Consider the following 111,750-nt stretch of genomic DNA (forward strand, 5'->3'; position numbering starts at 1 on the left):
TCTTGTTGCCCCCGCTGGAGTGCAGTGGTGTGATCCCGGTTCACCATAACCTCCATCTCCCAGGTTTAAGCGATTTTCCTGCCTCAGCCTCCTGAGTAGCTGGGATTACAGGCATGCGCCACAACACCCGGCTAATTTTTTGTATTTTTAGTAGTGATGGGGTTTCACCATGTTGGCCAGGCTGGCCTCATGTGATCTGCCTGTCTCAGCCTCCCAAAGTGCTGGGATTACAGGCATAAGCCACCGCACCCAGATATTTATTGAATATGTTTTTAGTAAACAGTAATTTTTAGTACATAGATATGACCTATATCTTCCTGCTACTCCAGTGAAAGAGAAAACTTCACGAAAAAGGACCTCTTTTGTCTTTCCTTCTATTTGCCTTAGAAATACAGCCCTTTGGAGGACATTTAGACATTAATGTTTACCATCCTTTCCCTAAATTCAGAAAAAGGACTATACCACTTGTAGTTGACCCAAACAATCTCATAATATGTAGCTGCGGAGTAATAAAGTTGATTTTCTCACGCCTGTAATCCCAGCACTTTGGGAGGCCGAGGCGGGTGAATCACGAGGTCAAGAGATCAAGACCATCCTGTCCAACATGGTGAAACCCTGTCTCTACTAAAAATACAAAAATTATCTGGGTGTGGTGGCACGCGTCTGTAGTCCCAGCTACTCGGGAGGCTGAGGCAGGAGAATGGCGTGAACCCGGAAGGCAGAGGTTGCAGTGAGCAGAGATCCTGCCACTGCACTCCAGCCTGGCGACAGAGTGAGACTCTGTCTCAAAAAAAAACAGTTGATTTTCTCTGTGTGACAGGATTAGGTTTGTTCAGTATCTCTCGTTTTTTTCATAGGTGTATTGTACTACTTCTGGGCTGCAGGGGGCGAATCTGAAATTCCTTGATTAGTTCAAGAACATTCACCATAGTAGCCAGATCTTGGAGTCTACGATTCTTTGTTTTCTGCTAAAAACAAAAAACAAACTAATTATACCAACTGCTGAATACTAATTCTCAGATGATTATAGTTACTTAGGAGAGAAGGAAAAAAGTCAACGTTAGCACAGGTTGCAACAAGTTAAAAATACTAAGAATACCATGGTTTCCCAGTAAGTAACTTGAGAATGTGGTTATTTTAATTGAGTTACCAAATATAGCTTCACCTTCCTAAATCTCAGCAGCTACACTGCATCCACTTGAGGGAACATACAGGAAAGCTTTCTGTCTCCCATTTTAGCTCTGTGCTTGAGTGCAGGTGTGAGCATAACCAAAGGTTTGCTTTTCAAATGTTTCAGCTTTTTGTTCAACTTAATAGTTTTTGTTTTTGTTTTTTTGAGAGGGAGTCTTACTCTGTCACCCAGGCTTGAGTGCAGTGGCGCGATCTAGGCTCACTGAAACCTCTGCTTCCCGGGTTCTGGAGATTCTCCTGCCTCAGCCTCCCAAGTAGCTGGGATTACAGGCGCGTGCCACCGCGCCCGGTAAATTTTTATTTTATTTATTTATTTTTTATTTTTTATTTTTATTATTATTATTATTTTTTTAAAAACTTTTTTTTTTTTTGAGACGGAGTCTTGCTCTGTCGCCAGGCTGGAGTGCAGTAGCGTGATCTCGGCTCACTGCAACCTCTGCCTCCCCCGTTCAATCAATTCCGCTGTCTCAGCCTCCCAAGTAGCTGGGACTAGAGGCACACGCCACCACACCCAACTAATTTTTTGTATTTTAGTAGAGACAGGGTTTCACCATGTTGGCCAGGATGGTCTCCATCTTCTGACCTTCTGATCTGCCCATCTCGGCATCCCAAAGTGCTGGGATTACAGGTGCGAGCCATGGCACCCAGCCTAATTTTTTGTATTTTTAGTAGAGACAGAGTTTCACCACGTTGTCCAGGCTAGTCTCAAACTCCTGACCTCTGGTGATCCAACTGCCTCGGCCTCTCAAAGCGCTGGGATTACAGGCCTGAGTCACTGCACCCAGCCTCTTTTTTTTTTTTTTTTTTTTTTAAGCCCGGAGTGCAGTGGTTCGAACACGGCTCACTACAGTCACTGCACCCTAGGCCTCCTGGGCTCAGGTGATCCCCCTGCCTCAGCCTTCCTAGTAGCTAGGACTACAGGCATGCACCAGCACACCCAGCTTATTTTTGTTTTTTGTTTTTTTGAGACGGAGTCTCACTGTGTCGCCCAGGCTGGAGTGCAGTGGCACGATCTCGGCTCACTGCAAGCTCCGCCTTCTGGGTTCAGGCCATTCTCCTGCCTCAGCCTCCCGAGTAGCTGGGACCACAGGTGCCCGCCACCACGCCCGGCTAATTTTTTATTTTTTTAGTGGAGACGGGGTTTCACTGTGTTAGCCAGGATGGTCTTGATCTCCTGACCTCGTGATATGCCTTCCTCGGCCTCCCAAACTGCTGGTTATTTTTGTATTTTTTGTAGAGAAGGGATTTTGCCACATGGCCCAGGCTGATCTTGAACTTCTGGTCTCAAACGATCTCCCCACCTCGGCCTCCCAGAGTGCTGGGATTATGGGCATGAGCCACCATGCCCAACCTAGTATATTCTTAGGAATTCTTTTTACCCTCTGTTTTCTGCCTTGCTCACTTCCATTTCCAGGAGATGGGAAAAAAGTAAAAACTCTTCTTTTCTTCTTTTCAGCTTACAAAATCTCCTTTTCAGCTTTTAGTAACTTGAAAACTGTATGAATATGTGTGTGAATCATTTGAAATCATTAATTTATAGACTACATATTGTCAGCGTTTCACACAGTGAATCTGACCTACACATAGAAGAATCAAATGAGTTTCTTGAGTTCATACTTGTAGAATACAAAGGTAATAGCTAAGCTGGACGTGGTGGCTTACACCTGTAACCCCAGCACTTTGGGAGGCCGAGGCAGGCGGATCACGAGGTCAGGAGTTAGAGACCAGCCTTGCCAACACAGTGAAACATCGTCTCTACTAAATATAAAAATTACCCGGGCATGGTGGCGCACATCTGTAGTCCCAGCTACTTGGGAGGCTGAGGCAGAAGAATCGCTTGAACCTGGGAGGCAGAGGTTGTGGTGAGCCAAGATCGTGCCACTGCACTCCAGCCTGGGCAACAGAGCAAGACTGTCTCCAAAAAAGAAAAAACAAAGTTAATAGCTAAAGGCTGGGTGCTGTGGCTCACGCCTGTAATCACAGAACACTGGGAGGCCAAGGGAGATGGATCATTTGAGGTCAGGAGTTGGAGACTAGCCTGGCCAACATGGCATAACCACATCTCTACAAAAAAAAATACAAAAATTAGCCAGGCATGGTGACAGGTGCCTGTAATCCCAGCTACTCAGGAGGCTGAGGCAGGAGAATGGCTTGAACACGGGAGGTGGAGGTTGCAGTGAGCCGAGATCATGCTACTGCACTCCAGCCTGGGGAATAGAGCAAGACTATGTTTGAAAAAAAAAAAAAAGATAATAACTAATACTATATGTCAAACACTGTTTAAATGTTTTTACTTATACTATCTCATTTACATATGTAAATGCATTTAATAAATAGAGAATAGTGCAACATTCCTTAAAGAAAAAAATGTTTAGGTTGGTCACAATGGCTCATGCCTGTAATCCCAGCAAGAGGCTGAGGTAGGCAGATCACCTGAGGTCAGGAGTTCAAGACCAGCCTGGCCAACATGGTGAAATGCCATCTCTACAAAAAATAGAAAAATTCGCCAGGTGTTGTGGTGCATGCCTGTAATCCTAGCTACTCGAGAGGCTGAGGCAGGAGAATCACTCGAATTCAGGAGGCGGAGGTTGCTGTGAGCTGAGGTTGCACCACTGCACTCCAACCTAGGCGACACGAAGACTTCGTCTCAAAAAAAAAAAAAAATGGAGTTATATATGGTAAGTGCATTATACACCATACCTTAGAAAACCAGGAATCTGAAAAGATCAGGGTGTATGATACAAGAAAAGGCACAATAGCTGTGGACGTAATCAAGGCTAAGGAGTGTGTTCCTAAATATTCTTAAAGAAAAAGAATAACAGCTGCTCTTTTTTTTTTTTTTTTTTTGAGGCAGAGTCTTGCTCTGTCCTCCATGCTCGAGTGACACGATCTCGGCTCACTGCAACCTCCGCCGATCTCGGCTCACTGCAACCTCCGCCTCCTGGGTTCAAGCGATTCTCCTGCCTCAGCCTCTGGAGTAGCTGGGATTATAGATGTGCACCACCGCGCTTGGCTAATTTTTGTATTTTTAGTAGAGGTGGAGTTTCACCACGTTGGCCAGGCTGTAAACAGCCACTTTTAAAATGACCTTAGGGTCTGGCGTGGTGGCTTATGCCTGTAATCTCAGCACTTTGGCTCAGCACCAAGGCTGGAGTATTGCTTGAGTCCAAGAATTTAAGACCAACCTGGGTAACACAGCGAAACCCCATCTCTACAAAAAATTTAAAAAATTAACCAAGCGTGTTGGCTCGCGCATGTAGTCCCAGCTCCTCGGGAAGCTGAGATCGGAGGATCACCTGAGCCTGGGAGGCAGAGGTTGCAGTTAGCTGAGATTGTGCCACTGCACTCCAGCCTGGGCAACAGAGGGAGATCCTGCCTCAAAAAAAGGTAACATGGCCAGACGAGGTGGCTCATGCCTGTAATCCCAGCACTTTGGAAGGCCGAGGCGGGTGGATCATCTGAGGTCAGGAGTTTGAGACCAGCCTGACCAACATGAAGAAACCCCATCTCTACTAAAAATACAAAATTAGCCAAGAGTGGTGGCGCATGCCTGTAATCCCAGCCACTCAGGAAGGCTGAGGCAGGAGAATTGTTTTAACCCAGGAGGCGGAGGTTGCGGTGAGCCGAGATCGCGCCACTGCACTCCAGCCTGGGTGACACAGCGAGACTGTCTCAAGAAAAAAAAAGGTAACGTAATTTTAGTCACCTCTTGCTCTGTCTGCCTTAAATTAGAATTTAAATACTAAAATTAAGTTGTTTTTTAAAATAATAACTATTTGTTAAATCACATCACACATTAAATCACTTTTTAATTTTTAGTCTCAGAATGTTCAGGTAAATCACATTATCTTAAATTACTTAGGCAACGACCATTTTTGTAATTTTAATTTTTTTTTTTTTTTTTTTTTTGAGATGGAGTCTCACTCTGTCGCCCAGGCTGGAGTGCAGTGGCACGATCTCAGCTCACTGCAACCCCCTCCTCCCGGGTTCAAGCTTGAAGTGTTTGAACCTGGAGGCAGAAGTTGCAGTGAGCTCAGATCATGCCAGTGCACTACAGAGTGAGACTCCGTCTCAAAAAAACAAATAAAAAACATTTCACCTAGGTGGTTATGTTCATTTTGTTTTTGCTTGCCTGCATTCTCTTTCTGTACTACACGTACATTATCTGTTAATGTTAATTTAAGTTCAAAATAAAATTAAGAATTCATATCTTGAGAAAAGAGGTATTTCATTGATAACCCGGGCCTACCAGGCATGTGAAACCATGTATATATATAGCTAAGTCAACAAAGGAATGTGGTGAGAAAAGAAAGGAACCGATTTAGACCTATCAGCTGTGTCAGGAATTTTGAATAACCTACTCACCCAGACATGCTATTTAGCTCTTTCTTTTTTTCAGGGGTGGGGCAGGCAGAGTGGGAGCAGTGGAACAATGACAGCTCACTGTCACCTGGGCTTATGTGATCTTCCCACTTCAGCCTCCCAAGTAGCTGAGACTAAAGGTGCATGCCACCACGCCTGGCTAATTTGAAAACTTTTTGTTGAGACTCAAAATATTGGGTCTCACTATGTTGCCCAGGCTGGTCTCAAACTCCTGGCCTCAAGAAATCCTCTTGCCACAGCCTCGGCCTCCGCGTAGCTGGGATTACAGGTGTGCGCCACAGCACCCAGCTAATTTGTTTTGTTTTTAGTAGAGACAGGGTTTCGCCATATTGGCCAGGCTGGTTTCAAACTCGCTACCTCAGGTGATCCACCCACCTCGGCCTCCCAAAGTGCTGGGATTACAGGCGTGAGCCACGGTGCCTGGCCGAAAATGTTAACTTAATACATTTTTTTAGGCATATGAATACATATAAATCAATTTGGGTCATACGATGAGTAATCTGATTTTTCACTTTATAGCTCGAACATCTTTCCATTTCAATAAATACATCATTATTCTTCAAGGCTGCATAGTAAGACTGAAATATGATGTTTAAAAATAATCCCTGTTATTGGGAATACAGAAAAACCGTACTCAATCCTCAACTATGGAAACATTATTGATTTAATCATTGGACTTATGCAAGATGGGTAAGCTGACCCAGGGGACGGGAGTTCTTTTCCCTACAAACATTCCACTTCCTGGCTACTCAGCCTTTCTTGTCACAAAGCCTGTGCAAGGAAGCTATTGGCCCTGCTCCTGGGCCCAGGAATGCTGCCGCTGCCTTGAATAGCTGTGTGAACAGTCCTTCTATGGGCAACAGGCAGCCCGCCTGGGTACCTGAATGTTTTCTGATTTGGGCCTGTGCTGCCCATGCTCACCCTGAAATTCAGACCAGATGCATTCTTATGGCAAAATGACGTGAAACTCTTAAGTAGAAGAGAAAGCCTGCGGTTCTCATTTCAGAAGTGGAATAAAAACAAAATGTCTTCTGGAAACGCTACGCGGCCCTAGACCTCGCTGGAACCAGGGAATGATAGCCAGCCCCATGCGCCTGGCCTGCTCTGGGACCCACGTGGGCGGGCGCCTTCCTCAGGAATGCGTTCTCAAAGGCCCACCGGTGTAGGGGGGCTGGAAAACAGCACAAACCCAAGTGTCCTCTGCAAAGCAGCAGTCCTGGTGGTGAAATAGGGGTCTTTTCTAAAATTGAGCAAAGCCTACCTTCCACTGAGGAAAAAATGGCTTCCAAGGGAGGGCTCTTTTTCCCCTACAAGTGACATTCAAAGTGGTGCTGTCGCTATCAGAACTAAAATAAGGGCGATTCCTTCTTTCACCATTCCCCACCACAGTACAGGTGACGGCGGGACTGTGCTTAGTGGCGTCATCTCCTAGTTTCAAGGCGGACTCCTATCTGACCCAGTTACCCTCTCGTGGAGTCCGAGCAGCTGCTTCAGGGAGGCCCGGGAGCCCGCAGCTGCGCCGCAGGCTCGGAAACTACAACTGCGCCTAAAGCCGACTTAAGTGTGGTTGAGTCAGAAGCTCCTGCAGGAACACAGGAGTGGGGCAGACTCCTGGAATCTGGCCCCGGGTCGCTTATAAATGCGCCAAGAAAAAAACGTCACCGAAAAACTTTATACGCGTTCTTGCTTTGGTCCAGAATGGTAAAAAGCCTATCCTTTGAATGTGTCCCGTGATGGGGTTAACTAGCAACCCTTGAAACTAGTGGAACTCAAAAGCAAAACAAAAAGCCATTGTACCCAGCCGCCCCGGGACCTGGGCCGGCTCCCTTGGGAAGTCTGGCGTGAAAGGAGGGGTGGCTTTGGTTTCAGGGCCGAGCTCGCCTCTCCCGGGTTGGGTTCAGCAGCCGGGCCGGGTGGGTCGTGGGCAACCCCGGGAGGCCCCTGGTCCCGGCGCGCGGCGAGGCCGCCCTCGGAGCTGGCACTTGTCACTCGCTGTCCCCGGCCCAGGCGTCAGCGGGGAGACGCAGAAGGGCGGAGGGAGGGAGCCGGCCGCGGACAGCGGTGACTCAGCCTACGGAGCCGGGGGCGGGCGCCGCGCGGGGGACAGGCGAGCCCGCGCTTGCGGGGGGCGGTGGCGCCGGGCACAGAGGGGTTAAGGGGGCGGTGCAGACGTCTCTCCGCCCATCCCGCCCCTCGAGAGCCGCGGCGCCCCGCCCTATTTATAGCAGCGGTGCCTGGCGCGCCGCGGCGTCCCCGACAACCTAGCGAAGGCGTCATGGAGCGACCGGCGCCCCTGGCCGTGCTGCCCTTCTCGGACCCCGCGCACGCCCTGAGCCTGCTGCGCGGCCTGAGCCAGCTCCGCGCCGAGCGCAAGTTCCTGGACGTGACCCTGGAGGCGGCGGGCGGGCGCGACTTCCCGGCGCACCGCGCGGTGCTGGCCGCCGCCAGCCCCTACTTCCGCGCCATGTTCGCGGGGCAGCTGCGCGAGAGCCGCGCCGAACGGGTGCGCCTGCACGGAGTGCCTCCCGACATGCTGCAGCTGCTGCTGGACTTCAGCTACACTGGCCGCGTGGCGGTAAGCGGCGACAACGCCGAGCCGCTGCTGCGCGCCGCGGACCTGCTGCAGTTTCCGGCCGTGAAGGAGGCGTGCGGCGCCTTCTTGCAGCAGCAGCTCGACCTGGCCAACTGCCTGGACATGCAGGACTTCGCTGAGGCCTTCAGCTGCTCGGGGCTGGCGAGCGCGGCGCAGCGGTTCATCCTGCGCCACGTGGGCGAGCTGGGCGCCGAGCAGCTGGAGCGGCTGCCACTGGCGCGCCTGCTGCGCTACCTGCGGGACGACGGGCTGTGTGTGCCCAAGGAGGAGGCCGCCTACCAGCTGGCGCTGCGCTGGGTCCGCGCCGACCCGCCGCGCCGCGCCGCGCACTGGCCGCAGCTGCTGGAGGCCGTGCGCCTGCCCTTCGTGCGCCGCTTCTACCTGTTGGCGCACGTCGAGGCCGAGCCGCTGGTGGCGCGCTGCCCACCCTGCCTGCGCCTGCTGCGCGAGGCGCGCGACTTCCAGGCGGCGCGCTACGACCGCCACGACCGCGGACCCTGCCCCCGAATGCGTCCTCGCCCGTCCACCGGTCTCGCCGAGATCCTCGTGCTCGTGGGCGGCTGTGACCAGGACTGTGACGAGCTGGTCACTGTCGACTGCTACAACCCGCAGACGGGCCAGTGGCGCTACCTGGCCGAGTTCCCAGACCACCTGGGCGGAGGCTACAGCATCGTGGCGCTGGGCAATGACATCTACGTGACGGGTGAGTGGGCCAGGGGCTGGGCAGGCTCTCTGGGGTTGAGCCTCGCCGGTACGGGAGCCGAGCTACTCGCGGGGGAAACGCACAGAGCCTGGAATCCTAGGGCCGCACCTGAGTCCAAGTTGGGGCTCTGGTGACTACATTTCTCTGGGCGATACTTTCAACCTTGAAGAAGGGCGCCTTGTGTGAGCTGGGACAAGTAGCTGCTTGTGGGTCTCTGTGCTCTGTGCGGCCGGGGCTGCCAGGCTAAGCCAACTCCGTGCCCCGGAGGTGCCTCCCCACTTGGTTGGAAGATACTGGGGCATTCACCCCGCACAATGGGTGCTTTCTTTTTCTCGTTAAGGAATTCAGGGACGGGCAGGAGGCCGACGCCCGGTGAGGCATCTGTTCCCCACAAGCCGGGGAATTTCTCCCTCCCTGCTGAGCCACACCGGGCCCCCTGACTCACTCTTTGTCACCCGGTGACAAGGTTCCCTGGGGCTTGCACCTAGGCTCTGTGTCACATGGTGTTTAGGCTGAACTCCCCAGAGACTGTAAACATGGTCACATGTTAAGAGGTTTTCTTCCAGTTACTTGGCCCAAACCCCAAAACACTGCCGAGTCATGGTAGGCGGGTCCCAGTCCGCCTGAGTTTGGGCTTCTACGGTTTTTATTAAAGATAAATCCCAGTTCAAACACGAGGCTACCTCCTTTGCCGGGGTGAGGAAGGGCGGTCTCTGTGACTGCTATATAAGGAAAGAACCCACCAAGCAGGCATGTGAGGCGGTTATCAGGCAAGGAGGTGGGGACTGGGATGTCACAGCTGCTGTGCCCAGCCTTGCATGTTCGCGAGAGAGCCCACTCTGGGGCGTGCTCCGAGTTCCAGTGGGGCTCTGAGGTGTCAGGTGGGACAGTTGCTGGATTCTGTTGCCACAGCTTCCTCAGCCTGCTGCTCTGAGTCCAGCCTCTGCTGGATTCTGCCAGAATCTGCCTCTTTCCAATCCAAGGTTGTCCCCAAGTTGATTGGGGACCGTGTCCCTCCCCTCTCCTGAAAGTCTGACCAGTGGCTTTGAGCAGAGAATTTCTTCCCAGAACTGGCCAGACTGGCCCCAGCTTTCTGCACACCCTTCCATAAATGTCCCAGCAGAGTAGTTAATCCCTTGGGTTTAGGCAGGTGGCTGGTTCATTCCTTTCAGCTGCCTTTCACACAGCTCCATGGAAGGGAGGAGGCCGGCAGAGCTCACTTCCTAAGAACAAGAACTTGCTCTTCTCCCTTTAGAGCTCAGGGCTGTGGAACAGAATGTCTTGTCCGCTGTGTCCTGTGACGCCAGCCTGGGAGGCCAAGGGGTACAGCCCCAGGGTGCTTGGGGTCCCTTCATGTCCTGGGATTTCTAATAGACCTGGTGTAATTTATGATTACAGCCAGTACCACTTTTTATTCTTAGCTTTTATTGAAATTAAAAATACAGGGCCAGGCGCAGTTGCTCTTTGTAATCCCAGCACTTTGAGATATCAAGGTGGGTGGATCTCTTCAGCTCAGGAGTTCAAGACCAGCCTGGACAACATGGCGAAACCCCGTCTGTACAAAAAATACAAAAATTAGCCGGGTGTGGCGGCGTGTGCCTGTTGTCCCAGCCACTCAGGAGGCTGAGGTGGGAGGACTGCTTGAGCCCAGGAGGTGGAAGTTGCAGTAAGCTGAGATCATGCCACTGCACTCCAGCCTGGGTGACACAGCAAGACTCTGCCTCAAAAAATAATAATAATAATAATACAGGCAGAAGAATATATATATATATATTATACTTACACAGCTTCATGGATTTTTCTAAACCAAACACAGCTTTGTAACCTGCACCAGAATCGAGAAGTGGCCTCGCGGTGTAGCGTTAGGTCTCTTGCTTACAGCAGGAAGTGGGTTTCCGCTCATCTTGTCCTGGCAGTACCTTGCTTGGAGGGTGCCCAGGAAGCCTAGGAGTTAGTGAGCAAGTCCTCATGCGCCCTACTGACAAGCTCTGTGGCTCCCCAGAACTGTCCCGAGGCCCGGGGCTCTGGTCTGCTGAGGTATATGCATGGCTGGGGGGCGGTGTCCAGAGGAGGCTGCTGGATTCTTCAGCAGTGCACTCAGGACCTTTGTTTGGTAGAGGCTTGGCAGCAGTCATCTCACTGGGCAGTGGTCAGCGTGTGCTTTGCCTTAGCCACAGCATGTGGCCTGGGCTTTGGGGAGAGAATGTGCGTCTGGGGTGAAGCCCAGTGATGTGAATTCCTTCCAAGGGAGAGGCCCTCGCGGAAGTTCGGGAGGGTGCAGGTGGGTGACTCACCTGAGTGGGCTGATCACCTGCCTGTCACGCGTCCTGGCAGGTGGGTCCGATGGCTCCCGGCTGTACGATTGCGTGTGGAGGTACAACTCGAGCGTGAACGAGTGGGCGGAGGTGGCGCCCATGCTGAAGGCCCGCGAGTACCACAGCTCCTCTGTGCTGGACGGACTGCTGTACGTGGTGGCCGCCGACAGCACCGAGCGCTATGACCACACCACCGACTCCTGGGAGGCCCTGCAGCCCATGACCTACCCCATGGACAACTGCTCCACCACCGCGTGCCGCGGCCGGCTCTATGCCATCGGCTCCCTGGCCGGCAAGGAGACCATGGTGATGCAGTGCTACGACCCGGACACCGACTTGTGGTCGCTGGTGGACTGCGGCCAGCTCCCGCCCTGGTCCTTCGCCCCCAAGACTGTGACTCTAAATGGACTCATGTACTTTGTCAGGTGAGTTCCAGGTGCCGAGCCCCACTGTGTGTTTGGTGTCTCTTACCAGACCCTGTCCTAAGCACGCATCATGGCTGTTCTCCCTTTTCCACAGATGAGAAACTGAGGCCTAGCTGGGGTCGGAGGCTGGGTCTGTCTCTTTGGGGTTTTTTTTGTTTTTTTTTTTTGAGACGGAGTCTTGCTCTGTCGCCCAGGCTGGAGTGCAGTGGCGCAATCTCAGCTCACTGCAAGCTCCGCCTCCCGGGTTCTTGCCATTCTCCTGCCTCAGCCTCCAGGGTAGCTGGGACTACAGGCGCCCGCCACCATGCCTGGCTAATTTTTTTGTATTTTTTGTAGAGACGGGGTTTCAGCGTGTTAGCCAGGGTGGTCTTGATCTCCTGACCTCATGATCGGTCCGCCTTGGCCTCCCAAAGTGCTGGGATTACAGGAGTGAGCCACTGCGCCCGGCCTGTTTTTTGTTTTTTTGTGTGTTTTTTTGTTTTTTTTAAGAGAAGAGTTTCGCTTTTGTTGCCCAAGCTGGAGTACAGTGGCGCGATCTTGGCTCACTGCAACCTGTCTCCCGAGTTCAAGCCATTCTCCTGCCTCAGCCTGCCAAGGAGCTGGGATTACAGGCATGCGCCACCATGCCTGGCTAATTTTTGTGTTTTTAGTAGAGACAGGGTTTCTCCATGTTGGTCAGGCTGGTCTAGAACTCCTGACCTCATGTGATCCAGCTGCCTCAGCCTTCCAAAGTGCTGGGATTATAGACATGAGCCACCACACCTGGCTCATTTTAACTTTTTGTAGAGACAGGGTCTCGCTGTATTGCCCCGGCTGGTCCCAAATTCCTAGCCTCAAACAATCGTCCCACATTTCCGGCCTCCCAGAGTGCTGGGATTGTAGGCGTGAGCCCCCACACCCAGCCAGGCCTGGTCTTTCGGAGCCCGGAGTGCTTGTTCCATTCCTTTGGGTTTAAGGAAAACCCCAGGCTTTCTTACACGATTTCACAGGTGGTGGAGTTGGGCTCTTCCAGCAAGAGCAGGCTGTAGCCTGGGCAGCACGGAGCGGAGACAGGCAGCCTGTGGGTCATCGTGTATCTGCTGGCCTTGATGACCTATCTGGTCACAGCCAAATGCTGCCTCCGGCTGGTTGCTGGGCATCAATGATGGCGCGGGGCAGCCCCTGCCTGCTGTACTCCGCTGCTTGTTCACATATCCTGCTGCTCCCTCCCTGCCTAGAGCCTGCCTGAAGCTCTGGGTCCAGGAGGGAAGGGGAGGAACTGAATGACAGTCCCCACTGTGCCCTTTCGTTCTGGGGCTTTGAACGGGGAGCTTGGGGGATGTCAGCTCCCTGCTCCTCGGCCCCCTGCCTCGCACTGCCAGAGCTGCCCTGGCCTTGGCGTCTGCCCCACCGTCCCCCCAGACAGGAGACTCCTTACCAGGCTTTTGGAGTGAGCACCAAGAAGAACAGGGGTGGCGTTGCTTGTCATGCAAGTAGCTGGGCACCACCACGTGCCCAGAACCAACGGTCTTGCTCTGAGAAAGCCCTGGAATCTCAGCCAGCTCTGGTCCCGTTATAAAACATCATCTGACCCTTTGCCCAGCTCTCCCTCCCCCAAGTTGTGAAGGTGTCTTCAAAGAGGGGGTGGAGATGGCTATAAATACAACTTATCAGAGCGCCAGAACCTTCCTTTCGGCCCCTAGGCAGTGGTTCCAGGCCCAGTGCCTTTGAGAGTTCCCCTCCCCTCCCCGATCTGTCCTAGAGCAAGATGTGAAGATGTGCCCCAGGGAGGTCTGCCTGCTGGGTTAACCTTCCCATAGGGAAGCATGAGGGTCTGCCCCCCACCCCTACCCACTGCTAGCCTTTACAGGGGTTTCCTAAGCCACTTGCACGTGTGGGAGGAGGCAGTGCTCTGGAAAGGCTGCATCCGTTCATCTTACCAATGTGACCTGTGCCTGAGGACAGAGGAGGGGCGCCCAGGCTCAGCCTGAGTGGAGGCTGCTTGAGCCCGAGAGAGAAGGCTAAGCATGCAGGGGCCCTGCTTGGGGCTGGTCCCCCTGGGGTATTTGTCCCAGTGTCACCTTGTCTGTGTACTTTGGCTCTTCAAGAGCCACATACTCCTCTGCCCAGAACACCACCTGTCTTTGGGCAGCTTGTGCCTAGGACGTGCCATTCTCAGGGAGGCCACAGCCTCAGCCGTTGTCCATGTGACCCACAAATGACCTGGGCCCCCCTCCCCTTGGTTCTGGTACCAGATGGCTCCTTGGCTGGGGTACAGTTTCCCCCTCTGGGAATGCCAGAGAGCTCTGTCCAGCCTCTGGGCTGTGGTTTGCAAGTCTCTGCTGGGGAAAGAGAGGGCAGCCTAGCAGGTTCCAGGGTTTAATCATCATCATCATCACCGCCACCATAGGGCCCACAAACTGAGGGTGACTTTGACATTTTGAAATGATTGGGGGCAAAAAATCAAGACAAGAATAACATTTCAAGTTAGACGAGATGTAAATGTCTGTCCGTGCACAAAGTTTTCTTGGCACACAGCCAGGCTCGTGTCTATGCATTGTCTGTGGCTGGTTTTGTGCCGCAGTGTCAGGTTCACAACTACTGTTGTTTGTCTTGTGTCTTTGTGTTTCTTTTTTGTTTTTGTTTTTGAGACGAAGTCTCACTCACTATGTCTCCCAGGCTGGAGTGCAATAGCACGCTCTTGGCTCACTGTAATCTCCGCCTCCCGGGTTCAAGCAATTCTCCTGCCTCAGCCACCCGGGTTCAAGCAATTTTCCTACCTCAGCCTCCCGAGCAGCTGGTATTACAGGCACATGCCACCACACCTGGCTAATTTTTGTATTTTCAGTAGAGACGGGGTTTCACCGTGTTGGCCAGACTGGTCTCGAACTCCTGACCTCAGGCACTCCACCAGCCTCGGCCTCCCAAAGTGCTGCATTACAGACGTGAGCCACAGTGCCTGGCCTGCATCTTTGCTTTTCAAGGCTGTGCCTTTGAGCCTTTTACTGTTGGGATATAAAGGGTGTCAGATGAAGTTGAAGGGTCTTGATCCCAAAGTGAGGGGCACTTCGACATAGTAGTGAACAGGACAGGGTTGGGGGCTCACAGTGATATTGGGGACAGTGGCAGGGAGTGTTCCAGAGCCTGTGGGGATGCACAGTGGAACAAGGAGCCTTTTTTAAGATCTGAAGGGAGCTACTGTAGGCTTAGGGGGTGGGGGACAGCCACCTTGGTACTGGGTGATGGGGAGGCACTGAATGGGCTTCAAGTACTCAAAAACCTGATCTTCAGGTTTGGGAGTGAGGGTCCTGGCCCTGGAGCCCTGGCTGAGTGGGCACAGGGGGCTGAAATTGGCTCCTAAGAGCTGGGGATGGAGCCTACCTGGCAAGGGTGCTGCTGGATGGCATCAGAAAGATCCAGGTCACTGGAGGAGTCAGTGACCCAGGGGAGGACTCCGCTCCAGCCCTGCATGTGTGCACTTCCTCCTCGCTCTGAGCAGTTATCCTCCTGCTGCCCCCTCCACAGGGATGACTCCGCCGAGGTGGACGTGTACAACCCGACGAGGAACGAATGGGACAAGATCCCGTCCATGAATCAGGTAAATTTTCAGGCGGGCCAGCATTGGAAGCATAGGCTGGTCCTGATTGTGCAACCCAAGTGTCATCGTGATGAGTGTTTGGGATCCACAGCCATGATGGGTGGGTCTCATCTCAATAGAAGGCTGCTCTTACCCTTATTTTGCACTTGAGGCTCACTGAGACACAGACGTTAAGTAATATCCCAGGATCACACAGCCTAGCACGCATTTGAGCAGTGTTTATTGAGTATCTGCTGTGAGCCAGAGAGCAGAAGGAAGTGAGGGAGCAAGGCATACTGTCATCTGGGGCCACCTGTTCCAGAGATGGACGGCAGGAACAGAGGCCCTGCAGCAGGGCACCCTGGCGTGTTCTTGGATACACCAGCAGCCAGTGTGGCCGGAGCAGAGTCAGCATGAGGTCTGTGACCTACCTTTTTTATTTTTGAGACAGGGTCTTGCTCTGTCACCCAGGCTGGAGTGCAGTGGTACAGTCATGGATCACCGCAGCCTCCACCTCCTGGACTTGCAGTCCTCCCACCGCACCTTCCTGAAGAGCTGAGACTACAGGCATGTGCCACAACTCCCAGTAATTTTTTTTCTCATATGTAGATACAAAAGGATATTCTTAAAATTTTTGTAGAGACAGGGTCTTGCTGTGTTACCCATGCTGGTCTCACACTCCTGGCCTCAAGTGACCCTCCTGTCTCAGCCTCCCAAAGTGCTGGGATTATAGGCGTGAACCACCACGCCCAGCTGGTTCCTGAGGAAGTCAGTGTGGGAATACTTTTTTTTTTTTTAGACGGAGTCTCGCTCTGTCGCCCAGGCTGGAGTGCAGTGGCGTGATCTCGGCTCACTGCAAGCTCCATCTCCCAGGTTTACGCCATTCTCCCGCCTCAACCTCCCGAGTAGCTGGGACTACAGGCGCCCGCCACCACGCCCAGCTAATTTTGTTTTGTATTTTTAGTAGAGACAGGATTTCACTGTGTTCACCAGGATGGTCTGGAGCTCCTGACCTTGTGATCCACCTGCCTCAGCCTCCCAAAGTGCTGGGATTACAGGCGTGAGCCACCATGCCCAGCCCACTGTGGGCATACTTCTGTTGAGCACTTGCTGTGTGTTCTGAATAGGACAACCAGGGTCCACCCGTTCTCTCTGGGCTTGTTGAGAAGAGGGGTGCCCAGCGTGACAGTGATGGGACAGGGAGGCTTCAGTGCCATTTGGCCATGTGAGCAGTGTTAGTCTGAGGTACACATCATATTGCCTACAGCCTTCTTTCCTGTCTGTTAACATTTCCAAACCTACACTCCGTGACATCTAGCCTCCCAGCTTACATCACAGCTTAATGTGCTTGCGTTTAAGAGACCCAGCTTTCTATTTCCCCGCAGTAAGCTGCACATAGTCATAGTGAATTTGGGAAAGATGGAAGGAATCATCCAGCCTCGCGGTTCGGAGCCCAGCTCTGCCACTGTCAGCCATGCAAGCCTCAGTTTTCCCATCTGTAACATGGGGAGAACAGCACTGCTCAGCCCGGAGGGCCACTGCAGAGATTCTGAGAGAGAACGTAGGAAGCGCTGCTCGGCACGACCTGCACGTGGGGAGGCCTGGCACTGCAGCGGGCACCCTCATCACCATAGGGAAGGCCCAGCTGCCCCTGGGGAGGCCTGTTCTCCTAGGCAGGGTGTTGGAAAGGGGTTAGCCTCTCTTGCTTTCTGAGAGAGCCAAGGCCACCCCTCTGGGGTGCTGACAGGGCATGCCTTGTCTCCAGTGGTTTCCCAGGTGGGGCCCTGCCCCACCCTCTCCTCTCACCTCCACTCGCTCATCCCTTTGGCCCACAGGTACACGTGGGGGGCAGCCTGGCCGTCCTTGGGGGAAAGCTGTATGTCTCTGGGGGATACGACAATACATTTGAACTCTCGGACGTGGTAGAGGCCTATGACCCAGAGACTCGCGCGTGGAGCGTGGTGGGGCGGCTCCCAGAACCCACCTTCTGGCATGGCAGTGTCAGCATCTTCCGCCAGTTCATGCCCCAGACCTTCTCGGGTGGGCGTGGCTTCGAGTTGGACAGTGGCAGCAATGACATGCACCCGGGCCGACCCCGGCCACCGCGGGACCCTGATGAGCTGCACTAGCCCCGGTCTGGCCCGGCACGGGCCTCGGTGCAGGTAACTGGCACCTCTGCGGGGCAGTGCCCCACTCTTTTGTGCACAAGGACAGGTTGGGCTCACAGGAGGAGCACAGGCTCTTGGGTGGCGGAGCCAGCCCAGGATCCATTACCTGGAAGGTTTCTGTGCCTTGAGAGCCTGAATCAGAGGCCGTCGGGAACGCCCTCCCCGCAGTTGAGGAAGAGCCACTTTCCTGCCGGCACATGTTTCTGGGTCTTGGAGGTCACCCCCACCCTGCGGATCACAGCTCACCCACGCGGTGCACACCCCTCCTGTCGCTGTCATCTGCACCTACTTGATCCCACCTTGGGAGAGGACGACGACTTGGGAGGGACGCGTGAAGGGAGAAGGGGTCCTCCCGTGAGGCTGAGGATGGCCTGAACCTGGAGCAGCGGACCAGGCAGACAGGCTGAAGTGGGGTCCCAAATTCCATGTCCAGAGGTGTGGGGAGCCTGCCTCCCTAGCTCCTGGCCCCTGCCAGGGGCGTACATCAAAACACCTCAGAGGGCTGCCCTCCAGAGGCTGCACTCAGAACAGTGGGACATCAGCAGGGGTGTGGGCTTGGAGGGTGAAGAGGATGTGGCCCTATCAGATGCTGGGCCTCCTCAGCCATAGCCCCCCACTCCCGCCCCCTGACTGGCTCTTGTGTCCTCACCTCTCACCCTCTCCTTCACCGGCCTGGGACAGAATCCCAGGGGAGGTTTCAACGCCAGATCATAGCTCCTTCCCAGGAGGCCCTAGGAGGTGGTCATTGACACCCAGCCAAGCAGACAGCTGCGGGTGCCCGAGCCCTTGCTGGGCCTGCGCATGAGGAGTCCCACTGCTTCTAAAGGAAGTCCTGGGCAGGAGGTGGCCTTGGTGGTTGGTTCCAAAGTTGAAAATGCTTACAGTTTGACCTTAGAAGAAGTGGGAGAAGAAGGAGCTCTTCTACAGGGCCAGCTTTGTTCGATTTTTCAAGTCTAAAAAGTCCCATTGCCAAAGCTTTCTACAGGAGCTCCTGGGTGAATGCCGCAGCTTGGCAGCCCCTGGTTTTCTCTTGGAAGTGGTCAGTTTCCCCTCAAAGTACCCAAAGTAGCCTTGGCTTGAGTTTTTGTCCTTGCCTCCTTTTTAGAGAAGAGGGCGTTTAGACTGCATTTTCCTCGTTAAAGAAGATTAAAGCAAATGTTTATTGCCTTTTCTAGTGAACTAACTTGTAGAGATGTTCTCAGCAGGAAGACAGTCTTAGCACTGTCACTTAGCAGATTGCACTTAAGTCCCTTGTGCTGGCCAGATGGCATGGCTGGTTGCCTTAATATGTCCCAGGACACCTGACAGGGCTGCCTGGCCCCTCGTGCTCCTGAAGAGCCCAGTGCATACACTGTGGATGTCATTGCTGTCGGGTTAGGAAGTCTTGTCCTAGAACGCCCTGGCTGGTGTGGCCACAGTTCATGGCGGCTCTTGTCCCTTGGGTCACGGTCATCTTCCAGCACCTGCTGTGCACCAGGTGCTGGTGGGAAGGCCAGGGATGGGGGTCCAGCACTGTCCAGGGCTGCTGGGGCCTGGCTGGGAGTCCTGTGGGCAGCGTGGAATGTGCAGCTGGGCTTCCTGTGACCAGGCGCCCTCTGGCACTGTTGCTTGCCCTGTGCCCTGGGCCTGTTCCTGCCCTCCTCCCTCTGCTCCCTTGGGGCTACCCTTTGGCCCCTCCTGGTCTGTGCAGACTCCCTCAGGGAGCTCTCCTGCCCTGTAGCTCACTTAACTTCCTGGGGGGCTGCTGAGCCCACCCAGAGGTTGGAGTTCATTGGGGCAGCTTGTCTCCCTTGTCAGCAGGGGCATAAGGGCCGGGTTTGGCCATACAAGGTTGGCTACGCCCTCAATCCCTGACCGTTCCAGGCACTGAGCTAGGCACCCAAGGAAGGACATGCTGTCCAGAGTGTGTGATGACTGCCAGCACAGGGCATCTCGGGCTTGGCTGGTCTGTGAGGCCTTGCCCCTGTGGAACTCTGGGTTCCTGTTTTCAGTCTTTTTGTGGCTTTGCTGTGGTTGGCAGCTGCCGTACTCCGGGCCTGTGGCGGCCACTCAGATGAGGGCTGTGGCGCGAGCCAGTGCAGGAGAGCTGGGCTTGGGATTGTGCCCTCTCCTGCGTCTGTCCTCCGGACCTACCCAGGTCTCCACCATCAGGACCACGTCTTTGGGTTTAGAAGACCAAGTATGGGGAAGAGCAGGCAGCAGCCTCTGCAGCAATGGGTCCCTCTAGCCTGTGGACACCAGCTGGGGGATCCAGGGTCAGGCCCCTTCCTCTCCCCAGTTCCCCTCTGCTGTGGGTTCTGGGCTGTCATGTCCCCACCACTTAAGAATGTCTTTACACTGACTTCAGGACAGATGCTGGGACGCCTGGGCATGGCCACGTGTTACATGTACAGAACTTTGTCTACAGCACAAATTAAGTTATGTAAACACAGTGACTGGTATTTAATGCTGACCTACTATAAGGTATTTTATATTTATATGACTTCAGAGACGCGTATGTAATAAAGGACACCCTCCCTCCAGTGTCCACATCCAGTTCACCCCAGAGGGTCGGGCAGGTTGACATATTTATTTTTGTCTATTATGTAGGCTTCCATGTCCAGAATCCTGCTTAAGGTTTTAGGGTACCTTCAGTACTTTTTGCAATAAAAGTATTTCCTATCCATTTGGAGTCATTGCCTTTGTCCTCCTGTCTTCTGGGACTCCTTTGGGCTGGGGACAGATGTCGGGGGAACAGGCAGCATGGAGCCCAGGGTTCACACTGAGGGTCTTCAGCAGCCGTCCAGGCCCTTTCTCATCTCAGATTGTAGCAAGCGATGAAGCAGTGGAAAAGACATGCCCGAGAGGCTGGGCGTGGTGGCTCACACCTGCGATCCCAGTGCTTTGGGAGGCTGAAGAGGGAAGAGCACTTGAGCCCAGGGGTTCAAGACCACCCTGAGCAATACAGGAAGACCTTGTATCCATTTAGAGAGAGAAGCCTGAGAAGTAAATGCTGTGGAGCGGATGATGCCCAGGAAACCTGCCTGCTCCAAAGCTGGTCTCTGCCTGTTGGTCCTCTGCCCGGGCCCGGCTCCCACAGCCCTTCCTGAGGTTGTGGTACATACAGGTGGTGATGAGACTCCCATCTGCAATGAGATGGCCCTTGGACCTGGGGAGGTGGAGCCTTTCAAATACAGTCCCAAACCAGGCTGTGAATCCACACAAGCCGTCTGGCTCAGGATGTTTTTCCTATCTGCAGCGTCCATCTGAACCTGAGAGGCCAGTGTCTTGGCTGGGAAGGACAGCATTGTTGAGACCACAGTGGGCCTTTTTTTTTTTTTTTAAGACGGTCTCATTCTGTCACCTAGGTTGGAATGCAGTGGTGCAATCTTGGCTCCCTACATCCTTCACCTCCTGGGTTCAAGGGATTCTCGTGCCTCAGCCTCCTGATGCACCACCACACCCAGCAATTTTGTATCTTTAGTAGAGAAATGAAGCTGTCAATAACTTACCCAGGGCCAACTTAGTTGGGAAGAAATTTAAACGAGCAATCTGCTCTAAGGCCCACGTGCATTTGCACCTTGCCACACAGTACCCCACAGCTATAGAACGTGGGGACCAAAGCCTCCTGGACACAGACCAGGCTGCTCGAAGGAAGGGCCCCACCCTCCTCAGACCCCCAGGCGTGCTCAGCTACACTAACTGGGCCCAATCCTTGATTCTGCCCAACAAGGCCAGCCCCGTGGGTCCTGACCACTCTACTGAACTCCAGAAGCTTAGTAATGAATTCTATCCCCAGAAGCCGGTATCACCTCAGCTCTAAAATAGGAATACTGGTGCTCTAACTGGCCAGCGTTCCCCACTCTAAAATCCTGCAGTAACGAGGAACAGAATACAGATGTGGAGAGCCTCCAAGGCCAGAGGTTTGGCCCCCAAAGGAACCCCATCCAAGCCTCGCTCAGCTGAGGTTTCCTGACAGGAGGGGAAGCTGCCGGCTGAGCTGAGGCCCACACAGGAGCAGGCAGGGCACCACTCTGTCCTGAGGGCATGGGTGGGAGGGCAGTACTTCCCCAACTCCGGGACACGGGAACAGACTGTCAGGCTGAAATACGCGAGTCCAAAGCCACACGGTTTATTGAGGGGTGGGGCCAAGTGGGCTCTGGTGGCTAGAGTAGGCTATGTGTCACAGTCCTCGGGGACAGCAGCTGTGATGATGAGGGAGGGCTCCAGGACACCTGGGCCGGTGAAGCTCTCCTCTGCACACAGTCTCTGGCCGGGGAGCTGGGAGGCCAGGCCGCCCTGGGCCAGGGACTCCACAATGACCTCCGCCGAGCCCACCTCCAGCTCTGCAGGCGGCTGCAGCGCCACCACCACCATCTTCTCATCCTCAATGATCAGGTTGCGGAGCTTGCGCTGCCGCGGGTTGTAGTTCTCCACCCGGTCGTGGATCTCCATGTGCCTCCGCAGGTGGGCCTGGCGGGGAGGGTGAGCTCAGGACTTCGAGGGATCCCGGGGTAGGGGAACGGACCTGGGCCCTGGCCTACCTGTCGGGTAAACTTGTAGCCGCACTCGGTGCACTCGAACTTCCTCACCCCCTTGTGCCGTCTGACATGCACACGCAGTTGCTCCACGGCTGCAGGAGGGAGAACACGGAGGGGATCGTGCAGGAGCCCCGGGACCCTCAAGGAAACCCAGCAGGAGGTTGGGACAGGCAGCAAGGGAGTGGACCAGTGGTTTACAAGTGCTGCACAGGCCCTGCCAGGCTCTCCAGTGCCACCCAGAGTCACTACTGCACGGGACACCCCTGCCTTCAAAGCAGGTCCACTCTCAACTCTAACCATGTGGGGCACAAAAGAGGTTCACTGGCAAGAAAGGAGCGTTTCCTCCTCAGAGACCCTCCAACTCGGATGAGCAGGAAATGGGTCTCCCAGGGCCACCCAGGTACCTTTGAAGGTCTTGCCGCAGATCTGGCAGAAGTGGGGCCGGCCCTCCTGATGGCGGCTGGCCACGTGCCTCAGGAGGGGCCCCTTCTCAGTGAAACGCTGTTCACAGAACTCGCAACTGAAGGGCCTTTCCCCGGTGTGGGTGCGGTTGTGCTTGTCCAGGCTGGCTGCAGGCACAAGGCAAGAGCTCAGCCTGTGGCCTGGGGATGGGGACGGGGACGGGGACGGGGATGGGGATGGGGATACCTCACCTTGGGTTCGGAAGGTCTTGCCACAGAGGTGGCACTGGAAGGGCTTCTCGCCCGTGTGTGTGCGCAGGTGCATGTTGAGATTGGCCTTTTGGGTGAAGGCGTGGCTGCAGAACTCACATACGTGTGGCCTCTCATTCCTGTTAAGGTGGGGACATGGGGCAGAGGCCATCACCAAGGGAAGTGACCCCTTCACTCTGCTATAGCTAGGAGCATGCCTGGTGGAAAGAGGGCTTGGGCAGTGCTAGGAAAGGGACACCACCTCCACCCCAAGAGCAGAAGGACAATCTATGAGCAGGGCGTCACAGGAAACTAAGGAAGCTCAGAATCTGCCCCGGGGGCACAGAGGCTTGTCTGAGCCTGAAACATCTGCCCCCAGCCTCTCTGCCTGGCAGAGCTGCTTGCCCCTCAGGTCCCACTACCCCAGAGAGGCTGTAGGCACTAGATTCAGGGTGGAGGCCGAGGGCACACTCATCTGTGTAAAAGCAAACTCTGTCTTCCCTGCCGGTGCAAGCCTGGGCTGGCAGCAAGACTGGGCCCCAGGAGAGAACGGGTGACACGCACCTGTGCTTGGCCTTGATGTGCATCTGCAGGCCATTCCGGCTCGAGGCCCGGTGCCCACACTCCTCACACACAAACAGCTTCTCACCACGGTGCTTGAAAGCTTCGTGCAGCTGCAGCTCTGTCCGAGACAGGAAGCACTTGGCGCAGGTGGGGCACTGCAGGCAGACCAGGCAGGCAGAGGGAGGGACCAGGGCCAGGTTGAGAGCAGGGAAGGGCTGTCTGGGAGACCCACAAGCACCCCTGCACTGAAGAGCAGACCCACAAGCCCCCTCCCGCTGAACAACAGAAAGTACATGGCCAGCTGCCCACTCTGGGCACAGCTCACTCTTGCTCATGCCAGCATCAAAGCATACCCAGCCCTCCCTGTCACTTACTGCATGGGGCTTGGGGGCTCCATGAAGCTTGATCATGTGGCTCTGCAAGTCTTTCTTCTGCATGAACTGCTGGGAGCAGGAGGAACACTGAAAAAGAGGCCCACAGTCACCTCCAGGGCGGCCTGCACCCATGAAACCCTGCCACCCACCCTTGGGCTGTAGGGCAGGAATTAGAGGGAGGCCCCGGTGAGATGATTCTGGGAGGACCCCTGATCTGGTGTGAAGGATGGTGCAAAGGAGGGCCCTCAGGGCTCAGCTGCCCAGAGGATGCCAAGCCTGTCCTCCGTGGAAAGAAACAAGGGCCTAATAAGGACCCTGGAGGTGAGGCTGCAGACAGTAGCCCTGCCTAGATAAGGGGGCACTAGACAGGCAGGGAAGGCAGGCTCCCTGACAGCTACTGTGAGGGAGGTGCCTGATAGCACCCCACGTAAACGGCTCAGCAGAAAGGATCCTGGGGCTACCCACCCCTGGCCCTGGAGACAGGCCAAGCCTGACCTTGTAGGGCATCTCCCCTGTGTGAGACACCATGTGCACCCGCAGCTCCATCCTTCGGCGGAATGTCTCCTGGCACACAGAGCACGTGAAGACCTGGCAGTGTGAGGGGCAAGCAGGGCCGGCATCAGCGGGGGCCTCTGCCAACGACAGCAGCCTCTGCCCGGGCTTCCGCTTGCTGCTGGAAAGAGTCTGCCTGGGGAGGGCGGGGGACGCTAGGGTGGGAGAGGGCAACACATAACCTGCCTGGCCTGACCATCACTGAGTGCTGCAAGCCCAACGCACACCAGGCCCTTCTCAGGCCCAGACAGACGGGGGGCAGGATCTGAGTGGCCTCACCCACAGTCCCTGGCCCTAGTGGCTGCTGACAGGCCTCTAGGAAGAGTGGGTCTGGGTTTCAGCAGGCCCTGACACAGAAGCCAGCAGTGGGGTTGCTGGGGGTGGCCAGGGGGCCTTTCCCAGCTGCCATCCCCTGTAGAGGCTCCCCTTCTCCAAAGCCAAGGTGGAGGTGGGCCAGGGGCCTAGGAAAACCAACCCCAAATGCCTCCCACAGAGTCCCTCCTATGCCTGTCCCTTCCGCCCTCAGGACCTGTGTCCCCACCTGTACCAGGGCATGGACCTCATGACATCCAAGGACCCCACAGCTTTCCTGAGTTTACAGTACCCCTCTCAGACAGTCTCCTGGGGCCCTTCCCGGATGGCACGAAGACAGAGAGGCCAGTGTGCCCTGCCCACAAGTACCTGGGCCAGCTCCCAAGTACCTGTTCCGAGCGGTTCATGCAATTCCGGGCTTCATGCTCCAGGAGGTTCTCCTTCCGAAAGTAACATTTCCCACATTTGGGACACTCAAAGGGTTTCTCCCCAGTATGTTTCCTGCCAGGAGAAGCCACAGGGTGGGGGTGCTGAGAGGGTTTCCCATCTCTCCCTCACCCAGGGCCCCCTCTGGGTCCCTTCTAAGGGGAACAAGTGTTCTGAGGTGACACCAGCTGGTTAAGGTGCAGGGACAAGCCCAGAAGCCTCCCCCAGCATGGAGACTCTGCAAGGGAGAGTGCCGTGGCAAGAAGCTCACACAGGTCCTAAGAGGCTGCCGTGGATCTGACCAGCACAGAGGCTGACGGGGAGGCCCAGCTGACCGCATTCTGTCTGAAGGCAGAAACAGATCTTGGGTCCTGACTATTGGAGAAGCAACTCAGTCTTCCCAGAGCTTCAAACCCATGGCCAGATCCTTACCTGACTCCACTGCCCCACCGAGGCCGGCAACAGCTTCTCCCGGGTAGCCAGGGGAGCTGCCCATCTGGTCTCCCCGCTCTGTGACTGCCTCCCCCACAGGTTTCAGTTCAGGAGCCAGAAGGACCCTTTAGTTTAAGGCAGACCTCAGTACCTCTTGGCTCACGTATCCCCAGTGCTTCCTCATTCAGAGAAAGGGTCCAGGAGGCCCATCAGGACACAGGCAGCCCTCCCCTTGCCTGCTTCTCTCCCAGGGTATCGTCTGGCCACCTGGATCAGGCATATGCCTCCTTGCTGCCTGTCACGCCCCCAGGATCCTCCTACCCAAGCGCCCTGGCTCTTCTCTCTGCCCAGATGCTCCCCAGTCACCCACTTGGTCAACTTCGTCACCTCCTTTGAGTCTTTGCTTAAATCTCACCTTCTCAGTAAGACCCTAGCGACCCTGGCTACTTAAAATCGCAATCGAACCCCACCCACAACTCCCCAACCCCTTGGCCCGCCTCTGCTTTTTCTTCTTCTGCAGCACTTCCTCACCGTCTACTGCAGGCAGATGGACTTATCTGTTATCTGCATTGCCCGGCAAGCAGGTCGGCTGCACAAGGACCTTTGTTTAGTTCCCTTAAATGTATCCCAAGCACCCACACAGCCTTGCTGGCCACCTGGTAGACTGCTGAATGAATGAACTAAATGAACTCGACCTCAGAGCCCCTGTGCAGCCTGCGACAGCTCCTCCCACCTGCCAGAGGCCAAGCATCTCTCTCATCCTCTTCCTCTACAGCAACTATCTTCATCCCCCATCAAAATGACTTCATGAAGCCATCCCCTCCCAGTTCTCAGGGCCAGTCCAGCAAGCTGAAGCCCAAGGAAGGAATGGAAACCGCCCCAGAGTCTTACCCCAGCAGACTACTTGAGAGTGAGCAGCCAGCAGCACACAGGCTGCCCCAGGACCCCCCTGACACTGGAGTTATCCCAGCATTCCACTGGCAGCAGCTGCCCCGAACACGGTGCACAGGGACAGGAAACAGGTTTCCCCCTAGCTCCCATTCCAGGTGATTACTAGTGTGCCGCCCAACCTGGCCTGGCAAGAAAACACACCATGATAGACTAGTGATGTCTTGGCTGGGAGTGGCAAGATTGGAAGGCATGCCACTGGGCCGCCATCCCCACAAGCCTTGCAGGGACTCCAAAGCAGTGCTGCCCAAGGGGATTCTCCACGATGATGGGAATGTGCTATGTCAGCACTGCCCGATTCAGCCACCAGGAGACACGTGGTTCCTCACCACTTCAGATTTGGCTAACGTATCTGAGGAACTGAATTTTTATTTAATTTTAAATTTTAAGTTAAAATAGCCCCTGGGGGCTGGGCACGGTGGCTCACGCCTGTAATCCCAGCATTTTGGGAAGCTAAGGCAGGTGGATCGCAAGGTCAGGAGTTCGAGATCAGCCTGGCCAATACGGTGAAACCCATCTCTACTAAAAAGTAAAAAAATGGCTGGGCGCAGTGGCTCACGCCTGTAATCCCAGCACTTTGGGAGGCTGAGGCAGGCGGATCACAAGGTCAGGAGTTCGAGACCAGCCTGACCAACATGCTGAAACCCCATCTCTACTAAAAACACAAAAACAATTAGCCAGGTGTGGTGGCGCATGCCTGTAATCCCAGCTACTCAGGAGGCTGAGGCAGGAGAATCGCTTGAACCTGGGAGGCAGAGGTTGTAGTGAGCTTAGACGGAGCCACTACACTCCAGCCTGGGCGACAGAGGAGAAACTCCATCTCAAAAAAAAAAAAAAAAGTAAAACAATTAGCTGGGCGTAGTGGCGCGCACCTGTAGTCCCAGCTACTGAGGAGGCTGAGGCAGGAGAATCGCTTAAACCTGGGAGACAGAGGTTGCAGTGAGCTGAGATCATGCCACTGCACTCCAACCTGGGCGACAGAGTGAGACTGTCTCAAAAAAAAAAATAACAGGCCGGGCGCAGTGGCTCATGCCTGTAGTCCCAGCACTTTGGGAGGCCGAGGCAGGTGGATCACAAGGTCAGGAGTTCAAGACCAGCCTGGCCAAGATGGTGAAACCCCATCTCTACTAAAAATACAAAAATTAGCTAGGCGTGGTGGCAGGCACCTGTAATCCCAGCTACTCGGGAGGCTGAGACAGGAGAATCGCTTGAACCCGGGAGGCAGAGGTTGCGGTGAGCCTATCTCATGCCACTGCACTCCAGCCTGGTGACAGACTGACACTCCATCTCAAAAACATAAAATAAAATAAAATAAAATGAAAAACAACATAGGCTGAGCGTGGTGGCTCACACCTGTAATCCCAGCACTTTGGGAGGCCAAGGCGGGTGGATCACAAGGTCAGGAGATTGAGACCATCATGGCCAACATGGTGAAACCCCATCTCTACTAAAATACAAAAAATTAGCCGGGTGTGGTGGCAACTGCCTGTAATCCCAGGTACTTGGGAGGTTGAAGCAGAGGAATCACTTGAACCCAGGAAGCAGAGGTTGCAGTGAGCTGAGATCGCGCTACTGCACTCTAGCCTGGTGACAGAGCAAGACTCCAACTCAAAAACAAAAACAAACAAACAAAAAACATAAAATAGCCCCTGGGGGCTGGGCATGGTGGCTCACACCTATAATTCCAGCACTTTGGGAGGCCAGGGTGGGTGGATCGATTGAGCCCAGGAGTTTGAGACCAGCCAGGGCAACAGAGCAAAACCTTGTCTCCACTAAATGTAAAAATAAAAATTTTAATAGCTCCTGGAGTTCCTGGTTACTTTATTGGATGCTGAAGGTTTAGACAAATAGACTTTAATGACCCACTGACACCCCAGAGTGAACACTTCCCTGGAAACGCAGGTAGCACTGAACCAAGGCTTGGCGTTGTGGCCCAAAGCCCACACTGCCAGGCTTCAAGCTCACACTGCCAGGCTTCAAGCCCACACTGCCAGGCTTCAGAAACACCCAAGGTTGGGCCCCAGCTCTAGCACAGGGGCCACAGGTTTCTCATTCTGTTAGCAGAGGCCAGCTGGAGGTCAAGGTCCACAGTGGGTGGAACCTGTTGACAAGATGTACACAAACCCATCTCCAACCAGAGTACTCACAGGACAGCGAGGAAGAAGAATCCAACCCAAAGCAGGCTCTCACTTCCTGATTATCAGAGGTGTGCCAAGGCCAGGCACTACGTGGGTCTGAGATGGATCCCCCAGCCCCTACCTCACCCAGAAATGGGAAGTGCAGGACCCCTCCCCCAACGTGGGAATGGCAGACAGGAAAAGAAAATAGAAAAACAGAACGTTTACCTGTTGTGGACTTTTAGATAATATTTGCTGAGGAACTTTTTATGACATGTGGGGCATTCGACCGGCACCGCTGTACCTTTTCTGTTCTCAGCAGGCTCAGCTGCTAGGGAGCCCGCATTCAGGGCTGGCTCAGCTGCACAGGGCTTTCGGATTACATTTGACTTCCTCCTGGTCAGCACAGCCTCAGGCTCAGACATGTAATCGCCATCCCCATCGTCCTCCACTTGAACCACCACTTCCCACTAGAGCACAACAGGCAGCAGGAGGGGGTGGCGTCACCAAATGAATCAGCAGGAGTTGTAGGGACCCAGCTTCAGTTCCATCCCAAGTCCCAACCCTGACAAGTCCCTTCATCAGACACTGTTCCTTCAGGGGCCCAAGGCAGAGCATCTGAATCTTGGATTCAGAGGAAAGTGGCTGTGTTTGTGGGGAAATGGAAGCTCAGCTGGAAACACTGCCCTGAGGAAACACCTGTAACCCTGATGCTGCCCACTCCTCTCAGGAAGGTGGCAACCATGAACAGCTGGGGCTTGCAGAAAGGTCAGCCTGAGGTCACCAGCTTCGTCTGGAGAAAGCCTGTTCCAAATCCACATTAACAGAGATTGTCTTAAGGTCCACATTTTTTTTTTTTTTTTGAGACAGGATCTTGCTCTGTCGCCTGGGCTGGAGGGTAGTGGCACCATCTCAGCTCACTGCAACCTCCACTTCCCGGGCTCAAGTGATCCTCCCATCTCACCCTCCTGAGTAGCTAGGACTACAGGTGTGTGCCACCACACCCGGCTAATTTTTGTATATTCTTTGTACAAATGAGGCCTCGCCATGTTGCCCAGGCTGGTCTCGAACTCCCAAACTAAAGTGATCCACCCCCTCCTTGGCCTCCCAAAGTGCTAGGATTACAGGAGTGAGTGAGCCATCACACCCAGCCCAGGGTCCCTATTATACCAAAAAACTGTCTATTCCCTCTATTTGTCTCCCCAGTCCCAACACCCTGGGCACAGTACCTCATTACTGCCGCCCTGCAGCTGGGCACCTTCAGCCTCGAAGGGCCTTGGGAGCACTTTGCAGTCCTCGAGTTTCTTGTCCTCGGGGGGACAAGGCTTCGAGGCCTGCTTGAGTTTCCCACAGAGGGAGGAGGGGCTCTCACTCTGAGCTAGGGAATGGAGCTTGGGCCTCTGAGGACTATGACTGCTTCTGGGCTCCTGATCCCTGGGGACTAGACCCAGAGTCCTCGAAACCTCCTCTTCTTCCAAGCCTGCCGGCTCCTTGACGTGGCTGTTCACATTCTGGGAGGCAGGGGGCCCCTGCCCACTCTGGCCACCTGCTGCCTGTCCCACTGAAGTTTTGGGCTTGAAGCTCTGGCACAGCTCTACGGCCTCTGGCACTCGCAACTCCCTGGCTGCCAGGAGCACCTGATCCCGGTTCCCTGAGGTGAGAGCGAGGTGACCAGTGTAGAAAAAGTCCAACAAGAGGCCAAAGATCTCAGCGAAGCCAGCAGGGAGGACGACACTGCCCCCTGAGCCATCCCCGTAGAGGCTCTGGAAGAAGTGACTGCAGCAGGCAAGGACACTCCAGTGCGCCTTAAACACCAGGCCCCCCACGTCCAGAGTGGCGTCGCAGTACTGGCCCTTCTCCCGTTGCTTGTTGAGCTCCTGCAGAACCCTCACACTGTGCTGGACGAAGGAGCCGTCCATGGTCTGGAGGGCAGGGAGGCAGAAGTGACACCCCGGCCAGCCCAAGCAAGGGTATGCAAGAGATAGCCCCTGGAGTCAAGAGAGAGAGAAACGAGAAGTTGGCCTCTACTCAAATAATCACATTTATCAGCACGAGGGCTTGGGTCAGGGTGAGGGGTGCACGCGGAGGGCTGGAACACACTGACAGACTCCCGGGGGCCGGGGGCCATATTGGATTGGCCAGGGGGGATGCTGATGGGGGGCCAGGGTCGTGAAGAAGGGCCTGGTGGGAAAAATCCAAGTTTGGGGAAAGGAGACATGGGATGAGCGCGAACTGACTGGCCCGGCACAGTGAGAGGATCCTGGACGGGGGAGCCCACGCCGCGCCCACAAGTCCCAAGCAGCCGAGCGGAAGGCAGCCACGGCGGCCCGCAGCCCCTCCCTCCCTCACCCCGCGCCCTCCTCACCCAGGCAGGTCCTCCCTGAGCTGGCCCCACCGGCCCCCCGCTCCGTCGCCTCCACAGCCCACGAACCTACTGCCCGGCTACGCATACCCCGCCAACCGTGCGGAGACTCCACCGTCTCTGCGCCGGACGTGACGTCAAAGCGTGCCGGCCAGGAGGTGCACCTCAGAAGCGTAGAGCTTCTAGCTCCGGCCCCCGAGGGCGGGGCCCCGCAGAGAACGGCCAATGGGATGCGGAGACGAGGCCTCGCCCTGTTCTTTTGGCGCTGGGCCCGCCTCCGGAGTTGCCTAGCAACGTCAATCTGAGCGGCCAGGCTTTTCCAGGCTCTGGGTTCAGACTTCAATCCGCTACACCTCACCCTCTCCCCCTACAGGAGACCAGATACGCATTTCACTTCTTTATTGGCAACCTGTAGCCTGGTCTAGGCTCTCTCGGGCGCTTACACGTCCCAACCCCAGACTGCGGTGCCCAAAGTCCTCCCGGACACCCCCGGCCTGCTCGACCTTCGACCCTCAGGGCAGAGAAGGCTGCCAGCCGTGCCTGCTGACCCACTGGTCAGGTGGAGCCGCAGCGCCTCGTGTAGTCCTGAATGGAGGCCTGGAAGTGCTCTGTGCTGTTGAGGTCTGGGCGGCAGAGGATCACGTAGCACTTAGGCAGAAAATACCCGCCGAAGCCGCTGCCCAGGCTGCTCAGCCCAGCCATCATGTTGGCCGCAGGCAGGTACTTGCCGTCGTAGACGCTGGCCGTGGTGAAGAAGGCGATCCAGGACACGAAGTTGAAGAGCAGGCTGAAGGTGACACATTTGGCCTCGTTGTAGTTCTCTGGCAAGTCCTTGCCCAGGTAGCTGCAGGCAAAGGCACTGATGGAGAGGAGGCCATTGTAGAGGAAGGCCAGTATGAAGCCCAGGGAGTTGGCCTCTGTGCACTCAAGCATCACCAGATGGGGGAAGCGCTGGTATTCCCTAGTGGGCAGTGGGGTCCACACCACCAGCCAAGTTAGACAGATAAGCAGCTGGACCGCTGAGCTGATGATCACAAACAGGCCAGCACCGTGGTTTTGGACCCAGGCATGGTAGAACGTAGGTACCTTGATGGAAAACTTGAAGATGATGATTAGTTGGAATGAGCGAACTGTCAGGCAGGACAGGAAGGTGGTGAAACCAAGGGCAAAGAGGGCCTGGCGCAGCAAGCATGCAGGCCTTGTGGGTTCCCCAAAGAAGCCATAGAGGCTGCCACTACCTGCTGCCAGGGAGCCCAGCATAAGAAAACACAGGCGGCCCCCTGCTGACCTCACCACAGGGGTGTCTAGGTGCCAGGCAAACAGGCCAGCAGTCCCAAGCAGCAGCAGCAGCAGCAGCGTGTTAGCTGCCAGCAGCACCCAAGAAGTGTGCTCATGCAAAGCCAAAAACACCACAGTGCGCGGGAAGCAGGTCTGGCTTCCCTCAGGTGCCCACTCTTCTTTCCCACAAGGCTGGCATCTGTAGAGGTCTGAAAGGGAAGGCCAAGAAGGTTCCTGAGAGCCAGATGAGCAGAGTAGGAATAGGAAATAGGGGCCTGCAAGAAACTGGGAAAATTGTACCGGGGCAGCTAGACTATACTAGGCATAGTGGGATGGGGGTAGCCGGGAGTGGGGCCTGAGGCCAAGCATTTTCTCAAAATGCCTGTGTTAATTACAGACTCTGGAGACACACAGGTCAGTACTGTATGGCTCATGATCCCATGAGGGTTTTGCAAACCCTAGGGAGGACCTTAACCTGGTAGCTCTGCCCACATACCAGAGAGGCTACGCTCTGACGGGAGCAGCCTGCTCCCAAGGGAGGGCATTTTAACCCCTCTCTCTTGCCAGCATTTCCATGAAGCACTTTCCTGAGCTGCTGCTCTGTGGTTTCTCTGAGTCCTGACCCTCTGAGGACAGAAGGGAAGTATTCCTGTCCCTACAGAGATGGTGAAAGGAAAGAATGTGGCCCCTGGACACCAACTAAGGACCTGAGTCCTTAGCTACCTGATTTGCTCTCTGTTCTTGACCTTACATTTCTGGATGGGGAATGCTGTTTTTTTCTCTGCTGCAGACACGCTAGTATCTGTATTCAGGCCAAGCTGTTCAAGGAGCTAGCTGTCTTTGGCATGGGCAACAGAAGGGACAGTAGGACAAGAGGGCACAAAGGGAACAATAGCTACATTCATTTAGAGAAAGAGGTTGAATTCAGGATACGATTGCATTTGTAGGAGTTGTGATGACAGCTCTCTAACAGAGGACACACCTCAGTCTAAGGCTTTCAGTTGGCTAATTCTTTGTTTCTTTCTTTCTTTTTTTTTTTTTTTTTTTTTGAGACAGAGTTTTTCTCTTGTCGCCCAGGCTGGAGTGCAGTGGTGCAATCTCGGCTCACCGCAACCTCTGCCTCCCGGGTTCAAGCGATTCTCCTGCCTCAGCCTCCCGAGTAGCTGGAATTCCAGGCACACGCCGCAACGCCCAGCTAATTTTTTTTGTATTTTTAGTAGAGATGGGGTTTCACCATGTTGGTCAGGCTGGTCTCGAACTCCTGACCTCAGGTGATCCGCCCGCCTCGGCCTCCCAAAGTGCTGGGATTACAGGCCTGGCCTCTTTTCTTTTCTTTTTTTTTTTGAGACAAAGTCTCGCTCTGTGGCCTAGGCTGGAATGCTGTGGCACCATCTTGGCTCACTGCAACCTCCGCCTCCCGGGTTCAAGTGATTCTCCTGCCTCAGCCTCCCCAGTAGCTGGGATTACAGGCACGCGCCACCACACCCAGCTAATTTTTTATATTTTTGGTAGAGATGGGGTTTCACCATGTTGGCCAGGCGGGTCTCGAACTCCTGACTTCAAGTGATCCACCCGCCTCAGCCTCCCAAAGTGCTAGGATTATAGGCATGAGCCACCGCACCCAGCTGCTGATTCTCTTGATCAGAATTCTGTCTGGTAGCAGGTGTCCTCCAACCTGAAGCTAACTGGCAGCCCAGTGACTGGGCCCTGGTTCTGGGGCAGGGCACATGGGGCCCAAGGGAGGCCCTCCCTCCACCGTGCAGCCCCCGGGAGTACTGGGTAGCTCGCCTGCTCCATTGCCCACTCACCACTCTTGTTGAGGAAGGTCCCAGCCCCACAGGGCACACACTCAAAGCAACAGTGATGGAAACCCATAACCACTCGCTGGTGCCCTTCAAGACAGTCGCTGGAACACACAGACTTAGGCACCTGTAAGAAGCCAGAGGGACCACACATAGGGGCCCAAGTCAAAGGACAGCTCACATGTGGAACAGAAAACAGAATCTCTGTGCATCTGCCCTCAGGGCTCACTCCCAGGGCAGGGCCCCTGGTTGTGTGAACTTCCGCCCCAGCGCATCTGCACACTCGCCTACGGAGCATCTTCCCTGCTTCCCTGGCCAGGATGTGTAGAGTGGTGGCAGCTGGCCCCCTGGGGTCCCCCTCCTGCTCCCTGTACACTGTGTCAGCATCACCCCCAGGCTCTAGGCTGCCCATAAGGCAGTTACCTGGTGAGTAGCCACATCCCCATTACCTGGTTGTCCTTTCCGTGCCACTGGATTTTGGTCTCATTTATGTTTAGCTGAACTGGAGACCATGTGGAGGAACCGAGGACCGTGAAGGTCCACTTGGGTCCATTCCAGTCCCAGGCAATTATGTTATAGCTACTGAGGGGATCTCTGTTGTCATTAAACGTCACAGTGTCCTTGTGTAGAAGGAAATTCACCTTGTGGATCTGCTCCAAAAGCTGAAAGAAACGCATATCATGAAGCCACCATAGACGGCACAGACCCACATGGTCCCAGAAGCAACGGCCTGGGGCCTTCCTGGGTTTCCATCCTGGTGGTTTCAGCCCATCAGGAAGGTCTAGTCCCTTCCTTCTTAGGAAGCCCCTCAATCCTCCCCACCAACCTCCTGAGAGGAGGCCTCTGACAAAGGCTCCTTTACAGACAGTTTTAGCCCTGGATCTTGTCACTTGACACTTCCAAGACACAGTGGGTGAGAGAAGGCAAGGATCAGAGAGAAAGATCTGTCTAAGAGAAGAGACCTAATGCCTGTAATCCCAGCACTTTGGGAGGCTGAAGCAGGAGGATCACTTGATGCCAGGAGTTCGAGACCAGCCTGGCCAACCTGGTGAAACCCCATCTCTACTAAAAATACAAAAATTAGGCCGGGTGCGGTGGCTCACGCCTGTAATCCCAGCACTTTGGGAGGCCGAGGCAGGCGGATCACGAGGTCAGGAGATTGAGACCATCCTGGCTAACATGGTGAAACTCCGTCTCTACTAAAAATACAAAAAAATTAGCTGGGCATGGTGGCAGGCGCCTGTAGTCCCAGCTACTTGGGAGGCTGAGGCAGGAGAATGGTGTGAACCTGGGAGGCGGAGCTCACAGTGAGCCAAGATCGTGCCACTGCACTCCAGCCTGAGGAACTGAGCAAGACTCCATTTAAAAAAAAAAAAACAAAACAAAAATTATCCAGGCGTGGTGGTGGGTGCTTGTAATCCCAGCTACTCAGGAGGCCGAGGCAGGAGAATCACTTGAACCCAGGAGGTGGAAGTTGCAGAGAGCCAAGATCACATCACTGCACTGCAGCCTGGGTGACAGAGCCAGACTGTCTCAAAAAACAAACAAACAAACAAACAAAAAACCTCAAGTTAGTGGCATTTATCGCCCCTTGGCATTTAGAGTGACCGGAGAGTGCCCACTCTGCTCGTCTCAGGATTGGCTGTTCTCCCTGACAGGAGGTGCTGGGGTGGACTCTCTTACCTGCCAGGGGTAGACTCGGCCCCTGGAACAAGCTCCAGAGGCACAGCCCAGGAGCTGGTGGAGGCCATGGGCCACTGCATACACAGCCCGGTACGCGTTGTAGGCAGAACTCATGGAGAAGGCTTTGAGCTTGGGCATCTTGTGTGCCGTGAAAGCTTGGCATTCTCTGCAGAGCTGATTGCTGCTGCACCAGGAGCCCTTGTGGCAAGGCCTAGGGGCCCCCTTGTCTGCCCGGGCATAGGCTTCTTCAAACGCCTTCAGGCCAGGGACGGTCCTCTTCTGGATGGCCACGCCCAGCACCGTCCCAATGCGCTGGATCCCCGGCACCCCAGTGATGTGCCTGGAGAGGGCCCAGGCTTCTGAGGCGACCCACACCTTGCCAGTCAGGTTGGCCAGCACCACGGACTCGAAAAACACCCTGGCCAACTGCCGGCTGGAAAAAACGACCACGACGGTGGCCCTGGCCTGGGCCAGGTGACGCATGAGGCACTGCATCCTCTCATCGCCCACCTGGGCAGAGAAGGGCATGATGTCCTTGAAAGCAATGCAGATCCCCTGACCAGTGGCCTGGTTCTCCAGTGCCTGCACCCCTAGCTGCCCATAGTCGTCACTGCTGCCAACCAGAGAGATCCAGGTCCACCTGAACTTCTGCAGCAGCAGCACCATGGTCTCCACCTGGTACTTGTCGTTGGGGATGGTACGCAGGAAAGAGGGATACTGCCGCTTCACGCTGAGCGTCTCGCTGCTGGCTGCATAGCTGATCTGTGGGAGGTCCCGTTCAGCCAGTTCAGTGGCATCAGTCTCCACTGAAGGCCCCCCCAGTGCCTGGCCCTGTGCTGGGTGTGGGGATACAGGGAGCACGGGAGACCAGGAGAGCACCCCTCATCCTGTGAAACTGACAAATCACCTGTGAAGGCTCCACTGGGGCAGGTTCTGGGGGAGGGGTGGGAATCTGCCTGGGGACAAGGGGTGAGGGGATGCATTCCAAGCAAAGGAGACAAAACCTGCATAGGAGTGAAATAGTCCCGTGTATTTGGGGACCTTCAGGGACTTCGGCTGGAGGCAGTTTGCAAGGAAGAAGAGAAGCATGTGTAGGTCAGGGCAAAAGTTAGGTCAGTGGCCTGTTAGGAACCGGGCCTCACAGGAGGAGGTGAGCAGCTGGTGAGTAAGTGAAGCTTCATCTGTGTTTACAGCTGCTCCCCTCCTGTCAGATGAGCAGCAGCATCAGATTCTTGTAGGAGCGAGAACCCTACTGTGAACTGCACATGTGAGGGATCTAGGTTGCACGCTCCTTATGAGAATCTAATGTCTGATGATCTGTCACTGTCTCCTATCACCCCCAGATGGGACCATCTAGTTGTAGGAAAACAAGCTCAGGGCTCCCACTGATTCTACATTATGGTGAGTTGTATAATTATTTTATTATATTAATACATTATGGCTGGGCACAGTGGCTCACACCTGTAATCCCAGCACATTGGGAGGTCGAGGTGGGCGGATCACGAGGTTAGGAGTTTGCGACCAGCCTGGCCAATATGGCAAAACCCCATCTCTACTAAAAAATACACAAATTAGCCGGGCGTGGTGGTGAGCACCTGTACTCCCAGCTACTTGGGAGGCTGAGGCAGGAGAATTGCTTGAACCCGGGAGGCGGAGGTTGCAGTGAGCCGAGATCACACCACTGCACTCCAGCCTGGGCGACAGAGCGAAACTCCGTCTCAGACAAACAAACAAATATATAAATATATGTATAAAACAATGTAATAATATAAAGTGCACAATAAATGTAATGCACTTGAATCATCCTGAAACCAACCCCTCAGACACCTGTCCTTAGAAAAATTGTCTTCCACGAAACCAGTCCCTGATGCCAAAAAGGTTGGGGGCCACTGCTGTAAGCCACAGGGAGTCCCTAAGGATGTCCGCAGAGAAGTGCCATGTTCGGACTTGCATTTTTTCTTTTCTTTCTGAGACAGAGTCTTGCTCTGTCGCCCAGGATGGAGTGCGGTGGCGTGATCTTGGCTCACTGCAACCCCCGCCTCTTGGGTTCAAGAAATTCTCCTGCCTCAGCCTCCTGAGTAGCTGGGATTACAGGTGCCTGCCACCACGCCTGGCTAATTTTTGTATTTTTAGCAGAGATGGGGTTTCACCATGTTGGCCAGGCTGGTTTCCACTCCTGACCTCATGAGCTGCCCACCTTAGCCTTCCAAAGTGCTGGGATTACAGGTGTGAGCCACAGCGCCCGACCAGGACTTGCATTTTATGAGCATATCTCTGACTTCAGTGAGGAATAAGTTGGAAGAGATTCAAGACTAGAATCAGGGGGAAGCCTTAGGACACTGATGGAAGAATCTAGCTGAGGGGTGATGCTGGTCTGAATTCCAGCTGTGGCTGTGGCAGTGGAAAAGGAGGCCAGAAAGGATGAAAGGTGGGGAGCAGGGCAAGGAGAAGCGGCAGTGGGCAGGACTCCAGGGTGATGGCCACTCCATCACTACCCTCTACCAAAGGGTTGGGGCTGATACAGGAAGAAAAGAGGCTTTTGTTGTGTAGGGAGGTAAGGTCAATCTGGGCCTTGCTGGGTCCGTGATGTGGCAATGTTGGGCCAGCATTAGGGGCTCAGATCAGAGGGGAGGGGACTGAGAATGGGAGGTTAAGCCACGAGCCCACAGCCTGCCTGGGAACTGGAAAAGGGGAGGAGAGGAGGGCGAAGCCTGCTCCGGGGAATCACCTACCTTTTCAGAGGAAGTGGGGCAAAAGGAGAGAAGGGCTACAAGTGAAAGCCAGGTGGGGGCAGGGGGCTGAGGGGGGCATAAATTCCAAGGAAAGACTCTCATAGGAGGAATGGTCAAAAATGTCACAAAGGGCACGGTGGCTCATGCCTGTAATCTCACCACTTTGGGAGGCCAAGGCAGGTGGATTGCTTGAGCCCAGGAGTTCAAGGCCAGTCTAGGCAACATAGTGAGACCTCTATCTCTACAAAAATATACAAAAATTAGCCAGGCATGGTGGCACATGCCTGTGGACCCAGCTACTTAGGAGTATGAGGTGGGAGGATTGCTTGAGCCTGGGAGACAGTGAGCCAACATTGCGCCACTGCAGTCCAGCCTGAGTGTCAGAGTGAGACTGTATCTGAAAAAAAAAAAAAAAAGAAAAAAAAATCACAAGTCACCTAAGATAAAGAAGGACTGCAAAGTAGGATTTGGAGACCTAGAAGGTGGCCCAGCTCACAGCAAAAGCAAGAGTGGTGGGGACAGAATCGGGCTGAGGGGCAATGAGGGCAGGGAGAGGCCAACAGGAAGCTCCCATGGGAAGGGGCAGGGAGTCAGTGCTCAGGGTAGAGGGCCTGGAGGAGGGAGAGGGATGAGGGCAACCACAGGCCAGGCAGGAACCCATGAGGAAGGATCCATAAGCCAAGGAGGGGCTGTGGTCCAAGGTACAGGGCAAGAATGAGCACAGAGACAGGACTGACATCAGCAAGGTGAGGCATGTCAGCACCTCTGCACCAGGAGGGAAGAAGGAAAGGCAGGCAGGAGAGACTGGGATGATGTGGAGCAGTCTATGGGGTCGGAAGCAAAGGGTGTCCTTTTTTGGGGGGAGGGTGGAGGGGACAAGGTATCACTCTGTCACCCAGGCTGGAGTGCAGTGGCGCAATCTCGGCTCACTGCAACCTCCACCTCCCAGGTTCCAGCAATTCTCCTGCCTCAGCCTCCCGAGTAGCTGGGATTACAGGCACACACCACCACTCTCAGCTAACTGTTGTATTTTTAGTAGAGATGGGGTTTTGCCATATTGGCCAGGCTGGTCTCAAACTCCTGGCCTCAAGAGATCTGCCCAGCCTCCCCAAGGGATTACAGGCATGAGCCATAGCGCCTGTCCAGGGTGTCCATTCCTAACAAAGGCAATGGAACCTCTGGAGGGAGGAGGGAAGTGGAGGGCAGCAGGGGTGCAGCTGAGTGGCAGTAGTTCCCAAGGAGAATGGGTTTTCCCATGAGAGTGGAGGCAGGGATCTGGAAGCAGCTCTGGAAAGAGAGGAAGGCTGGGGCAGGAACCATGCTGGGCAGGGACCCCTGACTTGTGACTAAAGACCAGTGACCACCCAAGAGATCCAGGGGGGCAGGCAGCCTTGGGGGAACAGCAGCTCTTGCCCACATGCCCCAACCCAGACTTGCCTGAAGGGAGATGGGCAAAGGTCTGAGGCTCCAGCTTACCATGGGCACCAGGAAAGGGCTCAGCAAGGCGGCTGTGGTGGCAGCACGGTTGGTGCTGTCAGGCCCAATCACTGCCAGCACCGTAGGGGAATAGTGGAGAAGGTCTCCTTGGAGCTCTATGTGGTGTGGCCCTGGCAGGGAGAGCACTCTCAGCGTGGCATACACATTGGCAGAGTCAGAGCACACATCATACAGCTGGTACCCCAGGGTGACGTTGGGCAGCAGGGCCGTGGAGTTGTTTATCTCCTCAACCCCAAGCCGCATAGCCTGGAAGAGGTGGTAGCCATGCTCATTGAAGCTACCAGACCTGTGGAGAAAGCCAGTAAGAGAGAGCTGAGAAGGACAAGGCCCTGCTGAGACCGTCTGGCCTCCTAGACTCTGAGGCTTGGGGGCAAAGGGAACCTTTGAGGTCATCGGTCCAGTCCCCCAAACCACAACTTCAACAAGGGCTCTGAAGCTCAGTAGGAGGAACAAGCTGGCCCTGATGGAGAAACTTATTAGCATCGAAAAGGTCCTGAGGTCCTGGAGCAGAGAAACCTGCTACATTAGTCAGTGTTTTCCATGGAGAGAGAGAAAGTGAGAAATTTAGTTTAAGGAATTGGTTCACATTGTGAGGGCTGGCAAGTTCAAATTTTCCAGGACAGGCCAGTAGGCTGGACATTCTGTAAAGAATTGATGTTACTATGCTCTTCAGTCCTAAGGCGGTCTGGAGGCAGAATTCCCTCAATTCCCTCCTTGTGCAGAAACCTCAGACTTTTTTTTTTTTTTTTTTTTTTTTGAGATGTGTTAGGGACCCAACCCAGCAAAGGCCCTCCGCCAAGGCAGATGTTCCCCTCGCCTTGTTTTTCTCCATCCCCTCCTTTTCTCACCACCTGCAGGCCCTCTGCCAAGGCAGATGTTCCCCAGCTGTTGTTTTTTCCCCTAACATCTGCCCATCAACCAGGATGTGGCTCTACCCAGAAACAGCCCCCACTCCCTCCCTAAAATATACTTACACCCCCTAGTCTGTAAGCCCGGGCTGCTGCCTCCTCTGATTGCTGTGGAGCAGCCCAGCAGGTTAATAAACTTGCTTGCCTGACTTTGGGTGTACTCATTCTTTCTCTTGGCTAACCTTACATTTTGGTGCCAAAACCCAGGAATGGGTAGGCTCTGGCCGGGCATCCCTAAAGGACTCTTTCTCTCTCTCTCTCTCTCTCTCCCTCCCTCCCTCCCTCTCTCCTCCCGGGCTGTGTGCTAGAGCCTTTCCCCCTCTCATCCCACCTCTCTCCTGGCCACCCTCCCCTTCCCGAACCTGCCAAAGACCCAGAGGATTTCTCAGACTCTCCCACTGTTGGCAACCTCATTCATCATTAGAGCTTCTGTGAGGGTGAGTAAAAGAGACTTGCCATTTACCCAGAATCCTTGACTGTCTCTGAATTCCTGAAAGACCCAGCGCTGGGCCAAGGGCTTCCTCTGGCCTCCAGGCCTCCGGTTCCTCCATTTCAAGGATGCCTGTCTCAGTGGCTACCTCCTCTATTCCAGACAGAGCTTGCGGGACACAAGACGCCCTCTCCCGCCATCCTTGTTGACCGGCAGTCTCTTCTTCCTCTGCCTGCCCCACTCCATTCACCATAGGAACTTCTCATTCTATGCTTCCTAAGACCACCCCCCTTGGGTGTCTTCTATGCAACCTCAATGCCCTTGGCCTCCATTCAGAGGTCCATCCTAAGAAGCTGCTTTTCTACTGTAATACTGTCTGGCCTCAATACAGATTAGACAATGGCTCCCAATGGCCTGAAAATGGCACTTTCAATTTCAACATGCTTAAAGACTTAGACAACTTTTGCCACTGCAATGGGAAGTGGTCCGAGATTCCTTATGTTCAGGTTTTCTTCACTCTCCATAGCCACCCTTCTCTCTGCCAGTCCTGTTCTACTTTCCAAATCCTCCTCGCCCACTCCAAACCCAACTCACCCTCTGTCACTCTTCCTACAGCCCCAGTCGATGACTCCTCTTCTTTTAACCCCACCGATTTTCCCCATCCTCGCCACCATCATGGTCCTCCATTAAGCCACCCCAATCCCCCACCTTACATCCCCATTCCTGTTCTGCCCCCTTCTCCCCCTCTCTCCAACCACCCTGCCTCTGACTCCGAATTTTCGCCGTCTCTACCCCTTACCCATTCTCGGGCCCAACATGCCCCTCAACCAGCCCCCTCACTTCCCCTCCGGGAGGTGGCAGGAACTGAGAAGATCGTCCGTGTCCATGTCCCTTTCTCCCTCTCCGACCTCTCCCAAATTGAAAAACGTCTCAGGTCCTTCTCCTCTGATCCCGATACTTATATCAAAGAATTTAAATATCTTACTCAATCTTATGAACTCACTTGGTATGATCTCTACATTATCCTCTCTTCCACACTCCTTCCAGAAGAGAAGGAAAGAGTGTGGCTTGCAGCACAGGCACATGCCGCCAATCTTCATCAGCAAGATCCTACTAAGCCCGTAGGAGCCGCTGCTGTTCCCCAGTAAGAGCCTTCCTGGGAGTACCAACCCACAGACCCCAGCCGGGCATCCCATAACCATATGATTACCTGCCTCAATCCAGGCCTTAACAAAGCTGCCCATAAGGCTGTAAATTTTGAAAAACTTAAAGAAATTTCCCAAAAGACAGACAAAAATCCTTCCCAATTCCTTTCCCACCTTACAGAGGCTCTCCAAAAATATACCTGCATCAACACTGCCTCCTGAGAAGGAACTATTGTTCTTTTTTTTTTTCTTTTTTGAGACGGAGTCTTGCGCTCCTGCCCAGGCTGGAGTGCAGTGGCGTGATCTCAGCTCACTGCAAGCTCCGCCTCCCGGGTTCACACCATTCTCCTGCCTCAGACTCCCAAGTAGCTGGGACTACAGGCGCCCGCCACCACGCCCGGCTAATTTTTTTTGTATTTTTTTTTTGGTAGAGACGGGGTTTCACCATGTTAGCCAGGATGGTGTCGATATCCTGACCTTGTGATCCGCCCACCTCAGCCTCCCAAAGTGTTGGGATTACAGGAGTGAACCACAGCGCCCGGCTGGAACTATTGTTCTCAATACCTATTTTATCTCCTTATTTTATCCCCAACACCTGGTGTAAACTTAAAAAGGCTGAAGATGGCCCTCAAACCCCACAACAAGACCTCCTTAATCTGGCTTTCAAAGTCTTCAATAATAAGGATGAGCAAAGTAAATTAGATACAGCCTAAAGAGATCACGCTAAATACCAGCTTCTAGCTGCAGCTGTCTGTCAATCTAGCCATAGTACACAAGGGCACAAAAGACCCGATAGCAGTAATCCTCCCGGGCCCTGCTTTAAGTGCGGCAAAGAAGGCCACTGGGCAAAGAAGTCCTAATCCACAAGTGATGAAGAGCACTTGCCCAGTCTGCCAGCAGACAGGCCACTGGAAGTCTGACTGTCTTCTCAACAGATGGACAGAAAAGCCTGCACCTCAGAACCACCTCCCTTTCAGTGAGACAGAAGGTTTAGAATTGCTTACACTCCCGCAGCTCCTTGACCTAGCCGCTGAAGATGGACGAGGCCCAGGGCCCCCGGCCCCAACTACCAAACTGCCGTCAATGCAGCAGAGCCCAGGGTAACTGCTAGTATCAGGTAAGCCGATCTCCTTTTTTTTTTTTTTGAGACGTAGTCTCACTCTGTCACCCAGGCTGGAGTGCAGTGGCTCGATCTTGGCTCACTGCAAGCTCCGCCTCCCGGGTTCACGCCATTCTCCCGCCTCAGCCTCCCCAGTAGCTGGGACTACAGGCGCCCGCCACCACGCCTGGCTAATTTTTTGTATTTTTAGTAGAGACGGGGTTTCACCGTGTTAGCCAGGATGGTCTCCATCTCCTGACCTCATGATCTGCCCGTCTCGGCCTCCCAAAGTGCTGGGATTACAGGCGTGAGCCACTGCGCCCAGCCGCCGATCCCCTTTGTAATCAATACCAGGGCCACCTACTCAGCCTTGCCTGAATTCTCAGGACCAACTCATCCCTCTCAGTCTCAGTTGTGGGGATTGACAGAATCATCTCACGTCCACGCGTCACCAGACCTCTTACTTGTTCCCTATTCAATACCATTTTCTCATAGTCTTTCTATCATGCTTCATTGACCCATCCCCATTCTAGGCTGAGACCTTTTAGCCAAATTCAAGGCTTGTATCACATTTTCTTGCCTCCCCGAACCCGAGTCCCTCCTACTCCTCTCTGCCAGTCCAGTCCCTGATCCCTCTCCCCAGCACCCACTTCCCACCTCTCTTGTTAACCCAATAGTGTAGGATACCACCATCCCTTCCCTAACTGCTCACCATGACCCCATCAAAATCCAGCTAAAAGGCCGGGTGCGGTGGCTCACGCCTGTAATCTCAGCACTTTGGGAGGCCGAGGCGGGCAGATCACAAGGTCAGGAGATCAAGACCATCCTGGCTAACACGGTAAACTCTGTCTCTACTAAACATACAAAAAATTAGCCAGGCGCGGTGGCAGGCACCCGTAGTCCAGCTACTCGGGAGGCTGAGGCAGGAGAATGGTGTGAACCTGGGAGGCGGAGCTTGCAGTGAGCCGAGATTGTGCCACTGCAGTCTGGCCTGGGCGACAGAGTGAAACCATCTCAAGACCCCTCCAAATTCCCCAACGTCCCCCAATACCCCATTTCTCTAACCCACCAAAAGGGTCTACAGCCCATCGTAAACAAGCTCTGCTCACGTGGTCTTCTTTGACCAACACACTCTCCTTGTAACACCCCCATCCTCCCCATTAAAAAATCAGATGGCTCATATCGACTCGTTCAAGACCTCCAAGCCATTAATCAGGCAGTCCTCCTATTCACCCTGTAGTCCCTAACCCCTATACACTTCTCTCTCTCATCCCCTCCAGTACCACCCACTACACTGCTATTGCCCTAAAAGATGACTTCTTTACCATTCCCCTACATCCTGATTCCCAAAACCTCTTTGCCTTCACCTGGACTGACCCTAACACCCTCCAATCACAGCAACTCACATGGACTGTCCTTCCCCAAGTCTTCAGGGATAGTCCTCATTTCTTTGGGCAAGTCCTAGCCCAAGACCTCACCTCCTTAGACCTTTCCCCCAGCTGTCTTCTTCAATATGTGGGTGACCTCCCCCTCTGTAGTCCTTCCCTAGAAGACTCTCAGACTCACACTATTACCCTTCTAAACTTTCTTGCTAACAAAGCGTATAGGGTCTCCCCCTCCAAAGCACAACTCTCCACCCCAACAGTAACGTACTTAGGAGTCCAACTCTCCCCTGGGGCCAGAGCCATGACCCTGGCACGGGCAGCCTTAATAGACAGCCTATCCCCACCTTCCTCTAAGAGTGAAATTCTCTCTTTCTTAGGACTGGCAGGCTTCTTCAGGATATGGATCCCCAACTTTGCCCTCCTAGCCAGCCCCCTCTATGAAGCAGCCAAAGGCTCTCTAAATGGGCCCCTAAATTCTTCTCACAACATAATCCCTAGCTTCCACAAACCTAAAACCGCCCTTGTGAATTGCCTGAACCCAGGAGTCGGAGGTTGCAGTGAGCTGAGGTGGCACCACTGCACTCTAGTCTGGGCAACAGAGTGAGACTCCATCTCCAAAAAGAAAGCAAACAAACAAACAAACAAAAAAACGCCCTTGTAACCGCTCCTGCTGTATGTTTACCTGGCATTTCTCAGCCCTTCACTCTCTACACAGCCGAGAACCATGGAATAGCCCTTGGTGTCCTTGACCAACAAAAAGGAACCCTCCTTCTTTTGCTCCCGTAGCTTACCTTTCTAAACAACTAGACAATACCACTCGAGGATGGCCAACTTGCCTCAGAGCTCTAGCAGCAGTAGCCACCCTAGCCTTAGAAAGCAAAAAACCAACATTCGGTCAAGACACCACCGACAGCCCACATAATCTATAAGATCTTCTTTCCTCCCGAGCACTAAGTGCCCTTTCTCCATCCCGCATCTAACTACTTCATGCTCTCTTTCTTGAAAACCCTGAGTTCTGTCTCTCCAAAAGTGCTCCCCTTAACCCTGTATCTCTAATTGCAGTATCTTTCTCTCCTCCCACCCACTCCTGTACTGAGATGCTTAATCACCTGCAGCCTTATTTCCCTAATATCTCCCATGAACCTCTCCTCAACCCTGAAGTTATCATAGAAATTCTAACATCTCTTCACCAATCCTTCCATATCGGTGCATGCCCCCGTACCTACTCCTTCACCCTTATTTCTCCTCCCCTCACCTATTCACCTCACTAAGAGACATAACCTCCAACTGTCGTATATTCTCTGTTACTTCCTCCCAAGCGGCGCTCCGCTCCCCCGATCCCTACACATCAGCTCAGAGGAACACTCCCAGGGGAGGACTGGCAGGTAGACTTCACCCACTTGCCTCCCGTCAAGAGGACAAAATTTCTTCTTACTCTTATAGACACCTTCTCTGGGCGGGTATAAGCATTTCCGACCTCTTCAGAAAAGTCCGCAGTAGTCGCCCAAATTCTTATAGCAGAAATCATCCCTGGATTTGATCTCCCTTGCTCCATACAATCAGACAATGACCCTAGCTTCATCTCCCAAATCACTCAACAGGTTTCTCAGTCCCTCAGCGCCTGGTGGCGCCTCCATATCCCATACTGACCCTAGTCATCAGGAAAAGTTGAAAGGGCAAATGGCATCCTTAAAACTCAGTTAACCAAACTCACTCTTGAAGTCCAGAAACCCTGGACCTCCCTTCTGCCCATAGCCCTAGCCTGCATCAGAGCCAGCCCAAAAGCACCCTCCTTCCTCAGTCCATTTGAGTTAATGTATGGACACCCTTTCCTCTTACAAAACAGGCCCCCTTCTAACTCTCAGCTAGGAGAATACCTCCCAACACTCTCTCTCATCCACCATCTCCTCCGCGAACAAGCTGACCAGGCCCTCCCAAAACCCCATGAAGGCTCCACGACCAGACTCTCCTTCTAGGAGAACATGTCTTCTTAAAAACTCAACCCAGCCAGCCCCAGGTCTAAATGGGAAGGCCCTTTCCAAGTCATCCTCACAATCCCCACCACAGCCAAACTCTCAGGACATGCTTCTTGGTACCAACTTTCTAGATTAAAAAGGGCTCCTACGACTAATCCGCCTACAAGTGACCCACCCGCTGCCTTCCGCCGATTCTCCAGTACTCTCCTTGGCCCAACTAAACTCTGCCTCATGCCCGTCCCTAAAGAAGACCCTCAAACAATTCCCAGACTCCTCCTTCTCCTCCTGACAATCGCAAGTACATTCCTGATTTCTCTCAAATGCCCTGTTCCTGCCTACCTTGCCACTTCACTCTCTTCATCCTCTCCATTTGCCAAGACATCTCCTGGTTTTAGCCCCAAATTCCCACTCTCGACTCTCTTTTAGAGTGGATAGATGACGTCCTCTTTCAAGGCACCCTGTGTGACTTTTCCCCAGATGAAACACACTTATTTACTTTCCTACTTACTCTTTGCCTATCTACCTCTCCTAATCCCTTGGCTGCCCCACGTAGCCACACCTCCCCTTTCCAATAGTACCCAGCTACCTCTACAAGACCCTTAGCTTAACTCCCTCCCCACTAAACCAGTCCAACTCCATCCTAGCAAAAGACTGCTGGCTCTGTATCTCCCTATCAACTACCTCCTATGTTGCCACCCCCGTTCCCTCAAAAGACTGAGTTCTTACTAAGTTAACCTATCACCCCTGTTATGAAGGAAAAAGCCCCTTACAACTTTTAGACATGCAGTCATTGGCTAAATTTTCTATCATAGATATGACAGAAAACTCTCTGACAGGGCGCATAGTACAACTTTTACTCTTCTGTATCTCCAGTCTTACCCAATATACAAGTAACGACAAGCCCATTCATGGCCCTGTGACCACTGGCACCGGTCTGACTTTCCAAGCCCCTGTGTGTATCCAATGCAACCTGCCCTCAGGTCTGACTTTAGGTCACCTACTGTCCCATGAATGTAACCATACCTTACAGCTTCAAGCCCCAAACGACCACCAAAATTTTAAGGTCACCCAAACGGCCCAATTTAAACAACTTGTCCACTTTTCAGGACCCCCAAAAGTCACCACCAGCTCTTTACTAAACAATCGAGATTTTGGAATGGCAGACATACAGGCTGTGTGGCCACTCACCCATGGACCTCTTGCAGCACGGCTCCCCTCCCTGCCAAATGCCTCTTTATACCCTCTTTGAATTACTCTTCCAAATGGCTCCTGGTAGACACAAAATGATTCTTTCTCCAGTGGGAGAATAAAACACCAGGAGCCACTCCAATTATTCCTGCAACTCCTTTTCAGCCACTCACTGGAGCCGCCTTAGCAAGCACTGTAGGCACGTGGGAGGATGAAAACAATAAACTCACATGCTGTTTCAATATACATAACCAGTTCTCTCTGCCCAGCCAAGGTGTATTTTTCTTGTGTGAAACCTCAACCTATGTCTGCTTCCCTACCAATTGGACCAGCACCTGCACCCTAGTCTTCTTAAGCCCCAAAATTGACATTGCCCCTGGAAATCAGAGTTTACCAATCCCTATTAAAGCTCAAGTCCGTCAACGCAGAGCCGTACAGCTAATACTCCTGCTTATAGGACTAGGAATTAGCACTGCAACAGGAACAAGGATAGCAGGCTTGTCTGTTGGGAGAAAAGCTGAGTGTTGGGAGAGAAGCTGAGGCAGGGTTTGCATGTCTGACATAATGTAAAAGAGTCTTGGAACATGTCCAGGGTCCAGGGTCTAAAACCCCCCGTGGCCTGGCCAGGCGCGGTGGCTCATGCCTGTAATCCCAGCACTTTGGGAGGCCGAGGCGGGCGGATCACTAGGTCAGGAGATTGAGACCATCCTGGCTAACACGGTGAAACTCCGTCTCTACTAAAAATACAAAAAAATTAGCCGGGCGTCGTGGCAGTCGCCTGTAGTCCCAGTGACTTGGGAGGCTGAGGCGGGAGAATGGCGTGAACCTGGGAGGCAGAGCTTGCAGTGAGCCGAGATCACGCCATTACACTCTAGCCTGGGCGACAGAGTGAGACTTGGTCTCAAAAAAACCCAAAAAAACAAAAAAACCCTCCTGGCCTTTGGAATGTCTCTAGACTTGCTGGCTCCTTGCTTCTAGAACTCCCATTATCTCAAGTAGCCATATGTTTCAAAGAAAATGCTACACCAGCACAGCTGTAGCTCATTCACTTGATACAGCGCTTCCTTTCAACCCCCACATCCTCACCACCTGTTTCTTTGTTTAATCACCAATAAATAGTGTGGGCTCCCAGTGCTCAGGGCCTTCGCAGCCTCCATACTAGAGTTGGCCTCCTGGTCCCACTTTCTCTCTTGTCTTTTCTTATTCCCACTTTCTCTCGTCTTTTCTTATTCCTTTGACTCCGCTAGACTTAGTAGCCCCCACGGCCTGGTGTTGGGCGTGATCACCCCAACACTTGTCCACCTCTCTGTCCTGCTATCACGCTCTCTCAAAAGATCTCTCAGACAGCCCACAAGTCATAGCTGAATCCATCCTTACTCTCCAATCCCAAATATACTTTTTTTTTTTTTTTTTGAGACAGAATCTCATTCTATCGCCCAGGCTGGAGTGCAGTGGTGCGAGCTGGGCTCCCTGCAAGCTCCACCTCCCAGATTCAGGCTATTCTCCTGCCTCAGCCTCCCAAGTAGCTAGGACCACAGGCGCCGCCCGCCACCACGCTAATTTTTTGTATTTTTAGTAGAGATGGGGCTTCACCGTGTTAGCCAGGATGGTCTCGATCTCCTGACCTCGTGATCGGCCTGCCTCAGCCTCCCAAAGTGCTGGGATTACAGGCATGAGCCACTGTGGCCGGCCCCAAATAGACTCTAGCAGCAGTGTCAATTCAAAACCGTTGAGGTTTAGATCTCCTCACTGCTGAAAAAGGTGGACTGTGCATCTTCTTAGGAGAAGAGTGCTGTTTCTATACTAACCAGTCAGGACTAGTATGAGATGCTGCCCGATGGTTAAATGAAAGGGCTTCTGAAATCAGGCAGCGCCTTTCAGACTCCTGGCCCCAATAATTTTGAAACCCCTAGGCACCCTGGCTAATGCCCCTCCTAGGCCCTGCCATAACCCTTTTTCTCCTTTTAGCATTTGGCCCTTGCCTCCTACATCTCCTTACCCAGTTTTTACAGGGCCATATTAGAGCCTTCACCCATGGGACAGTACAAGACATGATGCTACCTCAGGAATACCAGCGGCTTCAAGAACAACCATCCCAACCCCACAGCCTTTCTCCATAAACATCGCCCCTCTTTTTTTTTTTTTTTTTTTGAGACAGAGTCTTCCAACTCTGTCACCCAGGCTGGAGTGCAGTGGCGTGATCTTGGCTCACTGCAAGCTCCGCCTCCTGGGTTCACGCCATTCTCCTGCCTCAGCCTCCCGAGTAGCTGGGACTACAGGCGGCCGCCACCACGCCCAGCTAATTTTTTTTGTATTTTTTGTAGAGACGGGGTTTCACCATGTTAGCCAGGATGGTCTTGATCTCCTGACCTCGTGATCTGCCCACCTCGGCCTCCCAAAGTGCTGGGATTACAGGTGTGAGCCACCACACCCGGCCAACATTGTTCCTCTTTAGCTAGAAGCAGTCAGAAGGCAATGACACCCCTTCCTATTACCTATTAAAGGATGGAATGTTAGGGACCCAACCCAGCAAAGGCCCACCGCCAAGGCGGATGTTTTCCCCACCCCTTGTGTTTCTCTGTCCCCTCTTTTTCTCACCACCTGCAGGCCCTCCGCCAAGGCAGATGTTCCCCAGCTGTTGTTTTGCCCATCGACCAGGAATTGGGTTTACCTAGAAACAGCCCCTAGGCACCCCTGCTCCCTCCCTAAAATATACTTATACCCCCTAGTCTAAGCCTGGGCTGTTGCCTCCTCTGATTGCTGTGGAGCAGCTCAACTGTTTAATAAACTTGCTTGCCTGACTTTGGGTCTGCTTGTTCTTTCTCTCGGCTAACCTTACAAGATGGAGTTTCGCTCTTGTTGCCCAGGCTGGAGTACAACAGCACGATCTCGGCTTACCGCAACCTCTGCCTCCTGGGTTCTCCTGCCTCAGCCTCCCGAGTAGCTGAGATTACAGGCATACGCCACCATGCCCGGCTAATTTTGTATATTTAGTAGAGAGGGGGGGTTTCTCTATGTTGGTCAGGCTGGTCTTGAACTCCTGACCTCAGGTGATCTGCCCGCCTTGGCCTCCCAAAGTGCTGGGATTACAGTGAGCCATTGCACTTGGCTTTTTTTTTTTTTTTTTTTTTTTTTTTTGAGACGGAGTTTCACTCTTGTTGCCTTGTTGCCCAGGCTGGAGTGTAATGGCAGGATCTTGGCTCATTGCAACCTCTGCCCACCAGGTTCAAGCGATTCTCCTGTCTCAGCCTCCAGAGTACCTGGGATTGCAGGTGTGCACCCACACGTCCAGCTAATTTTCGTATTTTTAGTAGAGACGGGGTTTCACACGTTGACCAGGCTGGTCTCGAACTCCTGACCTCAGGTAATCCACCTGCTTCGGCCCAGTTGATCCACCCACTTCAGCCTCCCAAAGTACTAGCATTACAAGCGTGAACCACTGCGCCCGGCCAAAACCTCAGGCTTTTTTTTTTTTTTTGAGAGGGAGTCTCGCTCTGTCGCTCAGGCTGGACTGCAATGGTGTGATCTCTGCTCACTGCAACCTCCACCTCCAAGGTTCAAGCAATTATCCTTCCTCAGCCTCCCAAGTAACTGGGATTACAGGCACCTACCACCATGCCCAGCTAATTTTTTTGTATTTTAGTAGAGACAGGGTTTCACTGTGTTGCCCAGGCTGGTCTCGAACTGCTGAGCTCAGGCAATCCACCCGCCTCAGCCTCCCAAAGTGCTTGGATTACAGGCATGAGCCACTATGCCCAGCTCAGGTCTGTTGATTTAATTGTTTACTACATCTAAAAAATAGCTTCAGGCTGGTCATGGCGGCTCATGCCTGTAATCCCAGCACTTTGGGAGGCCGAGGTGGGTGGATCATTTGAGGCCAGGAGTTTGAGAGCAGCCTGGCCAACATAGTGAAACCCTGTCTTTATTAAAAGTACAAAAATTGGGGCTGGGCGTGGTGGCTCACACCTGTGATCCCAGCACTTTGGGAGGCCGAGGCGGGTGGATCACGAGGTCAGGAGATTGAGATAATCCTGGCTAACATGGTGAAACCTGGTCTCTGCTTAAAAAAATACAAAGAATTAGCCGGGCGTGGTGGCGGGCGCCTGTAGTCCCAGGTATTCCGGAGGCTGAGGCAGGAGAATGATGTGAACCCTGGAGGCGGAGCTTGCAGTGAGCCAAGATCGCGCCACTGCACTCCAGCCTGGGCGACAGAGCAAGACTCCATCTCAAAAAAAAAAAAAAGTACAAAAATTAGCCAGGCATGCTGGCACATGTCTGTGATCCCAGCTACTTGGGAGGCTGAGGCAGGAGGATCGCCTGAATCTGGGAGGCGGAGGTTGCAGTGAGCCGAGATCACACCAGTTGGCTCCAGGCTGGACAACAGAGGGAGACTGTCTCAAAATAATTTTTTGTTTTTTTAGACTGAGTCTTGCTGGAGACTCTAGCCCAGGCTGGAGTGCACGATCTCGGCTCACTGCAACCTCTGCCACCCCGGTTCAAGTGATTCTTGTGCCTCAGCCTCCCAAGTAGCCATGATTACAGGCACCAGCCACTAAGCCCGGCTAATTTTTGTATTTTTAGTAGAAGCAGGGTTTCACCATGTTGGCCAGGCTGGTCTGGAACCCGACCTCAAGTGATCTGCCTCCCTCGGCCTCCCAAAGTGCTGGGATTACAGGCGTGAACCACCACGTTCAGCCAAAATAAATAAATTAAAAATACCTTCATGGCAACAGCTGGACTGATGTTTGACTACACAACTCTAGGCACCATAGCCTAGACAATCTGACACGCAAAATTCACCACTGCAGCTCACGCCTGTAATCTTAGCACTTTGGGAGGCCTAGCACTATAAGAGGACTGCTTGAGCTCAAGAATTTGAGACCAGCTTGGGCAATGTAGTGAGACCCTGTCTCTACAAAAGTGAGTGGTGGCATATGCCTGTAGTTCCAGCTAGTAAGGAAGCTAGGGCCTCACTGAGGCCCAAGCAAAGCTGCAGTGAGCTATGATTGTACCACTGGACTCCAGTATGAGCAAAAGAGGAAGACCCTGTCTCAGAAAAAAAAAAAAACTAACCACTACACCTGCTTAACCTTGTTTAATTAGTGCTTCTCACCAGGACACTTATGAATGTGTTGAGGGCCTATATGCCTTATCACCCCTCCTTCGGGAACTCCTGTCTGGAGCCCAACAGGAATGAGCCAGGGACAGGATTCAGCCCCGTTTAAAGAGCAGGCTAAGCCAGGTACAGTGGCCCATGCCTGTAGTCCCAGCTACTCAGGAGGCTGAGGATGGAGGATCGCTTGATCCCAGGAGGTGGAGACTAGCCTGGACAACATAGTGAGATCCCAGCTCAAAAAAACATTTTTGTAATGGCTGGCACAGTGGCTCACCTAGAATCCCAATCCTGTGGGAGACCCAGGCTGGAGAATCACTTGAGACCAGGAGTTTGAGACCAGCCTGAGCAACACAGTGAGACCATCTTCTCCACAAAAAATTAAAAAATTAGCCAGGAGTGGTAGTGCATGCCTGTAGTCCCAGCTACTTGGGAGGCTGGGGCAGGAGAATCACTTGAGCTTCAATGAGGCCCAAGTGAGGCTGCAGTGAGCTATGATTGCACCAGTACACTCCAGCCTGGGGGAAAGAGCAAGACCTCATCTCTATAAATAAACAAATAAACAAACAAATACATAAAGTGTGCTAGCCTTTTCCATTTTCCAGCCTCTTGCTTGTTAGAAGGTCTTCCATGGTTTCTACCACTTCTGTCCCCTGAGTCTCTCAAAGGAGGGTTCGTGCCTCCTGCCTGAGACAATTCTTCAGGTATCTGAAGCCAGTTTTCATGTCTTCCCTCCTCCTGCTCTACCCAATCTCTCTTCCCAGCCCATTCTCTTTATCTCTTTATCCAGGTTTCTAGCTGTAGCCCTTCGAGTAGGTCGTCATACACTAGATTTCCAGAAACTTCTTCCTGAGCCAACCATCTCGTGTGCTTCATGGGTAGGACATCCTGCAGCCAAGCCTCGGCAGCATTCTTGGGCCTCTGGGTCTGTGACTTCCACAGTCTGCAAGCAACTGTCATCTTTTTTTTTTTTTTTTTTGAGGTGGAGCCTCGCTCTGTCGCCCGGGCTGGAATGCAATGGTGTGATCTTGGCTCACTGCAACCTCCGCCTCCGAGTTCATGTGATTCTCCTGCCTCAGGCTCCTGAGTAGCTGGGATTACAGGCGCACACCACCACACCCGGCTAATTTGTTGTATTTTATGTAGAGACGGGGTTTCACTATGTTGGCCAGACTGGTCTCAGACTCCTGACCTCGTGATCCTCCCGCCTCGGCCTCCCAAAGTGCTGGGATTACAGGCGTGAGCCACCATGCTTGGCTGCAACTGTCTTCTTTAAAAGAAAAGCAGACTGGGCGTGGTAGCTCAAGCCTATAATCCCAGCACTTTGGGAGGCCGAGGTGGGCGGATCACCTGAGGTCGGGAGTTCGAGACCAGCCTGACCAACATGGTGAAACCCGTCTCTACGAAAAATACAAAAATTAGCCGGGTGTGGTGGCACACACCTATAATTCCAGCTACTCCCAAGGCTAAGGCATGAGAATCACTTGAGCCCGGGAGGAGGAGGTTGCAGTGAGTCAAGATTATGCCACTGCACTCCAGCCTGGATGACAGAGTGAGTCTCCATCTCAAAAAAATTTTAAAAAAAAAGTGTATATATATATATATTTATTTATTTATATATTTATATATACATTTATATATATATATATAAAAAAGAAAAGCAGTAGTTCCCCTCTACCTAGATTGTTGACTTCATGATGCCATCAACCTAATTTATATTTGTTAAGCTCCTAAAGCATCTAATGGGATGTGTCTTCCCTTCCCACCCCATGGAGAACCACGGAGAATCATACTTGTCATCTGGGACTCTAGGGAGCTTTGAACATGGGTAGGAGTGGAGAGAAGATAGAAGAGGGAAAAAGCTGCCCTTGCTTAGGCCTGGCCATCTAGGTATGGTACAAAGCCAAGAACCAGTTTCAATGAAGTTACAATACAACACATTCTAACAGCAAGGGTGAAATAACTGGAAACTGGCCGAAGTGTCTAGGAAGGTCTAGCCAGCACTTAGGTGGCAAGTGGATTGATGGACAAGGCCTGGGGACAGTTCAAGGGGCAAAGGCAGAAGAAAGGTCCTGTTTGAGGATGGCAGCCAGAGGGGCCCTATAGCCAGGGGTCCCACTAAGTGTGGCTCCGCTGACCCCTCACTCACCTGTCACACAGGGTCACCTCGGGTCTGTGCCTCACCTGCAGAGAGCCAGAATGGAGAGGGAACAGGCCTGCCAGGAGGTAATCTCCAGGGAGGGTGAATTCAGGAGAAGACTCCGTGCTATGGCAGGCAAAGGCCCAGCAGCAGAAAATGAGAAGCTGCAGGCCGACCAGGCGAGCTGTGCAGAGCAGCATGCTGGCCAGATACCCACGCCTGGCATGGCCAAGGAGTGGCCTCTAAGGAGGCCAGTTGCTTAAATAGAAGGCAGCTGCCGGATGCTTCCTAACTTCAGGCCCCCAAAAGGGGTGGGACTGGAGCCCAGTGGCTGAAGTAGAACTGTTTGCCTTGACATTCCGGGCCTGCGGTCCCACTCAGGAACTGGGCAGGACAAAGGCACAGATGCAAACCAGGTGGCACCCAGTGACCCTTCCTCTGGACGGTTGTGGGTTCTGTCCACGCTCTGTGACTTCACCTGGCTTAGAAAAGGAGCTGTGGCATTTTGGGGCGAGGTGGGAGGCTGGAACACAACTTCTCTGGGTGTTGCGAGGTTTTAAAACTTTTTACCTGGGCCTCAGTTTACTAAATGAGACACAGCTTTGAGTCGACACCCCCCTGTCCCAGTCTCCAGTTTTCTGACATTAAGATTCTGAGCAAATTGTCACATACTTTCCCCTTGTTACCCAGGGTTGCTCACTTAGAGACAAATGCATGCAAACCGAAGGTATGCAAATAGACATGTTTTGTTTAAACTGCCAATCCTAAAGCTTTTTCTGCAGGAGAAAAAAAAAATCCCGGTGTTTTTCCGGAGAGGTGGCCCATGGCTGGTCGCGAGGTTTCTGGCTTTCTCTCTCCGGCCGGCTGGGGTGGGGAATTTGCATAATGTAAATGGAGTCCTCAGTGGAGCCCCTCGACCAGTCCGGCTGGACCTTCCTAGTGTGCTTCCGGAGGTTGCCGGCAGAGGGCGCCGGCGGCTCCGAGGCCGCTCCTTTCCGCAGCTGGTCGGGCAGCGGGGCGGACCGACGGGATATCGCGAGATTCTCGCGCGGTAGGCCCCGAGGATCCAGCATGGCGGACTCGGGGCTAGTGCTAAAGCGGGGTTCCTGCCGTTCCACTTGGCTGCGGGCCCGCAAGGCCCGGCCCCAGCTCATCCTCAGCCGCCGGCCCCGCCGCCGGCTCGGGACCCTGCGCTGGTGCGGTCGGCGGCGCCTACGGCGGCGGTTACTGCAAGCCCAGGCGGCCGGCGTGGACTGGAGGGAGGGAGCCCGCCAGGTGTCGCGCGCGGCGGCGGCCCGGAGACCCAACACCGCGACCCCCAGCCCGATCCCTAGCCCGACCCCGGCCTCCGAACCCGAATCCGAACTCGAACTCGAATCCGCCTCGAGTTGCCGCCGGCCTCTCCTCATCCCACCGGTGCGGCCAGTGGGCCCCGGCCGCGCGTTGCTGCTGCTGCCGGTCGAGCAGGTAGGTGGGGGGCGCCGGTAGTAGTCCCCGAGGGCAGGGAGGGCTGGAGAGGCAGCCCCGGGAGAGCTGCAGGGTAGGAGAGGACCGTGGTCCCCCGGGCCTGTTCTCTGGCTGCCAGTCGGATTCAAGGCCATCCTCTTGATGGTGGCAACTAGGCTCCCCTGAGCAACAGGGTAACAGGTACCCTGCTAAGGGGTCCCTAGGCCTTACGAGCTAAAGGGACTTTATTTTGTTTTGTTTTCTTTCTTTTTCTTTTCTTTTTTTTTTTTTTTTTTTGAGACCGTCTCACTCTGTCCCCCAGGCTGGAGTGCAGTGGCACAGTCTCGGCTCACTGCAACCTCCGCATCACGGGTTGAAGCGATTCCCCTGCCTCATCCTCCCGAGTAGTTGGGACTACAGGCGCGTGCCACCTCGCCTGGCTATATTTTTTGTATTTTTAGTAGGAATGGGGTTTCGCCATGTTAGCCAGGTTAGTCTCGATCTCCTGACCTTGTGATCCACCCGCCTCGGCCTCCCAAAGTGCTGGGATTACAGGTGTGAACCACTGCATCTGGAACCCTGAAAGGGATTTTAATAGCTTAAAAAAAAAAAAAAAAAAAGATTGCAATTACTGAGAGCTCAGAAATTCCACGATTTAAGGGTTCCAAGTGTTTTAGGCTTTGAACCCATTTAAACATCCGGCTCTCCTACGGAGTAGTTATCCCTCTCTAAGTGTTTACAGACGAAGAGACTGAGGTTGGGTAACTTACACAGTAGAGGGAGAGCTAGGAGTCGAACTCAGGCGGCCTGATTCTTAACATGGACGCCATTCCTGGAGATTCCCTGTCTAATGCAGGAGGGAAGACAAAACCCAGGAAGTTCTGGAAGAGACTTGGCAAGCTGTGGGTCTTTAAAAGGACAGAGTGGTAGAGTCTGTCTGAACCAGGAGCACAGAGCCGAGTTCACGGTCACCATGCTCTCTCTGTAGCTGCCATGGGGTATGATCTTAGGTTAAAAATATAAAGTATGGGCCAGGAGCGGTGGCTCACGCCTGTAATCCCGGCACTTTGGGAAGCCGAAGCTGGCAGATCACCTGAGGTCAGGAGTTTGAGACCAGCCTGACCAACATGGTGAAACCTCATCTCTACTAAAAATACAAAAATTAGCTGGACATGGTGGCACACGCCTGTAGTCCCAGCTACTCAGGAGGCTGAGGCAAGAAAATTGCTTGAACCCGGGAGCTGGAGGTTGCAGTGAGCCAAGATCACGCCATTGCACTCCAGCCTGGGCGACAGAGTGAGACTCCGTCTCGAAAGAAAGGAAGGAGGGAGGGAGGGGAAAAGAAAGAAAGGAAAAGGAAAAGAGAGAGCTGGGCACAGTGGCTCACGCCTGTAATCCCAGCACTTTTGGAGGCCTAGGTGGGCGGATTACCGGAAGTCAGGAGTTTGAGACCAGCCTGGCCAAAATGGTGAAACCCCGTCTCTACTAAAAAATAGAAAAATTAGCCGGGCATGGTGGTATGAGCCTGTAATCCCAGCCACTCGGGAGACTGAGGCATGAGAATCACTTGAACCTGGGAGACGGAGTTTGCAGTGAGCCAGGATTGCGCCACTGCGCTCCATCCAGCCTGGGCAACAGAACAAGACTCTGTCTCAAAAAAAAAAAATAAAGTATGTTATGGTCACCCAATACAATGTGATCTGTTACTTAGAAATCAGCTGCCTTTTTAAATTATTTTATTTTATTTCATTTTTCTTCAACTTTTAAGTTCCGGGGTACATATGCAGGATGTGCAGGTTTATTACGTAGTTAAATGGGTGCCTTGGTGGTTTGCTGCACAGATCAACACATCACCTACGTATGAAGCCCAGCATCCATTCTTCCTAATGCCCTTTCCCAGACCCCCACAGGCTCCAGTGTATGTTGTTACCCACCATGTATCCATGTGTTCTCATGGTTCAAATCCCACTGGTAAGTGAGAACATGCCATATTTTGATTTTCTTTTTTTTTTTTTTTTTTTTTTTTGAGATGGAGTCTCTCGCTCTGTTGCCCAGGCTGGAGTGCAGTGGCGCAATCTGGGCTCACTGCAAGCTCCGCCTCCCTGGTTCACGCCATTCTCCTGCCTCAGCCTCCCGAGTAGCTGGGACTACAGGTGCCTGCCACCACACCTGGCTAATTTTTTTGTATTTTTTTTTTAGTAGAGACGGAGTTTCACCGTGTTAGCCTGGATGGTCTTGATCTCCTGACCTTGTGATCCACCTGCCTCGGTCTCCCAAAGTTCTGGGATTACAAGCGTGAGCCACCACACCCGGCCGATATTTCATTTTCTGTAGCTGAATTAGTTTGCTGAAGATAACGGCTTCCAGCTCCATCCATGTCCCTGCAAAGGACATGATCTCATCCCTTTTTATGGCTGCAGCCTTTTAAATTTTTTAATTTTATTTAATTTTTATTTATTTATTTATTTATTTTTGGGACAGTATCACTGTCGCTCAGGCTGCAGTGTACTGGCATGATCTCAGCTCACTACAGCCTTTGCCTCTGGGTTCAAGCGATTCTCATGCCTCAGCCTCTGGAGTGGCTGGGATTAGAGGCACATGCCCAGTTAATTTTTGTAATTTTAGTAGAGAGGTGGTGGTGGGGGTGGGGGTGGGGTGCAGGAGGGTTTGCCATGTTGTCCAGGCTGGTCTCAAACTCCTGGCCTCACTCAAGTGATCCCCCACCTCCTCCCAGAGTTCCGGGATTACTGGCGTGAGCCACCGTGCCTGTCCCAATGTTTATTTTTGATGGAGTGGAGCGGTGTAATTATGGTTCACTGCAGCCTCTACCTCCGAGACTCAAGCAGTCTACCCACCTCAGCCTCCCAAGTAGCTAGGACCACAGAGGCATGCCACTGCACCCTGCTAATTTTTAAATGTTTTATAAGGAGGAGTCTCACTCTGTTGCCCAGGCTGATCTTGAACTTCTGGGCTCAAGTGATCCTCCTGCCTCAGCTTCCCAAAGTGTTGGGATCACAAGTGTGAGCCACTGTGCCTGGCCTTACCTGCCTTTTGATGTGTGAATAGCAAGTTAAGATTTTAGAATTTGGCCAGGTGCGGTGACCCACACCTGTAATCCCAGCACTTTGGGAGGCCGAGGTGGGCGGATCACCTGAGGTCGGGAGTTCGAGACCAGCCTGACCAACATGGAGAAACCCTGTCTCTACTAAAAATACAAAATTAGCCGGGCGTGGTGGCACATGCCTGTAATCCCAGCTACTCTGGAGGCTGAGACAGGAGAATCGCTTGAACCTGGGAGGCGGACGTTGTGGTGAGCCGAGATTGCACCATTGCACTCCAGCCTGGGCAACAAGAGCGAAACTCCATCTCAAAAAAAAAAAAAAGATTTTAAAATGTTTCAGTCATTAGTGACACGATCTATAATGTTTGTTCTTTCTGTTTTCTCTCCCTGCTAGGGTTTTACTTTTAGTGGGATCTGTCGTGTGACTTGCCTCTATGGCCAGGTGCAGGTATTTGGTTTTACCATCAGCCAAGGCCAGCCTGCCCAAGACATCTTCTCCGTGTATACCCACTCTTCCTTGAGTATCCATGCACTTCATTACTCACTGCCTGAGAAAAGCAAGAAGGAACTGAAAAGGGAAGCCCGGAATTTGCTGAAATCTCATCTTAACCTTGGTAATGAAAAGAAATGGGTAATTTACTGAGGGCCTACTATAATAAGGCTAATTAATAATTTTTAGGGCCAGGCGCGGTGGCTCATGCCTGTAATCCCAGCACTTTGAGAGGCCGAGGCCGGCGGATCACGAGGTCAGGAGATTGAGACCATCCTGGCTAACACGGTGAAACCCTGTCTCTACTAAAAATGCAAAAAATTAGCCGGGCGTGGTGGCGGGCGCCTGTAGTCCCAGCTACTCGGGAGGCTGAGACAGGAGAATGGCGTGAACCCGGGAGGTGGAGCTTGCAGTGAGCCGAGATCACGCCACTGCACTCCAGCCTGGGCAACAGAGCAAGACTCCGTCTCAAAAAAAATTATTTTAGATGCTTACTATGGTCTAGACAGTGTGCTAAGGACGTTGCTGTATCTATATAAACCCTTACAAGGGTCCTGAGAGTGAAAGTACTATTGTTATCACCATTTTACTGACAAGAAAAACTGTTCACGGCCACAAAATTATTCTGTGGCAAACCTTGATTGACTTCTCCTCCCAGGTGTGTTCTTAGTATGCAGTATGGCCCACTGCAAAAGGCTCTCAACCATAATTCCTACTCTCCTAAAGTTTATAGTTTAGCCAAGGAGATGGCAGTCCTAAAGGGCGTGGAATGTAATGAAGTTACTGCTTCTAAGGTGGTTTATTTTTCTCTTTACAGATGACAGGCGTTGGTCGATGCAGAATTTTTCTCCTCAGTGTTCCATTGTGTTGCTAGAACATCTGAAAACTGCCACTGTAAACTTCATAACCAGCTATCCGGGTTCATCCTACATTTTTGTGCAAGAGGTAGAACCCGTTTTCATTCAGTTTTGCTAATTACTTGCACCAAAACAGTGATATCAAATGACTATGTAGGATGTTGTCTTGGAAGAACAGTTGGTCTGTCTAGTGCTCTCAGTCCTACAGAATGTAATACGTGTATACAGAAACTATTATAGAAAGGTATATCATGAAAAATGTTCATCCTCCCCTCCTTAGTTTCATACCTGAGCCACCATTTTATATCATAGTTGGTTAAGTGCTTTTTGGGTTTTTATTAACACCATGCTCCAGCCCTGCTTTTTTGGTTGGTTGGTTGGTTGGTTGGTTTTTTCGAGACAGAGTCTCACTCTGTCACTCAGGCTGGGACAGAGTCTCACTCTGTCACTCAGGCTGGAGTGCAGTGGTGCGACCTCAACCTCACTGCAACCCCGCCTCCCGGGGTCAAGCAGTTCTCCTGCCTCAGCCTCCAGAGTAGCTGGGATTACAGGCCCCTGCCACCATGCCCGGCTAATTTTTGTTTTTTTGTTTTTTGTTTTGAGATGGAGTGTCTCTCTGTTGCCAGGCTGGAGTGCAGTGGTGCAATCTCGGCTCACTGCACGCTCTGCCTCCTGGGTTCAAGTGATTCTTCTGCCTCAGCCTCCCAAGTAGCTAGGACCACAGGTGCATGCCACCATGCCCAGCTAATTTTTTTGTTTTTAGTACAGATGGGGTTTCACCATGTTGGCCAGGTTGGTCTTGAACTCCTGACCTCAGGTGATCCGCCCACCTCTGCCTCCCAAAGTGCTGGGATTACGGGTGTGAGCCACCATGCCTGGGCTTTTTTGGGGTTTTTAATGGTTGTCTTTATATTTCAGTTTATTAATTTGAGATAATATAAATTGTCTCTAAATTATGAATGAGTAGTTTAAATGTACTTATATTTTATCTCTTTCCTTACCTCTAATTTTTAACGAGACTTAATTTTTATTACTCAAAAAGGCTTCATTTTTTATTTAGCTTTCTGTCTGTGTGCTTGTGCCTTCAACACTTTTACAATGATGTTCTCCTCCTCGAGAAGGAAAGCACGCTTGATCCTGTCCTGAACACGTTTAGCACGCATGGAACCACCATAGGCTCTGCTGACATGTTTTTTGTTTTGGACAATCTCTTAAGAACTTTAGGTCTTGGCGGGGCGTGGTGGCTCACGCCTGTAATCCCAGCACTTTGGGAAGCTGAGGTGGGCAGATTACTTCAGGTCAGGAGTTCAAGACCAGACCGGCCAACATGGTCAAATGCCATCTCTACTAAAAATACAAAAAATTAGGCGGGCGTGGGGCACGTACTTGTAATCCCAGTTACTCCAGAGGTGAGGTGGGAGAATCGCTGGAACCTGGGAGGCAGAGGTTGCAGTGAGCTGAGATTGCGCCACTGCACACTCCAGCCTGGGAGACAGTGAGAATCCGTTTCCAAAAAAAAAATAAAAAGAACTTTAGGTTTCATGGCACGGACCCCTCAAAGCCTGCCTGGGCCACGCCAATGCAAATTTTGGTGTTTTCCCAACCTTCTTGGTACAGAGACAAACAATTTTATTACCAGGGGTTCAGGACAGCATAGTTTTGTTGGAGGCTGTATTGTAGAAAGCCTATGACGATGTATTGTAGGAAGCCTATGACGGTGTATTGTAGGAAGCCTATGACGGTGTATTGTAGGAAGCCCATGACGGTGTATTGTAGGAAGCCCATGACGGTGTATTGTAGGAAGCCCATGACGGTGTATTGTAGGAAGCCTATGACGGTGTATTGTAGGAAGCCTATGACGGTGTATTGTAGGAAGCCTATGACGGTGTATTGTAGGAAGCCTATGACGGTGTATTGTAGGAAGCCTATGACGGTGTATTGTAGGAAGCCTATGACGGTGTATTGTAGGAAGCCTATGACGGTGTATTGTAGGAAGCCTATGACGGTGTATTGTAGGAAGCCTATGATGATGTAGGAAAGCCTGTGACGATGTGTCAAATGCTGGACCATTCTCACTTTGTGTAGACAACGTCCCTAGAAGAGAGCTTTTATTTTTATTTTTGAGATAAAGTCTCTGTTGCACAGGCTGTAGTGCAGAGGCAAGATCTCAGCTCACTGCAGCTTCAACCTTTCTGGGCTCAGGTGACCCTCCCACCGGAGACTCTCAGTAGCTGGGATTACAGGTACACGCCATGACTCCCGGCTAATTTTTGTAGTTTTTGTAGAGATAGGATTTTGCCATGTTGCCCAGGCTGGTCACGAACTCTTGGACTCAAGCAATCCACCTGCCTCCAAAAGTGCTGAGATTACAGGTGTGAGCCACCGTGTCTGGCCTCACCTCTAAATTTTTGCTGACTGTATTATTCATTTCCTTAAGTTCTTTTTTTTTTTTTTTCCGTTTCCTTAAGTTCTATTACTATAATTGTCTCCCATGGGCCAGTAGGTGGAGTCTAATCTCCAGGATTGGCAGACAGACTGGATATGTGAGGGGTGAGGAAGAATCAAGGAATCACACCAGGTTTTTGGCTTACCGACTGAGGTGCATGTAGTTGCCATTAACTGGGATGGGGTCACTGCAGGAGGAGTGGGTTTCCATTTGTTAACCTTGAGATGCCTGGTAGACATCAGCTGGACATGTCAAGTGGGCAGTTGAATATGTGAGCCTGGAGTTCAGGGAAGAGTTTGGAGTGTAAATGTGGGAGCCTTCAGCAGAGAGGATACCCAGGCCACCAGATGCAATCATAATGCTGATGGAGTTGAATAGACAGAAACAAGATGGTTCCAGCTCTGAGCCCTGGGGCACTCCAAGAAGAGGTCCAGGCGAAGATGAGGGAGCAGCAGATAGTCATCGGTTTTGGTGGAAAACCCAGTGTGTGATGTCCTGTAGGTCAGGAGGTCTTTAAACAAGAGTTAACTGAACAGCAGTGGTGAAAGCTGCTGGTGGTCAGGTGAGACCTGAGAAAGCGCTGGCTGTAGAGGCCGGGAAGTAGCCTGATTGGAATGGGGTCAAGAGCCTGGGTAGAGAGGGACTCACGGGCTTAGCAGTAAAGTATTTTGCTTTGGTAGAAGTTGGCTGTAAAGGGAAGAAAAGAAATGAAGCACTAGTTGCAGGGGTAAGTATGATCAGGAGAGTTTTGTAATTTTGTTAAGATGGATGAAAAAAACATGCTGGAACATGGCAGATGGGAATGATCCAGAGGAGCGGGGAGGTAACCATGCAGCAGAGAGAGGAGAGGCTGCTGGAACTATGTAAGTTGGCTACCAGGGACGGGTCCGGTTCCGGCATCATGTGGCCTTAGGAGCACAGCCAGGTCATTCATAGTGGCTGGAGGAAGTCCCTAGGAGAGGGCCAGAGGAAGTAGAAGTTGTCCTCTGATTATTTCCTGCTGCAGTGGGAAGTGGAACCAAGGTCGTCACTGTGTGGGAAGCAGATAGATACGAGGTGGGTGGGGGGAATTTGAAGTGAAAGGAGAGAGGAAATGAGAGCAGGACAGCAAACGGACTGTTGTGATTGCCTTTTAGTCTTCTGCAGAGTCCAGTAGCTGGACCAGGACTGCAGAGGAGATGGAATTGCCTGTTCTCAAGCCTTGGTTACTGAAAGTGAATGTTCCAGATGCTATGGGGCAGCCACATTTTTTCATTTATTTTCAGCTTTATCTTTTTTTTTCTGGGACTTCACCACCACTGTTCATATTTCTTACGCTCCTTCTTGGATACTTCCCTCCCTATCCCACCCTCTGGATGCGTCAGTAGATTCTGGAGTTGTTTTTTCACATAAGGGAGATAGTAAACTTGGTTATCTAATTTTATTAGATGTTCTTGTTTTGCCCTCAGTGATTGATAATTGCACACAGTGTAGAATGGTTGGTTCAACAGACTTTTTTCTCAAATTGTTGAAGGCCTTTTTCTGTTGTTTTCTAGGATCCAGCATTGCCGATAGGAAGCCTCACACTAGGCTGCTTCTCTTTTTTTTTTTTTTTGAGACACAGACACAGTCTCGCTCTGTCGCCCAGGCTGCAGTGCAGTGCCACAATCTTGACTCACTGCAACCTCCAGCTCCTGAGTTCAAGCGATTCTTGTGCTTCAGCCTCCCAAGTAGCTGGGATTACAGGCGTGCACCACTGTGCCCAGCCTGCTTCACATTTCTTTATGGTATCTTTATTCTCAGTGTTGATGAATTGCAAGAGGATGTGCTCATGGGCGGGGCCCTTCCTTCATCCTCTTTGGTGAGCTGGTTCCAACTGAGCCTTACCTGCCTCAGCAGGGGCCTGCTCTTCTTTCCTTGGGTTGCTTTCCCAGTCCTTCTGGACTTCACAGACCTGTCTTCTCCCTCCTTTCAACTCTGTTTGCATATGTTCTGTCCATGTGTTTTTGCTTTATGTTTTCAGAGGTTGCCTTGACTTGATTCTACATCACTCACCTGGTCTAGAGCCAGGGCCTCCTGCTGAATGTTTCCTGTGCAGTCATGTCTTACCAGGCATTTTCTTTTTCTCTGGAGTCTCCTGCGGAGGCAATGGCAGCTCAGGAGAAAGCAGAAACTGAAAATAGACGTGGATAACTTCAGGAATAGAGTTGGTAACACTTGTTGATGGATTGGATTTTGGGGCAGGAGACAAAGGGAGGAAACAATTTATCTTCTCTAGCTCACAACTGTGTGAGGCTTGATTAATTTAGCACTGAAGAAAAAAAATGTGCATTTTTTCACCTTAAAGTTTAAATTGTTGATTTCAGAGTCCAACTCCCCAGATTAAACCTGAATATTTAGCCTTGAGGTCTGTTGGCATCAGAAGAGAGAAAAAAAGGAAAGGCCTTCAGTTAACTGAGAGTACCCTTTCAGCCCTGGAAGAGTTAGTCAATGTTTCCTGTGGTGAGTAATACACATTGATCACCCTGAATGTCTGTCCACCAAACCCCCAGAGGATTATTAGTCATAATTCGAGTCCAAGGAAGACGGCTAATTCTAGCGATCAATGTTTGTTTCCCCTTCAGAAGAAGTAGATGGCTGCCCTGTCATTCTAGTTTGTGGATCCCAGGATGTTGGAAAGTCAACATTTAATAGATACCTGATTAACCAGTTGTTAAATAGGTAAGAGTGCTTTTCTTATGGCTTTGACACATTGCTAGGTTTTTGTCATGAAGTGGGATTTTTGATTTGGAGGGAGTGCTTCTTGGCTTCTAGCTAGAGATTACATACAGGTCTAAAGCTGCCCAGCTGAAGCATCTGGTCCTCACTGCCGTCTGCTTTGCAGTATGTGACAATGCTCTAGCGTGGGCTGACTTTGCCTTACCTACAGGCAGACTTCCAAGAGGAGACACTTGGTCTCGGAGTCTGTATTTATAAGTTCTGGGGTGTGTGTGTGTGTGTGGGTGTGTGTGGGTGTGGGTGTGGGTGTGTGTGTGTGTGTGTTTTTTCAGACAGGGTCTCCCTCAGGCTGGAGTGCAGTGGCCTCAACCTCCTGAGCAGCTGAGACTACAGCCATGGGCCACCATGCCTGGCTAATTTTTTTATTTTATTTTTTATTTTTGTAGAGATGAGGTCTTGCTATGTTGCCCAGTCTGCTCTCAAACTCCTGGGAATTTTCTTTTAATTTTTTTTTTTGAGACCGTGTCTGACTGTGTTGCCCAGCAAAAAGTGTAGTGGCACAAACACGGTTTGCTGCAGCCTTGATGTCCTGGGTTCAAGCAGTCCTCCCACTTCAGCCTCCCAAGTAGCAGGGACCACAGTAGTGCATCACCACACCTGGCTAGTTGTTTGTTTTTGAGACAGAGTTTCGCTCACCCAGGCTGGAGTGCAATGGCGTGTTCTCTGCTCACTGGAACCTCCGCCTCCCAGGTTCAAGTAATTCTCCTACCTCAGCCTCCCGAGTAGCTGGGATTACAGGTGTGCACTGCCACACCCGGCTAATTTTTGTATTTTTAGTAGAGACAAGGTTCCACCATGTTGGTTAGGCTGGTCTCGAAATCCTGACCTCAGGTTATCTGCCCGCCTTAGCCTCCCAAAGTGCTAGGATTACAGGCGTGAGCCACCATGCCCGGCCTCTGGCTAGTTTTTTTGTTTGTTTGTTTTGCTTTTGTAGACAGAGGATCTTGCCATGTTGCCCTGGCTGGTCTTGAACTCCTGGGCTCAAGGAGTTCTCCTACCTTGGCCTCCCAAAGTGCTGGGATTGCAGATATAAGCCACCATGCCAGATCTGAAATTTTACCTTGAAAACAGCAACAGAGGTGGGTTATGGTGGCTTGCATCTGCAGTCGCAGCACTTTGGGAGGCCAAAGTGGGAGGCTGGCTTGAGCCAAGGAGTTCGAGTCTACAGTGAGCTATGTCACACCACTGCACTCCAGCCTGGGCAACAGAGTGACACTGTGTCTCAAAATAAATAAATAAATAAATAAATAAAGCCTGGGCGCAGTGGCTCATGCCTGTAATCCCAAGCCTTTGGGAGGCTGAGGCAGGCAGATTACGAGGTCAGGAGATCGAGACCATCCTGGCTAATACTGTGAAACCCCGTCTCTACTAAAAATAGAAAAAATTAGCCAGGCATGGTGGCACATGCCTGTAATCCCAGCTACTTGGGAGGCTGAGGCAGGAGAATTGCTCAAGCCCAGGAGATGGAGGTTATAGTGAGCCGAGATCGCACCACTGCACTCCAACCTGGGCAACAGAGTGAGACTCCGTTTAAAAAAAAAAAAAAATTCAGCCGGGCGCAGTGACTCATGCCTATAATCCCAGCACTTTGGGGGACCGAGGTGGGCGGATCACGAGGTCAGGAGATCAAGACCATCCTGGCTAACATGGTGAAACTCCATCCCTACTAAAAATACAGAAATTAGCCGGGCGTGGTGGCGGGTGCCTGTAGTCCCAGCTACTTGGGAGGCTGAGGCAGGAGAATGGCGTGAACCCGGGAGGCGGAGCTTGCAATGAGCCGAGATTGCACACTGCACCCCAGCCTGGGTGACAGAGTGAGACTCCATTGCAAAAAAATATATACATATATATATCTGAAAGCGTAAGTTGTCTCCATGTTACAAATGGACATTGTGACCACACCTGCACTGCATTTCTCTGGACTCGTTTTTAAACAGCGATTGTCATCTTGAGGCTTCACTTCTAAAGTGCTGTGTGGTGGATTATGCCTGTGTGTCACATGAAATCTTTACTGTCTGATTATCCTTTCTACCGAGTAAAGCTAGTTAGGATTTTCTTTCTTTTTTCTTTTTTAAAAATTTGCAGTCTTCCCTGCGTTGACTATTTGGAATGTGATCTGGGACAGACAGAATTTACCCCTCCTGGTTGCATTTCTTTGCTTAATATTACAGAACCAGTTCTGGGTATGTATTACATATTTCTCGAATGTCTTGGTTTTATGAAATTCATATGCGATGATGCTTACAAAAACTCAGAAATAGAAGAGTATAAAATATTAAAAGTGAACATGCGCCTACCAAACTCATGGTCTTTCCATAACTTGTTCCTCTAACCTCCAAAAAACAAACTATGGTGCTTTCTCATTTTAGGAAATGGAACTGCTACTCATTTTGTTTTATGAAATTAGTTGGGTGTGGTGGCAAAAATTATTTTGTTCTATGTAAATTAGAAACACATGTTTCCCTAATTTCAACATCTTATGTACAACTATCTAGACCAAGAAATTAATACTGAATCAATACTGTTAATCAGGCCGCCTGTGGTGGTTCACACTTGTAATCCCAGCACTTTGGGGGGCTGAGGCTGGTGGATCACCTGAGGTAGGGAGTTTGAGACAAGCCTGGCCAACATGGGGAAACCCCGTCTCTACTACAAATACAAAAATTAGCTGGACATGGTGTGCACGCCTGTAGTCCCAGCTACTCGGGAGGCTGAAGCAGGAGAATTGCTTGACCAGGAGACGGAAGTTGCAATGAGCTGAGGTCAAGCCACTGACTCCAGCCTGGGCGACAGAGCAAGTCTCCGTCTCAAAACCCAAAAAAACAAAAATTAGCTGGGTTTGGTGGCACGTGCCTATAGTCCCAGCTACTTGGGAGGCCGAGGCAGGAGTATTGTATGAACCCAGGGGTGGAGGTTGCAGTGAGCCAAGATCATGCTACTGCACTCCAACCTGGGCAACAGAGCGAGATTCTATCTCAAAAAAAAAAAAAAAAAGCTGTTAACCAGTCTACAGATGTTATTGAAAATTCACCAGTTATCCACAATTCTACATCACTTTAAAAAAATAATATGTTATCCTTGTGCAGAGCCCATTGCCAGTCTTCTCTGTATCATTCCAGTTTTTTAGTGTATGTGCTGCTGGAGTAAGTACCACCTTGCTTGCTTTTTTTTTTTTTTTTTTTTTTTTTTTTAAGATGGAGTCTTGCTCTGTCACCTAGGCAGGCTGGAGTGCAGTGGCGTGATCCGTGCTCACTGTAACCTCCGCCTCCTGAGTTCGAGCTGTTCTGCGTCAGCCTCCTGAGTAGCTGTGACTGCAGGCACGTGCCACCATGCCCAGCTAATTTTTGTATTTTTAGTAGAGACAGGGTTTCATCATGTTGGCCAGGCTGGTCTCGAACTCCTACCTCAGGTCATCCACTCACCTCTGACTCCCAAGTGCTGGGATTGTAGGCATGAGCCACTGTGCCTGGCCACAACTTGTTTTGTTGTGTTTGCAACATGGTGAGACTCTGTCTCTACAAAAAATTTAAAAATTAGTCGGGTGTGGTTTTTTGTCATCCCAAAATGAAAACTATACTCATTAAAGAATAACTCTCGGCTGGGCTTGGTGGCTCATGCCTGTAATCCCAGCACTTTGGGAGGCCAAGGCGGATGGATCACGAGGTCAGTAGATCGAGACCATCCTGGCTAACATGGTGAAACCCTGTCTCTACTAAAAATACAAAAAATTAGCCGGGCGTAGTGGCGGGCGCCTGTAGTCCCAGCTGCTCAGGAGGCTGAGGCAGGAGAATGGCATGAACTCAGGAGGCGGAGCTTGCAGTGAGCTGAGATCTCACCACTGCACTCCAGCCTGGGCGACAGAGCGAGATTCTGTCTCAAAAAAAATAAAAAATAACTCTCCTTGGGAGGCTGAGGCAGGAGAATCGCTTGAACCCGGGAGGCAGAGGTTGCGGTGAGCCAAGATCGCACCACTGCACTCCAGCCTGCGCAACAACAGCAAAACTCTGTCTCAAAAAAAAGAATAACTCCCTTAACTCTCTCTTGTCCTCCTCTTGTCCTCTTTCCTAGCCCCTAGAGACTTCACCTCTGTTCTACTTTTTGTCCCTATGAATTTGGCTATTCTTATGTAAGTGGAGTCATACAATACTTATCCTTTGTCTGGCTTATTTCACTCAGCATAGTATTGTCAAAATCCATCCATGTTGTAGCATGTATCAAAATTTAATTCCTGGCCAGATGCCATGGCTCACACCTGTAATCCCAGCACTTTGGGATGCCAAGGCGGGCAGATTGCTTGAGCCTGGGAGTTTGAGACCAAGGTAGCATGGTGAAACCCAGTCCCTATAAAAAAATACAAAAATTAGCTGGGCTTGGTGGTCCATGCCTATAGTCCCAGATATTTGGGAGTCTGAGGCAGGAGGATCACTTGAACCTGGAAGGTAGAGGCTGCAGTGAGCTGAAATTGCACCATTACACTCCAGCCTGGGTGACAGAGAGAGATTCTGCCTCAAAAAATAATAATAATAATTCTTTTTGATGGCTGAATGTTATTCAATTGTATGTGTATATCACATTTAGTTTATCCATTCAGCTGTTGATGGACACTCGGGTTCTTTCCACATGTTGGCTTTCGTGAATAATCCTGCTATGAACATGGGTATTCAAATATCTCCTCCATATCCTGCTTTCAGTTCTTTCAGGTATATACCGAGGAGTGGAATTGCTGGGTCTTATGGTAGTTCTGTGTTTCATGTTTTGAGAACTGCCAAACTGTTTTTCACAGTAGCTGCATTTTACATTCCCAACAGCAATGTACAAGAGTTCTGATTTCTCCGTATCCTCACCAATGCTTATTTTGATTATAGCTGTCTGAGTTTATGTGAAGTAATGTCTCATGTTGGTTTTTATTTACATTCCCTTAAATGACTAATGATGTTGAGCATGTGCTTATTGGCCATTTGTATATCTTCTTTGGAAAAATGTCTATTCCAGTCCTTGAATATTGCTTGTGTGTTTTTTTTTGTTCATTTGTTTCTGAGACAGAGTCTCGCTCTTTCGCCCAGGCTAAGGTGCAGTGGCGTGATCTTGGCTCACTACAGCCTCCACCTCCCGGGTTCAAGCAGTTCTCCTGCCTCAGCCTCCCAAGTAGCTGGAACTACACCACGCCTGGCTAATTTTTGTATTTTTAGTAGAGATAGGGTTTCACCACATTGGCCAGGCTGCTCTCGAACTCCTGGCCTCAGGCGATCACCCGCCTCAGCATCCCAAAGTGCTGGGATTACAGGCATGAGCCACCGCACCCAGCCGGCTTGTTTTTTTGTTTTTTGTTTGTTTTCCTTTTTGAGACGGAGTGCCGAGGCTGGAGTGAAGTAGTGTGATCTCGGTTCACTGCAACCTCCGCCTCCCGGGTTCAAGCGATTCTCCTGCCTCAGCCTCCCGAGTAGCTGGGATTATAGATGCCCGCCACCATGCCCGGCTAATTTTTGTATTTTTAGTAGAGACAGGGTTTCACCATGTTGGCCAGGCTGGTCTCGAACTCGTGACCTCAGGTGATCCACCTGCCTCGGCCTTCTAAAGTGCCTGGATTACAGGCGTGAGCCACGGCATCCGGCGGCCCCAGCCTGCTTGTTTTTGATTTGGATTGTTACTTTTTGTTGAGTTTAGTAGTTCTTCATATTAATAGTAGTTCTTTATGTTAATCCTTTATGAGATATGCAATCTGCAAATGTTTTCTGTAGATTGTTGTCTTTTTGCTTTCTTTTTTTTTTTGAGATGGAGTCTTGCTCTATCGCCCAGGCTGGAGTGCAGTGGCGCGATCTCGGCTCACTGCAAGCTCCGCCTCCTGGGTTCACGCCATTCTCCTGCCTCAGCCTCTGGAGTAGCTGGGACTACAGGCGCCCGCCACCACGCCCGGCTAATTTTTTTGTATTTTTAGTAGAGACGGGGTTTCACCACGTTAGCCAGGATGGTCTCGATCTCTTGACCTCGTGATCCGCCCACCTCGGCCTCCCAAAGTGCTGGGATTACAGGCGTGAGCCACCGCGCCTGGCCGTCTTTTTGCTTTCTTGACAGTATCCTTTGATGCACAGTACTTAATTTTAATGAAGGTCAGTGTATCTATTTTTTCACTTGTTGTCTATGCTTTTGGTGTCATATCCTTGAAATCATTACTAAATCTAATGTCATCAAGATTTTCTCTAATGTTTTCTTGTAAGAGCTTTATAGTTTTTAACTTTTTAAATTTTTTTATTTTTAAATTTTTCGGCCTGAATTTGTTCAGTTTTTACTCTTTTTTTTTTTTTTTTTTTTTTTTTTGAGATGGAGTCTTGCTTTGTCGCCCAGGCTGGAGTGCAGACGGGGTTTCACCGAATTAGCCAGGATGGTCTCGATCTCCTGACCTCGTGATCCACCTGCCTCGGCCTCCCAAAGTGCTGGGATTACAGGTGTGAGCCACCACACCCAGCCCAGTTTTTACTCTTAAGTTTAGGTTTTTGATCCATTTTGTATTAATATTTTCATATGGTTTAAGGAATTGGTCCAGCTTCTTTCTTTTGAATATAGATATTGAGATTTTCCACCACCATTTGTTGAAAAGACTATCTTGAAGATTGTTTGATCTTATATGTATGGGCTTATTTCCTGGTTCCATTTCTGTTTCATCGGGTTGACCCAGTATCATATTGTTTTAATCACTATAGCTTTTCACTAAGTTTTGAAGTCAGTACAAGTGCCTTACCCATTTTTCAGTTGGGTTATTTGTTTTCTTGCAGTTGAGTTTCTTGTGTTCCTTACATATTTTGGATATTAACTCCTTATCAGATGGATGATTTACAGACGTTTTCTCCCATTCTGAGGGTTGTCTCTTTGGAATTTTTTCCTTTGTTATGCAGAAGCTTTTTAGTTTGATGCCATCTCATTTGTCTGTTGTTAACCTTTGTTTTCGGGGTCATATCCAAAAAATTGTTACCTAGACCAGTGTCATGAAGCTTTTCCTCTAGTAGGTTTACAGTTTCAGGTCTTAATACTTAAGTCTTTATTCCATTTTGAGTTGATTTTTGTATATGGTGTTTGATAAAGATATCTAGTATCCTTCTTCTCCCCGTGGATAACCAGATTTCCCGGCCTTATTTATTGAAGACTGTCCTTCCCCCTTGTTTTGTTATTAGCACCTTTGTTAGAAGTCAATTGGCTGTAAATGCAGTGTTTATTTCCGGGCTTTCTATGCTGTTCCATTGGGTGATATGTCTTTTTTTATGCCATTACCGTGCTTGGTTTCTGAGAGAGACAGGGTCTCACTCTGTCACCTAGGCTGGAGTGCATTAATTAGCACAGTCATAGCTCACTGCAGCCTTGGATTCCTGGAATCAGGTGATCTGCCTCAGTTTCCCAAAGCACTGAGATGGCAGAGCCACCATGCCTGATCCTGCCATGCTGTTTTACTTAAAAAAAAATTAATTAATTTAAAAATATTTATGTATTTATTGAGACCGGGTCTTGCTTGTCACACAGGCTGGAGTACAGTGGCGTAATCACAGCTCACTGCATCCTCTACCTCCTGAGCTCAGGCTAGCTTTGCAGGTAGCTGGGAAAACAGGTATGCACCACCAAGCCTAACTACATTTTTTTTAGACTTTGTAGAGACAGGGTCTCCCTATGTTGCCCAAGCTGGTCTCAAACTCCTGAGCTCAAGTGATCCTTCCACCTAAGCCTCCCATAGTCCTGAGATTACAAGTGTGAGCCACTGCACCTGGCCTTATTTTTTCCTTTGAGACGGGATCTCAGTCTGTCACTCAGGCTGGAGTACAGTGGTGTGATCATAGCTTACTGCAACCTCAAGCTTCTGGGCTGAAGGGATCCTCCTACCTCACTTGAGTAGGTAGGATAACAGCTATTATTAGCCACCACACCTGGCTAATTTTTATTTTTTTATTTTATTTTATTTTATTTGAGACGGAGTCTCGCTCTGTCGCCCAGGCTGGAGTGCAGTGGCGTGATCTCGGCTCATTGCAAGCTCCGCCTCCTGGGTTCACGCCATTCTCCTGCCTCAGCCTCCCGAGTAGCTGGGACCACAGGTGCCCGCCACCATGCCCGGCTAATTTTTTGCATTTTTAGTAGAGACAGGGTTTCACCACATTAGCCAGGATGGTCTCGATCTCCTGACCTGGTGATCCACCCGCCTCGGCCTCCTAAAGTGCTGGGATTACAGGCGTGAGCTACTGCATCCGGCCTACACCTGGCTAATTTTTGAACAATTATTTGTAGAGGCAGTGTCTCACTTTGTAGCCCGGTCTGGACCATGCTCTTTTAATTATAACTGCTTTTGAAGTCAGAGAATGTGATACCTCCAACTTTTTTTTTTTTGAGATGGAGTTTCGCTCTTGCTGCCCAGGCTGGAGTGCAATAGCACGATTTCGGCTCACTGCAACCTGTGCCTCCTGGATTCAAGCGATTCTCCTGCCTCAGCCTCCCAAGTAGCTGGGATTACAGGCACCCGCCACCATGCCTGGCTAATTTTTTGTATTTTTAGTAGAGGCGGGGTTTCACCACGTTGGCCAGGCTGGTCTCGAACTCCTGACTTCAGGTGATCCACCTGTCTTGGCCTCCCAAAGTGCTAGAATTATAGGTGTAAGCCACCATGCCCAGCTGACCCTGTCTTAAAAAAAAAAAACGAAAACAAGAAAACTTGGCTCTCATTATTCTGAATACATTAATTTATGTGTACAATATCCCTATGTATAAGCAGCCGCTCTGCCCTGCTGGCCACCTCCTAGGACCTGTCTGTCTACTGAGCTCCTCTTACGTCCTAGGTCCTGACTGCACCCTTGGCCTGGGCCCTCCAACTGTACTGACCCTGGCTACTCCATGGCTCCATCCTTTTTTGAGCACTGTCTTAACTTTCAGGCAAAACAGGAAGTTCTGGGGTCATCTTTCACTTTCTCTTCCATAGCCTTGGAATGAGCTATTTTTCCAGAGAGCCCTGGCTCCTTTTCATGGAGAGAGATTGAAACCAGAGTTTCAGTACTTGCACGCTTGTTGCCTCTGGTGTGTCATTGTTTCTAGATCCCCTCAGTGCACAGAGCTAGCATATATTGCATATTTAAACCCAAACATACATATGTATATGTGTATGTATGCATATAGATCTATACTTCTGTAGATACCTTTTCTATCTATTTTCAGGCACGGTGCTTCATGCCTGTAATCCTAGCACTGTGGGAGGCCGAGGCAGGCGGATCACTTGAGGTCAGGAGTTTGAGACCAACTTACTTGGCCAACATAGCAAAACCTCATCTCTACTAAAAAATCCAAAAATTAGCCAGGTGTGGTGGCAAGTGCCTGTAATCCCAGCTACTTGGGAGGCTGAGGCAGGAGAATCACCTGAACTCAGGAGGTGGAGGTTGCAGTGAGCTGAGATTGCGCCACTGCACTCCAGCCTGGATGACAGAGTGAGACTCCGTCTCAAAAAAAATAAAAAGAAAAAAAGAGAGAGAGACAGAGAGAAAGAGAGCCATGAGTTTCTGACTCATCTGATTCTGGCTTAACACACCAGGTGTCACTCTCGTTAGCCTTCCTCACTTTCATATTTGTAAGTTGGTTCTCTGGTGGGAAGAAACCTGCCTATGATTATTTACAATATATTTGCATATTTGCTCAGTCTTCTTTCAGCTATACAGGCCACTCCCTCTGCTGCTGGCTGCCCCACATCCCTGCCCTTACTGGCCCCAACCTTGAAGGGAGCCTCGCTGGCTGAATTCCCAGCTCCCATCATAGTGGCCACTCTGACGGTTGAGTCTCTGTCACAGATGGCCTTGCTGTAGTCACACTGTGACCCAGGCCATCTCCCTTCTGACCCTGTCACACACAGTCCTGGTCACTGGCCTGCTGACTGTGTTGGCCCTGCCCTCATTGAACTGCTCAGCTCCCTGTCCCTGGCTAGAGGAGATATGTCATGATTAGGAGTGTGAACGCAGGAGCCGGGCCCTCTGGGTCCGGTAAAACAGCCAGCTTGCTGTTTACTGACTGGCTGACCTTGTTCAAGTTGATCTCTTTCCCAATTTCCTCATGTGTAAAAATGAGGATACTACTACCTGCCACAGGATTGTGAAAATTGGAGGCTCTTGGCTGTGCATGGTGGCTCACGCCTGTAATCCCAGCACTTTGGGAGGCTGAGGCGGGTAGATCACCTGAGGTTGGGAGTTCAAGACCAGCCTGACCAACATGGAGAGACCCCGTCTCTACTAAAAATACAGAATTAGTCGGGTGTGGTGGCACATGCCTGTAATCCCAGCTACTTGAGAGGCTGAGGCAGGAGAATCGCTTGAACCCGATAGGCGGAGGTTGCAGTGAGCCAAGATCGCGCCATTGCAGTCCAGCCTGGGCAACAAGAGTGAAACTCTGTCTAAAAAAAAAAAGAAAGAAAATTAGAGGCTCTATGTGAAGGGCCTAGAACAGAGTCATTGCTGTATTCCTATAAGACACACATGACTATTCATTGCCCTTTCATTGGGATAGAAGCCCTGTGAGGGTGGGGATGTTTGTCTGTTTTGTTTACAGATATGTCCCAATCACTGGAACAAGCCCAGCAGTTAGCAGATTTGTGTGTTCACTGAATGAATGGCCATGTTAGGACGTAATTGGCATTAGCCGTTTATGTGAAAGTGAGCATGTCTTTGTGTTAAGTTGAAAGCTTAGATTTCCAAAAAATGGAATTAGAGTATTCCTGTAGGTAGGATGGTCTCAGATTTCCTAAGGTTCTTTGTCAGTGATAACGGCTGAAACAAAACCCTCACCACCTTTTAAGTAGCCAGGACTGATCACTCACCTTACTCATCTGATTACTTATCTTTATCTTTTTAGGACCACCTTTCACTCACCTGAGGACTCCACAGAAGATGGTATATTATGGGAAACCTTCTTGTAAAAACAACTATGAGAGTTATATTGACATAGTGAAATACGTGTTCAGCGCTTACAAGAGAGAGTCCCCTCTCATCGTCAACACTATGGGATGGGTTTCAGGTAAGCCTGCATGTGCACATCTGCAAGGGGAGGACAGGCAGTGTGAGTACTGTTAGTTTCAGACATCCACGTTAAAGCCCAGTGTTTTGTTTTTTGTTTTTAATTGAGGCAGGGTCTCACTCTGTTGCCCAGGCTGGAGTGCAATGGCGTGATCTCGGCTCACTGCATCCGCTGCCTCCCAGGCTCAAACAATCCTCCCACCTCAGCTTCCAGAGTAGCTGGGACCACAGGCACACAGAGTGTGCCACTCTGCCCGGCTAATTTTTGTAGTTTTAGTAAAGATGGGGTTTTGCCATGCTGGCCATGCTGATCTTGAACTTCTGGCCTCAAGTGATCCGCCCACCTTGGCCTGTCAAGGCACGCTGGGATTACAAACATGAACCACTGTGCCCAGCCGAAGTCCAACGTATTGATGGTTTCTTTGTCTTAGAACAAATGCACCCATTTGTCGTAGGAGCATGTCACTGTTCTTGAGCGCGTCACTGTTCTTGAGCGTATCAGCTGTGCTAATGTCTCTTCCCCACAGACCAGGGGCTCCTGCTTCTCATTGATCTGATCCGATTGCTGTCTCCCAGCCATGTGGTTCAGTTCAGCTCTGACCACAGTAAATACATGCCAGACCTTACCCCGCAGTATGTAGATGACATGGATGGCTTGTACACAAAAAGCAAGACCAAGATGAGAAATCGACGTTTCAGACTCGCAGCATTTGCAGATGCTTTGGAATTTGCTGATGAAGAAAAAGAGAGTCCAGTTGAGTTCACTGGACATAAACTGATAGGTGTTTATACAGACTTTGCATTCAGAATAACTCCAAGAAATAGGTAACTAACCCTCATTTGGCTGAAGAATTATTTTTCCTTCCGTCGAAAAAGGCCTGCCATTCTCATTTCCTCTAAAGGCCTGAGTCCTCTAAAATCTTCAGGTCTCTATCACAGCTGTGCATTTACAAAGACGAACCAGTTGTTTTCTGAACTGTTATGTTCCCAGTGGAAATATCCAGAAGTGTCCCCTACCTCTGGCTGCCAGCAACTTTGACTTAAAGGAGAGTCTTTACGCTTCCTGTTTTTCCAGTTGGGGTCTGTCAAGGGGGCCAGTGTTGGAAAGCCCAGTACTCTGTGAAGATGCGACCTCTGTGATGACAGGTGTGGGAGGTGGCCGTTGAGGGTGAAATGTCTACTTACCTTGTTGTGATTTGCCTTTCAGAGAGTCACATAACAAAATTCTTCGAGATCTGTCCATCTTGAGTTACCTTAGCCAGCTGCAGCCCCCGATGCCCAAACCACTTTCTCCTTTACATAGCCTGACACCCTATCAGGTAATCTGAACTTACAGGAGAAATTGTCTTCATTTTGTTACACACTTGTGTGGTTTTTTGTGTGCTGGGCACTCTTCTAACCACTTCATAACTCCTCGCTCATTTAATCAGAACATCCCAGTGACACAGGTTGTGTCGTTATTCCCACTTTACAGATGGGGAAACTGAGGTGTAGAGAGGCTGAGGGACTCAGCACTAGGGGCCGGGCTGGCATGCAGGCCCAGGTAGTTCAGCTCCAGTGACTGCTCTTAGCCACGGTTCTGTACTGAGGATAAGTGTGGCTCCGTACTGGGTTTGAATGTCCCACCTGGTCGCACGGGCTGCTCCAGCACTTCCACTTTTCAGCTGTAGAGCAGGGGTGCTACTGGGCCTCAGAGAGTGAACGTGTGGATTCAGGGAGCGTTCACAGTGGAACCTGGCACCCAGAGAGCACTCTTAAAGTACTTCACATTAGCCGGGCGCGGTGGCTCACGCCTGTAATCACAGCACTTTGGGAGGCCGAGGCAGGCAGATCACGAGGTCAGGAGATCGAGGCCATCCTGGCTAACACAGTGAAACCCCCCTCTATTAAAAATAGAAAAAATTAGCCAGGCGTGGTGGCATGTACCTATAGTCCCAGCTACTCAGGGGGCTGAGGCAGGAGAATTGCTTGAACCCAGGAGGCGGAGGTTGCAATGATCTGAGATCATGACACTGCACTCCAGCCTGGGTGACAGAGCGAGATGCCGACTCAAAAAAAAAAAAAAAAAAGAAGTACTTCACATTACTGTTGTCAAAAGTAGATTCCACCACCAGAGTATTTGCAACTTGGAATCCAGGCTGCTAATAATTGTTTTGGGAGGAAAGCATGATAGTGTTAGGATTCAGGATGATGAAAAAAACAAAACTAGCGGCAGGTAGCACTTCTGAAATGCTTACTCTGTGCAGTGCTCTGTTCTAAGCCTGTGTAACTCCACTACTTACTGTGGTCCTGTTATTATCCCCATTTTACAGATGGTAAAACCAAGGCCAGGGACTGGGAGTCAGCTTGCCCAAAATGGTGTAGTCAAAGTTGAGGCTAGGACTGAAGCCACAGGACGCCCAACTCTGAGCCCAGGTCTGCTCTGCCGCACAGCCTGTCCGGTTTTGAGCGCTTGCTCCGTGCCAGGCACTCTGCCAAGCATGGAGGGGCTCAGTGACTTCGTGGCCACCCTATGAGAGAAAGGCTAAGACATGCTTCATTTACAGCTTTGAGCCTTGGGCACTGTCAGGTGGAAGCACTTGCCTTAGGTCACATAGGCTGAAGCGGCAGACCTGGGCAGCAAGGATGTGTTTCTTGGGCCCGATGGTGGCGTGGGCTCCAGGCCTCTGAGTTATCTCCCCTGGAGAGTCTAAGTCACTTTGCTAATGGGGTTTTAGTTTATGGGTCATTTATTCACCTGGAGGTGCTCTTTAAGTGAATGTGAAATTTATCTGCCGATACTTTAATCTGTCTTGTATTACTTCACATTTATTAATTTATTTTTTTGAGATGGAATTTCGCTTTGTTGCCCACGCCAGAATGCAATGCCACGTGCTTGGCTCACTGCAACCTCCGCCTCCCGGGTTCAAGCGATTCTCCTGTGTCAGCCTCCCGAGTAGCTGGGATTACAGGCGTGCGCCACCACGCCCAGCTAATCTTCTGTATTTTTAGTAGAAACAGGGTTTCACCATGTTAGCCAGGCTGGTCTCGAACTCCTGACCTGAGATGATCTACCCGCCTCAGCCTCCCAAAGTGCTGGGATTACAGGCGTGTCCTCCGTGCCCGGCCCACATTTATTTTTTAAATTTAAGTGTTTTTTTTGTTTTTTTTTTTTGAGACAGAGTCTTTCTCTTTCACCCAGGCTGAATTGCAGTGGCACAATCTTGGCTCACTGCAATCTCCGCTTCGTGGGTTCAAGTGATTCTCAGTTCTAGTGCTTCAGCCTCCCAAGTAGCTGAGACTAAAGGCATGCGCCACCACACCTGGCTAAATTTTTGTATTTTATTTATTTATTTATTTTTAATTTTTGTTTTTGAGATGGAGTCTTGGTCTGTCATTCAAGCTGGAATGCAGTGGCATGATCTCAGCTCACTGCAACCTCCGCCTCCTGGGTTTAAGTGATTCTTGTGCCTCAGCCTCCCAAGTAGCTGGGACTACAGGCACGCACCACCATCCCTGGCTAATATTTGTATTTTTAGTAGAGACAGGGTTTCGCCATGTTGGCCAGGCTGGTCTCAAATTCCTGACCTCAAGTGATCAACCCACCTTGGCCTCCCAGTGGGTTGAGATTACAGGCGTGAGCCACTGCTCCCAGCCTAAAGAATTTTTTATTTTATTTTATTTTATTTTTTATTTTTATATTTTATTTATTAATTTTTTTTTTTGAGACAGTCTTGCTCTATCGCCCAGGCTGGAGTGCAGTGGCGCGATCTCCACTCACTGCAACCTCCGCCTCCCAGGTTCAAGCGATTCTTCTGCCTCAGCCTCCCAAGTAGCTGGGATTACAGGCGCCCGCCACCATGCCCGGCTAATTTTGTGTTTTTTGTAGAGACAGGGTTTCAGCATGTTGGGCAGGCTGATCTTGAACTCCTGACCTCGTGATCCGCCCGCGTCGGCCTCCCAAAGTGCTGGGATTACAGGCGTGAGCCACTGTGCCTGGCCGTTTGTATTCTTTAGAGATACTTTGGGGTAGGCACTTTGGCAGACCTATCTTTAGATAGCTGGTTAATCTAGTTGTAAAAATTAAGTGGTCTTTCGAAGTAGCAATGAATAGAGTGAGATGCAAATTCATTTTCCAGGTCCCTTTCAATGCAGTTGCACTCCGGATTACCCACTCTGATGTCGCCCCTACCCATATACTATATGCTGTGAACGCCAGCTGGGTTGGTCTTTGCAAGATCCAGGATGACGTCAGAGGATACATGAATGGGCCCATCCTGCTTGCCCAGACTCCAATCTGTGACTGCTTGGGCTTTGGTGAGTCTGAGAGTAAAACATATCCATAAACCTACTGAAAAAGATCCACTGCTTCAACTGTAGATGACTGGTCTTGACCTTGTAGCTGTGTCTAAGCTACAGAGGTAGGAGAACCCCCACTCATCTATATAGCACGCCTTAGGGGCTGGAGGCCAGGAAGGAAGCAGCTATTTCTCTGCTTCGTCTGCCAGCTCCTGTAAATGTAGGCTTCCCAAGGGCCTGGGCTTGGCCCTCTTCTTCTTGGTCGACACTTCTCCCCAGGCTGTCTCAGTCACTGCTGGGTTCTAAATCCATCTTTAGGTGTTCCCTTTTTGCAGTGTCCTCCAACACAGCTGTTCATCTGCGTTCCAAACCCACCTTGTCAGTGCGCATCTTCACTTGAGTGCCTGACTGGCATGCAGGTCTGGGACCCCCAGGACCCTCCTGCCCGCACCCTCTCCTCCTTACCCCAGGCTCGTACTTGGTCCATTGGAAGATTCACTCTGACATCCAGGTCAGACCCTGGCCCCTCCTTGGCATCCCCTAGCCTTCATTTGCTACTTTCAGCCCATTAGATGGTCTGGTGGCTTCTCTCTTCAAAATATGTCAGCTTCTTCTACCTGTTCTCAACATGCTAGTCAGCCACTGGCATCTACTGAAAAGTTTCTTAACTGAACTCTCCACTTCCTCTCTTAAAATTCATCCCCACAGCCAGGAATGACCTGAACCCAGGCGCAATTGTGCCACAGCCTGGCACTTCCCATCATTCAGATGCAGGGTCTGGACCAGGGCTCGAAGTCCCCAGCAGGATTGGGTCCCCACTTCCTTGACCTGCCCTGGTTTCCTGAGGTCAATAAATGTGGAGTTTTGGAAGGGTGCTGGAGCTAAGTAATCCCAAATTAGCAAAGTCCTTAAATGCACATTTCAGATTTGGACAACACTGTATTTCTCAAAGGCATTTTCACAGACTATAAAGGAGGAACAGTGATATCAGGTTGTCTTCTGTATGTTCCTTAGTGGTGGATTTTCCCCCTGGCCTGTACTCACCAACAATCAAGGACTTTTTTTTTTTTTTTTTTTCCGAGACGGAGTCTTGCTCTGTCACCCAGGCTGGAGTGCAATGGTGCAATCTCCGTTCACTGCAACCTCCGCCTCCCAGGTTCAAACGATTCTTCTGTCTCAGCCTCCTGAGTAGCTGAGATTACAGGCATGCGCCATCACGCCCAGCTAATTTTGTATTTTTAGTAGAGATGGGGTGTCACCATGTTGGTCAGCCTGGTCTTGAACTCCTGACCTCGTGATCCGCCCACCTCGGCCTCCCAAAGTGCTGGGATTACAGGCGTGAGCCACTGTGCCCAGGCTGGGGTTTTTTTGTTGTTTTTTTGTTTTTTTGTGGTTTTTTTTGAGACAAAGTCTCTCTCTGTCTATTTGGGCTCACTGCAACCTCTGCCTCCCGGGTTCAAGTGATTCTTGTGTCTCAGACTCCCGAGTAGCTGGGATTACAGGTGTGCGCCACCATGCCCAGCTGATTTTTGTGATTTTAGTAGAGATGGGATTTCACCATGTTGGCCAGGCTGGTCGCAAACTCCTGACCTCATTCGATGCACCCACCTCAGCCTCCACAGTGCTGGGATTACAGGCATAGCCACCGCAGCCAGCCCAATCTAGGACTTTTGCATGTAGACCATTTTGGTTCCTCGTGGCTGAACACAGGGAAGGTAGGAATTGTCCCAATGTTCAAGGACTCCGTCTCTTGACTCTTTGTATTTTCTTTTTTTCTTTTTTTGAGACAGAGTCTCACTCTGTCACCTAGGCTGGAGTGCAGTGGCGCCATCTCGGCTCACTGCAAGCTCCACCTCCCGGGTTCAAGCTATTCTCCTGTTCAGCCTCCCGAGTAGCTAGGACTACAGGTACCTGCCACCACGCCCGGCTAATTTTTTGTATTTTTAGTAGAGACAGGGTTTGACTGTGTTGCCCAAGCTGCTCTCGAACTCCTGATCTCAGGCAGTCCACCTGCCTCGGTCTCCCAGAGTGCTGGGATTACAGGCGTGAGCCACTGCACCTGGCCAACTCTGTATTTTCAAAACAAAACAGAGTTGATATCAAGACTTATGTTCAAAACCATTCTGCAGTTTCTAACGGTGGAGAGGTTTGATGTTTTCCAAAAGGGTGATTTTTGTGTTGTGCGCGTGTCTTGAAGGCATCTGTAGAGGCATTGACATGGAGAAGCGGCTGTACCACATCCTTACCCCTGTGCCCCCAGAAGAGCTAAGAACCGTGAATTGTCTGCTTGTTGGAGCTATTGCCATTCCGCATTGTGTCCTTAAGTGCCAGGTGAGCTTTACCCCGGCCACAGCCCTGGAAGGAGCCTACTCAGGTCCACAGAAATGAGGAGCTGAAGTAGGGTCAAGGGTCATGGGAATGGGTGATCTGGGAAACCTGTAGTTTGTTGTAGATCCTGAGTGAGCCAAGACGGTGTCAGGGCCACCTCCAGGGTCTGAGACCATGAATCACTGTCACTCGTGGTGTCAGTGTCGCGATCTGGGCTCACTGCAACCCGTGGTGGAGCCTTTACATAGGAGTAGGTTGTGTTGGAGCAAGCAGAGGCCCTCCCAGGTTTGCCCTCCTGAGGACAGTCTTCAGAGGCATCACGGGACCAGGCCAAGGTATCTGTGTGCCCCAGAGCCAGCCACAGGGGCTGCGAGTGGGCTCTGGGGACGGGGGATGTTCCTACCATTCTCATCCTCCGGTGTCCCTCATTTGAAAGGGGCGTGCACTACACCCCCACTCAGCCTCACGCTGTTTGCTGTGTTGATGGAATGGGACAGAAGGGAGGCCTTGGCACGTTTGTTACCGAGTCAGTTGATTAAAGGGGGCTCTGAAGAAGGGATCAAATGCCTTAAAAGTGAGAAGTCCCCATCCAGACCGTCACCATGACACTACCTTCTAGGTGTGAGAGAGTGCTGTAAACCCCTCTGGGCTGGACCTGGAGTGTTTCCATGCATTCTCTTTGTGTTTCCATTTCAGCGTGGGATCGAAGGGACAGTACCTTATGTCACAACAGATTACAATTTTAAACTTCCTGGAGCATCAGAGAAAATTGGAGCAAGAGAACCTGAGGAGGCACATAAAGAGAAACCATACCGAAGACCTAAGTTCTATCGAAAAATGAAGTGATGCTCGCGTTTTTAATAAGGGAAGAAACTTTCCTACCAGAAAGCTTTGTCTCGAGCCTGACCACAAGAGACGTGATGGAGCTTCATGGCCATGAACGGTGCCCTCATTAGCAACAGTGTTTTTATGTAATTCGTGAATGTCGTATAATAGTCTTAAGTTTCTCTTTTAAAGCTGCATGAGCTAGAATTTGCTCTAGTCTTCTGTGTGGTACTCAGGAGTAAAACAGCAGAGAACAGTTTGTGTGCCATTAAAACAGAGATTCCTCAAAAAGTTCTTCAAGGACCTGGTTATTAGAATCAGGATAAAAATAAGGAAACTGGGGCCATAACAATGTACTGAGAAGGAAGGAAGAAGGCCGACCTGCAGGATCTCAAGCATAATGGATACAAGGGCTCGCCACGGGCCTTGCCTGAGCCACGTGCAGACCTGGGGTCCAGCGGTCTGCTTCCTTGGAGCCAGTGTGGATGGTTACAGCCCATCCGTTTGGTGCAGTTGTACTTGGTCTGTTACATTCAATCAAGGTTTAATAGATAGGGCTGGGCATGGTGGCTCATGCACACCTGTAATCCTAGCAGTTTGGGAGGCTGAGGCGGGAGGATTGCTTGAGCCTCGGAGTTCCAGGCTGGAGTACACCAACTACTCCAGCCTGAGCGACAGAGTAAGACCTTATCTTTAAAAAAGAAAAGAAAAACTTAAACGGGTTTGATAGATATAAATTTGGACCCAAGAGCCCTTCCTTTTTTTTAATCCTGAGATTTTATGCTGAGGAAATTTCTTTCAAATCTGGAAAACCTCACGGCCAGGCGTAGTGGCTCACGCCTGTAATTCCAGCACTTTGGGAGGCCAAGGCAGGCAGATCACGAGGTCAGGAGATCGAGACCATCCTGGCTAACACAGTGAAACCCCATCTCTACTAAAAATACAAAAAATTAGCTGGGCATGGTGGTGGGCACCTGTAGTCCCAGCTACTCAGGAGGCCGAGGCAGGAGAATGGCATGAACCCAGGAGGCGGAGCTTGCAGTGAGCCGAGATCAAGCCACTACACTCCAGCCTGGGCAACAGAGCAAGACTCCATCTCAAAAAAAAAAAAAAAAAAATCTAGAAAATCTCTTCCGGGGGCTCTTAAAAAGTAGATTTATCCAAATTGACTTCTGATGTGAGGCCAGAGACAACCACAGGGCAGAGCTGGAGACTGGGCTGTTTGGAAGGAAGAAGAACTGGCAGACCAGCTCTTGGGAAAGCTCCATTTTTGCCTGTGGGAGGCTGGACCTGAACTTGCACCTATGAACAACCCTGCCATTTAGAGCTTTTTCCTGGGGGTGCCGGAGGCTGGTGACCAGACTGCCATTCTTCATGTTCTCCCTGGTGCTTCCGACTCTGTCCTCTAGGTTGGAAGTGGTTTGTGTCAACGGGTGATGGGACCAGGTCACATCATTTCTGTATTTAAGACAGCAGGGTACTTCCTGGGGCTGAGGTTCAAACTGGTATTGTGACCACCGCTTTGACAGAGTTCCATCTTCCCCGCATGATCACATTGTAAGACTATTAGGATGTGTGGGTTTTAACACATATACACTTAGATACAACTGTTGGTTATCATTGTCTTTAGTACTTTATGGTGGCCCCTCAGCACCTCTTAGACCCAACAGCAAAGGACTTAAAATAAGCACAGGAAACCTTGCTATGGTGATTAGTTTTGATACCTTTGAGACAATTGAGTCTAGCTTCTTAGTTGCCCCTTATTTATGTTGAAATCTGGCTCATTCATATGATGTTTTACTGTGCTGGCCTTGTAAAGAATTTTAAGACAATCCACCACCATCAACGTTTTGCCTTTCTCCACTTCCTTGTATCTTTACAGTTATACTCACTGGAGGTCATTTGCAGCAAGGCTCTGGAGGAATGAAACTGGTGCCCTGTAATTGCATTTGCATTTAATCTAGGTTTGCCTTCAGGCTTCAAATGCGGCCTGTATGAAGGTCAAGTCTTTTTCTTCAGTCCCTATCAGTAAAGAAAAATTGTTGCCTCTAGAGGGAGCTATCAGCTGTGGGTCAGGTGGCCGAACTGGGGCTAGAGTTGGCCCAGGAAGCTGTACAGGGTTTAGGGAAGGAGGTTCGGAGACCCAGAGCCTAGGCCTCTGTCAGCTCTAGCTTGTGCCGGTCAGACCTGCAGCAGCACCATTCTCCGGGATGACGATTCATCCCATTATTGATGGCAGTGGCTTTTTTATCCTTTTTTTTTGAGACGGAGTTTCGCTCTTGTTGCCTAGGCTGGAGGGCAGTGGCGCAATCTGGGCTCACTGCCACCTCCACCTCCCGGGTTCAAGCGATTCTCTTGCCTCAGCCTCCCGAGTAGCTGGGATTACAGGCATGTGCCACCAAGCCTGGCTAATTTTCTATTTTTAGTAGAGAAGGGGTTTCACCATGTTGGCCAGGCTGGTTTCGAACTCCTGTCCTCAGGTGATCCACCTGCCTTGGCCCCTCAAAGTGTTGGGATTACAGGCATGAGCCACTGCACCTGGCTGGTGGCAGTGGCTTTAAGGGCATTTAGGGGAAGGACAAGATTGGACTTTTTGTCATTTCCCACAGTCTGTTATGGGTCAGATTAGGTAGTAAGGAGTTCTCCATTGGAGCTGCTATTTTTTTTTTTTTTTTTTTTTTTGAGACGGAGTCTCGCTCTGTCACCCAGGCTGGGGTGCAGTGGCACGGCCTTGGCCCACTACAGCCTCTCCCCTCCCGGGTCAAGCGATTCTTCTGCCTCAGCCTCCCAAGTAACTGGGATTACAGGCAAGCGCCACCATGCCTGGCTAATTTTTATATTTTTAGTAGAGATGGGGTTTCACTGTATTGGCTAGGCTGGTCTCAATCTCCTGATCCGCTTGCATCGGCCTCCAAAAGTGCTGAAGCAATTTTTTTCTTTTTTTTTTTTTTGACAGAGTCTAGCTCTGTCGCCCAGGCCGGAGTGCAGTGGCGTGATCTCGGCTTACTGCAACCTCCGCCTCCCAGGTTTAAGCGATTCTCCTGCCTCAGCCTCCTGAGTAGCTGGGACTACAAGCATGCGCCACCACACCCAGCTAATTTTTGTATTTTTAGTAGAGACAGGGTTTCACCGTGTTGGTCAGGTTGGTCTCGAACTCCTGACCTCATGATCCGCCTGCCTCGGCCTCCCAAAGTGCTGGGATTACAGGCATGAGCCACTGTGCCTGGCCTGAAGCTATTTACAAAAACCCTTAGTTTTTTTGTTTGTTTGTTTGTTTTGCGACGGACTCTCTGTCACCAAGGCTGGAGTGCAGTGGCCTGATCTCAGGTCACTGCAACCTCTGCCTCTTGGGTTCAAGCGATTCTCCTGCTTCAGCCTCCCAAGTAGCTGGAATTACAGGCGCCTGCCACCACACCCGGCTAATTTTTGTATTTTTAGTAGAGATGGCGTTTCACCTTACTGGTCTGGCTGGTCTCGAACTTCCAACCTCAGGGGATCTGCCTGCCTCGGCCTCCCAAAGTGTTGGGATTACAGGCATAAGCCACTGTGCCTGGGCCTCTTAGTAATTTTTAGATGTAATTTTCAAAGTATCCGGGATTACAGGCGCCCACCACTACACCAGCTAATTTTTTTTGTATTTTTAGTAGAGACGGGGTTTTACTATGTTGGCTATGCTGGTTTCGAGCTCCTGACCTCGTGATCCGTCTGCCTCGGCCTCCCAAAGTGCTGGGATTACAGGCATGAGCCACCGCGCCCGGCCTAGGTCATTTGTTTTTGGGTTTGGATGGCAAGATCATGGATAAGACAGCAGGCTTTGATTATAGAGCTCTGAGTTCAAATCCTGGCTCTACCACTTGTCAGTGGTGTAACTTGGAGGAAGATGCTTAGCCTGAGTCTGTTTTGTGTTTTGAAGATGGGGTAATTGTCCTTCCTTCAGTGTTCCTAGGTGAGGAGTAAGTGAAGTCATGTCTATAAGAGATTTAGCACAGTCTCCAGCATGTAGAAACGGTCAGTAACTCCTAGTGTGTGGCTAGCCTCTGATGAGATGGTAAACTCAGGAGGCTGGCACCACGGCTGTGCTACTCACGGTCATGCTGGAGGGATGCAGAAACTAAATGAATCCACAGCTACTTACTCATCTTGCCTCTGGCAGGTTCACCTTAAAATTGTTGTTGCTGCCAAGCTTCCTGTGGTCAAAAAGCCATTGAGGAAGTAAGCTTCACGGCCACCACAGATAACCCATTCCTGAAAGTTTTTCATAAACCCCCACTTGTTGCTTTTACAATTTTATAAGCAGCTTACACATGTAGAAAATGATCCTCCAGCCCACCACCACATAGTAATCACTGACACTGTGAGGTGTCTCAGCTGGGGTTCTGCTGTGTGTGTGTGTATTTTACAAAATATGTATGGTTTCTGTTCAGCTCTTTTCAGTTAACAGATGAACCTTTGTATCATTAAATATTTTTGAGAACATGAATTTAGTTGTTGTGTAATTTTATGTAGATAAGTCATTTTATTCCAGGCAATCACTTAAATGCTTAGAAGAAACTATAGTGAAAAAACACTGGGAGGAAAAAAAATGTTGAAAGGCGGTTAATGAAGTCTGGAGACTCCAGCAAATGCTTGTGATGTGTTTGTTTGTTTGTTTTGTTGTGCCTTTTTGTTTGTTTGTTTTGTTTTTTTTGTTTTTGAGACGGAGTCTCTTTTGCCCAGGCTGGAGTGCGATGGTGCATTCTCGGCTCACTGCAACTTCCACCTCCCAGGTTCAAGCGATTCTCCTGCCTCAGCCTCCCGAGTAGCTGGGACGACAGGCAGGCACCACCACACCCAGCTAATTTTTGTATTTTTACTAGAGAGAGGGTTTCACCATATTGGCCAGGCTGGTCTTAAACTGACCTCAGGTGATCCACCCGCCTCGGCCTCCCAAAGTGCTGGGATTACAGGCATGAGCCACTGTGCCTGGCCTGTTTTGTTGTTGTTGTTTTTAACCATTGAAGTATTGAGTGCAATGGGAGTTTATTTTTTCAGTATTTTTAATTTTTATTTGTCACTGACTTGAAGCTCAAGTGGGAGTTTAATTTTCCTGTCTTGGTTCATATGCAAGTAAAAAGGGGATGTTACATTCTTTCTGGGCTGTCTTTGGGAGTGTATTAGAAGGAAATGGCTTTGCTCCTGGAAGAGTTCAAGTTTTAAAAAACTAAAATGACTCATGCCTGTAATCCCAGCACCTTGGAAGGCTGAGGCAGGAGGATTACTTGAGGCCAAGAGTTTGAGATCAGCCTGGTCAACATAGTGAGACACCGTCTACTTAAAAGGAAAACAAAAAAAACCTGAAACAAACCCCTACCTAGTGCTGTGCCGATAAAACTGCCTCTCGGCAGCGAGGACTCATCCCTTATCTTCCCACACCTCATAGGGTTGGGCCTAGCAGAGAGACAGATTTGGCTGACAAGCCCAGCCTGAACAGTGGCTAAAATAAATATGGGGGCCATCTATGCAGTAAGTGGGGAAGCCTACGTGATGTTCAGGGCCTTTTCAGAAAGACCTTGCTAAGTATTCCCAAGGCTTTGCCAGGAAGAGTGGTACCCCCCAAGTTGGGGGGCAGCAGGTCCAGTCTGCAGTGCCAGGAGCTGAGCAAGCAAAGTCTTGCGAATCAGCAGAGTTGAGCTGGGCAGACAGGTGCTGGGCTGGGAAGCCAAGGGTAGCTATGGTAACCGGCCCTGAGGCGGCTGTGGTGCTCTGCAGACTGGCTTGGGTTTTTCTAATGTTTTGAGGCTAACTTGATCTCCTGCTGTAACCAGCCCCTCTGCCTGGCAGGGGAAAGCCACCAAACTCTAAGGCCTTCCTGGTAGCCAAGGATCCCAGCAGAGGGGCTGCTGCTGGCTGCTGGGACTGCAGAGGCCAGGGTCTCTGTGGCGTTGCTTTCCTGGAAAGGAGGGACGGCACCTCCAGGGCAGCCAGCAGTGTGGGAGCCCATTCCAGGGCGCGAATGGGCACTCGGGAATGGAAAATCCAAGAAGGAACCAACCACCAACAAGGAAATGCAGTGTGAGCGGCGGCTGCGAAGTCTGTGCCTTCAAATATACAGCGCCCAGGGGACCTGTGTTGGAAGGGGAACAAATTGGCAGGGCTGAGAGCGCCTTGGATTTCTGTGCAGACAGGTTCAGCTGCAGAAATTAAGACTGGGGCTGAGTCGGGGAGAAGCCTTCTATGTTGAGACGGCAACTGGGCAAAGCAGGACGGAGACCTGTGTGTCTGATTGGAGAGGCCTGTGGCATTGGCATGTGGCTGGAGGTCCAGGCAGGGTGCCACCACTGCAGAAGTCAAGCATGAATTCAGTCCTGACAAAACATGGGTCTCCACCTCGAAGCTGGCTCAGCCTTTGTTCAGGAACCGGTGAGTATGTTTTCTATCTCTTTTTTCTAGAAAGGAGGTTTGAGGACACAGTGAAAGGAGGGGCTTTGCAGGTCTTGGAGGGCTCCAAGGACTCACACTCACTGAATTAGTCCGGATGGTTTAAGAGCCACTTGCAGGCTGGATCCATTTTGTCTCATTCATCCATTAATCAGTAAGTTAAGCCCTCTCAGCCCTGCAGTTTGAGCTATCAGCTCTGATATGAGGGCAGAGGAGGGGGCCTTGCCGCTCAGCCAGAGCAGCAGACAGAAGAAAGACTTCTGACAGAAGAAAGACCTAGACTCCATATGCCAAAGGGTTGCTGGGTGCGGTGGCTTACGCCTGTAATCCCAGCACTTTGGGAGGCTGAGGCGGGCGGATCACAAGGTTAGGAGATCGAGACCATCCTGGCTAACATGGTGAAACCCCGTCTCTACTAAAAATACAAAAAATTAGCCGGGCGTGGTGGCGGGTGCCTGTAGTCCCAGCTCTCGGGAGGCTGAGGCAGGAGAATGGTGTGAACCCGGGAGGCAGAGCTTGTAGTGAGCCGAGATGGAGCCACTGCACTCCAGCCTGGGCGACAGAGCGAGACTCCACCTCAAAAAAAAAAAATATATATATATATCTGCCATGACTCATTTTGGGAGTCGGGGTCAGGAATAGCGTTCATGAAATCCAGTAACATTCTCCTACCCGAGTTGGAGCCTGGTCTGGGAAACATCCCGGCCCCAGCAGGATAGCCTGGCCTGGCCTGGCCTCGGGGCATTTGGGCCACGGACCCCTCTGGTTGTTGTCAGATCTGAGCCTGTTCCAACCTTTATCTCTGTCTCCCTGATGACTGGCCCGACAGATTTATGAAGCGGACAGCGAGTCATGGAGAATTCCTCCCAGGGCCATCCCCTCCCCAGCAAGGAATCTGAGCTGCTGACTTTTTCTTCCTTCGCTCACCCCCACAAGCTCATCCCCTGCTAGTATTCAGGGAATATAGAGTTATGTGGGCCACAGTGACAGTGACAGCATGTTGATATGTGAGCCCCTAGCACTCACATAATAAAATGGCCACTTAATTAAATAAGCCTGGCCCTGCTTATTTACTGAAGGGAGATTGCATCCAGGTGTGGGTGACACTGGGGGTTACAGACCTTTTGGAGTGTCCCCTGTATTATACCTACCCCATGAACAGCAGAGAATGGTCACCTATTCTCAGCATATGCTTGGTTGTATCTTTTTTTTTTTTTTTTTTTGAGACAGAGTCTCACTCTGTCACCCAGGCTGGAGTGCAGTGGCGCGATCTCGGCTCACTGTAACCTCCGCCTCCCAGGTTCATGCTATTCTTCTGCCTCAGCCTCCCAAGTAGCTGGGACTACAGGCGCCCGCTACCACGCCCGGCTAATTTTTTTGTATTTTTAGTAGAGACGGGGTCTCAGGCGTGAGCTACCACACCTGGCCTTTTTCTTGTATTTTTAGTGGAGATGGGGTTCCACCATGTTGGCCAGGCTGGTCTCAAACTCCTGACCTCAAGTGATCTGCCCGCCTCGGCTTCCCAGAGTGCTGAGATTACAGGCGTGAGCCACCTTGCCCGCCCACATGTGTACTTTTGTTCTGCTTGTAAAAGTAATACATTTGTGGCTGGGCAAAGTGGCTCACACCTGTAATCCCAGCACTCTGGGAAGTCGAGGCCGGCGGATCACTTGAGGTCAGGAGTTTAAGACCAGCCTGGCCAACATGGTGAAACCCCGTCTCTACTAAAAATACAAAAAATTAGCCGGGTGTGGTGGTGGGCACCTGTAGTCCCAGCTACTCAGGAGGCTGAGGCAGGAGAATGGCGTGAACCTGGGAGGCGGAGCTTGCAGTGAGCCGAGATTGCACCACTGCACTCCAGCCTGGGCGACAGAGTGAGACTCCGTCTCAAAAAAAAGAAAACACACACAAAAATTAGCCAGGTGTGGTGGTGGGGCACCTGTAATCCCAGCTACTCGGGAGTCTGAAACAGAAGAATCGCTTGAACCTGGGAGGCAGGGGTGGCAGTGAACAAGATTGTGCCACTGCACTCAAGCCTGGGTGACAGAGTGAGACTCTATTTCAAAAAAAAAAAAAATATATATATATATATGTGTATATATATATATATATATGCCAGTACAAAAAAACTTGCCAATACATAAAAACATTCCTCATCTTTTATTTAATTTTTTTCTTTTTTTGAGACAGAGTCTCACTGTGTTGCCCAGGCTGGAGTGCAGTGGCGTGATCTCGGCTCACTGCAACCCCCACCTCCCAGGTTCAAGCAATTCTCCTGCCTCAGCCTCCCCAGTAGCTCGGATTACAGACACCCACCACCACGCCCGGCTAATTTTTGTATTTTTAGTAGAGAAGGTGTTTCACCATGTTGGCCAGGCTAGTCTGGAACTCCTGACCTCAGGTGATCCACCCGCCTCGGCCTCCCAAAGTGTTGGGATTGCAGGCATGAGTCACTGCGCTTGGCCTCCTCATCCTTTTTAATGGCTTCACGATATACATGGATATGCCTGAAATTTTAAACTATGCCTCTAATAGCGAACTTTTGGATTGTTTCCAATATTTCACCTTTTTTTTTTCTTTTGAGACGAGGTCTTGCTATATCGCTTAGGCTAGTCTCTGAAAGTCCTTGGCTCAAGCAATCCTCCTGCCTCAGCCTCCTGAGTAGCTGGGTGTGTGCCACGAAGCCCAGCTCAGTTTTTCATTCTTGCAAATGGTGCCATAGTGGACATTCTTATGTCTGTGTGCACTTGTGAAAGAGCATCTGTAGAGGGAATTCCTAGGCCAGTGGAATTTCTGTGTGGAAGGCTGTGAGCAATTTCATTCTGACATTTCCAGATTGTCATCCAGACAGCCACTTATTCTCCCACCAGCAGAGTAAGTGGTCACCGTCTTCCGTGTCCATGTCCCTGAGATATGAGGGGCATGACTAGACAGGTGACCCCTTACGTGGTCACCAGGCATTTCCCTCTTGTCCCCTTGCATTGCTGAAATGCCGTGGCTCTTGGCAGAGGAGCAGGGGCAGCAGTAGGGGACTCTGGCGTCATGCCTCCAGAACTTCCAAGGGTGGTGTCCAGAGGATACGCTACATTAAATTTGCTTATCTTTCTGGTTAGATTTCCCACTTCTAAAGACCCTCTTATATAGTCTTTTTTTTTAAATTTAATTTTTTGCTGAGACAGAGTCTTGCTCTGTTGTCCAGGCTGGTTTCAACTCCTGGCCTCAAATGATTGTCCCACCTCAGCCTTCCCAAGTGCTGGGATTATAGGTGTGAACAACCATGCCCAACCTCATACATTTTTTCTTTTTTTTTTGAGACAGTGTCTCACTCTGTTACCCAGGCTGGAGTGCAGTGGCAAAATCTTGGCTCACTACAACCCCCACCTCCTGGGTTCAAGTGATTCTCCTGTCTCAGCCTCCCCAATAGCTGGGACTACAGGCACCTGCCACCACGCCTGGCTAATTTTTGGTATTTGTAGTAGAGATGGGGTTTCACCGTGTTAGCCAGGATGTCTCAATCTCCCGACCTCGTGACCCGCCCGCCTCAGCCTCCCAAAGTGCTGGGATTACAGGCGTGAGCCACCGCACCCGGCTTCATCCAGCTTTTTTAGTTGTCCCAAATGGGAAGGTGGGTCTGATTTATTGATTCCATCACTGTTGGAAGTGGAGTCCCTACTGAAGGCTCTAAATGTTCAAAGCATTTAGCACATTGTCTATTTGTAGCTGTTGTTATATCCAAAATTCGGTATGATTTTCTTTCTTTTTATTTATTTATTTTATTTTTTTGACGGAGTCTTGCTCTCTCGTCAGGCTGGAGTACAGTGGCGCCATCTCGGTTCACTGCAACCTCTGCCTCCCGGGTTCAAGCAGTTCCCCTGTCTCAGCCTCCTGAATAACTGGGATTAATGCCTGGCTAATTTTTTGTATTTTTAGTAGAGTCGGGGTTTCACCATGTTGGCCAGGCTGGTCTTGAACTCCTGACCTACGGTGATCTACCTGCCTCAGCCTCTCCAAGTACTGGGATTACAGGCTTGAGCCACCGTGGCTGGCCAATTTTCTTTTTTTTTTTTTTTCAAGATGGAGTCTTGCTCTGTCACCCAGGCTGGAGTGCAGTGGCATGATCTTGGCTCGCTGCAACCTCCGCCTCCCGGGTTCAAGCAATTCTCCTGCCTCAGCCTCCCAAGTACCTGGGATTACAGGCACCTGCCAACATGCCCAGCTAATTTTTGTATTTTTAGTAGAGACAAGGTTTCACCATGTTGGCCAGGCTGCTCTTCAACTCCTGACCTCGTGATCTGCCTGCCTCAGCCTCCCAAAGTGCTGGGATTATAGGCGTGAGCCACTGCACCCGGCCATTTTCTTTTTTTTTCTTTTTTCTTTTTCTTTTTTTGTTTTTTGAGACAGGGTCTTGCTCTGTCGCCAAGGCTGGAGTGCAGTGACACCATCACAACTCACGGCAGCCTTGACCTTCTGGGCTCAAGACATCCTCCTCCGTAGCCTCCTGAGTAGCTGGGACCACAGGCGCATACCACCGTGCCCAGCTAATTTTTAAACTTTTTGTAGAGACAGGGTCTCACTATGTTGCCCAGCCTGGTCTCAACCTCTCAGGCTCCAGAGACCCACCCCAGCCTCCTGAGTAGCTGGGACCACAGGTGAGTGCCACCATGCCTGGCTAATTTTTAATTTTTTTGTAGAGACAAGGTCTCAGCCATGTTGTCCAGTCTGGTCTTGAACTCCAGGGTCAAGGAGTCCTCCTGCCTCAGCTTCCCAAAGTGCTGGGACTGTAGACGTGAACCTCCATACCTGTCCCTGCTTTGTGCTTCTCGAGATGTAAATGAACAGGATCCAGGCAGAACCCCTCCAGGCCCGTATGGGAGGCTCTCAGGAAACAGCCTCCTCTGTAATGCCGAAATGGGTTAAGACCCCATAGCTGCCCTGCACAGAAACTGCCTCTGGAGGCTGGGCCTGTGTCCTGGGCTTAGCGGGGAAGGGCCCTTGGCTTCTGTGGGCCAACAGTCAGACAGGGCCCATCTGAGGCAGCCTGGGTCTCTGCTGGGCATGTCCACAGGGACAGTAGTGACAGTTTCCAACCAACAGGACCAGTGTTTCGACAATGGGGTAGATGGTTTGAAATCCTAGCTGTCCTGGAAGTCCAGCCTGTCTTTTCCGTGGTTGGGAGCCTGGCCCAGGAGCCTTTGTTCCTTGGACAGACTTGGCCCTCGAGAGGGCCCCAGTCTCTCAGTTTGTCTGGCCAGGATTAAAAGTCTGCAGTGGCCAGCAGCCGGCAGTCAGGCTGGAATGTAGCTGTGCTGGCTTGGCCGCAGACAGCCCTGAGGAACAGCCTTCATTTCCGCCTCTTCCCCTCACCTCAGGCTGAAAAATCCCTGGCAGGTGGCAGCTGCTGGGTCTTAGTCTGAGTCTCAGCTCTTCCAAGGGGACCAGGTTTGACCCCAGGCGGGCGTCCAGGCATGTGGGCTGCCCTCTGGGCACGGTCCTACTTGGATGCCAGGGAGCCCTGCCCCCTTGACACACAGAGTGAGGTGGAGCCCAGCTGGACCAAGCCTTGGGGTATTTGGAAGTCAGCCCTGGTGAGAGACGGTTGATTGCGAATTGATTCTAGTTCAAATCAACAAGCATTTCCCTGGCACCTGCCCTGGGCCAGGCTGGGCCTGGGTCCTGCATCCCCGATAGAGTCTAGATTCTAAGGGCTCCCAGGCTAGATGGAGCGAGGGGAGCTCCACAGTGGGATCCAGGCGTCGGTGAGAGGAGCTAACAATTCCACCAGGAACAGTGGGTGGGCGGGGCCCCAGGGTCTAAGTGGCTGCGCCGGGGGCAGGCTTTTAATCAAGACAGTGACATTTGCAGACTTGCGTTCTGTTCTTCTGCTGTGATTTTTGGCCACTGTCTCCGAGTTTGGAGGGCACTCTCCTGGATTAATTTATTCACCCCCCATGGCCACCCTGTGAGGCCTGTGAGGCCTACGCTGTATAAATGAGGAAACTGAGGCCCAACTTGTTCGAGATGGCACAGCCGGCAGGAGCTGGAGCTGGGATTTGAACCCGGGGAGCCCGGCTGGTTCTGGAGGCTGGGTTGGAGGGGGTAAGTGTGAGACGGGGAGGGACTGAGGCAGGGCGGTGGTGGCCTGAGGATGTGCCAGCGCAGGGCAGGGCTGATGGCACTGAAAGACATCCTGGAGACAGAGCTTAGAATGGCGTAGCAGCTGGTTTGTGGTCGGCCCACCCCAGGCTGCAGTTGTCCCGAGGCTGTGGCTGGTGGTTGGGTGGGTGATGATGGTCCGGCCAGATGCTGGGCAGTGACTGGGCCTCCCACCCCGCTGGTGAGCCGAGTGGGCCTGAGGGCCCTGCTGTCTGGCTTCCCTGCCCCCACACACACAGGGTAGCCCGGGGAGGGGCCCATGCCAGTGGGCTCGAAGGTCGGGGAGGTTTGTCCAGGCCTGAAGGGCTCCCAGAGTCCAAGTCAGGGGACACATCTGGGGCTGGGAGAGGCCCACTTGAGCTCACGTGGCCTCAGGGCTTGAACAGCGCTGAGCAAGAAGGACCACTCGCTCAGCCTGGGACGACCCCACAGCATGTGGAGCTCGAATATCTCGGCTGTGAAGGAGGAGCCAATGGTATGGAGGGTGGTGGAGAGACCCTGCGGCAGCGCCCAACTCCTTCTGGGCGACATGGGCAGTTCTCCAGGCGTCCGGAGCCTCCGCTTCCTCCTCTGTAAAACGGGGTGATGGTGATCCAATCACAGGGTCACTGCGTAGATTAAAGGAGATGCCACCTTGAAGGCCCTTGGTCCAGAGTCCTGGTATAATACATAGGGCCCCGGCAGATGTTAGTGTCCCTGCTGTAAGGACAGCCAGGGAAAGGGGGCTGAGAGAGTCCCTAGCTCAGCAGGAGTCTGTTCCTGAGCACAGGGAAGAGACCAGCACAGGCTCGGGCTCCCCGGCTTCCGAGGGCCTCTCCCCTGCCCGGCCCTGGGCTTCCTGCCAGCAGAACCCTCTCCCCCTTCCTCTATCCAGGCCACAGTGGCAGTCACACACTCACTCTCTGCAGTGCTGGGGGCAGCCTGTCTTGGGGGGGGCTGCAGTCAGGCGGCCTGCAGTGCCCACTCCAGGGCTGGAGGTGAAGCCACTGCGTGGATCTGCCGGCCCAGTCCTCGCTCTGTGAGCCCTGTCGTGGCCCCGCTGCCTCAATCCCCCATCTCACATGCCTCAGTCCCAGCGCCTGGGGGCCCTGAGGATTGGAGAAAGACCTGTCTGGGCAGCGCAGGAGTGTGTGGGTCCCCTCTCGGATCCCTCCTGTCTTGGGGGAGGTGGGCATCGGCAGCTGCTGGGTGACCGCCAGCCCCCTTCAGACGTTTCTCTCGGGCTTGCCAGGCTCCAAGTGGGGTCCTTTCATACAGGCAGCCTCATGTAATCACCCTAGTCAGGGGCTTAGGATTGTCTCCATTTACAGAGGAGGAAACTGAGGCTGGAGGAGTCAGTGACCTTTGGTGGCGTTGGTGGCGCCTGTCCCCTTTGTTCCATCCCCCACCCCAGCAGCACCCAGGGCTGGGACAGGGCCCATCAGAGACTGTGGGGAGGGGAGGGTGTTGGGGGCTAAGGCTGAGGCCTGGTTGAAGCTCAAGGACGGGCTGGCCAGGGGCCAGGTGGTTGTGGCCCGGGTTTCCGCCAGCATCTTCCAAACAAATGGACTGGCAGATGGGCTGGGGCACTGGACCCACGCATCTCGCCTTCAGAATTGTTTAATTTTTTTTTTTTTTTTTGACAGAGTTTCACTCGGTCGCCAAGGCTGGAGTGCAGTGGCGCGATCTTGGCTCACTACAACCTCCGCCTCCCAGGTTTAAGCGATTCTCCTGCCTCAGCCTCCTGAGTAGCTGGGATTACAGGCATCTGCCACCACACTTGGCTAATTTTTGTATTTTTAGTAGAGACGGGATGTCATCATGTTGGCCAGGCTAGTCTCGAACTCCTGACCTCAAGTGATCCCCACCCTCCTTGGCCTCCCAAAGTGCTGGGATTGTAGGCATGAGCCACCGTGCCCAGCCCAGAATTGTTTAATTTGGAGGAAGGGTCTGTGCTGCCCACACCAGGCCCTGTTCACCCCTCCCGCAGGTGCTGACACTGGGCCCACTGCTTGCTGGCTGGTGGGTTGGCCTCCACCCCACCTGGCCCCCACCCCCAGGGTCACCATCAGGTATTGGCCCTGGAGGGTCCTCAGCCCGTGCCTCCAGAGGGCAGAGGCAGATTCTTTTCTTTTTTGGAGACAGAGTCTCACTCTGTCACCCAGGCTGGATTGCAGTGGCGCGATCTCAACTCACTGCAACCTCCGCATCCTGGGTTAAAGCAATTCTCTGCCTCAGCCTCCCAAGTAGCTGGGATTACAGGCGCCTGCCACCCCTCCTGGCTAATTTTTGTATTTTTAGTAGAGACGGGGTTTCATCATCTTGGCCAGGCTGGTCTTGAACTCCTGACCTCGTGATCACCTGCCTCGGCCTCCCAAAGTGCTGGGATTACAGGCGTGAGCCACCGTGCCCGGCCGGGCAGAGGCAGATTCTTCTTTTTACTTGGCCTGGTGGAGCGTTTGGGGAGGGCCTGGCCAGAAGAACAGAGACAGGAGAGCCAGAGGGCAGGGGGAGTGGCTAGTGCCCACTCTTTCCAGATTACATAACGGGGCTCTGCAGCCTGGCCTGTGCAGAAACACTCACCCACAGCATGGCCGCCTGGGTGCTTCTCACGAGAGCCGGGTAGCTAGAACTGGGCATGGCGGCCCCGCATGCACGCTGCTGGCTCTCCCCGGCTGCCCTGGGGGTCCAGACAGGCCTCCTCAGACACCGGGAGAGGAAGGGAGGAATGTGGTTACCTGTCCCTGGGGCCTTGGGGGTCCACAAGAGGCCACAGTGGGCCTTGCCTGGGGACGGGGGGGAACGGGGCTCTTGTTGGGTACAGGGACCCCCCACCAAGTCTTTATCCCTTTGGGGTGAGCACTCACTCTGCGCCAGGCTCCCTGCTAAGCCCTGTGTGTGCAGGATCTTGTGGAGATGACACCCTGGGGCGCTCTCTCTTTGACCCATTTTACAGATGTGGAATCTGGGGAAGTGTCACGGCTGAGGCTGCCTAGCTCGGGAGGCAGAAGCCTAACCCTGAACCAAGCCCTCCCCTGCGGGGGGCTGCCCTCAGAAAACCCCTGCAGTGGGAAGGGGTCATCCAGGATGGTTGAGGGGAGAAAGGATGTTCAGGGGCCCGTGGAGCCCCCGGCCTGTGAGCTTAGGCAGGAAAAGTGCCCCAGAGCCTACGTCTCCTGGGTGGCCGTGGCTTCCTGGCGTGGGGGTCGATGGCCGGGTCCTGCCACCTGTTTCTCTTCCTCTTTTGGCCCCTTACTCAGCGAGACCTTGCGGGGGTGGACCCTGCTTGGGTCCCCCCTCACTTGGCACTTCCGCTCTCAACGAAACAGCTGTGGTTTGCAGAGGACTCGCCCCCTCCCATGTCCAAGGCCATTGCCAGGAACCAGATGAAGCGGGCCCTTGTCTTTAGCCCCTGTCCCTCTGCCTGTCCTGGCTCCAGCCCCAGGCCAGGGGATGCTCACTGAAGCACAGAAGGAACCAGAGGTGGGACGAGAGGCAAACCTTAGGGTCTCCCTGCCCAGGGCCACAGCTCCCAGCCCCAGGGGCAGCACACGTGAGGGCACAAACCAATTGTCTCTGCTCCTCTGGGATCTACCTGTCCAGAGGCCGTGAGGCTTCCAGGGGACCAAGTCCCTCGAGATAGGTCTGGGGCTGTGGGAGAGCAGCCCTCCAGCTGAGGGCCCACCTGCCTCTCTCGGGCCTCTAGCTCCCTGTCTGCACCCGGCAGTGACTTCGAGAGGCACTAGAGGTGGGTGAGGAGGGCCAGGCCTAGAGCGGGGTAGGCAGTGTGGCCAGCAGTGTGAGTACTGCTCTGGGGCTCAGCCCTGGCTCTCCCTCTTCCTAGCTCTGTGTGGCCCTGGGCAAGTTGCCTGTCCGTGGCCTCAGCTTCTCCATCTCTGTGGTGGGGACAGTAGCACCTGCTGTTGGGGATGAAGTGTGGATTGGAGATGATGTGTGAATAGTGCTTGCTCAGTATGGCATTGGGCCATGGTAAGTGGAGTGCCTGCCTGAGGCTGGGCACACAGCAGAATGCAAACAGACAGCTGTCCCTGAAGGCACCAAGAGCAACCCCCGTGTTTGTCAGCGGCGTAGCTAGTCAGTCTTGTTTCCTGGTTTCCCCCAGACCCTAGGAAAAGGCCCAGGTGTGTCCACCTGCCTTGGACAGCTGCTGCCTCAGAGAGAAGGGCTGGTGTTGCACCCTCGAGCACTGTGGGGGTCTACTTCACCGGCCTGGGGGGGCCTCCCCTGACCCACTGGGGCTGCCTCTGCCTTCCTGCATCGGGAGGCTGGGTGGGGTACCCTCTAGCCTTGTATGGAAGGAGCGTGGGAGACAGAGGAGGACAGCCGGGCAGCAGGAACAGCACAAGCGAAGGTGGGAGGTGGGAAGCAGGAGGCACATTTGGAGACAGAGGGAACACAGAAGATGATGCTCCGTGTGGTCAGGATGGAGGGTGGAGCCCGGCCTCCTCCTCTTGGCATCCAGGGCTGCAGCCCCTCAGGAGGGTTCAGCCTCCGAGCCCCAAATGGACGCCTGGGAGTGGGGCCCCCCCAGGTGGCCGCTGCAGCAGGGGCGTCCCCTTGTGCTCAGCCCACAGTTGAGGGTAGGAAAGAGTCTCTGCCACGCTCGGGCGGGGATGCTCTGGGGTTGGCTGTCCTGAAATAATAACCAGGTGTGGCTCCCACCAAGCCCAGACAAAGAGGGGCTGGGGCTGAGTAAAGGCTCCAGGACCCACCCCACTGGCCCTGGCTTCTGCTAGGGTGGGTCTGAGACAGAGATGGCTGGCCAGGCCATGGATGGTCCTACTCCCTAAGCCTCAGTCTGACACCCCCAGGCTGGCCACTTGCCACATGAACACGAGCCAGGGACACCCCCAGCTCCTGTGGGCTCAGGCCCAGGTCGTGTGGGTGCCAGTGATGAAGGCCAAGGGCCTGCGTTTGTCCTCCCTGGCCCCGTGCCGGCGGGGGAGGGGCCGGCCAGGCAGGCATATGGTTCGAATTATTCAAGCCGCCTCTTGGCACCTTAGCCCTCAGCTGGGGGCGTGCAGGCTGCCTGGATGGCCACCCCAGCACCCCCTGCCACAGGCCTGGGGTGACCCCTCCACCCCCCCCGCCCCCCGGAAACAGAGCCTTCTGCTGCCAGCTCCCTCTGCCTGGGCCTTGGGTCTCTGTTGCCAGGCATCTGGTCTGGTAGGGGAGCCAGCTGTGCCCTGGCTCTGCTCCTTCAGACCTGGCAGGCTGGGGGGGTATAGGTGGGGTAAGACAGAGGAGGCTCAGCAGAGCCTGGCTGGGGAGCCCAGTGCAAGCTGCCCTTGGCCCCGTTCAAGTCTGGATTTCTGAAGGGCTGCCGCATGGCCCCACCTTCTCCCCCAGCTGCTTGTTCAGGTCCCCAAGTTGGCTTTGAAGCTAGACAGTCTTGGGGTCAAATCCAAGTTCTATTCCTTGTGAGCTGAGCCTCAGCTTCCTCATCTGTGCCACGAAGGAAGTGCCCACCCACGCAGGGAAAGCCACAATGACCCTGCTGGGGCACAGGTCACGTGGATGCCGTGACAGAGGTCTCTCCACAGGAGGGCCACCTTAGGCTTTGAGTTGTTATTTTCTAGCTTGAACATTTTGGAGTTTTGACAACACTCTGGAATCAACTGACCAGTGGCTTTTCATTTCCCCGCCTGTCTGCTGGCTTTTCCTTCTTCTCATGGTCCTTTCTGTGAAGGGTCTGTACCCCCAGCCCTCTGACTTCCTCCAACTCCACCCACCGCTCGGGAGCAACAAGGCTCCCCTGAGGATGCGGGAGGCTCAGCTGCCTAGGGCTCTATGCCTGGGCTGCCACTGGTGTAGGCGACATGATCTGAAGGAGGAGGCAGCCGGGTGAAGTGTGGCCAGCCCCTAAAGGGAGCCCAGAGAGCAGAGCCCGGACCTCACAGGCAGGCTGAGAGTGAGGCCTGGCCCACAGCTCCCGCCCCACTGGGGGACCTCTGGGGGCCTCCGCTCAGTGGAGGTGAGGGACATGCCTTGAGCTTCCTGGGGAGGGTCCAGGCAGGAGCTGGAAACATCTCTAGGGGCAGCCTAGAGATGCCTCCCCACAGGTGCTTCTATTCCTCACTGAGAAATCCTGCAGGGTTCCACTGGGGCTGGGAGCGGGGTCACGGGTCAGGGGTGGGGAGCTGGAATTGCTCCTCGGGCAGCACATTTTTCTTCTCTGAAAACCTATCTTAGCAAAGAGACCACGAAACAATCGCACTCTTTTCCGGGCCTCTGTCGTCCCCAGACGGCCAGCCCGTCTCCTCGGCGGGGGCTCCGAGGGGGCCGGGAAGGCGAAATTTGTAAAATGTCTGTAGGAGGGGAAGAAAGGCGCTTTGTGTGGGGCCGGGGCCCTGGCCATTGGTCAGCTCCGAGGCCCCCAGCCGCTCCCAGAATGCTCCCCTTCCTGGGGAGGGTGCGCCTGCCAGCCGAGGCCAGCCCCAGTGGTCCCTGCAGCCCCCTGCGCCCCTGCACTCCCTGCGTCCCGTCCCCAGGCCACCCAGCCTCCGAGGGCGCGGGCCAGGCGGGGCAGCCTCCTCTGGCCTCAGCATGTTTCTCTACTGGAAGAAGCGGGGCACCTATGAGCTGGAGGCCTTGCCCGGCGACCTGGCCGAGCTGGAGCTAGGGACGGTGGAGCGTTTCTCGTGGAGCTCCACCCTGGACATCATCGAAGACCTCGGGGGTAGGTGCGAGCCCACCTCCCGGGAGGACTTTCAGCAGGCTCTGGCACTGGGCCTGCCCAGCCAGGGCCTGTAGCCCATTCACACACACATGCTACTGACGGTCACTTGCTCCATGGCGGTGTGGGGGCCAGAGCCACTCCTGAGAGCTGCCGCTGGTGCAGGAGAGGGGCCCGGAATTGAGGACCCTGGGGGCCAGAGGGCAGGCAAGCAGCAGAGGAGGCTGTCCTTCCTCCAGGGCTGGCCTGGCTGGGCAGCGTGGGCCCTGCACTGGGCTTCAGGCCTGGCCTCTGCCTCTGCTCTCCCCCAGCCCCCAAGATCAGGCCATGGTGTTTTCTCAGGGCTGGGTGGTGTAATGAGATGTTCTGGAACATTCATGTTCCAGGCCCCAGGACGTGGGTCATTTCTCCTTTTGTCCCCATTTTACAGATGACGAAACAGAGGTACAGGGAGTTTAAGCCCCTGAAGAGGCAGGACGAGCTCTCGGGGACGCTGAGCCCCGCAGCCTGTGTTTAGAGGGGTGGGATGTTGGGCTGCTCCTGGGTGTGAGAGGTTGGGGAACTGTGAATGGGAATAATGATGCCTTGGGGGTCACTGGGGGGCTGAGAGCACTAATGGGGATGACACACAGGGAGACTTCAAACAGCAGTGGCAGAGGCAGGGTGCACCTGTGCTGGCTGTCGGATGCCCATTCTGTCCGCTCAGCTCAGCTGACCGGCACTGTGGGCTGACTGGCACCGTGGGCTGACCGGCACCGTGGGCTGACCGGCACCGTGGGCTGGGGACCTGTGGGCTGACCGGCACCGTGGGCTGACCAGCACTGTAAGCTGGGAACCTGGCTCTGTCAGGGAGCTTTGGTGCAGTGACAGAAACTTGAGTCCGGTCTGCAGAAGCTACCGGAGCGCTGATCTCCAGCTCCCAGCACTGTGGAACTCTCTGGGGCCAGGGCCGGGGCCTGGGCCTGGGCCTGGGCCTGGGTTCTCTTCTCCATTAGCCTCACCCTCAGGCCCAGGCGCTGGCCTGCCCCAGGCCACAAGCCCAGGGAGCAGGAGCCTGTCCTGGAAGAGTCTCCCCAGGCTGGTGTGGTCCTTCCCTGAGCCCATCCGTGAGGCCAGAGGCAGGGTGAGTGACGGTTCAGCCTGCGGTCCACCTTGGGAGGCAGGAGGGATCCTGCGGACCACACAGTGACGGGTTTTGGAAAGGGAGGTGCAGGCTGGGCAGGGTGGCTCATGCCTGTAATCCCAGCACTTTGGAAGGCCGAGGTGGGCGGATCATGAGGTCAGGAGATCGAGACCAGCCTGACTAACACGGTGAAACCCCGTCTCTACTAAAAACACAAAAAATTAGCTGGGCGTGGTGGTGGGTGCCTGTAGTCCCAGTTACTCCGGAGGCTGAGGCAGGAGAATGGCATGAACCTGGGAGGTGTAGCTTGCAGTGAGCCAAGATTGTGCCACTGCACTCCAGCCTGGGTGACAGAGCGAGACTCCATCTCAAAAAAAAAAAAGGAAAAAAAAGAGAGAAGGGAAGTGCTGCTCCCAGGAGGGAGGACGATGTCGGGTGGGCATAAAGGCCAGGCGTCCCTGCCTGTGACCAGCCCCCAGCTGTGGAGGAGGGGGAATGTGGCTGCTTGTCAGGAGAGGCAGGTACAGTGTCCCACAGGCCCCAGCAGCTCCAGGCCCCATCGGGATGTGCGCAGGAGGCAGGGAGGGCAGGATGTGAGAGGGGCAGCCCAGCTGCCCAGCTGGTGGAGGCAGTGGGGATGCGGGAGGCAGCACGGGATGTGGGGGTGGGGTGAGGAGGAGTGTGGCAGCTGATGTTGGGGGGGCAAATCTCCCCTCCACCCTTAGCTGGGCACTGTCCTGGAGTCAGAGGGTTGGATGGGGGGCAGGCTGCTCTATTTCTTCACCTGGCAGCTTCCTGCCTACCTGAGGCAGGTACGGTGCTACAGGACCCAACAGAGCCAGAGACTTGACCCAGGTTGTTTAGCCACCCGGCCCCAAGCCAGCAGGGCCAGCCAATGGGAGCTGTGTCCCACCCCTCGACCCCACTCAGATTGTGCTCCCCTGGGCGGGGTGGGTCAAAGTGGGGCTGCTCACCATCTGCAGAGGCAGGCCCTCCCTGGGCTCTCTTAGTTGTTCTCTACATCTCAGTCACCCTGCTGGTCCCTCCCCCTGGGATGCCCTCACGGCTCAGATGCAGGAATCACATCTATGAAGCTGCCTGTCTCTCCTGCCTCTGGGACAGGCGGCTCCTGCTTCTGTGGTTTCACAGCTCTGGGGCCCCTCGATCACACTGGCCACACAGCTAACGTAGAGAGGGCTTACCCAGTGCCAAGCACTCTTTATTTTTCTCTTTAAGACAGGGTAGGCCAGGCGCAGTGGCTCATGCCTGTAATCCCAGCACTTTGGGAGGCCGAGGCGGGTGGATCACCTAAGGTCAGGAGTTCAAGACCAACCTGGCCAGCATGGTGAAACCCCATCTCTACTAAAAAATACAAAAAATTAGCCGGGCATGGTGGCAGCCACCTGTAATCCCAGCTACTTGGGAGGCTGAGGCAGGAGAATCACTTGAACCCGGGAGGCAGAGGTTCAGTGAGCCGAGATCATACCATTGCACTCCATCCTGGGTGACAAGAGCAAAATTCCGTCTGAAAAAAAAAAAAAAAAGACAGGGTCGTCTCACTCTGTTACCCAGGCTGGAGTGCAGTGCGAGATCACAGCTCGCTGCATCTGACCTCAAGCAGCACTCCTGCCTCGGCCTCCTAAGTAGCTGGGACTTCAGGTACACACCACCATGCCCTGCTGGTTTTTTAATGTTTTGTAGAGATGGGGTCTCTCTATGTTGCCCAGGCTGGTCTTGAGCATCTGGACTAAAATGATCCTTCTGCCTCCTTGGATTCCCACAGTGTTGGGATTACGGGTATGAGCCACCATGTCCAGCCTCAAAGCTCTTTCAACCTAGGCTCCTGGAATATCCATGCCCAGTCTCTGAGTCAAGGCCATTCTTGGAATCCCTTTTATCCTGGTGAGGTGTGGCGAGGCCTTTGAGATCCCAAGTGGTGGCACCCAGATACACCATGCACACCCTCAGCCTGAGCACCAGAACTGAGACCTGCTCACCCACATGTGCCTGCCCCAGCTCTCCCCGGGGCCGGCAGAGAGGCGCCGGGGGGCTGCACACAGTGGCTGGGTCACAGCACGTGAACAGTCAGCTCTCATGCGTGAGCTGAGGCGGCCAGGTGGGTGAGCCTGGGCACACGGCTGTCTGTGTGGGCTCTGTCCTCTGTGCCAGCCAGACCCTGGCCGGGGCCCATGCAGGGTAGGCCGATGCCAGCCCTGCCTGTGATGGGGGCAGGACTGGCGCTTGGAGCATGACTGTTGGGAATTGGGATCTCATAGCTATTTCTGCAGCCCTGCTTCTGTTCCGCCCTTGGTCACTCTCGGTTCCTCTGAGGAACCTCTGGAGGAAGCCCACAGGGGGCAGATGGGCAGGCGCCCACAGCAGCCTCAGCCAGAGGAAGTGGCTGGCTGGCCCCAGGCCTGTGTGCAGAGCTGTGTGGACAGTTTCTCGGGCCCCAGGAAGGAATCCTGAATTTGTCCTCCCACCTCTTCTTACTGAGCTCGAGCAGTGTGGGTGGGTAGGGCGGTGTTCAGCTCTCCAGTCCCCAGGGACTACGCCAGCGGTGGTTCTGGGCTGTAGGCAGAAGCAGTGTCCTGGCCGTGGTCCATGCCCCTCCCTGCAGCTGGGTCCCTACTTCACTGACCTGCCCCAAGGTGCCCCATGGCGCTTTGGGAAGGGGATCAGAAACACATTTCCTTCCCAGGCCTCCAGTGACTCTCCAACCAGTGTCCTGCATATGTAGTGGCGGATGTCCTGGGACTAGCAGCCATTTACCCAGGACATGCCTCTCTGGCGTTTGGCCAGGTTTGGGACAAATCTTGCCCTTCCCCAGGCTTCTGTGGCTAAGAGGTCCAGCCCCAGCATGGCCTGCAGCAGCTGCCCAGGCATGGACCGGTGCCCAGGAGGGTGGGGCTCACGCGGGAGGGGACATTCAAGGCCACAGCTGCTTCCTGAGAGGGGCAGCCTTTGCATGGCCAGGCCTGTGGTTGGGAGGTGGTGGGTAGGGAGGGCCTGTTTTCTTGAGACAGAAGGGTTCATCTGAGTGGAGGGTTCACAGGTGAGGGGCTACCCCGGAGAAGATGAGAACGAGGTGGTTTTCCGTGCACTTGTGTCAGCCTGGGGCCAGTGGGGAAAGGGGACACTCATGTCATGATGGGGAGACCAATTCACGTTTTCCAGACAGCTAATTGTGTCAGGCCCCATGGAAGCACTGTAGCCTGGCGGTTAGGAGCGCAGGCTTGGAGGCTTACACACTCACAGCCTCGTTACTGTCATTACTTGTGTGACCTTGGGCAAATCTCTCTACCCTCCACGCCTCAGTTTCCTCCTCTGTAAAATGGGGACAACGATCATTCCTCTGCACAGAGTTAGATGGTGAAACGACACCATCTATGGACAGCAGAGTTCCCAGCAGGTGGTTGGCTAGTGAGAGCTGTGGTCACTGTATGTTGTTCCTGAAGCCGTCTGATGGGGAGACAGGTCGGTGTTGGTTCAAAGGTTCAAGACAGTGGGAGTCCAGCAAGGACATGTTCACCTGGAACTGGGATATATGACAATAGGGAGGCCTTCCTGAAGGCAGCAGCCTTCAATTTGGGCCTTGAAGAGTGGGCAGGTCGGCAGCAGACAGCGATGGGAGGATGCTGGGGGAGGGCAAAGGAATAGCACCAAGAAGGGCTGGGCTGGGGTCAGAAGCTCAGTTGTGTCCGGCAAGTAGCGGAGTGAGGGGCCTGGGGTGGGGCGACAGGGAGTGGCGGGGACTGTGGAGGCTGGAAGCATTTGTGCTGATCCGAGGCAGACACAGCTCGGGAGCTGGAGCCGTGCAGAACATGGGTCCAGAGCTGCCAGGCTCCTCTGGTTTGTCAAGAGAAGCCAGAAATATGGATTTTTATGTGAAATCTCCTGACTTTTCAAAGTTGGCAACCAATTTAAATTCTTTCGAAACCCTGTTCTCAGCCAAACAAAACATGTCTGCCGGCCGTTCTGCCCGCGCCCCGAGGCCCGGTTCTGGTAGAGATCATGTTCAGGACAAAGCCAAAGTGGCCTCCTGCGACTGAGACAGGGTAGGGGGAGAACTGGTGAGTAGGCTCCTCTGCCTGGCCAAGGGTCCTGGTCTCCCTGGGACGGTAGGTGGGGGAGCCAGGAGGGCAGCTGGGCTGTTGCAGACGTGGGGAGGCAGTGTCTGGCATGAAGTGGCGGGAGTTCAGGGTTCCAGGTCCACCTCAAGGGGAGTAGTTCATGGTTCCAGGTCTGGCTAGGGGTGGTGGGAGTTCAGGGTTCCAGGTTTGCTTAGGGGAGGGGGGAGTTCAGGGTTCCAGGTCTGCTTAGGGTCGGGCTGAGGTCGAGGAGCAGACACTGCTCAGGCTGGTCCACATAAGAGGGGTTGATACAAAGAGGCAGGGCTCCCAAGGGAAGCCCAGGACAGGCAGAGGAGGCTGCCCCCCCCCGCCCCCGAGAGTTGCCCACTCTCACAAAGCTGCCTTCTCCTGCCCTGTCTGCTCTGGGGTGGTTTCCACTGAGTGGCTGCTCCCCTTGTTCCTGCTCCCCAACAATCTTGGGGCATCGTACCTATTTGGACTGACTCTCAGTGGAGTCAAGGCTCCAGGGCCCAGTAGGAGTCCTGCCTGTGGGCTCCTATCAGGAAGGGGATCGGAATCGTGTTTCCTTCCCAGGCCTGCCTCAATTCATAGTCTCAGGAGAGCAAATCTGACTGGCTCAGCCAGGCCATGTAGATGGCTCAACAACTATAATCTCAGCACTTTAGGAGGCCAAGGCAGGAGGATCCCTTCAGGCCAGGAGTTCGAGACCAGCCTGGGAAACATAGTGAGACCTCCCTTGCTATAAAAAAATTAAAAAGTTAGCCAGGTATGGTGGTGTGCACTGGTGGTCCCAGCTACTCGGTAGGCTGACGTGGGAAGATCACTTGTGCCCAGGAGGTCGATGCTGCAGTGAGCCCTGATCACAACACTGCATTCCAGCCTGGGTAACAGAGCAAGACTCTGTCTCAAAAAATAAATTTTAAATTAAATTAAATTAAGAAAAACCCAGCTATGTCCAGGGTACGCTATCACCTGATACAATATGTCCCCCTTATCAGGCCCACCCTTTCCTCGAAGGCTGTAGATGGGGATAGGTGACCTGCAGGAGAGCTCATGACAGGCCTATGGTGGGGACTGCTTGTGCTGACTCCACCCCCAAGCCCCACAGGCCCCTCTCTGGGCCCTGAGACTACCAGGGTCCTGACGGATTTTCCTTCGTGTCTGCAGTCTCCAGGAGAGAGGAGCTCGCCTACGCAATGCAGGAAGTTGCAGCTTTAGAGCAGAGCACAGAGTGAGCCACCTCCCAGGGGAGCCAGGACCAGGGGATCAGAAGTGTAGGGTCTAGAAGGCAGGGTGAGCACCTGGAGCCTGCTGAGACCGGGGTCAGAGGCCAGAGAGTTCAGGCCGGTAGACCCCAGTGCCAGGAAGTACCAGGCAGAGGAAAAGGAATTCCACAACCCAAGTGGCATAGAGGCTATAGGATAGTCAGGCCTGATGGTGGCTGTGACCTGAGCAGTCATGGGGGGGTCTAGGGAGCTGGTGAGGCAGACCCAGCAGCAGAAGACATGGCCCGGAGCCTTCAGAATATGGGGCTACAATCCAGAGGCCCTGGGGCAAAGGGTGTGAGAATCCAACCCCAGGCTCAGAGTTTTGAGAATGCAGGGGCTTGGAAACTTTCCGGGCCGACAGCAGAAGTTGTCCTTCTTAGCTGGAGAAGTCCCAGGCTGGGCGCATGGGAAACTCCCACAAAGCTGGCTGAGGGCTCCAGGTCCCTGTGGAAACGCAGATGGCAGAGGAGGGCCTGCTGGAGTCACAGCAGACAAGAGCCCCGAACCCCACTCCACCCTCAAGTCAGCTTCCTCCCTGCAGGCGGGGACCTCGCCACAGTCCTCACAGGGCCATCTCCTGCCTCGGCTGCCTCCACCTCCAGCCTAGAGGCGGGACAGGCATCGCTGGCCCCTTGGATGGCTGAGAGCAGAGACTCAGAGAGGGAAATGAGCACAGTGTGGGGGTGAGGCTGGGCTGGGCCTGAGGATCCTGAGAGTTCCCGCAGGCTGTGCACTGAGGAGGCCCAGGGCCCCGGGCAGCTGCTTCCCTCTCAGCCTGGAGGACCCGGGATGCCTGTGGCAGCCCCTCCTCGAGAGCCCCCTCCCCAGGGTCATGCAGATGTACTGCCCTCCAAAGGGCTACCCTGCCCACCAGGCCCCCTGTGAGCTCCCAAGGCTTGTCAGGGTCACCAATGGGTCCCCAGCACCCAGCTTAGAGCTTGGCTCATGGGGACCCTCAGAGGATCTTTAGTGTGTTTGCTGAACGAATCCAGAGAACTCGGGAGACCCGGGATCCGTGCTACTTCACTGTGCCAGGAGTCCTTGGGTCAGGCACCAGTTTCTGGTCACCTGTGGGTCCCAGGGCCGGGCCCATGTAAGGAGTCCATGCAGGGAGGCTCCAGCTGAGAAGCCTTCCAGTGAAGGAGTCAGGGAAGTCCACCCTTAGCCTTTGGGAGAGGGACCCGGCCCTGCTGGAAGCTGCATCTTCTATACCTAGGTCTTGTCGGCCCAATGCCTCCTGGTGCCAGTGTGCAGGGTGGGCTGGGGGTCCAGAGGCAGGCTTAGGAGCACTGAGCCGCCGCAGACTCTTGGCCACCTCTCTGAGGCTGTTTCTGTAGCGCAAAGGGTTTGCGATCTCCTGATTCCATTTACATAAAGTACAGGACCAGGCAGACGAATCGATGTGTTGGAAGTCAGGGCGGTGGTGCCCTTGGGGGGACCGGTTGGCACGAGGGAGGTGGTGGGGGCTGGGGACTGGATGGGGACGCTCTGCAGCTCGGTCTGGGCACAGGTTATTTTGTGAAAGTTTCCTGAAAATGTGTTGAGC

The 111,750-nt window shown here is 52.5% G+C and overlaps 4 protein-coding genes and 1 non-coding gene across 7 annotated transcripts; 2 read left to right on the plus strand and 3 right to left on the minus strand.

Annotated features, from left to right (window-relative positions):
- Positions 1 to 7,726: 7,726 nt before the first annotated feature.
- KLHL21 (kelch like family member 21) lies at positions 7,727 to 19,999 on the plus strand. 2 transcript variants are annotated; one of them, XM_009235639.4, is made up of 4 exons: positions 7,727 to 8,870; positions 11,205 to 11,610; positions 15,115 to 15,187; positions 16,552 to 19,999. In XM_009235639.4, exons 1-4 carry the CDS (start codon positions 7,850 to 7,852, stop codon positions 16,552 to 16,554), a joined length of 1,503 nt encoding a protein of 500 aa, XP_009233914.1. In that variant the 5' UTR covers positions 7,727 to 7,849; the 3' UTR covers positions 16,555 to 19,999. The 2 variants fall into 2 exon arrangements, with proteins under 2 accessions (XP_009233914.1, XP_009233912.2); XM_009235637.4 differs by having other exon boundaries at positions 7,742 to 8,870; positions 17,002 to 19,999.
- Positions 20,000 to 21,421: 1,422 nt separating this feature from the next.
- Positions 21,422 to 30,718, minus strand: ZBTB48 (zinc finger and BTB domain containing 48; the record flags this gene model as incomplete). The annotated part of the gene is given in 11 exon segments (NM_001133152.1): positions 21,422 to 21,786; positions 21,858 to 21,946; positions 22,259 to 22,423; positions 22,508 to 22,644; positions 23,069 to 23,223; positions 23,443 to 23,529; positions 23,938 to 24,030; positions 24,696 to 24,807; positions 28,458 to 28,699; positions 29,459 to 30,217; positions 30,661 to 30,718. Coding segments are annotated over 10 exon segments (2,067 nt in total). The 3' UTR covers positions 21,422 to 21,489.
- A 263-nt stretch (positions 30,719 to 30,981) lies between these two features.
- Positions 30,982 to 55,167, minus strand: TAS1R1 (taste 1 receptor member 1). Its single transcript, XM_002811558.5, has 6 exons — positions 54,977 to 55,167; positions 39,563 to 39,869; positions 35,355 to 36,116; positions 34,121 to 34,333; positions 33,678 to 33,798; positions 30,982 to 32,078 (listed from the first exon to the last, which is right to left on the minus strand). The coding sequence occupies exons 1-6, from the start codon at positions 55,165 to 55,167 to the stop codon at positions 31,147 to 31,149; spliced, it is 2,526 nt and encodes an 841-aa protein (XP_002811604.4). The 3' UTR covers positions 30,982 to 31,146.
- An 832-nt stretch (positions 55,168 to 55,999) lies between these two features.
- On the plus strand, positions 56,000 to 88,953 carry NOL9 (nucleolar protein 9). 2 transcript variants are annotated; one of them, XM_002811562.6, is made up of 12 exons: positions 56,000 to 56,434; positions 59,869 to 60,088; positions 60,782 to 60,909; positions 65,613 to 65,748; positions 65,871 to 65,967; positions 68,110 to 68,207; positions 76,882 to 77,043; positions 77,570 to 77,867; positions 78,250 to 78,361; positions 81,161 to 81,338; positions 83,518 to 83,651; positions 84,345 to 88,953. In XM_002811562.6, the coding sequence occupies exons 1-12, from the start codon at positions 56,039 to 56,041 to the stop codon at positions 84,492 to 84,494; spliced, it is 2,109 nt and encodes a 702-aa protein (XP_002811608.1). In that variant the 5' UTR covers positions 56,000 to 56,038; the 3' UTR covers positions 84,495 to 88,953. The 2 variants fall into 2 exon arrangements, with proteins under 2 accessions (XP_002811608.1, XP_054398043.1); XM_054542068.2 differs by lacking the exons at positions 56,000 to 56,434; positions 59,869 to 60,088; positions 65,613 to 65,748; positions 65,871 to 65,967; positions 68,110 to 68,207 and having other exon boundaries at positions 60,791 to 60,909; positions 84,345 to 85,185.
- Positions 69,065 to 69,175, minus strand: LOC112131164 (U6 spliceosomal RNA). Its single transcript, XR_002913306.1, has one exon. It is a non-coding gene; the product is annotated as a U6 spliceosomal RNA (small nuclear RNA).
- Positions 88,954 to 111,750: the final 22,797 nt, after the last annotated feature.

Source organism: Pongo abelii, chromosome 1 (assembly GCF_028885655.2).
Source record: "Pongo abelii isolate AG06213 chromosome 1, NHGRI_mPonAbe1-v2.0_pri, whole genome shotgun sequence".
In the NCBI taxonomy this organism is placed as follows: Eukaryota; Metazoa; Chordata; class Mammalia; order Primates; family Hominidae; genus Pongo; species Pongo abelii.

Coding starts and splice junctions, on each gene's coding strand:
- KLHL21 (XM_009235637.4), top strand. CDS start 7,850: ATGGAGCGACCGGCGCCCCTGGCCGTGCTGCCCTTCTCGGACCCCGCG. Junction 8,871..11,204: donor CAATGACATCTACGTGACGG/GTGAGTGGGCCA, acceptor GCGTCCTGGCAG/GTGGGTCCGATGGCTCCCGG. Junction 11,611..15,114: donor GGACTCATGTACTTTGTCAG/GTGAGTTCCAGG, acceptor CCCCCTCCACAG/GGATGACTCCGCCGAGGTGG.
- NOL9 (XM_002811562.6), top strand. CDS start 56,039: ATGGCGGACTCGGGGCTAGTGCTAAAGCGGGGTTCCTGCCGTTCCACT. Junction 60,910..65,612: donor CCTACATTTTTGTGCAAGAG/GTAGAACCCGTT, acceptor TGTTGATTTCAG/AGTCCAACTCCCCAGATTAA. Junction 77,044..77,569: donor CACTATGGGATGGGTTTCAG/GTAAGCCTGCAT, acceptor TCTTCCCCACAG/ACCAGGGGCTCCTGCTTCTC.
- TAS1R1 (XM_002811558.5), bottom strand. CDS start 55,167: ATGCTGCTCTGCACAGCTCGCCTGGTCGGCCTGCAGCTTCTCATTTTC. Junction 36,117..39,562: donor GCCCTTTCCTGGTGCCCATG/GTAAGCTGGAGC, acceptor GACCTCCCACAG/ATCAGCTATGCAGCCAGCAG. Junction 32,079..33,677: donor GACCTTCCTCAACAAGAGTG/GTGAGTGGGCAA, acceptor CTTCCCTTTCAG/ACCTCTACAGATGCCAGCCT.